The sequence below is a fragment of the Mobula hypostoma genome, chromosome 10 (genome assembly GCF_963921235.1).
Source record: "Mobula hypostoma chromosome 10, sMobHyp1.1, whole genome shotgun sequence".
NCBI classification, from domain to species: domain Eukaryota; kingdom Metazoa; phylum Chordata; class Chondrichthyes; order Myliobatiformes; family Myliobatidae; genus Mobula; species Mobula hypostoma.
This window is the reverse complement of record NC_086106.1, coordinates 8,202,064-8,314,233: the sequence shown is the minus strand read 5'-3', so window position 1 is coordinate 8,314,233 and position 112,170 is coordinate 8,202,064. Positions and strand designations below refer to the sequence as shown.

Below are 112,170 nucleotides of genomic sequence, written 5' to 3'. Positions count from 1 at the left end.
TCCAGCATCTCCAGAACCGCTTGTGTTTACGGTGCTGTGCAAAAGTGGTAGGCACATATACAGTATATAGCTAGGGTGCAAAAGCACAGTGTATTTATCAACGTGGAGTGGAGAGCAAGTTTGTAAATCTGGTGGGAGCAAGGTATGTTGGGGGTGGTGAGGGTAAGGTGCCGTGGGAGGGGTGGAGGACAGATGGCAGAGAAGGAGTGCCAGTGCTGGGGGTGGGGCAGGTGCAGACACAACCATCCCTGATTCCAAATTTATTGATCATTACAGAATGTCTCCCTGGTGCTTCCCGCACCCTCCCCTTTTCCCAACCATGATTCCCCTCTCCCTGCCCCCTTCCCACTCTCAGTCCACAACAGAGACCCAGATCAGAATCAGGTTTATCATCACTGATGAAATTTGTTTTTTTTTCTTTGTGGCAGCAGTACAGCACAATACATAAAATTACTACAGTACTGTGAAAAAGGTTTAGGCACCCCAGCTATGTATGTGCAGTACTGTAATTCACACGCAATAGTCATAGTCATAGTCATACTTTATTGATCCCGGGGGAAATTGGTTTTCGTTACAGTTGCACCATAAATAATAAATAGTAATAAAACCATAAATAGTTAAATAGTATTAGTAAATTATGCCAGGAAATAAGTCCAGGACCAGCATATTGGCTCAGGGTGTCTGACCCTCCAAGGGAGGAGTTGTAAAGTTTGATGGCCACAGGCAGGAATGACTTCCTATGACGCTCTGTGTTGCATCTCAGTGGAATGAGTCTCTGGCTGAGTGTACTCCTGTGCCCACCCAGTCCATTATGTAGTGGATGGGAGACATTGTCCAAGATGGCACGCAACTTGGACAGCATCCTCTTTTCAGACACCACCGTCAGAGAGTCCAGTTCCATCCCCACAACATCACTGGCCTTACGAATGAGTTTGTTGATTCTGTTGGTGTCTGCCACCCTCAGCCTGCTGCCCCAGCACACAACAGCAAACATGATAGCACTGGCCACCACAGACTCGTAGAACATCCTCAGCACCGTCTGGCAGATGTGCTCAGTCTCCTCAGGAAATACATAAAATTACTACAGTACTGTGCAAAAGGTTTAGGCACCCCAGCTATATATGTGCAGTACTGTAATTCACACACAACACAAAGTAATATTATCACAAATAAATTAAAGAATAAAATATATTCCAGAAGACTGACAGCACAAACGGCTTTTATGATACAGGTCAAACTGTAAACAGTATAGGCCTTCGGCATCCAAGCTATATATATATATGTGCTTTAGACTTTTGCACAGTACTGTATACATTAATTGAGTCATGGTAATTACAGATTCAAAGTGACAATAATGAGTACAGGGACAATCAGTGGATATAGTGAGAAAGTAGAGGATTGAGTATGGTTGAATCATGATTGCCTTGAATGGCTGAGCAGAATGAAGGGGCCAAGTTGTACCCTATTATTTTCTGTGTGAGGGAATAATTTTTGTGTAGGAATGGTAATGAACTGGAAGTCGGAAGCAAAATGCTGTGATTTGGAGATTAAAAATTTGTTGTGTTTGATGGTCTGGGCCGATACTTGCTTGAGTTTAAAAGATTGGGGGGGGCGGTGGTGTCTCATTAAAACCTATCGAATATTGTAAGGCCTGAATAGAGTGGATCTGGAGAGGATGTTTCCTATAGTGAAGGAGTATAAGACCAGAGGGCACAGCATAGAAATATTGGGATGTCCCTTTGGAACAGAGGTTTCTTTAGCCAGGGGGTGGTGAATCTGTGGAATTCATGGTCATGGACAGATGTGGAGGCCAATTCATTGGGTATATTCAAAGCGGAGAGCATCAAAGTTCAGGGTGAGCAAGCAGCAGAAGGGGGCTGTGCGGGATTGGGCTGAATGGCATAATTCTGCCCGTGTCTTATGGTCTTGAGTTCCAATACTCTGCAGGTCAGGTAGAATATTGGAAAGATGGAAAATGTTGTGAATGATTCTGGTATCTTCACCCTTCCTTTTCAGTCCTAGAAAGGGTCTTTGCCCTGAAATGGCAACTGTTTATTCACTTCTATAGATGCCGCCTGGCCTGCTGAGTTCCTCCAGCATTTTGCCTGTGTTGCTTTGGGTTTCCAGCATTTACATCTTCATGTGGCTTTCATTACAATAGTTTATCTAGAACTCTCTTCAGCTGAGAGAGTAGTTAATTACGGCTTTCAAAAGGAACTTAACAAACGTGAGGAAAAATAACTTGCTAGTTTTGGAGGAAAGAAGTGAACGGATGCAATGTTTTATAAAGAGCCAGGTGTTTAGTGGGTTGTCTTCGAGGTCTGTGCTATGTGCTGGTGTATGAATCTAAACCATGATCTTTGAGTACCATAATACAGTAGTTAGATGGCCAGATATCGCGTAAGGTGTCATATGATCTTTTAATGTGCACAGTCATAATGTAGGCAGGACATCACATGATCAAGCCAACCAAACTGGAAGTGTGCGGCTGGAAGAATTGACGATTTTAATGTGCATCAGCAATACACAATATGGAATACCGGCGTTATGAACTCCCTCCCAATGACTCATCATCTGGAAAATATGAGACTAGTGTACTGAAGTTCAAAAGCAGTTAATGGTTTGGATTTACAAAAAAAAAACACTTTCGACGGGGATAGTGACAACGAAAAGAAGTATTATGATCGTAGTATTTTACACATTGCCGTAACCATGATGCATGCGAATGGACTAGCTGATCTTTTCCTGCCTGTCAATTTCGTATGCATCGCTTTACCGAGCTGATCCCACTTGGCTCTCTACAACTCATTTTACTATGACTTTAATAAAGCCAGATTAAATTCCCGATGGTTAAAAAAAACATGTTTGCACACAATTGCACTCCGTTAAAGAAAGCACTAAAAGGAAGAATCCCTGGTACTGGCACGCTGCATAGCAGGGAAGCATGCAATTGTGCCAATATCAATGATGCCGACACGCCACATGGCATGGACCCAGCGGGTCACACGGGATGAGATCTCGTTCGACCCCAGCAAAATCCCGCAGTTAGTTCGCAAAGGAGGAAGATGGCGGCGCGGGAAAGCGAGTTGGCGACTGGTGAGGCGACGGCGAACGGCGAGGTAAGAGGAACCGGGGGAGGACGGGCGCCCTCCCGTAGTCCCATAATGTCCGGCTGCAGTCCTGGGCGACGGATAAGGGGAGTGGATGCTGGACGTTGCCGCTGTGGTCTCTGGTAGCCGATACCCCGTCCCGGGGTGAGACCGGTGCCGGTGCTCCCAAAGCCGGGCCTCGGCCTCTCCTCCGGCCCCTTGTCTGGGCGCAGGACAGAGAGCCTCGAACTCTCCATTGAGTTGCCGGATATCTTAACCTCTGAGACCCTTGGGGGTCTGGTGGTGGCACAGTCCCAAGGTTGTTTGTGGGTGAAGACACTGGAGCCTTTAGTACCCCCCCTCCCCCGAATACTGGGTTCCGCGTTGATTTATCCATCAAATGGAAGACGGAGCCTTCATCTTCATAACGCCGCACAACTTTTGAACGCAACCTCTCCCTTTAATATAAAGAGCCTTTATGATCTAGGCAGTTATTTCAATTTGAGGTTATTTTCTTTATAGAGGAACTGCGGCAGGCAAGCTTGTTATTGCTAGCTCTCAAGGCAATCACAAATATGGTTCAGTTGAGTTTACTACTCAATTGAGATAACTACCGTTTACGACATCTCATTGATAATCAACTAATCTCTTCCGTCTGCGGGTGAGGCTCGTAAGATTTTGTTCAATGATGTAGGTAGCATTCCCTCTCTTCTGGATCACAAACCATCATCCTGGATTGTGTTTATGACTCTGAGGTGCGGCTTGTGCCTCATTTACGTCGAGGGTAACATTGTGATCTGGATATTATTAAGAGAAAATGGAAATGGGGAGACATTTACTTTGATAGTGAGTTGCAGCAGGGAACTGTAGTTATCTTGATCGAGGATAAGGCTGATAGCAATTATAGTGCCCTACAATCTCAATGTGACTCGACATAAATTCCATGAATCTGAATGGTTATGTTTTAAAATCCAGTTTTAATGTGTGCTGCAAAAGATTTCTCAGAATTGAATTTTATATCACCAATGTGTGGAATTTGTTAACTTTGAAACAGCAGCACAATGCAATACATAAAAAAAAGAATTATAGTTGTGTGTGTATATATGTGTGTGTGTATGTATGTGTATGTATATATAAAATTAAGTAAGTAGTACAAAAAAGTAGTGAGGTAGTGGTCATGGGTTCAATGCCTGTTCAGAGATCTGATGGCAGAGAGGAAGAAACTGTTAATGAATGATTGAGTGTGTGCCTTCAAGCTTCTGTACCCCCTTCCCGATGGTAGCATTGAGAAGAGGGCATGTCTTGGGTGATGGGGACTTTTAATGATGATGGCATGGCATTGGAATTAAAAGTCAGGGATGTTGGGAAATGCTGATAACCTGGTCAGAAATATTTTAAGAGATTGCTTAAAGGTGGCGAGGGATGATCAGACTGTAGGTGTATGGCTTGAGAGTGAAGTCCAGACTACTAAAAGCATGGTTACTGTTGTTGGGGTCAGGGAATGGAGGATGTGAAGAGATTTTTTTCAATTGTCTGACACATTTGTTGAAACTTGCTAGGCCTCTTGATGATGTAACTTTGAGGAAAACTGGCATGTTGAACTTTATAAATAGATGCTTGTACCAAGGTTAGTCATGTTAATAAATTACTCATGAAACCTCTGGTATGCTACACTCAGTTCTGGGCACTGCACTTCAGGTGAAATGGTGAGCATTTGGAAAGGGTGCAGTAGGGATTCCCAGATCGATAACCAAGGATGAGGGATCCATTTATATGGAAAAACTATTGGACCTGGAATTGTTCTTGGAGATTTAAGAGGTCATGTGGTTTAGATTGAGTAAGGAACTGTTGTCCTCGATAGTAAGCAGTTACAAAGTTGAGTTAATTAGTAAAAGACTGAGGGATGAGTATTTTTTTGATACAGTATGTTATCTGAAATGTATCAGCTGGAAAGACGATGGAAGCAAATTGGATATTAACCCATGAAGGAAATGAAATCTTGAAACATTTGGAAGGATCTTGTAAACCAAAGGAATGGGATGGAATGGCATTAGAAGTACGATCAGGTAACTGGGCGGCACGGTAGTGTAGTGATTAGCACAACACTTTACGGTACCAGTGACCAGGGTTCAATTTCCGCCGCTGTCTGTAAGGAGTTTGTATGTTCTCCCCGTGACTGAATTGATTTCCTTCGAATGCTCTGGTTTCCTCCCACATTCCAAAAACGTTCCGGATTAAATCAGGGGTTGCTGGTCGGTGCAGCTGGAAGGGCTGGAAGGGCCTATTCCAGTCTGTAGGTCAATAAAAAAAAATTTTTAAGTGTGAATGTAAAACAGAGCTGTATAACTGATTCTGACTGACTGCTTCACTGTCTGGTATGGGGGGGGCACGGGCTACTGCAGAGGATCAAAGTAGGCTGTGGAGATTTGTAAACTCAGTCAGCTCCATCATGGGCACTAGCCTCGATCCTATGCAGGACATCTTCAAGGAGTGATGGCTCAAAAAGGCAGTGTCCATCACTAAGGACCCCTATCACCCAGGACATGCCCTCTTCTCATTGCTACCATCAGGGAGGAGGTACAGAAGCCTGAAGGCACACACTCAACGATTCAGGAACAGCTTCTTCCTCTCTACCATCCGATTTCTGAATGTCACTGAACCCATGACCACTGCCTCACTACTTTTTTATTTCCTATTTTTTGCATTACTTGTTTAAGTTAACTATTTAATATGTCTATATTTACTGTAATTCAGTTTTTCTGTATTATTATGTATTGTATTGTACTGCTGTCGCAAAGTTAAATTTCACAGCATATGCTAGTGATGTTAAACCTGATTCTGATATCATTGTTAGACATTGTACTTCTCAAAGCCCAATTCTCTGCTAGGAATTGGATACAGTTGGGTGCAAAGTGAAATTTGAGGCAGTATGGCATCTTGAACTCACAAAGGAATGAATGGGTAGGCCCAGGACTGTTTTTGGAGTTGGGTAACTAAATCATCCTATGGTCTCTCCTCTTCTCTTTCTGGCCTCTGGAGCATCACTTTGCTCCCCTGTTGCTGTGTCTTGAGCTGCCAAAGCCTTTCATTCTGGAATTCCCTTCCCAAATTTCTCCAATTTTCAATATCTATCACTTTGACCAAACTTCAGGTCATGCTGAAGTTGTTTATGTAGTACTGTATCAGAGTTTGTCTGTTTATGGCCCTTTGGAGCTCTTCAAAGTGTTAAAAACAGTCTGGCATAATTCAACCTTCAGTATAGAAGGCACAAGGTAACAGTGAGGAACTGACAGTTCAGTCTTGAAGAACTTAGTGATAATTATCTTTAAACGTGTTTATAAATTGCTGGAACTAGAAGGTGACCAGTCAGGACACTACATGGATCTATATTAAACCGTCTGGTGGTGTAGTTGCGTCCACACCGGACTTCGAGGCGAATGGTCCTGAGTTTGAATCTGGCCAGCTCCTTACATGTTTCCATCTGTGCTGGGTTCAGTGTCAAGCAAGCAACTCAGCCTGGTAAAATAAGACCTGACAAATGCTAAAGAAATGGCAAGGTTGCCACAAGACATGGGGAGGAACAGCGATGGATCTATACTGGGCTAATGATTATTCATGAATTATCACAAGGAAACAAACCCTTTGGACCACCCAATCTGTGTTGACCATTAAGTACACATCTACAGTGATCCATTTGCCAATACTTGGCTCTTAACCTCCTTTCCCTGGGTATTTCAAGTGCTTAGATATTAAATTAGTCTCTGCCTCTACCACCCTGTCAGGCAGACTATTCTAACTCGAACCACCATCAGGGTGGGAAAAAGATTCACAGTGTAGTGGTTAGCACAACACACAATGCAGTATCAGCGACCCAGGTTCAATTCCCGCTGCTGTCTGCAAGGAGTCTGTACGTTCTCCCCTGTGACCGCGTGGGTTTCATCTGGGTGCTCTGGTTTACTTCCACAGTGCAAAGATGTACTGGTTGATAGGTTAATTGTCATTGTAAATTGTCCCATGATTAGGCCAGGGTTAAATTGGTGGATGCTGGGCTGTTTGGTTGGAAGGGCCTATTTTGTGCGATATTTCAATAAATAAATCTCTTCACAATTTCATGCTCTTTAAATTTATGCCCTTTGGTTATAGAGCATAGATTATAGAACAGTACAGCACAGGAAAGCCATTCGGCCCTCAGTGTTGTGCCAAGCTAGCTAAAAAGCAAATCAGAAACACCCAAACACTAATCTCTCCTACCTGCACGATGTCCATATCCCTCCATCTTCCTTACGTCCACGTGTCTCTTCAAACATCTCTTAACAGTCTCCAATGTATTTGCCTCTACCACCATACCAGGCAGCGCATTCCAGACATCCAGCACTCGCTGAGTAAAACAACTTACTCCTCACATCCCCTGTGAATCTCCCTCCTCTCAGCTTCAATGCATGCCCTCTGGTATTTAGACATTTCTAACCTGGGTAACAGATACTCCCTGTCTACTCTTTCAATGCCTCATTATCTTATAAAACCTCTATCAGATCTCCCCTTAGCCTTCGACACTCCGGAGAATACAACCCAAGTTTATCCAGCCTGTCATGGTAGCACGTGCCCTCTAAATCAGGCAGCATCTTGGTAAACCTCTTCTGCACCCTCTCCAAAGCCTCAACATCTTTCCTGTAGTGGGACAACTAGAAGAGGCATCTACTATGGGAGGAAGCTAACCCCTTCTAATTTCATGCACCTCCATCAGGTAACCCCTCATCCTTCCATTCCATGGAAAATGAGCATACTTTCTTAATAAAGACCTTGATGTACCACATCCAGGACTGTTAAGAGAACTAATCCTTCTGAGACAACCTGCTGTTAGGTAGAAAATATGGGCAGGTTGAGTGACAAGGAAGCTTGTGTAGATTGCGGCAGATTTATTGTTTGCATCAAGAAAACAACAGCAAAATGGTTAGTGTAAAATTGTGAAGAGTATTTAAATGTTCATATGGTGACTTTCCGTATGGCACTTCATGAACTGAAAAAGGTTAATTTGGAAGTTTCTTTACTGTCTGTTGTGCCACTGGCATTAAGGGCAGCAGTAAAGGTCTTCCATCACTGGCTTGTCACTCCACCGTTCGAACACTGGAGCACGGCACGAACCAGAGAGGCCAGCCCCCAACCAAGCGTGGACGCCATGCTTCACCGAAATTGCAAGAGATCCAGTGACTGCCTAGAGCAGAGGTTCCCAACCTTTTTTATGCCTGGAGCATTACTATTCACCAAGGGGCCGGTGGACCGGAGGTTGGGAACCAGTGTTCCCTCTAAGGTGTGCACGTGTGTGCGCACAAAAGTATCTTTTGACACTAGGGCACCAAGGAATTTAAACTGTAAACTGCACACAGAAGGTTATCACCGTCTACCTCGGCGTGTTAAGTATATTTCATGATTCGTACTCAACCATATTTCCTTTTCTGGTTTCTGATACAGACAGTATTGACAACATGGAGTTTGCGATGATTTGTCTGCAGATTTTAGAACTGGCTATTTATCCTGTTTTTATTGAAGAAATTATTGATTAATTATGGCAAATTCCAAAGAAGCAAAGGGCGTGAAGTACAGAAGAACTGCTAGTTAATCTAAAGTGGAATGGCTTAATGACCATTTCAGACAACTTTAATAACATGTGAAAAGATTTATACCATTACGTGCTGTCATATAGAACATGAGAAATAAGACTCGTTGATGTGTATTATTTTATTCATTTTAAACAATGACAGCAAACTGGACTTGGAAGTTTATTATCCTTAGAATAGCATCAGGTTTACTTCCACTTAAAACTTCAGTGTGCACATGTTGTCACTGGGCAAAATGTTGCAAGGCACAAGATTTTTGCACACACTGGTCATTACAAACTAGAAGGAACAATGCTAGGAACCCAGGCCCAGAAGCATACCTGTGTTCTCTAGTGTTAAGTTTTTCACAGGCTCGCACATCCAAGGTTTCATCACACTAAGAACAGAGGAGTGCTTAAAAACATTCTTATTACCAGCTGGAAGGAGCATCTTGAAGCGATTACACTGGACAATAACTCTTTTCCAAAAATGTTGCCCCCTCAGGAATTTTTTTTTGTTTATGATAGACCGCTTGAAGCTCAACACACTACTTGTATCACGTAGGAATTTGGAGAAACAAGAAATAAACTTTTATTGAATATGATGTGTTTAATTGCATAACAGCACTGATGATTTGCAATAGTTCAACTAAGCTAGAAATGTTTTGTTGATTATTTTCATTTATACTTGATGTCTGAGGCTTCTCACTTTAGTGTCCAACAATAATCAGCCGGCATTGACGGATTTTAGTTGCCCCGATAATGTTTCTCCAGTTGCCCTGATAATGTTTCACCATGCTTGTCACTGACAGCACCAAGATTTGCAGGGAAGAAATCTGGAAGAGAATGCAGAAAATGAATCTTTAGTGGCATGTTGCACTTCATGGTTCTGTATGCTTAAAGCATATTGTCAACCAGTTGCATGTAGTTTGGTGCTCTGTAGTTGCGAAGAAAATTTTCAACATTCTTGAATGCCTTCCATGTGATTTTCTGCTGTCCCACTAGAAGCTCTATGACTTGCCTGTCATTGATGATCTGCTTGATTTGTGGACCGACACAAATGCTTTCCTTAATCTTGTCATCAATTATTCTGACTTGAATTATGAATTGAAATAACAAATAGAGGTGATTTTTTAAAAAATTGGTGCATGATAGGGAAATTTAATCGTAATTTTCATGATCAGCAGCCCAAAATCCATAAGGTACCCTAAAAGTATTCAGGAACCAAAATCTTTGTTGTCCAATGCTGTATTGAACTTAGTGAATAAAAGGCTGAAAAGGCTATACACCAAATAAAAACAACAACCTGTGGAGCAGAATTTCTCATGCACAGCTTCATCTCCGATACCTGAGAAGAGGAGGGTGTGCGCGGAGTCCTTGGAAACATTAACGGGTCTCTCAAGTGTCTGGCATGGGCCGAGGTCATCTAAAAGGCCTTTCTCAATGGACTCCTTTTACTCCAAGGGTAGCTATTGAATAGTCTTCGTGTAAATGGCAGGGCATAGTTTTCAACAAGTTGTTCAAAATCAGAACCTGCATGTCCTGAAATTTGTTGTCTTTGCAGCAGCAGTACAATGCAATACATAATAATACAGAAAAAAACTGAAGCAGAGTAAGTATATTAAATTGTTAAATAAGTAGTGCAAAAATAAAAATTAAGAAAAACTAGCGAGGTAGGGGTTCAATGTCTATTCAGAAATCGGATGGACGCCACTCAACCAGCTGACATCTCGCTCCTGTACACCCTCTTGTCACCATCTGAAATTCTGGCAACAATAGTTGTGTCGTCAGCAATTCTATAGATGGAATTTGAGCCACACAGACATGATGCTTTCTGTCCACATGATTCCAAGTTGTTTTCTTGTTTCTTCAGTCTTCCTGATCCCAAATATTGGTAACTAGGCTGTAATCTCAGCATTTGACTTTGACCTGAGACCCATGAAGTAGTTAAGCATGGGTAATAATTTCATGCCTGTTTCCTATTTCATTGCTTTTTGTCGCAATAGACCATTTCTCAACTTAGAAATTCATTCAACCTCTGTTGTATTCTCAAAGTTCAAAGTAAATTTATTATCAAAGTATATGTATGTTATACAACCTTGAGATTCATCACCTTACAGGTGGCCACAAAACAAACCCCAAGAGAACCCTTTTTATTTTTAAAAAGATCATCGAACTGGTGGTAGACCTGAGGAGAGCTAAGGTACTGGTGACCCCTGTTTCCATCCAGGGGGTCAGTGTGGACATGGTGGAGGATTACAAATACCTGGGGATACGAATTGACAATAAACTGGACTGGTCAAAGAACACTGAGGCTGTCTACAAGAAGGGCCAGTGCCGTCTCTATTTTCTGAGGAGACTGAGGTCCTTTAACATCTGCCGGACGATGCTGAGGATATTTTACGAGTCTTTGGTGGCCGGTGCTATCATGTTTGCTGTTGTGTGCTGGGGCAGCAGGCTGAGGGTAGCAGACACCAACAGAATCAACAAACTCATTCGTAAGGCCAGTGATGTTGTGGGGATGGAACTGGACTCTCTGATGGTGGTGTCTGAAAAGAGGATGCTGTCCAAGTTGCATGCCATCTTGGACAATGTCTCCCATCCACCACATAATGTACTGGGTGGGCACAGGAGTACATTCAGCCAGAGACTCATTCCACCAAGATGCAGCACAGAGCGTCATAGGAAGTCATTCCTGCCTGTGGCCATCAAATTTTACAACTCCTCCCTTGGAGGGTCAGACACCCTGAGCCAATAGGCTGGTCCTGGACTTACTGCATAATTTACTGGCATAATTTACATACTACTATTTAACTATTTATGGTTCTATTACTATTTATTATTTATGGTGCAACTGTAACGAAAACCAATTTCCCCTGGGACCAATAAAGTATGACTATGACTGTGAACACCCAGTGCGCAGGGTGAAATAAAAATTGTCCAAACAGTAAAAGTTAGCAAATAGCATTCAGAACTGAGGTTTTACAAAAGACACGAAGCCAGTCAGAACTGCAGCTGAAGCAGGCCACAGCCTCAGTTCATCACAGAGCCGAGTAAACGTTGCAGGACCGCAGGCACGAAGCCAGGCATCACTGCTTTTCATCTGATATGGTTGCACAGTTTTATGGATGCACCAGAAAAGGTATCATATCTGGGTGTATCATAAATTGATATGGCAACTGCTCTAGATGACTGCAACAAAACTATAGAAAGTCGTGGACTCAGCTCAGCACATCATAGAAACCAGTCTCTCCTCCAGGGACTCAGACTACTCATCTCGTTTCCTCAATGAAGCAGCTGGTCACCCCACTATCAGAGAAGGTACAGAAGAGGTCTACCAGATGCTGTCTGGTTTAGAGGGTATGTGCTGTCATGAGAAGCTGGACAAACTTGGGTTGTTCTCTTTGGAGCGGCGGAAGCTGAGGGGAGATCTGAGAGAAGTTTTTAAGATTATGAGAGGCATAGATAAGAGTAGACAGGGTTCATTTTTTCTCCCGGAGTAGAAATGTCTGATACCAGAGGGCGTGCATTGAAGGTGCGAGGGGTTGGTTCAGTGAGGAGGAAGTTTTTTTTTTACTCAGAGTAGTGGATGCCTGGAATGCAGTGCCTGGTATGGTGGTAGAGGCTTTTAAGAGCCATTTAGATAGTCACATGAATATGAAGAAAATGAAGGAATATGGGCATTGTGTACGTAGGAGGGATTCGTTTTTGATTTACTTGTTAGCTGGTTCAGCACAACATTGTGGGCTGAATGGCCTGTTCCTGTTCTGTGTTCTAAAATCATCAACACAGTTTGTGGATGGGACTGTAGTTCACGTTATGATGTGTTTCTGATTTCTGGTTGCTCCTATTTTTTTTGTTGTTGCTATTTTGAGTGATTTTGATTGGGGCAGCCTGAAGATAACGAACTGAGCTGAACTGAATATGCCTGGACTTTTTTTTTATTTTCTGGGTTTTTTTTTTGCTTGTTTTTTGTGGCCGTTTGCCTGTTTTTTTTTTGTACGTGGGGGTGAGGGTTCCGATGTTTTTCTTTGAACAGGTTCCATCGTTTTGTTTGCTTCATTGCTGTCTGTGGGGATGATGAATTTCAGGGTTGTCTACTGCGTACATACTTTGCTAATAATTGTACTTTGAATCTTTAAAAAGGTTGAAAGCACATAACACTAGTCTCAAAGATCTCTTTGTAAGACTATTGAACTTTTTTCCCCTCTTACTATAATATGGACTTTCAATTTTGCCATCTACCTTGTCATGGCCCTGCACCTTTTGTCTGCCTGCACTATACTATTACTGAAACTGTAATGCCATAATCTGTATTCTATTACCGTCCCTTGTACTACCTTAGTACACTGATGTATGATCTGAATGGATAGCATGCAGAACAGTTTTTCACTTAACTCTGTATTTGTGACAATAATAAACCATTTATTTTGGCAGGTGTAATGGATACCTCCAATTGCGAGTTTACCAATTTACCGAATTTACATTACATGCTGCAAACTTTCCTTGCTATTTCCTTTGTCTAAATCTGTTCCCTTGTGTGCTTTCCACATGGCGGTTGGGGTTAAAATTTGAATGTTAGGTTTTCCCAATACATTGGCATCCTGCCATATCACTCTGCTCTTGTATAAACTGCTCATGACATCTGTTCAAACTTGGCCTTGCCCAAGATCTAATTCTGCTTCCGTTTACATTGATGTTTTCTTTAGGATTAGATTGTAAACGCAAGCACAGAATGTTAAGGCTCTATAAGACACTGGTGAAGGCTCATTTGGAGTACTGTGAGCAGTTTTCAGCCCCTTATCTAAGAAGGAATGTGCTGACGTTGGAGAGGGTTCCAGGATTGAAAGGCTTATCAAAGGAATGTTTGATGGCTCTGGGCCTGTACTCACTGCAATTCAGAAGAATTCAGAAGGGTGGGAATCTCATTGAAACCTACAAATATTGAAAGGCCTTAATAGAGTACATTTAGAGAGGATGTTTCCTGTAGTGTGGGAATCTAAGACCAGAGGGGACCGTCTCAGAATAGAGGGATGTTCATTTAGAATGAAGTTAAGGAATTTATTTTGCCGGAGTGTGGTGAATCTGTTTAATTTGTTGTCCCAGGTGGCTGTGGTTTCAAGTCATTGGGTATATTTAAGGCAGAGGTTGATAGGTTCTTGATTGGTCAGGGCATGAAGGGATACAGGGAGAAAGCAAGACATTGGGGCTAAGAGTAGATCAGCCATGGTGAAATTTGGCTCCTGTATCTTATGGTCTTATGGATGTTCTCCCATTTAAAAAAAAACTAAGCTTTTTGTTTCAGTTGTTGGATCCTGGTGATTTTGTGATCCGAAGGTTCTTCCCACTGAGCACCAGTAGATCTTCATGTGGTTTCTTGACCAGGGCACACTCGCCAGGAATTAAGGTGTCCCCCTCCTGCAGGATCCTTCCAAGCAGCAGAAACCAGCTGAGAAGCAGACTGAACAGTTTCACACAATAGTTAACTAAACTATCTACCATAACATGTACATCAGCCTCTGTGAAATCACAACGGTGCAAGGATAATAATATAGGTTGCCCCGTTATCAACTCAAATGGACTTAATTTAGTTTTCTTGTTTGGGATTGCTGTGATGTTGCTTAAGACCATAGGAAGGGCTGTAGATGGGGGATCCTCTTTATAATACATTGTTGTTTATTATTTATCCCATATATTTGTCCTAATGATTCTGGATGATGTGGAGAACGGAAGCACCAATCAGTTTTCGTCAGGAAACATAATTCTTGACAAACATTTCTAGTGAAGTGTGTTCCTTGGTCATAATCAATATGATATTAACCAATCTCCCCCTGGGATCAATAAAGTATGACTATGACTATATGACAATTCCATTTTGGAATATAGTCCTTTATCAGAGTTTTTTTTTGCTGTATATGTGTTTGGGGGCGGTGGGGGCAGTGAGTTTACTTCCACCGATCTTGAAAATTTGTCCACTATTACCTTTGTGTCTGAGTGAGACTCTCCGTTGGCTGGGGTCAACCATGAATGTTGCGTCCCAGCTGTCTACATGATAGGCAAGCCAGGGCAGTGTGATATTGAGAACAAGTTGTTTCCCTTGTAGCAGCCACCCCCTCTCCACGCAACTGATGAATCCAAAGGAATGGCAGAGACTCATGCAGTTTGGTACCAGCAGGATTGCCAGTCAGCGTTGAAGTCAACATAAGATAGCCATAGGGACTCCTCCTCTGGATTGTTCCGCGGGGTTTACTCCTGCAGCCTTCCCCATGAGTGACAAGGCAGCAGGAGGTTTGAGATCAGAGCTTTCCTTCTCCGAGATGAGCTGTTAACTATGACTGATGAGCCCCATCTGCCCAAAGCCACTGGTTTCAAGGTGCCAGTAACCCTTTCTCTTGTTAGTAGAAACAGTTCCTCAGGGCTTAGTAGTTAAGCTGCATGTAAAGGCCAGGAGCTGGACTTGGTATTTAGAGGCTATCTGAGGTACATGCATTGGGAGCATTTGGCAGGAAGTTGGGGCTTATACCCACTATCACCCCTGGCTATAACAACCATAAGGTACCTCCCTTCTGTACTTGAGATATAACACTGGGAAGTGTTACAAAGAGTAGTGAGTGCCTTAAGGAATCATGTCCGAGTATTTGTAGTATCTTGAGTATTGAGTAATGTAGTCTATCACTGTGCAGCTTTACTACTGCTCCAGGATTTGTTTTCTTTTCAAAGTTTGACGAGCTTCTGTCCTGAATTTTGGATTCGAACACCAGTGAGAGAATCTGTTTATCTTTCCGCCACTCCAGTGTGTTTTAGGGAGTGTATCTGCCAATTCAGATGTAAACAACGTTGTTGGGGCTACTAGTCTGTGTATTTGGCGGGGTGGAGGTACATCTCTACCGAAGGAGGTGTAAGGCACTCTTTCCCCCTTCTAGTCTGCAGTCACCCTCGGGCAAGTTGTAGCCCCTGTTTTATGTGAAGCTGTGGGATGAGGTGGTGGTGGTCTTATGAGTAGCTGGTGCATATCACAAGTCTTGGTTAAGCGACCCACTGATGTCATGCAGACAATCTCTGAAGAGTATTGATAAAGACTGTGAGGCTGGGATCACCTGTCTTGTAAAGACACTGCCCAGAAGAAGGCAATGGCAGTCTACTTCTGCAGAAAAATTTGCCAAGAACTTTATGGCTGTGAGACCGTGATCGCCTACGTCATACAGCACTTCACATGGTGATGATGACTAGTTTGTAACTAGTACTTTATTTCTAATCTTGATCGCTTTTTAATTTCTCACCATTCTAAAGTTCAAAGTAAATTTTATCGAAGTAATACAACCCTGAGATTAATTTTCTATAGAATAAATCTGTAGAATAATAACCATAATTGAATCAATGAAAGACCACCCAACTAGGGTGTGTAGCTAGAGTGCAGGACAACAAACTGCAAATACAAAAAGAAAGAAATAATAATAACAATGAGGAAGGTTTTCAAAGCTTGCAGAGGGATTTGGACCAGCTGGAAAAATGGCAGATGGAGTTTAATACAGACAAGTGTGAGGTATTGCACTTTGGAAGGACAAACCAAGGTAGAACATACAGGGTTAATGGTAAGGCACTGAGGAGTTCAGTAGAGCAGACAGATCTGGGAATACAGATACAAAATTCTCTAAAAGTAGCGTCACAGGTAGATAGGGTCGTAAACAGAGCTTTTGGTACATTGGCCTTTATTAATCAAAGTATTGAGTATAAGAGCTGGAATGTTATGATGAGGTTGTATAAGGCATTGGTGAGGCCGAATCTGGAGTATTGTGTTCAGTTTTGGTCACCAAATTACAGGAAGGATATTAATAAGGTTGAAAGAGTGCAGAGAAGGTCTACAAGGATGTTGCCGGGACTTGAGAAACTCAGGTACAGAGAAAGGTTGAATAGGTTAGGACTTTATTTCCTGGAGCGTAGAAGAATGAGGGGAGATTTGATAAAGGTGTATAAAATTATGATGGGTATAGATAGAGTGAATGCAAGCAGGCTTTTTCCACTGAGGCAAGGGGAGAAAAAAACCAGAGGACATGGGTTAAGGGTGAGGGGGGAAAGTTTAAAGGGAACATTAGGGGGGGCTTCTTCACACAGAGAGTGGTGGGAGTATGGAATGAGCTGCCATACGAGGTGGTAAATGCGGGGTCTTTTTTAACATTTAAGAATAAATTGGACAGATACATGGATGGGAGGTGTATGGAGGGATGTGGTCTGTGTGCAGGTCAGTGGGACTAGGCAGAAAATGGTTCGGCACAGCCAAGAAGGGCCAAAAGGCCTGTTTCTGTGCTGTAGTTTTTCTATGGTTTCTAAATAAATAAACAATAAATATTGAGAACATGTGATGAGTCCTTGAAAGTGAGTCACAGGTTGAGGGAACATTTCAGTGATAGCTTCAGTGAAGTTAACCCCTTTGGATCGAGAGCCTGATGGTTGAGGGGTAATAACTGTTTCTGAACCTGATGATGTGGGTCCTGAGGTTCCTGCACCACCTTCCTGATGGCACATCCAGAGCTACTTTTTTTTGAACATCAATGTTGTATCTCTCAAATATTCTGTATATTAATTTGTGATAGTTCAAATTTGTTTCCATAATTTCAGTTGACAGATTCACCTCATATATTCCTTATATTCCTTGTACGCCTTTATTGCATTTTCTTCTTTTTTATTATTTCTTTGTCTTATTTCATTTTTCTTGGCTGCCTCCTTGTGCTGCCTTTTTTGGTACTTTGAACCCATTTCCACAGCATTCAATTGTGTTATTTTGGAGTGCCTTTTGTATTTTAATACTGACTGCAAGTGTATGACATTCATTAATCCTTTTATAAACTGGCCATTTCAGCCCCCCCCCACCCCATACCAATTACAGTGCTGTACATGGTATATCTGTAGAAATTAGCGAGTGCCTGTGGTGACATCCCACATCTCCTCAAGCTCCTAATGAAATATAGCACTGTCAAACAGGGCTTTCAACTTTTCCTATTGTGCATATCTACCAGGAGCCGTACTTCAGTTTCAGAAACAGCAGCCCACTGACTCTTTTAACTCCCCTGTCACCCACTGAGAAGCTATTGGTGTACAGAACTTGATGCAGGTTCAGTAGAGTTGACTCTTTGTCCAGGCTTGCACTTTCATGCCATCTTGTTATCCTTGCACTTGTCTTCCATATCCAGTGACAGCAGCGTAGTTGGATTCACATAACTCAATTGCTGAATAGGTGCTTCAGGAACAGTAGAACCATTTGGATCATTGTGCAGCAGTACTTCAGTGATCCTGTTCATTGTCAGTAAGTGCACTGAGTGAGGAAATTGAACATTCAAAACTTGATTGAGCAAAACGCTAGAAACGGCCATAGCAACACACGCAAAATGCTGGAGGAACTTAGCGGGCCAGGCAGCATCTATGGAAAGAGTAAACAGTCAACTTTTCAGGCCAAGACCATTCATCAAGACTCTGCCATGGCTGCCAGATAGCTTGCTGGTACTGTTCACAAACACAAACTATTGTCTTAAGGTCTTATTACCCAGTTTGGCAGTTCCAACTATTCCACTTGCCTTGCAATATTTCCTGTGCCAGGTAAATTATTGCTACTTGTTGCATTTGTGCCTTGTCCAAACTTGCTTTGTGACCCTTAGAGGATAAATAATCAAGTAGTTAATGCAGACTTCATTTGTGCTGGTTTGCAGTGTCAGATGCAATCAAGACATCAGCCACATACTATATAATAGTTGTATCAGTGACTGGTCTCTCAGATGTTCTCAGAGCAATGGGGCTGTCGTAGAGCGCTTGTGGCAGCCTTGTCTACTAGTATTGTTGACGATGAACTGTAAAAGCCAACCACAGTTGACATTTAGTTGTCAGCTGTACAGACCAGAGTCCATTGGCTGTATCAGTAACTGTAAACCACTTGGCTTCCATACATTGAAAGTAGTTTTCCACTGAAGTGGTAAGCTTGCTGATATATGGATTACCAACCTAGTGCAACACAAGATGGCCCTTGTGGGATCTAGTGACTTCTGATCCCCAGGAGTCCAACAATGAGTGAAAACTTAATGCTTTATGATCGTTTGTTTTAAAATTTAAACAAGGAAAGGAATAGGTATTGAACACATGAAACTAAAGAGAAGAAATGTAAGATCATGGTTTTTGCAGAGACTGACTGGCACTCCTTCCTTCTGATTGCCTGCAGGTCACCCTTGGGCAAGCTGTAGAACCTGCTTATATCCTGGTTACGCGACCACTGACGCCAGGCAGACAATCTCTGAAGAGTATTGATGATGGCTAAGGGTCACCAGTCCTATAAAGACACTGCCCAGAAGATGGTGATGACAAACCACTTCTGTAGGAAAAATTTGCCAAGAACAATAATGGTCATGGAAAGACCATGATTGCCCCATGTCAGACGATGAAGCACATAATGATGATGACTCTTTAACAACTTGCATTCATAAGGCATTGTTAGGACAGGCATCAGTAATCTTAATCAGAGATGTAGTTGTAGGGATTCCCTGAACAAGAGAGGAAAGGTGGAGAATATTAAGGAGGGCATTGTAGAGCTTGGGTCTTGGACAATTGAAGGCACAGCCATTACTGGCGAGATGAAGGAAGTGCAGAGTGCACTAGCCTAGAGTTGGCAGTTTCAAGAGTTCTGTGAAGAGGGTACAACTGACAGATTATAGAAATGGGAAGGAGCCTGCAAGTGTCGAGTTCCTGAATTTAAGGGTGAGAATTTTAAAATTATTTTGGAAGTCTAGGAGCCAGTGAAGATGGGTAAGTGGGACTTGTTTGAATATGAGTTTGAGCAGCCAAGTTTAGATGACCTCAAGTTTATGAAAGGTGGAAGACAGGAGGCTGGCTAGGCGAATATCAGAGCAACTGAATGTAGAAGTAACATACTTTTGCGAGTATGTTTTTCCTTGCGCTTGTGAGTTTCATATAAGAATGCTAACCACTAGTAATTGCTTTGTCTATTGGATGTATTATTGTAGACCTGCATTGGTCATGGATGTTGCGTACTGGCTGTCTCGATACACAAGCCAAGGCAGTACAATATGGAGAACAAGCTGTTGTCCATGTAGTAAGCTTTCCCTCTCCATGCAGCTGATAAACCCAAAGGAATGGCAGGGAGCAGTGCAGCAGCATCGCAGGATTAATCATGTCAGCGTTGACTCCAGCTCCGGATTTTTCCCCTGGGGTTTACTCCCGAAGCCTTCCTCATGAGTGAGTTATTGCTAAAAGGCAGTGACGGTTTGAGATCGGGTATTTCCTTCTTCTAGACAAGCTGCCAACCATGGCTGACAAGCCCCATGTGCCCAAGGCGACTGGTTTTAAGATAGCAGTAACCCGCCTCCGCCTCTTCTCCTGTGAGTAGAAACTGTTCCGCTAGGCTTAGTAGCTAAGCTACACATGAAGGCTAGGAGATGGACTTGGCTGTCAGAGGCTATTTGAGGTGCACAGCATTTAGAGGATTTGATGGGTAGTGGGAGTTTACGCCCACTACCACCCCCAACAATAACAACTTTATGGAACCAATAAATTTATTAGTAACTCTTGTGTCATCATGATGTTCATGAGTCAGATCATCCCTTCTCCCTGAGAAAGAATCCTATCCTATACTAATTTCCATGTCAGAAGTTGTCTGTTAGTTCTATATTTGCCTTTAATGGCGGTGCATTGAGTGATCATGTCGATCAGTAGTTCCCAAACTGGGGGCCACCAACCTTTCGGTTAAGGGTTGGGGTCCATGGCAAAAAAAAAATGGTTGCCCCCTGATGTAGATGATTTTCTCATAGTTTCTGTTGTGGTTTTGATGCATCTTTCTGACTATGGCAATAAATACATTAAACTGAACTGAAATGTAATCTGATTGTTTGAAAGTATGAAGAGGGGCAATATCAATTGAAAACTTTGAAAAAGATCCAGGGTTAAAGACTTCAAGGGTATTATCAAAAATATTTGTAAGTAGTAAGATGTCATTATTTTAAATTGATATCCAGCACGGAATAGGCCCTTTTGACCCTTCAGGTTCTGCTGCCCAGCAATCCCCCGATTTAATCCTAGCCTAATCACAGGACAATTTACGATGACCAATTAACATACCAACCAGTACATCTTTGGACTGTGGGAGGAAACCAGAGCACCCGAAGGAAGCCCACAAGGTCATGGGGAAGAACGTACAAACTCCTTACAGGCAGCAGTAGGGATTGAACCCAGGTCGCCTGTACTGTAAAGCGTTGTGCTTACCACTATGCTACTGTGCTGCCCCAATATCACTGAGCTAAGCTCATTATATATTTGGTGAACAAAACCATGGAGAACAAAATCAGAAAGCTGCATTTAACTTGTATAAGTTACTGGTTCAGCTTAGCTGGAATGTTATATACTGTTCCTGACAACACATCAGGAATAGCATCAAGATTGTGAAAGGGTATAGAGGAGATTTACTAGAATGAAACTGGGAGTGATTGCATGGAGAGTTCAGAACTGGCATTTTTGTCCTCCTAAGAGCAGTGAAGATCAAGGGCAATTTATTAGTGAAGTTAACACAGAGCATCTGCTGAAATGGCAGGTGGTGAGTAACCAAATGGAACAGAACCTGAAGGTTTTGTTTTCAGGTTTATGTTGCATATACACCCTCCTAAAAGGAGAGTGGTATCATATTCAGCAGCAATTCCAAAGATCTGATTTCTAGACTTCAGGAGAATGAAAGCAGAGGTCCCTGATCCTCATTAGAGGATCAGAGCTAGAGACCATTAACGACTTTTTAAGTTCCTAGGAGTTATTATTTCGGAGGACCTGATCTGGGCCAAGCACGTAAGCGTAATTATGAAGAAAGCACAGCAGTGCTTTTACTTCCTTAGGAGTCAGCGGAGATTTTGCGTAACATTTAAAACTTTGATAAACTTCTATAGATATGTTGTGCAGAGTATATTGACTGGCTGCATCTCTGCCTGGTATGGAAACACCTAGGAATCTGGGTAGGATATGGAAACACCAATGTCCTTGAACTGAAAATCCTATAAAAAGTAGTGGATACAGCCCAGTCCATCAGGGGTAAAACCCTCCCTACCATTGAGAACATCTGCATGAAACACTGTAAGCTCTGTGGTACCTCACTCAATGAACCATTCTCCAAAAGTGAAATCAGGTGCTTAAGGCTATCTGACAGGAACTGAATGTTTATTTTCAAGCATTTGTGTTTCTAAGGCGTATCACAGAGCCACAAATATCTCTTTGACATCTTTAATAGAAATGAATTGCACATTTTGTTATCCAAAATTAGCCAACTCAACAGCGTACAGGAAAATTATCTTGCTCTGCTGATTAGACTAAAGTAGGTAGCATAGAGACTGTCTCTGATTTCCACAAGGAGAATTCATGCATTGATTCTACTTCTGAATTCTGATTGTAGTGTCCTTTCCCAAACAGAATCATTGAGGCAGAGGCGACGGTGATGGAGGCGAATACAATAGGGTCTTTTAAGAGACTCTTGGATAGGTACATGGAGCTTAGAAAAATGGAGGGCTGTGGGTTTCTAAAGTAAGTACGTGTTCGGCACAGCATTCTGTACCGAAGAGCTTGTATTGTGCTGTAGGTTTTCTATGTTCAATCTTTCTATGAAAGCAGCATTCATCATCAGGGACCCCCCCAGCACCACCCAGGACATGCTCTCTTCTCACTGCTGCAATCAGAGAAAAGGTACAGGAGCCCCAGCACCAGGTTTAGGAGCAGTTACTACCCCGCAACTATCAGGCTCTTGATCCAGAGGGGATAACTTCACTTACACCATCCCACAACCCATGGACTCACTTTTGTGGACTGCTCGTCTCATGTTCTCAATATTTATTGCTTATTTATTTATTATTGTTTCTTTCTTTTTGTATTTGCACAGTTTGTTGTCCTGCACTCCAGCTAAATGCCCTATTTGGGCAGCCTTTCATTGATTCTATTGTGGTTATTATTCTATAAGTTTATTGAGTATGCCTCAAGAAAATGAATTTCAGAGTCGTATATGGCAATATACATGCACTTTAATACTAAAATTTACTTTGAACTTTGAATTGTCAAACATGTCAGTGTTATGGGCTTCGGGGAATGGTGGGTGAACAGAACAATTGGAAAGCTCCTCGAAGGTGTCAGCACAGGTTCGCTGGCTTCCTTGTGAGATGGATTCCATCTTTCTTTCTGCACTTCTAATTGATCTGTATCAGAAAATCTATTTGCAACGTGTTTAAATATTTTTTCCCCTCTTTGGTTCTTTGTATTTTAGTTTTTTACTGACACCTTGGGCCATTCAAATTAGGGCAGAAGCAAATATTGATTGACTTGTGGATAAAAATGATTAACATTTGATTATTCCGAGGTGTGAGCTGCTTATCTATCATGTGGCCTTTGAATACCTTGTATCAGAAAACTGCATTAGTAATTTAACTGAAGGACAACTGCAGGATGTTTCGGAACTTCATTGTCCTTGAGCCCTTGAATATTTGAGCAATTGCAGCTTCGGTGTAGAAGAAAGTACAGCAGCGGAAAATAAATCATCTGATTTGAGTGTTGGTTGCAATGTAAATGCTGTTCAAGACTTTGGGAAGTGCAGAGAGGTCTTTTATCATCATTGGAGAAGGAAGACTTTGCTCTCAACTGAGCCCCTGATCTCTGCTTAGGCTGGAGTCTATCCAGCTGAAAATACTCCCTTGCCCTTCTACCTTCATTGGTCCCCAAGTGTTATGTGTTTGTTGCTCTTTTCCGCTAGGCAAGTAATCCTATAACTCTAATATCTTAATACTTGCATCTTGTAGGTCAGCAGTGAGGTGGTCGCAGATGGGCAGGTCCAGGTATCGGAATCTAATCGGGTGGAAACACAACCACCGCAGCAAAACCAGCAACAGCCTCCCAATGCCTGGCAGGTGATAAAAGGTGTTTTATTCAGGTGAGTGCAACGTACTCGTATGTTCCTTCCTTTTCTTAAGACCATCATCCCTGCAGGGGCACAAGCTGCCAAAAGCAGTTCACCAGAGTCCTCTGTCGTTGGCCGAAGGTTGATTGACCTTGTGGAAACACCTAGGAACCCGGGGAGAATATAGAAGCACCAAAGCCCTTGAACAGAAAATCCTTCAAAAAGTACTGGATATAGCCCAGTCCATCAGGGGTCCCTCCTTACCGTTGAGAACATCAACATGAAACACCTTCACAGGAAAGCAGCATCCATCATCAGGGACCCCCACCACCCAGGATGTGCTCTCTTTTTTGCTACTGCCATCAGGAGGAAGATCCAGGAGCTTCAGGCCTCACACCACCAGTTATTACCCTTCAACCATCAGGCCTTTGAACCAAAGGGGATAACCACTCAACTTCACTTACCCCATCAGTAAGATGTTCTCACAACCAAAGACTCATCTCATGTACTCGATACTTATTGCTTATTTATTATTTCTTTTATATTTGCACATTTTTGTTGTATTTTGCACAGTGGTTGAATACTCAAGTTTGTGTGGTCTTTCATTGATACTATTATGATTATTCTATAATGGATTTATTGGGTATACCTGGAAGAAAATGATTTGCAGGGTTGTATATAGTGACATATATGTACTTTGATGATACATTTGCTTTGAAGCTTGAAGTTCTACCATAATCCAGTTGATTGCAAAAACTGATTCAAAGGATTGAATTATGTATCTCCCTGTGTAATGTTAGGGACAGTAGATGACGCTATCAAGTTATAAGGGATTTATTTGCTGAGTTTATATAGTATTTTATTCTAAAGTTCAAAGTAGATTTTATAATCAAAGTTATACAGCTGCCTGAGAAAGTTTGTGAGCCCTTTGCAATTGCCTGGTTTTCTGTATTAGGCATAAAATGTGGTCTGATCTTCATCTAAGTTACAATACTAGGCAAGCACGATCTGCTTAAACTAATAACACAAAAAACAATTGTACTTTTCACGTCTTTAGCCGTCCTTGTATTTCATAAGTGTAGAACCTCCTTTCGCTGCAATAACCTCCACCAAATGTTTCCTGTGGCTACTGATCAAACTTGCATAACAGCGAGGAGCACTTTTAGACCATTCCATTATACAAAAGTGTTTCAATGTTTCTGGCATACATTACATGGACAGCCCTCTTCAGGTCATGCCACAGCATCTTTTTTTATAATATAATTTTTATTGAGTTTTCAAAAAGAATACATGAAAAGATAAAATCTACCCTCCCCCCCTCCCCCATATTTGGTCCTACCTAAAAAGAAAGAAGAGAAAAAAAAGAAAAGAACCGCCTGGGTATTGGAAGGTCTCCACATGCTCCATGGGATTCAAAATAAATTTGGTATAATTATTCATTACTTTCCCCAAGGGACCAAGATCTTTATCGGAGCACTTAAATATGCCATCCTATCTTTTGTAAATAAGGGCGCCAAATATTCAAAAATGTTACATATTTATCTCTTAAATTATAAGTAATTTTTTCGAGTGGAATAGAACTAGCCATTTCATTATTCCAACGATCCATACTTAAATACGAATCAGATTTCCAAGTAACTGCTCTAGTCTTCTTAGCTACTGCCAATGCAATTTTTATAAATTCTTTCTGATATTTATTCAATTTAAGTTTCGGCTTTATCCCTTCAATATCACCTAATAGAAATAATACAGGGTTATGTGGAAGTTGAGTAATTTGTTCCAATAAGACTCTTAAATTTATCCAAAAGGGTTGAATTTTAAAACAAGACCAAGTAGAATGTAAAAAAGTACCAATTTCTTGATTACACCGAAAGCATTTATCGGATAGATTTGAATTTAATCTATTTATTTTTTGTGGTGTAATATATAATTGGTGTAAAAAAATTATATTGTATTAATCTAAGTCGAACATTTATTGTATTTGTCATACTGTCAAGACAGAGTCTTGACCAATTTGTTTCATCAATATTAATATTCAGATCTGTTTCCCATTTTTGCTTTGACTTATGGGTTCCTTGTTTAATTGTCTGTTCTTGAATCAAATTATACATGCAAGAAATACATTTTTTAATTTTCCCTTTTTGAATTAAAATTTCAATTTCATTAGCTTTTGGCAAAAACATTGTTTGACCCAGCTTACCTTTTAAGTAAGCCCTTAATTGAAGGTAACAAAAGAAAGTATTATTTGATATTTTATATTTATCCTTTAATTGTTCAAATGACATCAATATACCCCGTTCATAACAATCTCCTATAAATTTAATCCCTTTTTGGTACCAATTATATAAAAGTTGATTGTCCATTGTAAAAGGAATAAGTCTGTTTTGGAACAAAGGTCTCCTTGCTAATAGAGATTTCTGTGTTTCGTTATCAACATTTATCTTATTCCATAGATCAATCAAATGTGTTAATATAGGAGATTCTTTCTTTTCCCGTATCCATTTAGATTCCCATTTATATATAAAATCTTCAGGTCTATTTTCTACTATCTTGTCTAATTCTATTTTATTCTAATTCTATTTTAATCCATGCTGGTTTTCGATCATCGAAGAAAGATGCAATAAATCTAAGTTGATTTGCTTTATAATAGTTTTTAAAGTTTGGAAGTTGTAACCCTCCTAACCCAAATTTACATGTCAATTTTTCCAGTGATATTCTTGACATTTTACCTTTCCAAAGAAATTTTCTCACACATTTATTTAACTCTTGAAAAAATTACTGTGGCAATTGTATTGGTAATGTTTGAAACAAATACTGTAATCTAGGAAATATATTGATTTTTACAACATTGACTCTACCTACTAATGTTATTGGTAGTATCATCCATTTGTCAAAATCTTCTTGAATTTTTTTCAATAGTGGTAAATAATTAAATTTATATAAATTCTTTACATCATTATCAAGTCTTATACCTAAATACTTTGTACCATTTACCGGCCATCTAAATTGGGTTACTAATTGACATTGACTATAGTCTCCTTTAGTAAGAGGTAAAATTTCACTTTTATCCCAATTTATTTTGTAATCTGATACCTTCCCATATTCATCCAATCTAGAAGATAATTTATGTAACGAATGTTGTGGGTTTGTTAAGTAGACCAAAACATCATCGGCAAAAAGATTAATTTTATATTCCTCCTGATTAACTCTAAAACCCATAATATCTGGATCAATTCTGATTAGTTCTGCTAATGGCTCTATCGCCAGTACAAATAAAGCAGGTGATAATGGACAACCTTGTCTAGTTGACCTTTTTAACTGGAATGGTGTTGAAATTTGAGAGTTTGTCACTACTTTAGCCTTAGGGTTAGAATTTAAAGTTTTAATCCAATTTATAAGAGATGTTCCTAACCCATATTTTTCTAATACTTTAAATAAAAAATCCCATTCTAATCTATCAAATGCTTTTTCTGCATCCAAGGCTACTACTATACTCTTCTCGTCCCTTTTTTGTGCCAAATGAATTATACTGAGTAGCCGGGTTACATTATCTGCCAATTGTCTATTTTTAATAAATCCTGTTTGATCCATATGTATTAATTTTGGTAAATATTTAGATAATCTATTCGATAAAATTTTTGCTATTATTTTATAATCCGTATTCAATAGAGAAATAGGCCTGTATGATGTTGGTTTCATAGGGTCTCTGTCTTTTTTTGGCAATACTATTACAATCACTGTTGAAAAAGATTCTGGGAGTTTATGTGTTTTTTCTGCTTGACATATTAGTTCCATAAAGAGAGGAAATAATAAATCTTTAAATTTTTTATAAAATTCAGGTGGAAAACCATCTTCTCCTGGAGATTTATTACTTTGGAGTGATCCTAAAGCTTCTTCAACTTCTTTTAATGTAAAAGGCATCTCTAATCCCTTCTGTTCTTCCAAATTCAATTTTGGAAGAGATACTTGTGATAAAAACCTTTCTATCTCATTAACATCATTTTGTGATTCTGATTGATATAATTCAGAATAGAAACTTTTAAAGGTTTCATTTATTTCAAGACGTTTATAAGATATTTTATTTGCCCTTGTTCTAATTGCATTTATTGTTTTGGAAGCTTGTTCTGTTTTCAACTGCCAGGCAAGAATTTTATGTGCTCTCTCACCTAACTCATAATACCTTTGTTTAGTTCTTATAATTGCTTTTTCCATTCTATATGTCTGAAGCGTATTATATTGTAACTTCTTATTGACAAGTTGCCTTCGTTTTTCTTCTGACATATATCTTTGAGATTCTTTTTCTAATTTTGTAATCTCTTTTTCCAATTGATCTAGTTCTGCCATATATTCTTTCTTAATTTTAGACGTATAACTTATTATCTGGCCCCTAAGATATGCTTTCATCGCATCCCATAATATAAATTTATCATCCACTGAATGAAAATTTGTATCCAAAAAAAATTGAATCTGCTTTTTCATAAAATCACAAAAATCTTGACGTTTTAATAATGTTGAATTAAATCTCCATCTATAAGCCACTTCTTCCTTATCAGCCATTATTATTGTCATTAATAAAGGAGAATGATCTGATAATATTCTTGCTTTATATTCCATATTTTTCACTCTGTGTTGAATATGCATTGATAATAGAAAAAAATCTATCCTTGAGTAAGTTTTATGTCTATGAGAATAGAACGAATAGTCTCTTTCTTTAGGATTGATTCTTCTCCATATATCAATCAAATTTAAATCTTTCATCAATGATAAAGTTAAATTTACTACCTTCGATTTTATAACAGCCTTGGTTGATCTATCTAAGACTGGGTCTAAGCAAAAATTAAAGTCTCCTCCAATTAATATTTTTTCATGTGCATCCGCCAAATTCAAAAAAGCTTCTTGTATGAATTTTGCATCATTTTCGTTGGTGGTGCATAAATATTCATAAAAGTCCATAGTTCAGAAAAAAGTTGACAATGTATAATCACATATCTCCCCGCAGAATCAGTTATTACATTTTGTATTCTAACTGGTAACGTTTTATTGATCAAAATTGCTACTCCCCTCGCTTTTGAATTAAATGAAGCCGCAACAACACTTCCCACCCAATCTCTCTTTAGTTTCTGATGTTCTGTTTCTGTTAGGTGCGTTTCCTGTAAAAAAGCTAAATCTATCTTCATTTTTTTAATATGTGTTAATGTTCTTTTTCTTTTCACTGGTCCATTAAGCCCGTTAACATTAAAACTCAAAAAATTCAATAAATTAGTCATTATTCTTAACAAAGTTACTCCAATCTAAAACATTACTTATCTTCTCAACTCTCATAGTTCCTTGGGGAATCTCTTTGAACTTCACCATGTTGCTATGTGTTTCCCTCCCAAACCTCCAGGCAAAAAGAAAAAAAAAGATAGAAAGGATACAAAAATAGAAAAAACAAAATACCTCCCCACTAATGTTGTGAATGAAAAGATACACAACACTACTCCCCTCCATTTTACGGGTCGTGGCTAAAGCCACGCTTGCACACATGATTAGCGTAGCAATTGGTCAGTGCTTCTTCCAGCTCCCCCGCAACAAAAAAAAATTATATATATATAGACAAAATTAATGTTACTATTCCCAACTAATATTCCTCCAATTTTAACCTTTCTTACCCCCCTCGTATAATTAATAATATATTTATACATTCATCCACCTTCAAAAATCCAACAAGTCCATTCTTTGACCCAATCTTCATCTTCAATCTATCTCGCTCCCCTGAATTTGTTCTTGTATCTGGTGAATATTCAGAGAATCTCGCACAAACTGCTCCGCTTTCCGGTAGTCATCAAAAAATCTTTTTTCTCCACCAGGCAAAAAAATCTTCAAGGTTGCAGGATAACGCAATATAAATTGATAACCGTGATCCCATAGGGTTTTTTTCACTGGATTAAATTTCTTCCTTCTCTTGAAAAGTTCATAACTTATATCAGGGTTTCCCATCTCGCGGCTACTTCGCAACAGCAGACTTCTTTTGTTGCGGTTTAGGAGGCATATCGTAAAGTAGTCTTGCAAAGTTTATAAATAGTTTTCGGAAAGTATTTATTAACTTTGTTTTGTTTAAACGGTACTTTGCTGATTTTTTATGGGAGAGCTGGATTTACACGTCTCAATCCCGCGTCATCACGTGACGCCCCCCCATGCCACAGCATCTTAACTGGATTAAGGTCTGGACTTTGACTTGGCTATTCCAAAGCATGAATTTTCATCTTTTTAAACCATTTAGTCATTGACTTATGCTTGTGTTTTGGGTCATCGTTTTGCTGCATTATCCAACTTCTATTAAGCTTCAGGTAATAGACCACTGCCCTGACAGTCTCTTGTAAAATGTCTTGATGCAATTATGAATTCATTGTTCAATGATTGCAAGCTGTCTAGCTGTCTAGGCAGCAAAGCAGCCCAAACCGCAATGCTCCTCACACCATGCTTCACAGTTGGGATGAGGCTTTGGTGTGCAGTGCTCTTTTCCCTCCAAACATAGCAGCGTGCATTTCTGCCAAAAAGTTCAACTTTTGTCTCATCTGTCCACAAAACATTGTTCCAGGAGTGTTGTGAAACGTCCAGGTGGTCTTTTCCAAACTTTGGACTTGCAGCAATGTTTTTTTTGGAGATCACTGATTTCCTCTCTTTTATCCATCCATGAACGCTGTTCTTGTTCAGTGTTTTTCTTATAGTGGACACATGAACAGAGACTTGAACAAGCTCTAGAGGTTTCCGCAGGTCTTTTACACTTGGATTTCACCTCCTTCAGCATTGCACATTGTGCTCTTGTTGTGATCTTAGTAGATTGCCCACTGCTAGGGAGAGTAGCAGCAGTACTGAATTTCCTCCATTTGTAGACAACTTCTCTTACTGTGGACTGATGAACACTCAGGTCTTTAGAAATGCTTTTGCAGCCCTTTCCAGCTTCATACATCTCTACAATTCTTCTTCTAAGGTCCTCTGAAAGTTGTTTTGATCAAGGCACGGTGCACATAGACAGGTCTTTCTTGAGAAGTGCCAGCTCTATCAGTAACTTGACTTTGTGTGTCTTTTTTAGGGCTGGGCACCTCTACAATTCAGATCTCCAATCTCAGCTCATTGATTGGAACACCTGATTCCAAATAGCTTTTGTAGAAGGCATTACCCTAGAGATTCATAGTCGTTTTTGAACTGAGACTGTGAATGTTTAAGTGGTGTATTCAGTATCGACAAGAAGTGCAAGTGTTTAGGCAGATTATGTTTGTTTATTATTATGACTTAAATGAAGATCAGACCACATTTTATGAGTAGTTAATGCAGAAAACCAGCTTCACAAACTTTTTCTCCCAACTACATAAGTCACCATGTACAAACCTGAAATTAATTTTCTTGTGGGCATACTCAACAAATCTATAGAATAATAACCACAACAGAATCAATGAAAGACTGCCCAACCAGGACATTAAACCAAAGTGCTGAAGACAACAATCTGCAAATTCAAAAAGAAGAAATAATAATATAAATAAATAAGCAATGAATGTTGAGAACATACGAGATGAAGAGTCCTTGAAAGTGAGTCCATTGGTTGTGGGGGCATTTCTATGATGGGGGAAGTGAAATTATCCTCTTTAGTTCAAGAGCCTGATGGTTGAGGGATAGTAACTGTCCCTCAACCTGGTGCTCCGAGTCCAGGGGCTCCTGTACCACCTTACTGATGGCAGCAGTGAGAAGAGAGCACGTCCTGGGTGGCGGGGGTCCTTGGTAAGAATGCTGCTTTCCTGTGACAGCGTTTCATGTTGATGTGCTCAATGCTGGGGAGGGCTTTACCCTGATGGACTAGTCCAAATGCACTTCTTTTTGTAAAATTTTCCGTTCAAGGGCATTGGTGTTTCCGTACTCTTCTCAGCTTCGTATATGCTCTAAATTCTACCAGCTCCCTACACACTAGGGGCTTTTAGGTGTGGCCAATTAACTTACCAAAGAGTCCAAGGGAATGTACAAGCTGCACACGTAGCGCTAAAGATCGCAGGAGCTGTGAGGCAGCAGCTCTATAGCTATACTACTGTGTTGCCTCTGATTAGTTTCTGGATGTCTAAAGTTCCTTTCAGTGAAGGTTCTCAAATAAATTCATTAAATTACCATAGTGGTCCATATTCTACCTAGGGTGGTGCGGTGGAGATACATCTCTACCAATGGAGGAGTAAGGCGTTGCTTTTCTCCGCTAGCTTGCAGGTCACCCTAAGGCAAGGTGTAGCACCTGCTTGACCCCCTGATCAGGGTCACGTGAAGCCATGGGAGCAGGTGGTGAATGGTCGTATGAGCAGCTGGTGCAGATCACAAGTCCTGGTTAATGCAAACTCTGACACCAGGTAGACAGTTTCTGAAGAGTATCGATAATGGCTAGGGTCACCCATCTTGGTAAAGGCACTGCCCAGAAGAAGACAATGACAGAAAATTTGCTAAGAACAATCATGCTCAAAGATCAAGATCACCCATGTTATCATATGGCACATGATGATGAACCTACTTCCGAATACTGAAGTTGCTGACTTGATGCTTCTGAGCTGAGTCTTAAGGGCTTGTCTTATAGGATTGGAGGACAGTTATTTTGAATCTTACACAGCAGTGATTTTCAATCATTTTCCTGCAGGATTTTTATCATCTGGCTTATAAGCAGTTGGTTCCGTCGAGGAAATGCACCTCCAGAGCAGACCGATCCAACTGGGACAGTGCGGCAGCCCAGTCGCAATCTTTTCCCCAAAGACACACTTATGGTAAGCAGTCATTTTCTGAAAGTTATGAAAGAAGTTATCGGTTCATTCAACATTCAATGCAAAAGTCGTTGCTAATAAAATCTTCGAGGAGTGCTGATCATTTAACTATTGAGTTGGATAGATGCCACTACTAATTAGATTTCACAAGCTGGTTCCCAAGCATTAATAGGCATTCGCTAAATTCTTCACACTGTACTGTTACGTACCCCGTAACTGGGTTGCCAAACCAGCAGAAATGGATCACTCAGTTGGAGTCTGGAGTACTAGAACTAAGAAAGTTTTATTACAGAAACAAGCAACACAGTAATCGAAAGGATAATAAATGCAACAGTTCAGTGATGATAAACACACATGTGCACAGAATTAAGATAACAGCATCAATCAAGCTCTATCGTTGTCTAGGGGTAAATGACCAATTTCAAAATGACTCAAAGTTCAGTCCAGTTTAGTAGTTCAGTTCGCAGTAATCGTTGCCATGGCGGTGGACAATGTGGGGGAAGAGAGAGATAGAATAGGAACAACTCATCATTCAGAACGGCTTCACTCACAGACCAGCAGGATGGCTCACAGACCAGCGAGATGGCTCACAAACAGCTTTTTGGGCGGGTCCTTGGTGATGTCACCTGAGGTCACCGACTGTGACCCCTCCTCCAGATGCGGTCGATCCTCTGCAGTGAACCCGGCACCCAGGCAAGGGCGGACACACACCGGGTTCCCGCTGATCGTACCTTTCCACCCTTGTCGTTGTCTGGGACTTCTCACCCACTCGTGAGAAGCGCACCGCTTCCAGGGTCTCGTTACCTCGGGTGGCGTGTGTGTCTGTCTTAGCGAACCTGTCCCTTTTTATCCCCCTGCTGGGGTATCGCCTGTCCATCACTTCAAACAGTTCAGGGCTCAAAGGGGGGAGCCGCTCCAGACAGCTCTTCCTCCCACATCCCTTCATTACACATCTCCAGACGCTGCTCCATTGTTCCTTATCTCTCCTTCCCCTGAGGGCAGGTGGCAGACCAACTGCTGATGCCACTGATGCTAGCCCAGGCCAGCAAACATCTTAATTTTATGTGTATTCTCGTAACACTTCCCCCCTTTAAGGATTTTTACCGGGAGGTAAAAATTACAAACATGACTACATTATCTGATACATACACAATATACATCTTTAACAGTTATTTAGCTAATACAGAGAATTTGAAGCTGTCAACACCTTGACAGACAGTCATCACATTTTCTGTTCCTTTTACACGTGTTATTAATAATCCCTTAGACCAGGCTCCAACTCAGCAAACTTCAGAGTGGCCAAAAACACTGATGAATTGCGACCAATGTAACCTCTCATTTGGTTTTGTCCCGGACCACAACAACAAGGGTCGTCCCATTCCGGCTCAGTTTTCTCTCGCAAGGGCTTAGTAGGAGGGGGACGGGTATTGACCGCAGAGTTATTGCAAAACTTCCTGCAGTACCCCACCATCTCCAAAAGCCTTCTGAGGGCCCTCTTGTCTGTCGGGGTTGGGAGGTCAGCGATAGCCTGCACTGTAGCTTGCATCACTGCCAGCTGCCCCTGTGTCACCACAATTCCCAGGTAGGTGACATTCGTGTGGCCGAATTCATTTTTTCCAAGGTTCACTATCAAGCTGGCTTCAGACAGCCGTGTTAAATTGCCAATACACACCTCTGTGTTCATCAGCCCTTTAGTCACTGAATTACTCAAAAAAATATGGGTGTTGTTTGCTTGGCCGCCCTATTGTAACCGACATAACCCAACGTCCCAGTTCTTTGCATTTCCTCGGGACAATCAAACACATGGGTGCGAGTCGTTTAATTACTCCTTCGGGGATTAAGGGAGAGACCTTATCAGTAGACCTGGCCAAAACAATAGCCTTCTCCCATCTGACCGATCCCATCCTAATCTTTTCAAAATGGTTTTTTCCTCTTATCAAGGGGCCCCTAGCTTCATTGATTTCCACGCTAACACCGACTAGGTTTGTTAGCATATCAAAAGCCGGTGACCGTCTCAGTTCGCGTCGGTCATGATCAATAACATTCTTCCCCCTGGGCAGCCGGTAAATCTCTTTCATGATTCCACCAACTGTTTCCTCCAGCACCGCAAAATGTCCACCGGGGGGTACCTCGTGGGCCATGTTAAAAACCTCATCCCCATAACTCTTTTGCACCACCCCCCACTCCTCATCTGCGGATGCTGTACTTGATTTCCCTTTCTTCCTTAGCACTTCCTCCTCCGCACAATAGCTTGTCAAGGCTGTGTCAGAGAGAGCGGTCTCGGCAAAAACCATCAGCCCCTCGTCTCGCTCCTGCGTCTGCACAAATTCTTTCCTGGCTACTGCTACGTCCGTCCCAGCTCCCTCACTACCTCTTATCTCACTACACCCTGTCTCATACAAGGTTGGCAGAAATGTTTCAGCCAAATTCACCATCGCGGGCGGGGCCTCCATGCTGGCAGGCTGACCCGTCAATCTCACGACTGGGAACACGATTCCTCCGGCGATGTCATTACCGAGCAAGACTTCCACGTCTTTCATCGGTAATTCGGACCTCACCCCGATCGTGACTAGTCCAGAGACCAGGTTGCTCTGTAAATGTATCTGGTGCAAAGGGACTGACTCTGTCCCTTCCCCAACACCTTTGACCTCTACCTCCCCAATCTGGGTCTCTGAGCTAAACTCTAATACACTCTTCAGTATTAGTGACTGACACGCTCCCGTGTCTCTCCAGATCCGCACTGGAACTGGTTTTAACCTCTCCTTCACTGACACCAGTCCGGCCGAGATAAACCTCTCGCGCCCTTCCTGGACTTTTTCAGACCTGTCCTTCCCTAGCGGTTCGCTTAACAGCTCAATACAGCCATTCAAAATTTCCGCTTTTCCTTTCCCCGTCTCCTTCCTTGGGGCAAAGCACCTGGACGCAAAGTGTCCGACTTTCCCACAATTGTAACAGACGACTCCAGGAGACTTCCTACCAGACTGCTCCCGGTCTACCTTATCCTTTTCACTAGTCCCCGGCTTACTTTCTGACTTTTCCGGTGGACTCTCCCCGCCGTCCTGACTACCCTTCTGGTAGCCTTTACTCGGGGCAACCTTCATTTTATGCGTCAACGCATACTCATCCGCTAACTTAGCAGTTGCGGCTAACGTGGCTGCCTCTTTCTCATCGAGGTAGGGTCTCATACCCTCAGGGACACAACCTTTAAACTGCTCAATCAGAACCAGTTGCAGCAGTCTGTCATAATCCCCCTCTACCCCTTTCGAGGCGCACCAACGCTCACAATATGTTTGCATCTCACGAGCAAACTCCAAATACGTGCGGTCCCACCGCTTCCTCGCATTCCGGAACCTCTGCCGGTATGCCTCCGGGACCAACTCATAAATCCTGAGGATGGCCTCCTTCACCACCTCATACTTCTGGGCATCTTCCGCGGATAAAGCTGAGTAAGCTTGTTGGGCTTTCCCTTTCAGTACACTCTGAAGTAAGACAACCCACTTATCCCTCGGCCATTCCTGACTTATAGCTACTTTTTCGAAGTGGAGAAAGTACCGATCCACATCGGTATCGTCAAATGGGGGAACCAGCCTAACCTCCTGGGTCGCCCGGAACCCTCCACCTTGGTTCGGCACGAGCCCCTGCTCGGCCCTTATCTTTAACTTCTCCAGCTCAAATTCCCTTTCCCTCTGTTTCTCCTCTCTCTCCAACTGTCTTTCTCTCTCTTGCCTTTCTACCTCTTTCTCTCTCTCCCGCCTTTCTAACTCTCTCTCTTTCTGCTGCCTTTCTAACTCTCTCTCTTTCTCCCGCCTTTCTAACTCTCTCTCTTTCTCCCGCCTTTCTAACTCTCTCTCTTTCTCCCGCCTTTCTAACTCTCTCTCCTGCCTTTCTAACTCTCTCTCTTCGTGTTCTAACTGCCGTACCCGGAACTCGTGCTCGAGTCTCAGTTTTTCAAGCTGTACCTGTACCGCGTCTCCAGCAGGTTTTTCAATAGACACCTCCCCCAGCTCACCTTGGGGAAACACACCTTTAGATACATAGTGCTCTACAATAGCTCTGTGTATCTCCTCTCTCCTCATTGTCGACTTCACCTTAGCAAGATTCACCCGTTTGGCCACAGCTATCAATTCCGATTTCCTGGCATCCTCTAATGCCTCCAAGGTCGGCGCCTTTATAAATTCCTCAACCTCCATTTCTGCTGTTTGTCTTTTCTTTCTTTCGGGAATTTTAACCCAATCAATTTACTCCGTCCCAAATTTAGCGTTCAAAATCGCGGACGAGAACCCCACTTATGTTACTTACCCCGTAACTGGGTTGCCAAACCAGCAGAAATGGATCACTCAGTTGGAGTCTGGAGTACTAGAACTAAGAAAGTTTTATTACAGAAACAAGCAACACAGTAATCGAAAGGATAATAAATGCAACAGTTCAGTGATGATAAACACACATGTGCACAGAATTAAGATAACAGCATCAATCAAGCTCTATCGTTGTCTAGGGGTAAATGACCAATTTCAAAATGACTCAAAGTTCAGTCCAGTTTAGTAGTTCAGTTCGCAGTAATCGTTGCCATGGCGGTGGACAATGTGGGGGAAGAGAGAGATAGAATAGGAACAACTCATCATTCAGAACGGCTTCACTCACAGACCAGCAGGATGGCTCACAGACCAGCGAGATGGCTCACAAACAGCTTTTTGGGTGGGTCCTTGGTGATGTCACCTGAGGTCACCGACTGTGACCCCTCCTCCAGATGCGGTCGATCCTCTGCAGTGAACCCGGCACCCAGGCAAGGGCGGACACACACCGGGTTCCCGCTGATCGTACCTTTCCACCCTTGTCGTTGTCTGGGACTTCTCACCCACTCGTGAGAAGCGCACCGCTTCCAGGGTCTCGTTACCTCGGGTGGCGTGTGTGTCTGTCTTAGCGAACCTGTCCCTTTTTATCCCCCTGCTGGGGTATCGCCTGTCCATCACTTCAAACAGTTCAGGGCTCAAAGGGGGGAGCCGCTCCAGACAGCTCTTCCTCCCACATCCCTTCATTACACATCTCCAGACGCTGCTCCATTGTTCCTTATCTCTCCTTCCCCTGAGGGCAGGTGGCAGACCAACTGCTGATGCCACTGATGCTAGCCCAGGCCAGCAAACATCTTAATTTTATGTGTATTCTCGTAACAGTACACACAAGCAGTATGCAAAACCAGAGGTTAATATTTGTTTTGAAGCAGTATGCCAGTGTAACATTTTGAAGGATGTGCTGACATTGGAGAGGGTTCAAAAGAGATTCAGAAAAATTATTCCGGGATTCATGTGAGGTGTATTTGATGGCTCTGGGCCTGTACTCACTGGAATTCAAAAGAATGAGGAGGGGATAGAGAGGCATTCTTTTAGAACGGAGATGAGGAAGAATTTCTTTAGTCAGTGAGTGGTGAATCTGTAGAATTCGTTACCACAGGTGGCTATGGAGGCCGAGTCGGTGAATATTTAAGGCTGAGGTTGATAGATTCTTGATTAGTCAGGGCATGAAGGGATACAGGGAAAGGCAGGAGATTGGGACTGAGAGGGAAATGGATCAGCCATGATGAAATGATGGTGCAGACTCAATGGGTTAACTGGCCTAATTCTGCTCATATACTTTATGGTATAACCAATCTTTGGTGCCATGAATGTAGAAAGAAAGATTCGCTTTGTTTGTCATATCAAAACATACAGTGACCTGCATTGTTCACAACAGCGACCAACACAGTCCAAGGATGAGCTGGGGGCAGCGCACAACTGTTGCCATGGTTCCAACGCCAGCGTAGCATGCTCACAATTTACTCGCCTAACCTGTACGTCTTTGGAATGTGGGAGGAAATGGGATGTGACAGAAGGCCCTGTAATAATTTCACAATTTCAAGTTATTATACACTTATTTTCTTCCATCCAAAGCACAATCTTACATTTGGTCCTGCTGTTTGCTGAATGGTATTGGGGCTGCACACCCATAGGACAGAAGACATTATCCATACAGACAAACACATATGTGCTTATTTGGCATAATCAATACACCAGTAAGCACACACAGACTCATAGAATAAGTTAAATTTATTAAATTTAATATGTAAATATTTATTTGTTTTGTGTTGTTTGTCGACATTGGTGAGTTTGGCTGTTCATTTCTTTGTCGTTTGGTGGTTCCGGGTATGTCTTGGCAAAACCGAGGCGTTGCTTCCAAGCTACTCAATTCGTGAAAGAGAGAAAGTGCACATGCACAGTATGCTGAAGGGATGTACCACTGGGTGGGCAACGATTGGTTAAAATGTATGTAAGACGATAAATACAAAAGACGTTATGCAATGGTTAGTATGTGTTCAGAAATTTTTGATTTTTTATGGAGGTACAGTGTGGAGTAGGCCCTTCTGGCCCTTTGAGCCACGCTGTCCAGCAACCCCCATTTAATTCTGGCCTAATTATTGGAAAGTTTTCAGTGACCAATTAACCTACCAAACAGTACATCTTTGGACTGTGGGAGGAAACCAGAGCACCCGGAGGAAACCCATGCAGTCATGGGGAGAACGTACAAACTCCCAACAGGTAGCAGTGGGAATTGAACCCGGGTCACTGGTACTGTAAAGTGTCGTGCTAGCTACTAGACTACCATGCCACCCCATATTATGTGGTAGACAATAATTCTCTTGTACACTGTATATTAACTAATTGAGTTTTACTGACATGGTATATGCAGGTGAATAGGATAAAGGTATAAAATGAACCCCAGTTTATCCCCCAGGGGTGGTTGGACACAGACCCTAATTGTGATAAGCACTTGTGATCTAAACTGAGCAAGGAGTTGAATATTGGTTACTTGTGTAAATATTATATTGTGCATCTGTGTAAGAATACAACATAGTTTTATTCTCACTGTACATATATTTTCACACTTTGGGACCTTAATTGAAAAATTGGGAACACTTCATAAAACAGTTGTACCTGCTTTTAAGGCAGAGCCAGTTTCTTTTTTTCAAGACACTTAGAGCCCAGAGAAAACTCGCGATGTCACTGACGACAGTGGCACTCCCTCGAGGCTGTACTCGATAGAATATTACATTGCGTTATCCCTTCAGCCCACAATGTTGTGCCAACTTTTAATTTACTCTTGCCTTTCCCTCTTAAATAGATGGGCCACATTCAAGTACCCCCAGTGAAATCCTGCAGAGGGTTCTTGAACATGGTAGAGTGCTGCTAGCTGGAGTTGAACCTGACTGTAGAAAAAAAAAACACAGCAATTTGTGTCCAGCCAGCTCCCCTGAAGCAATGTGGTCATGACCACTGAAGAGGGTTTAGTGTGCATTGACTATGACATGGGAAGACAGCATCACTGCTCTTTCGGCTGGTGTCATTGCATTAACCAGAACCAAATGTAGAGTTGCATTAGTTTTTCTTGAATGCTGCTTTTTATTTACCATGTCATGACTACTTAGATCAGGGGTTCCCAACCTCCTTTTATGCCATGGATGAATACCGATAAGCAAAGGGTGCATTCAGTTGTAGCGGGTGAAGGAGTGTTGTTTTAAAATACCATGGAAGGAATACAGTGATAAATACTACATTGTTTCGTAAAATTAAAGAAAGAGTGCTCCCAGCTTCCTGAACCTGACTCTTTCTTTTTTGCCCATTACACCACTAACGTTTAGGGCAGCAATGAAGGTCCTCCAATTCTGGCGGTGTTCAGGGCTTCCTTCATTGTGTCAGTAGCTTTATACTTATACTTTTATACTTTATTGTTGTCAAACAATTGATACTAGAACGTACAATCATCACAGTGATATTTGATTCTCCGCTTCACACCTCCTGGATTATAGATATTAAATATTAAAAATAGTAAAAATTAGTAAATATTAAAAATTTAAATTATAAATCATAAATAGAAAATAGAAAGATGGAAAGTAAGGTAGTTCAAAAAAACCGAGAGGCAGGTCCGGATATTTGGAGGGTGTGGCCTAGATTGGGGTCAGGATCCGTTCAGCAGTCTTATCACAGTTGGAAAGAAGCTGTTCCCAAATCTGGCCGTATGAGTCTTCAAGCTCCTGAGCCTTCTCCCGGAGGAAAGCGGGACGAAAAGTGTGTTGGCTGGGTGGGTTGTGTCCTTGATTATCCTGGCAGCAGTGCTTCGACAGCATGCAGTGTAAAGTGAATCCAAGGACGGAAGATTGGTTTGTGTGATGTGCTGCGCCGTGCTCACGATCTTCTGCAGCTTCTTTCAGTCTTGGACAGGACAACTTCCATACCAGGTTGTGATGCACCCTAGAAGAATGCTTTCTATGGTGCATCTATAAAAATTAGTGAGGGTTTTAGGGGACAGGCCAAATTTCTTTAGTTTTCTCAGGAAGTAAAGGTGCTGATGGGCCTTCTTGGTAGTGAACTCTGCTTGGTTGGACCAAGTCAGGTCATTTGTGATATTGACCCCGAGGAACTTAAAGCTTTTGACCTGTTCCACTTGCACACCACCGATGTAAATTGGGTTGTGCCGTCCACTACGCCTTCTGAAGTCAACAACCAATTCCTTCGTCTTGCTGACGTTGATGCTTCCTCTTGGTTTTCACGACTGTCAGTCATAAAGACCATAAGGCATAGGAGCAGAATTAGGCCATTAAAATGGCGAGTCTGCTCCACCATTTCATCATGGCTGATCCTGGATCCCGTTCAACCCCATATACCTACCCTTTCACCATATCCCTTGATGCTCTGACCAATCAGGAATCTTACCAACTTCAGCTTTAAATATACCCATGGACTTTGCCTCCGCTGCAGTCTGTGGCAGAGCATTCCACAGATTCATCACTCCTTACCAAAAAAAAAATCCTCCTATTCTAAAAGGCACCCCTCAATTTTAAGGCTGTGCCTTGTAGTCCTGGATGACCACAGCAGAGGAAACATCCTCTCCACATCCACCTTATCTAGTCCTTTCAACATTCGGTTCAGTTTCAATGAGATCCCCATGCATTGTTCCAAATTTCTGTGAGTACAGACCCAAAGCTGCCAAACACTCCTCTTTTATTCACCCCCTCATTCCCAGAATCATCCTTGTGAACCTCCTCTGGACTCTTTCCAATGACGATACATCCTTTCTGAGATGAGGGGCCCAAAACTGTTGACATCACTCCAATTGTGGCTGGACTAATGTCAGCAATATCTGCTTATTTTTATATTCTATTCCCTTTGAAATAAATGCCAACATTGCATTTGCCTTCTTTACCACAGACTCAGCCTGGTAGTCTCTGCACCTCTGATGTTTGAATTTTCTCTTCGTTTAGTTAACAGTCTGCACCATTGTTCCTTTTACCAAAATGCATACATTTCCCAACACTGTATTCCATCTCTCACCTTTTTGCCCATTCTTCCAATTTGTCTAAGTCCTGCTGCAATCACATGGCTTCGTCAGTGCTACCTATCCCACCACCTTTCTTCATGTCTTCTGCAAACTTTGCCACAAAGCCATCAATTCCACTGTCTAAATCACTGACAAACAATATGAAAAGTAGAGGTCAGTATGGGACTGCTCAGGAACACCACTGGTCACTTGCTGCCAACCAGAAAAGGCCCCCTTTATTTCTACTTGTTACCCGTCGGTATGCAAGTAGATTTCCTGTAACACCATAGGATTTTATCTTGTTAAGCAGCTTTGTGTGAGACATCTTATCAAATGCCATCTGAAAATCTAAGAAAATGACATCACTGCCTTCCTTTTCTCCATCCTGCTTGTTACTTCCTCGAAGAACTCTTTAAGAGATGTCAGGCAAGATTTTCCTTTACATAAACCATACTGACTTTGACTTACTTTATCATTAGTCTCCAAGTACCCCAAAACCTCATCCTTAATAATGGACTCCAACACTATCCCAATCACCGAGGTTAGGCTACTTGACCTATAGGTTCTTCTCTTTTGTCTTCCTCCCTTCTTAAAGAGTGTACCATTGCACTTAGATATAGAAGGATTCTTCATTGCTGTTTCTGTAACAGTTTTGTTGTACCAGTCAGGTTTGTCAGACCTGAGCTAAACTCCTGAGCCTGGGGGACTAGTGGACCACTATTCATCAGACCTCTACTCTTTGACCCTGCCAAAGCATAAAGCCCTGACTCCAGCCAGCATAGCTCTCCAGGTCATTGAGGCACAAAGCCTCCAAGCCCAACGATGTGGTCCTTTTGGAGGTTAATCTGATTGCAACACAAAGTTGTGTTGGAGATTTCAATTCATATGTACTCAAACCGCAGAAAGTAAACCCACTTGTATGAAACCTGAATGTTGGAATTACTGAGTGGTAAGAGGGCGAATCAATCACTGTTTTTGATCATTGATCTTCAGTCTGTACTGTTACTTTCCTCTTTTAAACCCCTGTTAATGCTGGTGTCTCAGTAGCCTTCATGCAACCTCTTTCAACTCATTCTGGACAGATTTCTCAGTTTGGTACTCGTTTCCAGCTTGCTATGTGCTACACCAGTTAGTTTTTATTTATTTATTGAGATACAGTGCGGAATAGGCCCCACCAGTGCTTCGAGCCGCGCCACCCTGATATCCCCTGATTTAATCCTAGCCTAATCACGGGACAATTTACAATGACCAATTAACCTGCAAACCGCTACATCTTTGGACTGTGGGAGGAAACTGGAGCACCTGGAGGAAACCCTTGCAGAACGGGAAAAACTGAACCACTGTGCTACCAGTGGTGACCAACAGTTAAATCTACAGATATTTTTATCAAATCGGAATAAACTGATTTTTTTTTTATTCATTGTATTTAGTAATCTAAGTTATTGTTCTTGACCCTTGCAGGACCTGCGGGTTTATATCTCAGAGAAGGAACACTTCACAGAATTTAATAATAGTGCTCCACTTTTCTGGGAACTTCCGGACCTGGTATATGGAGACTGGACAAGTGGAGAGTCAGGGACAGGATGTTATGAACATTATGGAGAAATAGAAACCACTGAGGTATGAATATTCTGCTTTGCATATTTTGTGATAATCTTAAACAAAATAAAATTGACTGGGTTGTACTGAATTTCTTTGCTATTGTGCTGCTACCAGCTAAAAGTCTAGAAGTTATTATTGGTCACTTTGCAGTAGGTGAAAATTCCATACTGATTCCTCCTTCTGGTAATCAACCCCCCCCCCCATTTCCCCACTCTGACCTTTTACCTCTTCTCACCTGCATATTACTTCCCCCTGTGTCGTCTCCTTCTTCCCTTTTTCCAATGGTCCACTCAGATTCTTTCTTCCCCAGCCCTTGACCTTTTCCACCCACCTGGCTTCACCCTTCACCTTACAGCCAGCCTCTTCCTCCTTTCCTCCTCCCCCCCCCCACCTTTCCATTTCAGTATCTTCCCCCTTCCTTCTCAGTCCTGAAGCATGATCTCGACCGAAAATGTCGACTATGGATAGTTGCCTGACCGGCTGAGTTCCTCCAGAATTTTGTGTGTGTTTTTGCAGATGAAAAGCATGTAAAGTTTTTAAATTGAAACTTGAGTTTTTTTTGTTTCAATTGAGCATAAAAGGTAAAGCTAGTAACCAATCTCTCACTTCCCAATCCTTTAAACTCCTTGCTTGGCTGAGTGTAGCAAAGAAAGAAACAATTAATAAACACACTGAGTGGCCACTTTATTAGTTACCCCCCGTACCTAAATAAAGTGGTCACTGAATGTATGTCCGTGGTTTTCTGCAGCTGCTGCCCATTCATTTCGCGGTTCGAAGTGTGTGTTCAGAGATGTTCTTCTGTGCACCACTGTCGTAACTGCATGGTTATTTGAGTTACTGTCAGCTTGAACCAGTCTGGCCATTCCCCTCTGACCTCCCTCATTAGCAAAGTGTTTTCGCCATGAAACTACTGCCGCTGTCTGGATTTTTATTTTGTCTTCCACACCTTTTTCTGTGAACTATGGAGACTATTGTGCGTGAAAATCACAGGAGACCAGAGAAATTTCTTGGAAACTCAAACCACCCCTCGTGCTCCAGCAATCAGTCTAAGGTCAAAATCACTTAGAAACATTTCTGTTGTTTCCTCTGAACAACCAAACCTCTTGACCATGCCTGTGTGCTTTTATGCATTGAATTGCTGCCACACATTGGGTGATTAGATATTTACATTAATGAGCAGGTGTACCAAATAAAATGTCCACTGAGTATCCATGCACTGTGATATTCTGTGTACACATACCCATATCTGTTGACCTTGGCCTTGGAGTTGTGTTCCATTTACTTCACAAAGCAGCAAGCAAATTTGTCAACTAACTAATGGTAATTACATTGTTTTAAGCAGTGAACACATTTATTATAATACATAGAAATTTACTCCCTTATAATAATGACTAGATCATGCCTAATGGCCTTATAAATCGGAATCAGGTTTACTATCACCGGCAAATATTGTGGATGTTAAATTTGCGGCAGCAGTACAATGCAAGACATGATAATAGAGAGAATAAAAGAAAACTGAATTACAGTAATTTGTGGACACTGCAATTACCTGGTTTTTTGCATTAATTACTCATAAAATGTGGTCTGATCTTCATCTGTCACAATAATAGACATAGTCTGTCTAAACTAATAACACACAGACAATTGTACTGCTTCTTGTCAATACTGAGTACATTGTTTAAACAATCACAGTCTAGGTTCAAAAAAATTATGTGAGCCTCTGGAATAATGCCTTCTACAAAAGCTATTTGGAGTCAGGTGTTCCAATCAATGCCGAAGGAGGTGAAAAAGAACCCAAGGATGACAGCAAAAGACATACAGAAATCTCTTCAACTTGTTGAAATCTCTTCAACTTGTTGAAATCTCTGTTCACGTGTCCATATGAACAGAGCTGAGAGCACTAAGCCGAGAGCATGCAAGCAGTGGGAGAATCATCCCTCTTGTGCTTCTTGATCTCGTCACTGGAGATTCAGTGTCACACAACCCTGCCACTTTGATCTGGCCCACGCCTTCACTAACCTTTATTGGATCTTGCTCCTCCTTACACAAGCCGTCAAGTTTGTGGGGGTGTGGCCAAGGTTAATCAGGGTACGCCTCGATTTAGTGGGGGTGTGTACCCCCTTGTACCTTAGGATTAGGTTTGAGGGTAGGGCTGGTGGATGTGTATGTGGGGCTGGGAGAAGAAGTTCAGAGACCTCAACCTTGACTGCCTTGTGCATTTGGATCCTGGACCTCCCGTCAGATCGCCAGCAGGTGATAAGGGTGGGCTCCCTCTCCTCCACCCCTCTGGCTCTCAACACAGGAGCCCCTCAGGGCTGTGTGTGAAGCCCCCTCCTTTACTCCCTGTATACCCATGACTGTGTCGCCACACACAGCTCTAATCTGCTAATTAAATTTGCCGACGACACTACATTGTTTGGCCTTATCTCAAACAATAGCGAGGTGGCCTACGGGAAGAAGGCATCTCTCTGACATTGGGTGTCGAGAAAACAACCTCTCCCTCAATGTTGCAAAAAGAAAGAATCTGATTGCGAATTACAGGAGGAATGGAGATGGGCTAACCCCTATTGACATCAATGGATCTGGGGTTGAGAGGGTGAACAGCTTTTAAATTCCTCGGCATCCACATCACTGAATACCTCACATGGTCTGTACATACCAGCTGTGTGGTGAGAAGGGCACAACAGCGCCTCTTTCACTTCAGACAGTTGAAAAAGTTTTGGTATGGGCCCCCAAATCCTAAGAACTTTCTACAGGGGCACAATTGAGAGCATCCTGACTGGCTGCATCACTGCCTGGTACGGGAACTGTACCTCCCTTAATCGCAGGACTCTGCAGAGAGTGGTGCAGACAGCCCAGCACATCTGTAGTTGTGAACTTCCCATGATTCAGGACATTTACAAAGGCAGGTGTGTAAAAAGGGCCTCTTGGATCACTGGGGACCTGAGTCACCTCAACCACAATCTATTCCAGCTGCTACCATCTGAGAAACGGTACCGCAGCATAAAAGCCAGGACCAACAGGCTCCAGGACAGCGTCTTCCACCAGGCCATCAGACTGACTAACTTACGCTGATTTGAGTGTATTCTATGTCACATTGACTGTTCTATCTATTATAAGTTATGATAAATTACTATGATTGCACATTGCGTATTTAGATGGAGACGTAAAGATTTTTACTCCATGTGAAGGATGTAAGAAATAAAGTCAATTCAATTCAAGAAGAATACTGAACAAGGCCATGGATGGGCACCACGCTGGAAACCACTGCCCCCCCCCAAAAAAAATCATTGCTGCATGTCTCAGGTTTGTAAAGGACCACTTGGATGTTCCAAACGCTTCTCTGACAATGGAGGGAAGAGGGCACTGCAGACCGTCACCAAAATCTCATCCCAACTGTGAAGCATGGTGGAAGGAGCGCCGTGGTTTTGCTGCCTCAGGGCCTTGACATCTTGCAATTGTTGAGGAAACAATGCATTCAAAATTGAATCAAGACATCTTACGGGAGAATGTCAGGATAGCGGTCTGTCATCTGAAGCTTAACAGAAGTTGGGTGATGCAACAACACAATGATCTGAAACATAAGAGTAAATCAACAACAGAATGGTTTGAAAAGAGAAAATTCATGTTTTGGAATAGCCAAGTCAGAGTCCAGACCTTAAGTCAACTGAGATGCTGTGGTATGACCTGAGGAGGGCTGTTCATGCTGGGTATCCCAGAAATACTAATGAACTGAAATAGTTTTGTTTGAAGGAATAGTCTAACATTTTTCTATGCTTTTGTGCAAGTCTGGTGGGTATCTAAGGAAACGTGGAGATTATTACTGCTAAAGGAGGTGCTACCAGTTATGCAATATAAGGGTTCACATGCAGCAAGGAGGAATTTTAGACCAATCCTCCATACAAAACTATTTCAGTTCATCAATAGTTCTGGGATACCTTGCATGAACAGCCCTGGACTGTGAATGATTAAACAATGTGTTCAGTAAAGGGACGAAAAGTACAATTGTTTGTGTGTTACTGTGTTTGACTGTTATTGTGACTTAGATGAAAATCAGGCCACATTTTATGAGCAATTAATACAGCAAACCAGGTAATTGCAAAGGCTTCACAGACCTTTCCTTGGAACTGTGTGTGTGTATATTTTATATTATTTATTCCCCTCTCCCTGCCCCCTTTCCATTCTCAGTCCACAATAGAGACTCTTATCAGAATTGGGTTTATCATCACTTACATATGTCATGAAATTTGTTTTTTTTTGCTGCAGCAGTACAGTGCAATACATAAAATTACTACATTGCTGAGCAAAAGTCTTAGGCACCCTAGCTATATATATATATACCTAAGACTTTTGCACTGTACTGTATGTATTTTTTTCTTATTGTAATTTGTAGATTTTTACAACAAATTTCAGAACAGATTGCAGTGATATTAAACTTGGTTCTTATTTTGACTCTCTTTTTCTGCTTTGACTTCATCGATAACATTATATATCTTTTGCCCTCTAACTTGAAAAAGTTCAGTATGTCTAAAGGATTGTATTTGGTTCTGATTTTACAATTATTTTCTTGTGTAGCTGAATTTTTTTCCCAGAGAAAAATGTTCTGGTTTGTCTCCTTTTGTTCATGAGATATGGGCATGGCTGTCAGCATTCATTGTGCATGCCTGAGTTCGCCCTGAACCAAGAAGGCAAGTAAATCCCAGCTGCCTTTACCTTGTCCAACTGCATTTAACATTAAGTATCTTCACAGATCATCCCTCAGTCTCCTCATGCCGAGGAGAAAACTTTGATCTTGTCGTACTTATTCCTCGTCATTTATTAATTTCTAATGCCACTCATATGGTCTCATCTTTTTAGACCTATTGTTTGAGTTTAACTGTTCAAATTTTAATATTAAATACATATTCAATTGATGGATAAAAAAAGAGAACGATTAAAGTTGTCATGTTAAACTTTTAAAAATTCAAAATATATTTATTATCAAAGTATATGTGCAGTATACAACCCTGATAATCATCTTCAGATGGGCAGCTGCAAGAAAAAGAAAAACCATGGAACCTGTTCAAAGAAAAAAAAACATCGCACCCACTCCCCCATGTACACAAAATGAAACATAACGTGCAAACGGGACCAAAAAAACGAGTAAAAGACAGATTATAAAGCACAAAATCAAAACTGTCCAGGCATACTCAATTCAGCTGAGTGTTCTTTATCTGCAGGCATTCCCGATTCAAAATCAGCCAAAATTGCAGCAGAAATAAAGGAATGAACAGAAGCCAGAAACTCGTCATAGCATGAACTACAGAGACCAATGCACAAATCTCTTCAATTAAACCTTATTTTATCTCGTTACCTAAAGAACAAAACACATTACTGCTGAGATATTCCTTGGCTGCTCTCACTATACACTAGGCATAAAGATCTGCAAATTGCCTAGTTACCAAATTTCTCTGATACATTCAGAACTGGTGAAAGTGTAATTTAAAAAAAAATTATCATTCAAAGTTCATCTATTATCAAAGTATGTATACTATATAAAACCTTGAGATCCTTCTCCTTGCAGACACAAAGCAAAGAAACTCAATAGAACCCATTAAAAAACTGCCAATGTACACCCAATGTCCAGAAAAAAATTGCGCAAGCAATAAAAGTCAGCAAATAACATTCAGAACTCAAGTTCCGGAAAGTGAGTCCACAGCCACAAAGCCGGTCATCACTGCAGCCAATCCAGGAGCAGCAATCGTAACACCACCCCATTCTTTGCCCTTGGCCCGGTACTTAAATTGGCAAACCTCAGGTTGTTTCTCGCTCTCGAACCCAGGCCCTGCTGCCTCAGCACTGCCTTGTCTCTGCTTGCCTCGCCTCGGTTCTGCCACGTTGAAATGCCTCCAGATTCACTCCAGCAATGGCCAAAGATTGGCTCATACCCCACTTTCAGATCCAGGCCCTGCCGCTTCGATTTGGCCTCTACCCAACATGCCACAACCATCCTGCACCTACAAGACTTCAGTGCGAACTGCGGAAATGCCAGGTAGTGCAGGAGGGTCAAAAGCCCAACTCTGAAAGGGAAGTTACAGGTTGTTAATTGTATTTGAGAAAAAGTGTGTTTAATACAGTAATATTTCATTTTGTTTGCTACCGGCAAGTCCTCACTGTGCTTCACCAGCATCACCTTACTCTCTCTTCAGCATATAAGGTCCAATGGTTCCATGTACATTCACATATATTTCACCAAGAGTGGGTTCCATCCAGATCCAATGAGAAAAGGACAATACAAGCGCTTAGCCACTGTGTCCACAACGAAAAGTAAGTCAAAAGATAGTTTTCTTTCGAAGAATTGTTGTCGCATTGGTGTCCTGAATGTGTCAGTGGTGGTTACTGCCACAGTATTATTGCTCGGGGTGTTTCAGAGTTCGGTGTTCAGTTCCGGCTCCATTCTGTGAGTGGTCTCTGTATGTCCACCCTGTGGAATGTGTAGGTTCCTCCCTCAATCCAAAACCTTAACGGGTAGGTTAATTGTTCTGCAATTTGGTTAGGGTTAACTGGGGTTGTGATGTTGCTGGGGCGGCGTGGCTCAAAGCGCCAGAAGGGCCTACTCTGCTTTGTATTACTAATTAATGAAAGAAAGTAATAAAATCTGCCTACTGATTGTATCACCATCCTTGATTTTGCTACTGGGGTGGGTAATTAACATAAGCACTGAAATAATCATAATACCAATCCTATAATGATGTCTTATCTACATAGAGCCAGTATTTCGAGTTGTAGAACACACCAATGTAATTGCTGATTCAATATCTATAGGTTCAGAGATGCATGTTCAAATATTTCATTGACAGCTGTGTATTTTAAATCATTTAAATCTGGAATAAGAAAATCTATTGGTGAAAGTGAGCGTGAAGTGACTGGATTAGCTTGAAATCCAATCTGGTTCACTGACGTCCTTCAGGAGAGCACATTCCAGGTGTCTGGTGTAGACCTGGGGCGGTGGCGTAGCAGTTAGCATGACGCTCTTACAACCCGGGACTCAATTCCAGCGTCCTCTGTAAGAAAGTTTGTAACCACAAGGGTTTCCTCTGAGTGGGGCAGCACAGTAGCTTAGTGGTTAGCATAATGCTTTACAGTTCCCAGGTTCAATTCCTGCTGCTGTCTATAGGGAGGTTGTACGTTCTCCCCGTGACTGTGTGGGTTTCCAAAGAAGTACCGGTTGGTAGGTTAATTATTCGTTGTAAATTGTCCTCTGATTAGGCTAGGGTTAAATCATGGGTTACAGGGCAGCACGACTCGACTGACTGGAAGGGCCTATTCTGCGCCGTATCTTAATAAATAAATGGCTTAACAAGTCAGTTTTTTGAAGGGCAATTTGAGATTGGCAATAAATTGAGCTTACAAAGCCCATATTTCCAGAATGAATAAAGATGTACAGTTTCAAACGTGCATTGATTACTGTGTACATTTCACATTTTGGAGTATTGTGTTCAGTCTGGTAGAAGGCTGTAGAAGCATTAGAGAGGGTGCAGAGGTGATTTACCAGGATGCTGCCTGGATTAGTGAACATATTTGTTGAGGATAGGTTCTGTGAGCTGGGGCTTTTCTCTTTGGAGTGAAAGTGGATGATAGGTGACTTAATAAAGGTGTTCAAGATGCTAAGAACCATAGATTGAATGTACTGTCAGAAATATTTTCCCAGAGCGGAAATGGCCAACACAAGGGGGGCATCATTTTAAGGTGATTGGAGGAAAGTATAGGTGGGGGGGGTGTGATGATGTCGCAGGTAAGTTTATTATTTTATACAAAGAGCGGTGAGTGTGTGGAGCACTCTGCCAGGGATAGTGGTAGAAACAGATTCCTTAGGGAAAGGGTTCTCAACCAGGGGTCCATGGTATAAAAAAGGTTAGGAACCCCTGCATGAGAAATAATTAAAAAATTCTGAGATGGGCACATGGATGATAGAAAAATTGAATGCTAAGAATGGTTGGATTCATCTTGGAGTAGGTTAAAAGATTAGCACAACATTGTGGGCTGAAGGGTCTGTACCGTAATGATCGATGTTCTGTGTTCTAGTGTTAAACAAGTATAAGAGGAGAAAGTTTCAAAAGACAAAAAATCTTCTGACTGGGCAAACGGAGGCTGATCCTGAAATAATTAAGGTACACTTCAAAAGAGTTTGCTATTTTCGACATGTACTTTCTTGCATGAGACACGGTTTCAGGGCTGTTTAATAATATTCCCTGTGCATTTTCTTGCAGCGAGCTGAAGACTATGGGCCAGTGGAAATAATCTCCCACTGGCACCCAAACCTCACAGTTCATATAGTGGATGATCACACGTCATGGGCAATGGGCGCAGTGCCGCCTCCTCTTGATCAGTGTAAGTCAATAATTTTAAGCCTTGTGTTAAACCCTCTGTTCCATCATTAGTTCTATTCTTAAATGCCCCCTGTAATGGCCTAGCAAGCCAGCAGATGCATTGGGGCAGGACTCCCAAACCTATGGCCAAAGCATAATGTCCAGACTCCAGCCAACATAGCTCTCTGGGTCACTGAGGCACGCAAACCTCCAAACCCATCGACAAGGTTGTGGTCCGCTTGGAGGATAATCTACTATACTGTGGATTAAGAAATGAAAAGTGAGATGAGTGCCATTAGCACGTTTTCTGATGCCATGGATGATCTTCCTTCCTCAGTGCTATAACCTTCATACTCAGTATGATCAATTGTGTTTTAATATGGCAGTTGCTTTGGCATTTCACATGTGGCATTTGGCATGTCAGTTTTCTGGGCATTCACCTTGTGCTTTCAGTTGTCGGATCTCTGTTTAATTTCTGATTCGTAGGGTTCTTCCAGGAGTCAGAAATGACGGGCAGCTTTAATTCCAAGGTTTCAGTTGATTTTAGAGTATAAAAGTGCAAATGCTGAGCAAATTAAATGAAAAGCTGAGGGGAATTAATGCTAAGGGGTGTAAGACAAAGGAATAAAGATGGCACTTTTATAGTTCAGATAAGAGATGTTCCTTTGATAGAGATGAATTAATTACCGCCTCAGAAATCTTGATCACTTCAATTGGTTTGCATGATTTGTGTTTTTTTTCTTCCATTCTCTTGCTCATCGGGTGTTGCTCTTCTTATTTTTTCCTTTAATTAAGTTCTTTCAGATTTTTTGCTTTGTGGCTACATGTAAGCAAATAAATCTCAAAGTTGCGTAATTTATACAGTCTATAGAATAGTAGCTATAACAGGTACTTTGATTGTAATAGGCTACATAATTAAAGCAATTACATCACTTGGGTAATGTGCTAATATTTAGCCAATGAATAACGAAAAAGGTGATAAACTGTTTAGCTGCTGTACTGATTTCTGTCAGGGAGTGTGAAGTGTACATGTTTGTTTAAAAAGTACAAATTTTATAAAAAGTATGTTTTAAAAAAATGTTTTCCAACACAGTAGAGAGTGGTATGGTGTCAGAGCAGCCAGTAAAGCCACTGCTTGCAGCTTCTGACCTTGGATGCTCTCTGTGTGGAGATTGCATGTTTTCCCCCCAAGACCACGTGAGTTTCCTCACAGGAGAAAATCTGCAGATGCTGGTAATCCGAGCGACACACATAAAATGCTGGAGGAACTCTGCAGGCCAGGCAGCATTTATGGAAAAAAAAAGTACTTTTTTTGCTGAGTTCCTTCAGCATTTTGTGTGAGTTTCCTCTAAACTTCTTCCCTCATTTCAAAGACCCGTGGGTTTGTAATTTAATTGGCCTCTGTAGGTTGCCCTGCGTGTGTTAATGAGCAGTAGAATCTGAGGGGAACTGATGAGAATAAAGTGGATTTCATGTAAGTGGAAGCTTGATGTTCAGTATGAACACATTGTACCAAAGAGCTTCTTTTTCTTGTATCACTCTGTGATTCCATGTACTAAGAATAATCTGGAGTTAAACACCAAAATGGGAATTAACATAGATGCCTTAGCCATGACGATGAAGCTAGGGAGGGATTTCCGTAACATTCTTCAAAGTTCAAAGTAAATTTATTATCAAAGTACATATATATCACCATATACCACCCTGAGATTCATTTTTCTGGGGGCATACTCAGCAAATCTATAGAATAGTAACCATTACAGGGTCAATGAAACATCAACTAGAATGCAGAAGACAACAAACTGTGCAAATACAAATATAAATAAATAGCAATAAAAAACAAGAACACAAGCTAACAAAATAAAGAGTCATTAAAGTGAGACGATTGGTTGTGGGAACATCTCAATGGATGGGCAAATGAGTGTAGTTATCCCCTTTGTTCATGGGCCTGATAGTTGTGAGGTAGTAACTGTTCTTGAATCCTGTGGTAACTTGGACCTACAACTGATGACTCATTTGCCAAAGTATATTTAAAAGGAAGGAGGGGTGGGATTAAACAGGAGGCCAAAAACTAGAACTGGAGTATTTGGAGTGGCGCAGGAGGGGAGTTATAGGGATTGGGCTGGGCAAGTTCACTTTGAGACCAGTGTATGTGGGTGATAAGTAACAAGTATTGAGACAATAGATGCTAATGTTTCCTGATACTCTGGCGGACCATGGCTGCTACTGAATGTGGACTTAATAAAGAGCTGCGAATTAGGTTTCTTTGTTCACAGAGTAATTTGAGCAAGAAGTCGTATTCTGGAATAACTTCAAAATCATAACAAAGACTGTGATAGTTTGAGGATAGTTATTTATCCTGAATTATCCAGTTCTTAGTGTACACATAGATCATCATTCTTGTGACCAATATATAGACATTTGGTTATCATTTCTTAACCGAGAATTAAACAGCTGCTGCTGGTCACTATTGATTATAATAACCTTTCAATTCAGTTAATCAATATCACATCCATCCTCTCATCAGTCCCTTATTAGCATCCACTTTCCTTTTGCCCATCTGTACTCACAGATCAATCACTCCTTCAGAGATTAATAGGAGCTTTTATTTCTTTTCTACGGTGTAGCTGTTCCCTGCTATCTGATGTCAATGGGATAACGAGGTCTCGTTTATCTCCCATGGGACTCTTTGTTATTTGTATTGTCAAAGCCAATCACATGAAGCAAGTCTGACTTGTTTCAGAAGCAATATTTGTCCTGTTACAACTTATACCAGCTGCTTCATTGTCTTAAAATATTTATTGTGATAGAACTTGGAATAGCTCCTTCTGCCCTTTCGAGCCATGCCACCCAGCAACCCCAATTTAACCCATTATGGGGCTATTATTTTATTCTTGTATTCTTTCTACTTCGAATATTTATATCTGCACACTTGTAGTGCTACTGAGATGCTGTAATTTCCTTTGGGATCAATAAAGTATCTATCTAACCATAGCCTACTCACAGCACAACTTACAATGACCAATTAACTTACCAATTGGTACTCTTTGGACTGTAGGAGGAAACCAGAGCACCTGGAAGAAACCCATGCAGTCATAGGTAGATATACAAACTCCTTACAGGCAGCAGTGTGAATTGAATCTGGGTCGCTACCGCTGTAATAGCGTTACGCTAACTGCTATGCTTTTGTGCTGCCCCTATATATTCCCATTTTCTATGTAGCTGAGGTGGATGAGCTACACGCTCCCAGACAACTGCAGGGCTAGATATCATGAGAAACCTTACTTTCTTCACAATCAGACTGAGTATGAGAACAAAGAATTTGATTAACTATATTGGATATTAAAAAAAATAACCTTCACAGAATCCTGCTCCTCATGTGGCTGTTCATACAGATCATCTCCCAGGAAATTCCTGGGTGACTTGGTGCAGCATAACTCCTTATTCTCTAACTTTTCAAATTTGATCACTTATTTTTTTAAAAACTTTCCTTTATCACAAATCCGCCATCCCAGGAACCCACTTGGTGAACTTTTGCTCCATACAGCTTTGGGCAGGTGCTATGACAGTGCCTGCAACCCGGATTCAATTCCACCGCTGCCTGTAAGGAGTTTGTACGCTCTCTCCAAGACCACATGGGTTTTTTCTAGGTGCTCTGGTTTCCTCCCACATTCCAAAGTCATTCCAAAGGCATGAAATCTATGGAATTGAGGGAATCAAGTAGTGAGACCATGGAAACTGTACAGATTGAAAAGGAGGAGGTGCTTGCTGTCTTGAGGAAAATTAAAGTGGATAAATCCCCGGGACCTGACAGAGTGTTCCCTCGGACCTTGAAGGAGACTAGTGTTGAAATTGCGGGGGCCCTGGCAGAAATATTTAAAATGTCGCTGTCTACGGGTGAAGTGCCGGAGGATTGGAGAGTGGCTCATTTTGTTCCGTTGTTTAAAAAAGGATCGAAAAGTAATCCGGGAAATTATAGGCCGGTGAGTTTAACGTCAGTAGTAGGTAAGTTATTGGAGGGAGTACAAAGAGACAGAATCTACAAGCATTTGGATAGACAGGGGCTTATTAGGGAGAGTCAACATGGCTTTGTGCGTGGTAGGTCATGTTTGACCAATCTGTTGGAGTTTTTCGAGGAGGTTACCAGGAAAGTGGATGAAGGGAAGGCAGTGGATATTGTCTACATGGACTTCAGTAAGGCCTTTGACAAGGTCCCGCATGGGAGGTTAGTTAGGAAAATTCAGTCGCTAGGTATACTTGGAGAGGTGGTAAATTGGATTAGACATTGGCTCGATGGAAGAAGCCAGAGAGTGGTGGTAGAGAATTGCTTCTCTGAGTGGAGGCCTGTGACTAGTGGTGTGCCACAGGGATCAGTGCTGGGTCCATTGTTATTTGTCATCTATATCAATGATCTGGATGATAATGTGGTAAATTGGATCAGCAAGTTTGCTGATGATACAAAGATTGGAGGTGTAGTAGACAGTGAGGAAGGTTTTCAGAGCCTGCAGAGGGGCTTGGACCAGCTGGAAAAATGGGCTGAAAAATGGCAGATGGAATTTAATACTGACAAGTGTGAGGTATTGCACGTTGGAAGGACAAACCAACGTAGAACATACAGGGTTAATGGTAAGGCGCTGAGGAGTGCAGTGGAACAGAGGGATCTGGGAATACAGATACAGAATTCCCTAAAAGTGTCGTCACAAGTAGATAGGGTCGTAAAGAGAGCTTTTGGTACATTGACCTTTATTAATCAAAGTATTGAGTATAAGAGCTGGAATGTTATGATGAGGTTGTATAAGGCTTTGGTGAAGCCGAATCTGGAGTATTGTGTTCAGTTTTGGTCACCAAATTACAGGAAGGATATAAATAAGGTTGAAAGAGTGTAGAGAAGGTTTACAAGGATGTTGCCAGGACTTGAGAAACTCAGTTACAGAGAAAGGTTGAATAGGTTAAGACTTTATTCCCTGGAGCATAGAAGAATGAGGGGAGATTTGATAGAGGTATATAAAATTATGATGGGTATAGATAGAGTGAATGCAAGCAGGCTTTTTCCATTGAGGCAAGGGGAGAAAAAAAACCAGAGGACATGGGTTAAGGGTGAGGGGGGAAAAGTTTAAAGGGAACATTGGGGGGGCTTCTTCACACAGAGAGTGGTGGGAGTATGGAATGAGCTGCCAGACGAGGTGGTAAATGCGGGTTCTTTTTTAACATTTAAGAATAAATTGGACAGATAAATGGATGGGAGGTGTATGGAGGGATATGGTCCGTGTGCAGGTCAGTGGGACTAGGCAGAAAATGGTTTGGCACAGCCAAGAAGGGCCAAAGGGCCTGTTTCTGTGCTGTAGTTTCTATGGTTCTATTTAAGTTAGCATTGGTAAGTTGTGGGCATGCTATGTTGGTGCCAGAACTGTGGTGACACTTGTGGGCTGTACCCAGCATGTTCTCGGACTGTGTTGGTTGGTTGTTGATGTAAACAACGCATTTCACTGTGTTTTAATGTTCTGAAGTACATGTGACAAAAAAGCTCCATCTTAAAAGTGTATCTCCCTTAAGGAGGGAGACCAGGCATGTACAATTCAGGCTTGGGTCTCACCAGAGCATTTCTTGTACCTCACAATACTTGCAATTGAAATGTAAACACACATTTGAATTTGAACACCGATGCTTTTAACTCTCACCATTCAGAAAGGACACCCTGCTTTTTATTTCCCTTTTAAAACGGGTAACTGTCTCATATGTTACATTCTAACTGCCTTGCCCTTACCCTATCACGTATCTTGGCACAATTTCCTTGAAAGCCCTGCATCTTTGTCGGCTCATGCAGCTTGCCCAGTTTTGTAACAATAGCAAGCTGGGATATATTAGACCATAAGACACAGGAGCAGAATTAGGCCATTCAGCCCATCGAGTCTGTGCTACCATTCTGTCATGGCTGATTCCAGATCCTACTCAACCCCATACACTTGCCTTCTTGCTAATCCTTTTTTATTGCATTTCATCACCACCTTAAAAAAAATCTTTGATATAGAATGTAAATATCTGAACCCCAGATATTTAACCTCAAGACCAGTTTCTCAGCACAGCACTAGACATAGCCTGAAAAGTTGGCCTATTTAACTTGTGTTTTAAGTAATGCTCAACTCCTATCAGTATTTTGACCCCATTACTGTGTGCTCTAATTATGTTCAATAATCTTTTTGGTGACAATTTAATTAGCAGAGGCTGCAGAGTAGCGTAGCAGTTAGCATGATGCTATTAGTGCCAGCACCCCGAGTTCAATTCCCACCACTGTCTGTAAGGAGTTTGTACATTGTCCCCGTGTGTGGGTTTCCTCCGGGTGCTCTGATTTCCCCCAACATTCCAAAGATATGCGGGTTATTAGGTTAATTGGTCACAAGTGTGTAATTGGACAATGTGAGCTCGTTTGGTTGGAATGGCTTGTTACCATGCCATATCTCTAAATAAAATAAAACTACATTAACTGGTTTGTTCTTATCAGTTTTACTTGTTACTACTTCCAGAGGTCTTCTCAGAAATTTATCACACAAGTTTCCTTTTTGTAAATCTGTTCAGTTTCTTATTATTTAAGTTCCTGTCCCTATTTTCTTAAAGCCAAAATTTACCTTACCATCAAATGAATTGGTCTGCAATACTATTTTTTTTTTCCTCTCTCTCCTAAATAATGAGCTTACATTTGCTACCTTGCAGTCTATGGAACTGCTTCAGAATTTGTCAAATTTTGGAAGATGACAACCAATCTATCAATGGGAAGCAATTAAAGCACAAATGTACCTGCCAAGCCTTCAAAGGATTTCATGTGATGTACAACCCTTTCTTGATTTATAATAGTGATATGTTCCTGGAAAATGTTTTAATGTGAAATTTCATAAATTGAAGCTGGGTAAATTACTTTACGAACATTTTGTTATAGTACAAGGAGAAGGGAGTATGATTTAGTGAAAACCAAGTATTTTTTAATAACACTTTTTATAAGATTTGTACTTTTTAACAAACTCGTGTGTTTTTTCACTCACTGGCAGAAAGCAGTATAGCTATTAAACTAACGGTTCATCACCTTTCTCATTTTTCATTGGCAAAGTATTAGCGCATTATCCACATGATGTAATTGTTTTAATTACATAGCCTATTAACTGGATTATTCCTATCTTAAGGAATTTCTTATCATCTATAAAAGTAATAGATTTTTCAGAGGCACCATCTTTGTTCCTTTTGTTGTTGTCTTCACTCACCTCTCTGCTTTGTTTCTCAGTTCTTTATTTAGTTTTTTTAGTATTTGTATGTATGTTTGTACTCTAAAGTAAACTATCATTAGAAGTAAGACTGCTCATCATTCCTGACTCCCGAAGGAATGCTAAGGATCAGAAAATAAACAGAAATCCAATATTACCAAAAAAAATTTCAGAAATCCAAGACCCAAAGAGTCGATGTCGTTCCAATGAAATTTCATAAATAGAATATTCAAATCGAGGTATTACTAAAATCTGGTTCGGCTTTCTGGAATGTGTGCATCCTAATAGTGTTTTATTTTCTGTCTTTGAATGGAATAAGTATACAGTATAAAATGTTCAGATTTTATGGTTATATTGAAGTATATAATCTATTAACCTGAAATGGTTAGCACAACACCTTACAGTACCAGTGATCTGGGTTCAATTCCTGCCACTGCTTGTAAGGAGTTTGTACTTTCTCCCCATGACTGCAAGGGTTTCCTCCAGGTACTCTGGTTTCCTCCCACAGTCCAAAGGTGTAGCAGTTGTGAGGTTAATTGGTCCTGTGATGAGGCTCAGATTAAATCAGGGGATGCTGGGCGGCGTGGCTCGAAGGCTGGAAGGGCCTATTCCGTGCGGTATCCCAAGAAATAAATAAATAAATAGACTTTAAAACATAATAAGTAAGTCTTATTCCCTTCTCCCCTGCTTTCATTCCATAAGATCACAACTAAAACTCTTCCTCCCATCTAATCCATAGATCCCTCGTTCTCTTAACGTGCAAGTGCTTGTCGAGATTGGATTTCGAGTTAATTACCTGTGTGTCCATTGCCTTCAGGGATAGAAAATTCCCAAATGGTTTATAGCAGAGATAACTAAACAGCAGTTCCAGAGCAGCATGCTTCACTTCTATAAATGTCCGTCAGACTGTACCCTCTAACCTCAGCTGATCCATTTCGATGGTGGGGATTCAGGATGTTCAACTCATTGTCCAATGACTTTGGAAGACTGACTATGAAAGAGTATATACTTATACTTTATACTTTATTGTTGCCAAACAATTGGTACTAGATCACAGCGATATTTGATTCTGCGCCTCCCACTCCCTGGATTACAAATATTAAAAATAGTAAAAATTAGTAAATATTAATAATTTAAATTATAAATCACAAATAGAAAATAGAAAAATGGAAAGTAAGGTAGTGCAAAAAAACCAAGAGGCAGGTCTGGATATTTGGAGGGTATGGCCCAGATCCGGGTCAGGATCCATTCAGCAGTCTTATCACAGTTGGAAAGAAGCTGTTCCCAAATCTGGCTGTAAGAGTCTTCAAGCTCCTGAGCCTTCTCCCAGAGGGAAGAGGGACGAAAAGTGTGTTCTTTTTCACCGAGACCTGGCTCTCCCCGCCACCCCTGACTGTACCATCCAACCGGATGGACCGCACGGCGCCTTCGGGCAAGACGAGGGGAGGTGGTGTCTGCCTACTGATCAACACTGCGTGGTGCTCGGACACAGTGGCACCGACAATCTCCTGCAGCCCGGACCTGGAACACCTGTCAGTGAAGTGTCGTCCCTACTATCTGCCATGGGAATTCACCTCAGTCATACTGACAGTGGTCTACATTCCCCCCGCCCCAGGCGGACGTGGAGTGTGCTCTGAACATACTGTATGCCAGCATCAGTGAACTTGAGACCAGGTATCTGGAGGCTTTGCTCATTACAGCCGGGGACTTGGCCAACCTCAGAAAGGCGCTGCCAAAGTTATACCAATGTGTCTCCTGCCCCACTAGAGGCCCCAACATACTTGACCACTGCTACACAGCAGTCAAGGATGCCTACTGTTCCATCCCTCGACCTCACTTCGGAAAAGTACTTACTGCATGCAGCATTACAGAACTATGATAAGTGGGTTCTTGTCATCCATAGGGTGAGTAGATGTAGTGTGTCTGTTATCTCCTAAAGAATATCTCTGCAGAATACTTGGCTTATGTGCTTCAACTTTAACCAGAAATTAACTTGTAATTTTTTAATTGCTATTAGTGCCACAGTGGTGTAGCGGATGGTACAGGACACTGGAGTCTAGACTTCAATTCTGATGTCCTCTGGAAGAAATTATGGAGCGTATTGGGGCAGCGCAGTAGCATAGTGACTAGCACAATGCTTTACAGTACCGGCGTCTCAAGTTCAATTCCCGCCACTGCCTGTAAGGAGTTTCTATGCTCTACCCTTGACCCTGTAGGTTTTTTCCAGGTGCTCCGGTTTCTTCCCACGGTCCAAAGGCGTACCAGTTGGTAGGTTAATTGGTCATTGGAAATTTTCCTGTGGTTAGGCTAGGGTTAGATCAGGGTGGCACGGCTCAGAGTGCCTATTCCACACGGCGTATCAACAAAATAAATGGATAAATAAATAAATAAAATTTTGGGTATCTTTCCCATGATTGCCCTGGGTTTCCCCTGGGTGCGCCAGTTTTCTCCCACAGTACAAAGACATACCAGTTAGTAGGTTATTTGGTCATTGTAATTTGTTCCGTGATTAGGTAGCATTAAAATAGGTGGGTTCCTGGTCAGCGTGGCTTGTTTTCCTCAAAGGCTTTGTTGCTATAGTAGTAATTGAACTTTGAAGAAGCAAGTATGAATTTAGTGTTTTTGCCAGTGTGTTGTGTAGCCCAGAAGCTTTTGAATATTATTGTGTGTGTTCTTGAACCAGAAGGTTTCACCATTCCTACTTGTAGAATAAATGAAAAAAGTTCTCATTTCAATTCAAAATGGTTAATCTGCTATCTTTGGAATATCAAATTCCTGTATTTGAAGGCTTGACATTGCATTTGGATTCAGTTTTCCTATGTTTTTTTTCTCCTTAACAGATGTGAAGTTTGACCCTGTCAGTGGTGATTATTATCCAATTATTTACTTCAACGATTACTGGAACCTGCAGAAGGACTACTTCCCCATCAATGAGTCACTGGACAAGCTCCCCTTGCGAATGACCTACTGCCCCTTGTCACTATGGAAATGGCAATTGTACGCTGCGCAAAGTACCAAGTCGCCCTGGAATTTCCTGGGAGATGATCTGTATGAACAGCCGGATGAAGAGCAGGATTCTGTGAAGGTTATTTTCCTTAATCAAATTCTTTGTTCACATACTCAATCCAATTATGGAGAACGTAGGGTCTCTTGAAAGGTGCAAATAAGGTTGAAAGAGTATAGAGAAAATTTTCAAGGATGTTGCAGGAGCTGGGGGACCTGAATTATAAGGAAAGATTGAATATGTTAGGACTTCAGTCTTTAGGATGTAGACAATTGAGAAGAGATTTGATTGAGGTATCCAAATTTATACTTTATTGTCGCCAAACAATTCACACTAGAGCGTACAATCATCACAGCGATATTTGATTCTGCTCTTCGTGCTCCCTGGAGTACAAATCGATAGTGAATATTAAAAATTTAAATTATGAATCATAAATAGAAAATAGAAAAGGGAAAGTAAGGTAGTGCAAAAAAACCGAGAGGCAGGTCCGGATATTTGGAGGGTACGGCCCAGATCCGGGTCAGGATCCGTTCAGCAGTCTTATCACAGTTGGAAAGAAGCTGTTCCCAAATCTGGCCGTATGAGTCTTCAAGCTCCTGAGCCTTCTCCCGGAGGGAAGAGGGATGAAAAGTGTGTTGGCTGGGTGGGTCGTGTCCTTGATTATCCTGGCAGCACTGTTCCGACAGCATGCGGTGTAAAGTGAGTCCAAGGATGGAAGATTGGTTTGTGTGATGTGCTGGGCTGTGTTAACGATCTTCTGCAGCTTCTTCCAGTCTTGGACAGGACAACTTCCATACCAGGTTGTGATGCACCCCAGAAGAATGCTTTCTACAGTGCATCTATAAAAATTAGTGAGGATTTTAGGGGATAGGCCAAATTTCCTCAGCTTCCTCAGGAAGCTGAGATAGGATTCCTCAGGAAGATGAGGGCTGTAGATAGGGTAAATGCAAGAAGGCTTTTTCCACCGAGGTTGTGTGGGACTACAATCAGAGGTCATAGTTTAAGGGTGAAAGGTGAAAAGTTTAAGGGGAAAATGAGGGCAAACTACTTTGTTCAGAGGACGGTGAGAGTGTAATATAAGTTGTCAGCGTATGTTGTGCATACAAGCCCGATTTGAACATCTAAGCAAGGTTTTAGATAGCTACAGGGGTGGTAGGGATATGGAGGGCTATGGTCCCAGTGCAGGTCGATTGGAGTAGGCAGTTTAAATGGTTTTGAGCAACACACATCAAAGTTGCTGGTGAACGCAGCAGGCCAGGCAGCATCTGTAGGAAGAGGTGCAGTCGACGTTTCAGGCCGAGACCCTTCGTCAGGACTAACTGAAGGAAGAGTGAGTAAGGGATTTGAAAGTTGGAGGGGGAGATCCAAAAAAAAAATGGTTTTGACATGGACTAGACAGTCAAAATAGCCTGTTTCTGTGCTGTACTTTTCTATGACTCTGTAGTTGCCTGGAAGCATGTAGCTCATCTACTTCAGCTATGTTGCATATGGGAATATATGGGGGTAGCATGGTAACATTGCAGTTACCATAACACTATTACAGCGCCACGCAGCCCAGATTCAGTTCCCACAGTAGCCCATAAGGAGTTTGTATATCTGCCTGTGACTGCACTGGTTTCCTCCAGAAGCTCTAGTTTCTTCCTATATTCCAAAGACATACAGGTTAGGTTAATTGGTCAGGTGGGTGTAATTGGTGGTGTGGGCTCTTTGGGCTAGGTGGGTCTGTTACTGTACTGTAAGTATCTAAACCTCTAAACGAATGTGATTCAACGTATCAACCTTTCCCCTATATGACTAGGTTATGGCTGATTTGTATCTGAAAACCCACTTACTCACTTTTGTTCCTTACTCAAAAAAAAATCTGTTGAATTTCGCCTTGAGTTCAATTCGTGAATAAACTAATAAACAATAATACAAACCCCATTTCCAGAAAAGTTGGAATATTTTTCAAAATGCAATAAAAACAAAAATCTGTGATGTGTTAATTCACGTGAACCTTTATTTAACTGACAAAAGTACAAAGAAAAGATTTTCAATAGTTTTACTGACCAACTTAATCGTATTTTGTAAACATACACAAATTTAGAATTTGATGGCTGCAACACACTGAACAAAAGTTGGGACAGAGGCATGTTTACCATTGTGTTACATCACCTTTCCTTTTATTAACACTTTTTAATCGTTTTGGAACTAAGGATACTAATTGTAGTAAATTTGCAATTGGAAATTTTGTCCATTCTTGTTTGATATAAGACTTCAGCTGCTCAACAGTCCGTGGTCTCCGTTGTCTGATTCTCCTCTTCATGATGCGCCATACATTTTCAATAGGAGATAGATCTGGACTGGCAGCAGGCCAGTCAAGCACACGCACTCTGTGTCTACAAAGCCACGCTGTTGTAGCCCGTGCAGAATGTGGTCTGGCATTGTCCTGCTGAAATAAGCATAGACGTCCCGGGAAGAGATGTCGCCTTGATGGCAACATGTTTCTCTCTAAAATCCTAATATACGCCTCAGAGTCAATGGTACCTTCACATACATGCAACTCACCCATGCCGTGGGCACTGATGCACCCCCATACCATCACAGATGCTGGCTTTTGCACCTTTCGCTGATAACAATCTGGATGGTCGTTTTCATCTTTGGCACGGAGAACTCAACGCCCGTTTTTTCCGAAAACTAGCTGAAATGTGGACTCATCTGACCACAGCACACAGTTCCACAGTCTCTCAGTCCATCTGAGATGAGCTCGGGCCCAGAGAACTCGCCGGCGTTTCTGCATAGAGTTGATGTATGGCTTCCTCCTTGTGTAATACAGTTTCAAGTTGCATTTCTGGATGCAGCAACGGACTGTGTTGAGTGACAATGGTTTTCCGAAGTACTCCCGAGCCCAGGTGGCTATAATTGTCACAGTAGCATGACGGTTTCTTAGACAGTGCGGCCTGAGGGCTCAAAGATCACGCGCATTCAACAGTGGTTTCCAACCTTGCCCTTTACGCACTGAGATGTCTCTGAATTCTCTGAATATTTTCACAATATTATGTACTGTAGATGTTGAAAGACCTAAATTCTCTGCAATCTTGTGTTGAGAAATGTTCCTTTTGAACTGACTAACAATTCTCTCATGAATTTTGGCACAAAGGGGTGAGCCACGACCCATCCTTGCTTGCAAAGACTGAGCCTTTGATGGACGCTACTTTTATACCCAGTCATGATACCTCACCTGCTACCAATTAGCCTGCTTAATGTGGAGTCTTCCAAACCGGTGTTACCTGAATATTCTGTGCACTTTTCGATCTTATTTTAACTCTGTCCCAACTTCTGTTGAGTGTGTTGCAGCCATCAAATTCTAAATTTGCGTATATTTACAAAATACAATCAAGTTGGTCGGTAAATCTATTGAAAATCTTTTCTTTGTACTTTTGTCAGTTAAATAAAGGTTCACATGAATTAACATATCACAGATTTTTGTTTTTATTGCATTTTGGAAAATATCCCAATTTTTCTGGAAATGGGGTTTGTAATTTGAGCACAGATGCATCTAAGAACCAGGGATATTTGACAGACAGGAATTACCCATTGACAATCTGTTGCTGAGAGAGGGTTATAATATTTGTCACTTGGTGTGACGGTGTTTTGGAGCTTTGCCCACAGTTGACTTCTGTTCTTGGACTGTAAGCTCCATTCAGAACTTTGTTTACTGATGTCAGCACTAGGTCTGAGTACCAGTGGTGAAGCACATGCAATCCATTGCCAGCTGATCATGCAGCTGAAACTAAATATAAATGTGATCTTGTCCTAGTAAGATGCATTAAAATCAGGAGTTCTCAGCCAGGGGCCCACAGACGCCTCGGTTAATGGTAGAGGTCCATGACATTAAAAAAGTTGGGAATCCTGATTTAAATGGAGATGGAAATGGAGGAATTATTACAAATTCATTTGATTTAATTCTTTTCAATTCCCTCCTTTAAGAAGCATAAATCATTTAAAGGTTATAAAATTCTTGGAATTAGTTAAATCACTAACAAGGGAATGCAGATGCTGGAAATCGAAGCAACACACACAAAAAACTGGAGGAACTCAGCAAGCCAGACATCTGTGGAGTCCTGATGAAGGGGCTGTGCCCAAAACGTCGACTACTCTTCCATAGATATTGCCTGACCTGCTGAATTCCTCCAGTATTTGTGTGTGTTGTTTTGGAATTGGTCAAATATACTTTGTTTATGTCAGAATCAGGTCTAATATCCCTGGCATGTGTCGTGAAATTTGTTAACTTTGCAGCAGCAGTACAATGCCATACATAATAGAGAGAAGAAGAACCGAATTACAATAATCATATGTATATTAAATAGTTAAGTTAAAATAACAGTGCAAAAGCAGAAATAAAACAAAGTATTACAGTAGTGTTCATGGGTTTAGTGTCCATTTAGAAATCCGATGGCAGAGGGGTAGAAGCTGTTCCCGAGTCATTGAGTGTGTGCCTTCAGGCTTCTGTACCTCCTTCCTGACAGTAGCAATGAGAAGAGGGCATGTCCTGGGTGGTGGGTCCTTAATGTGGACGCTGTCTTCCTGAGGCACTGCTCCATGAAGATGTCTTGGATACTACCCAGACTAGTACCCATGATGGAGCTGACTAATTTTACAACTTTCTGCAACTTACTTTGATCCTGTGCAGTAGCTCTTCTTCCCCTCCACCCCCCCCGACCTCCAAGCCAGACGGTGTTGCAGCCAATCAGAATATTCTCCATGGTATATCTGTAGAAGTTTTCAAGTGTTTTAGGTCTTCTCAAACTCATAATGAGAGAGAGCTGCTGCCTTGCTTTCATTATAGCTGCATCGATATGTATCCAGGTTAGATCCTCAGAGATATTGATACCCAGGAGCTTGAAATTGCTCACTCTTTCCACTTCTGATCCCTCTATAAGTTCTCTTGTTTTGCCCTTTCTGAAGTCCACAGTCAACTCTTCGGTCTTACTGATGTTGAGTGCAACATTATATTTCCTCAGTGTCTTTGCACTGGAACTGAATAACAGCCTCGTGTCTCTCAAATATCCTTGATTCTTAAATGCTTCTGTCTGCCCAAATTATATTTTTTCCCCTATTGACATTTATTTGATTAATAATAAGCACCAGTAAATTAGTAACTTTGCTGCTATAGTTCTGTATTCTATTGTAAAACTGTTGACAAGCCAAATAGCCTGACTTGGTAAGATTGCGGCACATTTGATCGCAGCAGCTTCTACGTGGTCAACAAAGGGTTCTGCTGTCCTTTTTCAATATATCTTTTATGATCACAAGACCCTGCTGGAGTCGGTGTGAGGAGGCATGCGGTCTAATAGCAAGTGACTGTCTTAGTCACTTTTCTTGTGATCGCCAGACCCTTCTGGGCATTGTTAATGTGGAACGCGCTAAGTCTTGTTCACTGATGTATTGGCGGACGGCAGGGGATTTGCGTGGTCTCGGTTGCAGCACGGACTCGGCCTGAAGCCGTGGTGTCGCCTGTTTACAGCTGCTAGGAGAGAGGTATTAGAGCCGGTGTGCTCCACCGGGGAAGCGGTGTGGCGCAGCATCCAGGCTGGAGCTGGTGCTGCTCCCCAGTGTTCGCTCAGCTGTAGACAAGCTATATTGTGGTCGACTGCAGATTTCTGCGGCAATCATGGACCCAGTGTCTTGATTTTACAGTGCAGTATTTCACTGATATGTGTGCTTGCAATCTTGTCTGTGCTGTGTGCGCTTTGTGCTGTGTGACTGTTGTTACTGTGTTTTGCATCTTGGCCTCTGTCTCATTTGGCTGTATTCATGGGTATTCGTGTATGGTTGAGTGACAATTAAACTTGCATTGAATTGGTGCTTAAAGCCTAATTCAATGGCTCTTTCAAATAATTGGCTGATTCGCTTCTTGGGCTGTCTTCTGTTATTGCTTTCAATCTGTGGAATTGATCCAAAGGTCTTTGTGGAACTTAATGTGCAGTGCTATTTTTGTTAATTTCTGAAAGGAATTGTTGATGGGTTTTAGTAACCCTGGCATTTCTGATATTTACATATTTATTAGAAAAAGACATTTGGAAAGCTCCAGTAAATTGAATTGTATGCATAAACATTTCTTGGTTCTGCTTCTTTCATTACTAAACTCTGGAGTTGAGCCACGTTTCCCTTAGCCAAGAGAAACACTGAATGGTCCCTCCATGGAGGTCTTTAAAATTTATGAAGTAGTTTCCTAAAGTCGATGTTAAAATATTCTCAAGTGGGGGAAGTTAAAATTAGTGTTCATAAATCTAGTAAAGTCAGTAGAATATTCAGACTGCAAGTTGTTGTAGGACAAATTGAACCGGTGAGCAATGGAGGCATCATTATTAATTTTTAAAATTACTAATTATAAATGAGGCTCATTCATTAAGTTTGATTTTGCTGATAAATCAAGGAACAGTTTTTGTTTTTAAGGCACATTTATGTTGTATTCCCTAACTGCTTGATTTAGATTTTCAGTGCGGTAGCACCCTCACCCAATAACCATTTTCTGTTGTTTATGCCAGGTTGCATTATTGGAAACCAACCCCTATCTCCTGGCAGTAACTGTTATCGTGTCAATCGTACACAGCGTGTTTGAATTCCTGGCCTTCAAAAATGGTAAGCCGTCATTGTAAAGTGTTTTGCAACACACACAAAATGCTGGATGAACTCGGTGGGTCAGGCAGCATCCATGGAAATGAATAAGCAATCGATGGTTCAGGCCGAGATTCTTCATCAGAGTTGGAAAGGAAGGGGGAAGGGGAAGGTGGATAGCTAGAAAGTGATAGATGAAGCCGGGTGGGTGAGAAAGGTCAAGGGTTGGAGAGGAAGGATTCTGATAGGAGAGGAGAGTGGACCATAGGAGAAAGGGAAGGAGAAGGGGACCCAGAGGGAGGTGATAGGTGAGAAAAGGTAAGAGGCCAGAGTGGGGAATAGAAAGGGGGGGGGGGGAATTTTTTTTATCCCTGGAAGAAGAAATTGATATTCCTGACATCAGGTTGGATGCTACCCAGACAGAATATAAGGTGTTGCTGCTCCACCCTAAGGGTGGCTTCATCTTGATATCCCATCAAGTTGGAGGCTACCCAGACAGAATGTACAAAATCCTGAAGGAACTCAGCAAGTCAGGCAGCGTCTATGGAGAGGAATAAAGAGTCGACACTTTGGGCCAAGACCCTTCATCAAGACTCGAAAGGAATAGGGAAGAAACCAGAGTAAGACAGAGGGAGGAGGGGAAGGAGTGCAAGTTGGAAGGTGATAGGTGAAGCCAGGTGAGGGGGGCAGGTAGGTGGGTTGGGGGAGTGTGATGAAGTGAGACACTAGAGGTGATAGGTGGAAATATTAAAGGGTTGAAGAAGAAGGAGTCTGATAGGAATGTAGAGTAGACCCATTGGAGAAAGGGCAAGAGGAGGGGCATCAGAGGGAGGTGATAACTTAAGAGGAGGGAAGCCAAAGTGGGAAATGAGTCATTCAATAGAACAATGAATGAAAGCTCTGGGTCAATTCCTTGTGGTTTGGACTGTGCTGTATTCTATTGCTGTAATTCTTGCATACAATCTCTCCATTCTCTTGTCTAGCACATTTTGCCCTTTTGGTTGTGTATAGGTCTTATTGGAAATCCACAGAAAGTCATTCTTTCCCCTGAGATTTTATGGTAGGAGGAGTGAGTGGGAATCAAAGACATCTGCCCTCACTCCACTACAGATCTGTTAACTCACACCAGAAATCATAAGGTTTCATTATTATCTCAATGATCGATAGATGGTCAGAAACCATAAGCTGAAAGCTAATTAAAATGTTTTTCCTTTGCCTTTAATGCCTCGAAACTCACCAATAAGCTTCAAGACCTTCAATGCCTCTTTGTGCAAATGGATCCTCGATTTCCTCACTTGCAGACCCCGGTCAGTTCAGATTGGCAATAACAGCTCCTCCACAATCTCCATCAGCACAAGTACACTGTGCTGATGGAGAGTGTGATGAGGTGCCCTGTGTGCTTAACCCCTGTTTTACTCGCTTTATGCATATGACTGTGAGGCTATTCACAGCTCCAATGCTATATTTAAACTTGCTGATGACACCGCTGTCATAGGCCGAGTCAGAAGTGGTGTCAAATCAGCATATTGGGAGATTGAAAATATCTCGCAACAACAACCTCTCACTTAATGTCAGCAAGACCAAAGAGCTGATTATTGACTTCAGGAGGAGGAAACTGGAGGTCCATGAGCCATTCCTTTTCAGGGGGAGGGGAGGGTCACAGGTGGAGAGGCTCAACAATTTTAAATTCCTCAGTATTATAATTTCAAATTATCTGTCCTGGGTCTAGCATGCAAATCCCAATATGAGAAAGCACAGCAGTGCCTCCATTTTCTTAGAAGATTTGGCATGACATTTAACATTTTGGCAAACTTCTGTAGATGTTGGTGGAGAGTATATTGACTGATTGTATCACTGCTTGGTATGGAAACACCAATTCCCTTGTATGGAAAAGCCTTCAGAAAGTAGTGGCCCAGTCCATCAAGTTCCTTCCCAGCACTGAGTACATCTACATGGAGCGCTGTCGTAGGAAAGCAGCATCCATCATTAAAGACCCCCATCATCCAGGCCGTGTTCCTTTCTCATTGCTGCCATCAGGAAGAAGGTACAGGACCCACACCATCAGGTTCAGGAACAGCTATTACTCCTCAACCATCAGGCTCTTAAACCAGAGGGGATAACTTCATTCAACTCACTCGCCTCATCACTGAACAGTTCCCACAACCTTCAACACTTTCATGGACTCTTCATCTGATGTTCTCAATACATTCCTTATTTATTTATTATTATTATTGTATTTGTACGGTTTGTCTTTTGCTCATTGATTGTTTGCCCGTCCTGTTGAGGGTGATTTTTCATTGATTCTATTGTGTTCCTCGCATTGACTGTGAATTCCCACATGAAAATGAATCTCAGGGTTGTATATGATGACACGTATGTACTCTGATAATAAATTTACTTTGAACTTTGCACTTTTATATTAGAACTTGTATGTAAGTTTGAGAGGCTATATTTATCAAGAGCTCTCTCCTTCCTCTGAAGCTGAGTGGTGAGCTAATAGTGTAAAAGAACGGAAATCAAAATGAATGGTCAAAAGTGCCCCAGCAAGTAGAGCCATTGCCTTACAGCTCCACCAACCCAAGTTCAATTCTGCCCTCTGGTGCTGGCTCTGTGAAGTTTTCACATTCTCCAAGTGAACAGATGGGCTTCCCTCGGTTGCTGTAGTCTCAAAGACGTGTGAGGTGGTGGGTTGCTTCTGAAAGAGTGATAGATTCTGGAGGGGTGGGAGAGTTGATGGGAATGTTGGGGGAATCAATTACAGAAGAGAATAGGCTACAAAAGGCAATTCGTGAGGAAATTATAAACACGAGAAAGTCTGTGGATGCTGAAAATCCAAAGCATCAGGCACAATATGCTGGAGGATCTCAACTAGTCCGGCAGCAAATATGGAAATGAATAAATAGTCAACGGTTTGGGCTGAGATGCTTCTTCAGGACTAAAAGGAAGGGGGAAAACACCAGAATAAAATGTAAGGAAAGTGACTTGATGAACTTGTGCTGTGTTGGGCCATAAACACTGCCTCATTATTCCTTTGCACTTTATTTATTTAGTTATTTGTTTATTTAATGATTTTAGTAGATTTCTTTATGTCTTTGCACTGTCACAAACAACAAAGCAAGTTTATTATCAAGGTTCATGTATGTCACCATATACAACTCTTAAGATTTATTTTCTTGCGGGCATGGTCAATAAATCCATAATAGAATAATAACCATAATAGAATCAAAGACCACACCAGAGTTCTACCAGAGTGCGAAAGGCTCCAACTGCAAATACAAAAAGAAAAATCGGTGATAACCTGATTCTGATTCTAACTCAACTTGTAACTTGGGGGAAGGAAAGTACCTCAGCAGTGTGAGAATAGGACAAAAAAATTTACAGGAAGGCCTAGAAAGATAAAATGGATGGAAGTTGAGCTAACATTTTTCTGACATTTATTCTTTGGGTTTTCCTCTCCCCCCCCCCCACTTTGTGGATGTCTGTGAAGAATAAGGATTTCAGGTTATGTACTGTATACATTCCGTGACATTAAATTGAGCCATTGAATAAACTCAGGCCTGCTATGCTGCATATTGATCTTCTGACTGATTATTTTTCAGACATTCAATTTTGGAACAGCCGCCAGTCTCTAGAGGGTCTGTCTGTACGTTCAGTGATATTTGGTGTCTTTCAGTCCGGTGTCGTCCTGCTGTATATCTTGGACAACGAGACCAACTTTGTGGTGCAGGTCAGCGTATTTATTGGCCTCTTGATTGACCTTTGGAAGATCACCAAAGTCATGGATGTGAAGGTACGAATATTTTCTTCCCGGTATTTTATGCCAGCAATGTTTTGATGTGCAATTATCAATTTTGTGAAGCCGGCTTCTTATTCAGAGTAAAGGAGTAGATGGTGCTGTTTCAAGCTAAAGTTGGATTTCAGGTGTAACCTCTTTGGATATAGTTGATGAGGCGTGTGTAAGTGTGGCAAACTTGAGGACTAAAATCAATTAAATGCATGTTAGACGCTAAACGATAAATGGATGTTCGTACGCTATCTTTGCTACAGTTGGACTTCTATTTTGAAAAGCTTTCTGAAGCCATTTTTTTTTGGCTGGATTGAGTTGCTCTCCAATCTTGGTAATTTACTTGCAAATGTTTTGTTACCATGTGAGGAGACATCAGTGGACAGTTGATTGTAGTGTGTCCTCTGAATGCTTAACCTTTATATACTTTTCAATCAGCTGATTGAACATCATTTCAGACATGGGGGGGAGATTTTGCCGCGTGACAAATTTGCTGCTTTGTGTTCTGGAATTTTGTCCACATCAGCTCATGAATAGGACGGAGTCAACGTGTTTCTTTACAGAATTGTTTGCGGAAAACCACGCTTCCAGGAATTCTGGAAGCGTCATTTTCTGTGAACGATTCTGTAAACAAATACCAATTTTTTTTTGGAATAAATGTTTCTTGGTTCTACTTTATTCATAAGGACAGGCTGGGGCTTGGGCACCTTCTTCTCAGCTACCTGAAGATAACCTAACCGAGGACTATATTTAAAACTGAAGATGTTTGATAGAGAAAGATTCATGTACAGGAGGAAGACCAAATGGAAATACCTTAAATTGGAAAGAACGTTTGCAGCAAATGGCAAACATAGGACGGTTGGAAAAATGTAATTGTTGTGGATTCTTTATGTTCCGTGTCTGGTACTGTTGTAAATTAATTGAATTGGATGCTCTTAACCTCATCATGAAGCCTCTGGATGGTAGTAAACTGGGTGGCACATGCAAAGTGCTGGAGGAACTCACCAGGTCAGGCAGCATCAATAGAGGGCAATGAACAGTCAACATTTTGAGCAGAGTCCCTTCATCAGGACTGGATGAAAGTGTCTCAGCCCGAAACGTCAACTGTTTATTTCTCTTCATAGAGGCTGCCTGACCTGCTAAGTTCCTCCACCGTTTTGTGTGTGTTACTCAAGGTTTCCAGATAGAATCTCGTGTGTCCCAGTGAACTGGATGGACCTTGGCCTTGATTTTTTTCCCCCCAGAAATGTTGGAGAGTTTAAATTATTTGCACTGCATTTAATTCAGTGTTAGTTTTAAAGTTTGTATTTCAAAATAATAAAATATAATTAAAGAATTCAACCTGATAACAGCCAGTATCATAGATTCTGGTCCTGATATTGCATTGAGCTATCTGCTCAGTTTGTGGTTGCTTTGATGAGATAGGTTCATGAGACACCTTACTCTTCATTTCTTCTAATATTTCCTCCAAGATTTTATTGGATTTTCTCATGAAGGCTCCAGCTCAATCTGCCCACCAGTTGACTAAGTAATGCATTCTACATCCCAAACACTCAAAACTTCAGAGGTTCAAAGTAAATGTTATTATCAGACCACATATACGTCACCACGTACAACCCTGAGCTTCTTTTTCCTGTGGGCATACTCAGTATATCTACAGAATAGTGTGACAGGATCAATGAAAGATCAAACTGAGTGCAGAAGACAACAAACTCTGCAAATGCAAATATAAATCAACAGCAATAAATAATAAGAGCATAAAATAGCAAGGTAAGAGTCCTTAAAGTGCGATCATTGGTTGTGAGAACATCTTAGTAGATGGGCAGGTGAGTGTAGTTATCTCCTTTTGTTCAAGAGTCAGGTGGTTGAGGGGTAGTAACTGTTCTTCAACCTAGAGGTGTGTGTCCTGAGGCTCTTGTGCCTTCTACCTGATGGTAGCAGCAAGAAGAGGGCACAGCCTGGGTGGTGAGGATCTCTGATGATGAATGCTGCTCTCCTGCGACAGTGACTTGTGTAGTTGTGCTCGACAGTTGGGAGGGCTGTGCCCGTGATGTACTAGACTGTATCTATTACTTTTTTTTAGGATTTTCTGTTCAAAGGCATTGGTGCTCCATACTAAGCTGTGATACGGCCAGTCCACTGCACATCTGTAGAAGTTTGTCACAGTTTTAGATGTAGTTGCAGGGAGAATGTGCAAACTCCACCCTGCACTTGAAAGCAGCATCAAGCTTACGCCAGTGGAGCCACTGCCAGCGAAACATCCGTGGAGCCACTAGCGGCACCAGTGAATTGCCCACAGATGTCGCTGTTCAATAAACACTTAATTCTTCAATCATCCTTTATCTGTTCAAAGTTATTGCGCACCATATTATTCAGCCTTTTGTTTTGTTCCAGCTTGACCGTGAAAATAAAGTGGCAGGAATCTTCCCACGCTTGACGTTAAAAGATAAATCAACATACGTACAGTCCTCGACTAAGAACTATGATGATGTGAGTATGAATCCAGACTGTGCTGGTATGTACTTGAAACTGTAGCATAAGAATGAAAATCCAAGGTAAAGTAAAGCTATTCAATGCATTCCTGGCATTTTGTTCCCAATTCTTACCTTGAATGCAAAGAGTCACCATAATTTTGCATTCATAGGTAGGGCACAGCAGCAAGTAATGTTCGGAGAAATGCAGATGTAGGTGCTCTGATAGCAAATTAGGTAAGATGTTTGGTATGAAGGCAGCGGCTTGTTGATATCATTGGGTTTAAAGCGGAGGTTGATAGGTTCTTGATTAGTAAAGATGTCAAAGGTTATGGGGAAAAAGCAGAAGAATGGGTTTGAGATAGTTGATAAGTCAGCTATTGTAGAATGATAGTGCAAACTTGATGGGCGAAATGGCCGAATTCTGTTCTTACGGTCTTATAGAACAAAATACTCCATTGAATATGTGACTGGAGAGAGGGTGCAAGAGGGAGGGATTTGTATTTTCTGGACACTGCAACTTCTGCAGGGGAGTGTGGTCATCTCAATACAGGTAAGGTGATTATACTGGCCCAGTATAAGGTACTACAGGTAGGAGTAGAACCAATGTTGTTTGTTGAGATACTGCATGGAATAGGCCCTTCTGGTCCTTTAAGCTATGCCACCCAGCGACCCCTGATTTAATTCTAGCCTAATTACGGGACAATTTACGATGACCAATTAACATATCAACTGGTACGTCTTCGGAGTCTGGGAGGAAACCGGAGCACCCCAAGGGAACCCACATGGTCATAGGGAGAGTGTACAAACTCCTTCCTAGTGGGAATGTCATTTAGTGTCGTTGAGGAGGAATTAACCTGGAATACTAGAGATGTTGTGGGTGGTGCTTTAACCTAAGGTGAATGGCCAAGGACAGAGAGAAATGGCTATGCAAATAAGATGACAAAAAGTGAAACCGAAGGCAGGGAGAGAGAAAGTTAAAGAGGGCCATAGTGCAAAAACACTAAGATTTAAAAAAATAATAAAGACACAAGACTGAAGGCATTGTACTTTTAATGCAAGAAGCAATAGTTACATTAATTGAATGAATGGCATAAATGGACATGGTCTGATCTGATGACCAATGTGGAGTCAGTCATGGTTGCAAGCAGATCAAATCTGGGGACTGAATACTTGAGACATTTGACTTTAAGGAAATGGGGGTGAGAAAGCATTGATAATTTGATATGAGATGGGTACACATGTAAGAAATAATTCAAAACAAAATGTTTAGTTGATTGGGATCTCTTTATTCTTGTTCTTAAATCCTCTTGCTATATTGTTCAGTTCCCTCTGTATGTTGATGTTTAGTTACACATGCAATTACACGTTTAGTTAGACGTGCAATTCTTTCAACACCAACACTTATCAGTCTCTCATCATTTAAGAAATACTCCTTTTTATCATTGCAGACAACTCAGTATTTTCCATATATTGTATTTATGTCCTCCATTTGCTTAATTTCACAGTACGTACGTTCTCAAAGTATGTCTACTATATACAACCTTGAGATTCGTTTCCTTTGCCACAAAAGAAATGCAATAGAACCCATTAAAACAAGACCATCAAACAATGTGCAGGGGGAAAAATACAATAAAAGTAAGCAGATAACATTCTGAACTGAAGTTCATGAAAGTGAATCTGCAGCCACGGTCATCACTACAGCCGATCCAGGCCACAGCCTCAGTTTGGCTCAGAGGTGAGTAAACCTCATGGAGCGGTGAGCTGAACAGCGGCCTATACCTCTCTTCTGGCCCCGATACCCTGACCTTTTCAATCTGGACCAGTGCTTAAATCGGCCCAACCTCTTGCTCTTGGGCCTGGGTCCCACTGCTTCGATTCCGCCCGTACCAAAACCTTTCCAATAATCTGGCTCGTTGCCTAAATTGTCCAAACAGCGGGTCATTCCTTACTCTCGGGCGCAGGCCCCCGGTGCCTCAGTTCTGCCACTTTGAATTGCCTTCAAGTCCACTCCAGCAATGGCCGAACTTCTCGGCCTCAATTCAGCATGTACACGCCATGCTGCAACCGTCCTGCACCTTCGAGACTTCAGTGCACACCGCAAAAATACCAGGTGGTACTGGCAATTCAGAAGCTCAACTCAAAAGACAAGTTACGAGCTATTGATTGCTGTTCAACGTGTGATTAATTAAGTAATAAGTTTGGTACCGGCAAGTCATCACTGTGCTTCACCAGCGCCTGCTTAGCCTGTCAATGAAGGAAATACTCTAAGCACAAAGCAGAATTAAAACATTTGGCCCATTGAACCTGCTGCGCCATTTCATCATGGCTGATATATTATCCCTTTCAACCCCGTTCTCCTGCCTTCTCCCTGTAGCCTTTGGCTATTTTTAAAGCAGAAGTTAATAGGCTCTTAGTTAGGAAGACTTGGCCTCCACAGCCATCTGTTGCAATGAATTCCATAGACTCACCACCCTCTGGCCAAAAGAAATTCCTCCTCATCTGTGTTCTAAACGAACGTCCTACTATTCTGAGGCTGTACCCTCTGGTCCTGGACTCCCTCCTGTAGAAAAAAAATACATGCTCTCTATTTGGTTCCGCATCCAATTCCCATTCTTGCGTGTCTGTCCACGGCCTCCTCTGCTGTGGGGATGGAGCCGCACTCGGGTTGGAGGAACAACGCCTTATATTCCGTCTGGGTAGCCTCCAACCTGATGGCATGAGCATCGACTTCTCTGGCTTCCGCTGGTGCCCCGCCTCCCCCTCGTGCCCCATCTGTTGCTTATTTTTGTGCGCGCGTTCTTTCTCTCGCTCTCCTTTTTCTCCCTCTGTCCCTCTGGGTGTACCCCTTGCCCATCCTCTGGGTTCCCCCCCTCCTTATCTTTCTCCCTGGGCCTCCTGTCCCATGATCCTCTCATATCCCTTTTGCCAATCACCTGTCCAGCTCTTGGCTCCATCCCTCCCCCTCCTGTCTTCTCCTATCATTTTGGATCTCCCCCTCCCCCTCCCAGTTTCAAATCTCTTACTCACTCTTCCTTCAGTTAGTCTTGACGAAGGGTCTCGGCCTGAAACGTCGACTGCACCTCTTCCTAGAGATGCTGCCTGGCCTGCTGCGTCCACCAGCAACTTTGATGTGTGTTGCTTAAATTTACAGCATCTGCAGAATTCCTGTTGTTTACGTGCTCTCTATGTTCACTTTATTTAGGTCTTTCAATATTTGATAGGTTTTGACAGGTTCCCCGCCTTATTCTTCTATATTGCAGTGAACCAGGCTATATCAGCAGAAAGAAAGCCAGGACTGAGGAAAGTTTGGGATGAACAGTTCTAAAAAGGCACCAAAAGAAGTAGTGAAGTGAATGATAGCAAAAACAGTGATGAGTACAGAAGGTTAAGTCACAACAGGGGCAGTAATGCAACGTTACAAAGACCAGAGATGTTGAGTGATAATTATCAGTAATTACCAAATATTGTACGTGGATCACTGCCACAAGAAATCAGCGTCCATCATCAAAGACCCCCGCCACCCAGGCCATGTCCTCTTCTCACTACTGCCATTGGGCGGGAGGTACTGAAGCCTTTGGACCCACACCACCAGGTTCATGAACAGTTACCCTATAATCATCAAGCTCCTGAACAAGCATGGATAACTTAAATCACCTCTTCTCTGAGCTGATTCTACAATCTACAGACACACTTTCAAGGACCCTTTACCGCTCTTGTTTTCAGTATTATTTTCTATTTGCGCAGTTTGTCTTTTGTTGCACGAGTTGTTTGTCAGTCTTCCTTTCCATAGAGCTTTTCGTAAATTCTATTGTATTTTTTGTTCTGTAAATACCTGCAAGGAAATGAGTCTCCGGGTAGTATATGGTAACATATACATACTCTGATAATAAATTTAGTTCAAACTTTGAAAGAAAAACCAGAAGACTGAAATTGGAAAAATTATCTGAAGTTGTTAATGCTGAAGCTTGAAGGTTGTAATGTGTCTGTTAGGATGAATAGATGCTATTACCCACACTTGCCCTATTCCAGAGAATGTAATGCGGTGATGGAGAACAGAGCTTCTGTAATGGAGACGATTCTCCTTATTCTCCATCCCTTCTCTAACTGCAGCTTAAGATGTCCTTGTTGTCACAGTTTCCCAGTTCTGGTCAATGTTCCTATTTCTCTTTCCACACATGCTGTCTAACCCACTGAGTATTCCAGCATTTTCTTTTATTTCAGGCTTCCAGTGTCTCATTTTCAATCACTAATAAGTAATTCAGGTGGATATCCTAGTGGCTGAAATGTGTAACCCTTCTACTTGGGGTGCTTGAAGCAAAGAGGAAGGCTTTGGTTTGGCCCATGGTTAAAATCTATAATTACTGCTCTCATTTACAATTTGTGAATATCACTGTATGAAATTTACTCATACCATGAACTTTCAGTTATAGTGCATTCTATTAAGAGTCTAACAAATTAGTTGTCTCTGTTTAAAATCAAAGAGTTTGGGAGATGATATTTCCTTAAAATAAATAATTTGCATTATTGGTAATTTTAACATTTGAGGTTCAGTGCAGGTGAAGTCTTTAATATACAGCATTTTTTTGAAGATTTTAACAGTGGATATTTTATTGTTCTTTTCAGATGGCCTTTAAATATTTGTCCTGGATTCTGTTCCCATTGTTGGGCTGCTATGCTGTCTATAGCCTCTTGTATTTGGAGCACAAAAGCTGGTATTCCTGGGTATTGAGCATGCTCTATGGTTTCTTATTGACATTTGGTGAGTATACATGATTTGAAAAAATCTGCACCAACTGTAGAAACTGCAGCTACACCATTTCAAGCAAATTAGATTGATCTACTGATTTATCCATTCTATAATGTGTCAGCTAATTCCATGACTGTTATATTTCTGTAACGTGATACAAATGTTACAGTCATATAACCCTCATGGTTGATATGACAGACAGCTGCAAGTTATCCAGTTAACTGCTTCAGAACGTAGAACAGTACAAGTCCTTCAGTCCGTGATATTATGTGAAAGTAATTAAGCGAGTAACTGAGAGCTTACTAAAGTAATCCCTGCTGCCCTCACAGGTCTGTGTCCCTCCATCTAAAATGCCTCTAATTGTATTTGCATCTACCACCACTCCCAGCATGTACCCTCCACTCTTTGTAACACTTTGTAGTGTTTCATCTTGAGTATAGAAGGGGAGGTTCCTTAAGGTTGTTTAGCCAGGCTGGGTAGTGGGGATAAGCTCCCACTACTTATTAGATGTTCCCAGTGTGTGCACCTCAAATAACCTCTGACAATCTAGTCCAGCTCCTGGCCTTCACATGTGGCTTAGCTATGAAGTCTGGCGGAGCCACTCCGACTGACGGGAAGGGGCAAAGACAGGTTACTGGCACCTTAAAACCAGTCGCTTCGGGCAGATGGGGCTCGTCAGCCGTGATTGGCAGCTCATCTAGGAGAAGGAAAGCTCCGATCTCAAACCTTGGCTGCCTTGGAGAAGGCTTCGGGAGTAAATTGCGAGGAGAAAAATCCAGAGCTGGAGTTCTACATTGAGTTCAATGCCGACTGGCAATTCCTGTGATGCCACTGGTGCCAAACGGTATCGGTCTGCAGTTCCTTTGGGTTCATCAGCTGCATGGAGGTGGGGGGCCTGCCACATGGGCAGCAGCTTGCTCACCATATAGTACTGCCCTGACTTGCATATCACATAGACAGCTGGGACATAGCAGACATGATCAATCCCACCAACGTAGGGCCTCAAGTAGAGGAGTTCATGAAATTATCTCAGTTGCCTTCAGTACAATTTGAATTGCCCAGCTATGAAAATGTCATATATTTAGAAAAAAAGAAACTAAAAGGAAAGGATTTTAAGAATCTCGCTGTGTTTCCCTTAAATTGCAGCCACAAGTGGAAGTGAGGGACAGGATAGGGATAGTCCCGAAACCGATTCCCTGGATAAACTGCTCGTATGACCATCCACCACCTGCTCCCAATGTTTCACATGACCCTGATCAGGGGGCTAAGCAGGTGCTACACCTTGCCCAAGGGTGACCTGCAGGCTAGCGGAGGGAAGAAGCGGCTTGTATCTCCTTGAGTGGAGACGTATCTCCACCCTGCCACCTTAGATGCAGTATTACATTGTCCATTAGACTGGGGGAGCAATAAACAAGAGACGTATGTTACTAACCAGGGTACAATCACTTTATATTAGCAAATCAAGGTAACAAGGTCTCTGTGTTCAGTAGTTGTGAAGGTTGTGAATGACTGTTTTGTTTCCTCCCTTCAGGATTTATAACAATGACACCACAGCTGTTCATTAACTATAAGCTGAAGTCAGTAGCCCATCTCCCATGGAGGATGCTAACCTACAAAGCATTAAATACTTTTATCGATGATCTCTTTGCATTTGTAATCAAAATGCCAATGATGTACAGGATAGGATGTTTGAGAGATGGTAAGTCTTTGCATAAAAATTCCAGCCCTCAACACAAGACAAATTAAATACGATGGGTGTCTGACTTATCTAACGTGCTTTTCCCCTCCATTTTACACACCAGATGTGGTATTTTTTATCTACCTGTACCAACGTTGGATCTATCGAGTAGATCCCACCCGACTGAATGAATTTGGGACAAGTGGGGAAGACCTTGCAAAGATGTCAAAGGAAAACAGTTCCCCGAAAGCCGTAATGGAGAAAGCAGACGCGGAGAAAAAGAACGATTAAAATGTAAATCTTTGTAATGGCAAACCTTGATGTTTCACTGTAAAGGCAAAAGTGAGACCATGGACTGTAATAATCAAATCTCCCAATTTTTGTATTAATATAATCCTGTTGAAGACAAGTGAATTTGAAGTCCAGGTTAATGTGCTGTACTGTATTTGTTCCGAAACATATCTGTATTTAAGTATAACTTTGTAATCATTGTATTCCGTAGTGGAATATTTGGTACATTACATTGCTAATAACGTTTAAATTGCGACCATACGTTGAAAGGACAGCCTCTGTTAATTTAGAGGGGAGTAATAACAGATTTTAGTAATAAAGACCATTCATCTGAAATTCTGATTCCTGTTTCAATAAGCACACCAATGTTAATTTATTAGCTGTGGGACTAACTTTGATGCAGGATTTATGTGAACTTGTTAGCCTCACCAGTGAATACTTGTTAAGGTGTTTAATACAATTGCATTTAAGAGGGTTTCCAAAAAGTGTGGATTCCAAGGGCATATAACAGCTGCTGATATAGGTGGGTATTTCTGTGCAGAGTACCCTGTTGTGAATATGATGTTCATTTCTAATAATAGAATCCATTTTAAAAAATGTTTGTGCAAATTACTCGAACGGTGCTCAAAATTAATATTTACTTGTGTCGAAGTTGCAGCACCTAAATAAAAGTAAGATTAGTTGATTTAAAAATCAGTTCCTGCATCTGGTGCTCTTTTTTTCCCATCTCATGAGATTTTTTTTTAAAAGAGCTGATTGGAACCAATGTTCCCCGAGGCTGAGGTGATTTTGGGACGACACACTTCCCTTGGACGTGCAGAAATTTGGAATACGCTTATCCCCTTTGAATACAGGGTCATAGGCTTGATTCAAAATAAATTTATTATCAAGGTACGTACACTCAGTGGCCACTTTGTTATGTTCAGGATTGGAATCCAGTGTGGCCTTCTGCTGCTGTGGCCCAACCAGTTCCAGGTTTGACGTGTTGTGTGTTCAGAGATGCTCTTCCGCACATCACTGTTATAATACGTGGTTATTTGAGTTACTGTTGCCTTCCTGTCAGTTTGAACCAGTCTGGCCATTTTCCTCTGACCTATCTCATTACTAAGGTGTCCCCCCCCCCCCCCCCCACAAACTGCCACTCTCTAATTTTTTTTGTTTTTCTCGCCATTCTCTGTAATCTCTAGAGCAAGGGTTTCCAACCTGCTTCCTTGCTTAATGGTATTGGTCCATGGCATAAAAAAGGTTGAGAACCCTTGCTCTAGAGACTCTTGTATGTGAAAAATCCCAGGAGATAAGCAGTTTCTGAGATACACAAACCACCCCAACTACTGTTCCACTGTCAAAGTCACTTAGATCACATTTCCTCCCCATTCTGTTGCTTGGTCTGAAAACAGCTGAACCTCTTGACCATGTCTGCCTGCTTTTATACATAGAGTTGGGTGATCAGATATGTGCAGGTATACAGTTGTACCTAATGAAGTGGCCATTCAGTGTATGTTACCATATCCTACCTTGAGATTCATTTTCTTGGCAGCATTTATAAGAAAAATAAACAATAGACTACAAGAAACATACATAGAAAAAGACTGACAAATGATGTTATTGAAAAGGTGACCATGTGCAGTATTCAACATCAAGTGTACTTCCATGAGGTATCCCTGGAAGCCTAATCAAAAGTGTTCCTCACATTTCATGCTTAATGAGGCAAGTACAGTGTTATCTGCACTGGTGTTTTGTTTTTACTCCTATGATCAAAGTTTAAAGTTCAAAATAATTTATTATCAAAGTACGTATGTCACTAATTACAATCCTGGGACTCAGTTTCTTGCAGGCATTCACAGTAAAACAAAGAAATACAATAGAATTAATGAAAAACTGCACACAAAGACTGACAAACAACCAATGTGCAAATGAAGATGGTAAAAATACAAAAAAAAAAAAAATAATAATTATAAATAAATACATTCATACATTAACACTGAGAGCATGGGTTGTAGGGCACTTGAAAGTGAGCCCAGAGGTTGTACTCAGTAATCATTTCAGTGTTGAGGCGAGTGAAGCTATCCATACTGGTTCAGGAGACTGATGGTTGAAGGGTAATACCTGTTTCAGAACATGGTGGTGTGGGACCCAAGGTTCCTGTAGCTTTTTCCTGATGGCAGCGGCAAGAAGAGAGGATGTCCTGGGTGGTGGGAGTTCTCGATGATGGATGCTGCTTGCCTGTGGCAGCGCTCCTTGTAGGTTTGCTCAGTGGTGGGGAGGGATTTTGCTACCATGGGTCTGGCTCTACCAGAGGTGGTGAAGTGTGCTCTTTCCAAGCCGTCCCGGCAGATTCTCTCATCGTGTACATTATAATACTGTAGTTCTCGTGGAGCAAAGAACTGATTGTGGAATTCAGAATGGGTAAGATGAGGGAACACACGCCAGTCCTCTAGAGGGATCAGAAGTGGAAAGAGTGAGCAATTTCAAGTTCCTGGGTATCGATATCACTGAGGATCTATCCTGAACACAACATATCAATGCAGCGTACAATGCAGTGCCTATACTTCATTAGGAGTTTTAGAAGATTTGGTATGTCACCAGACATTTGCAAATTTCTACAGATGTACTGTGGAAAGCATTCTAGCTGGCTGCATCACCGTTTGGTGTGGGGTGGAGGAAGGTTACTGCACAGGATCGAAAGAAGTTGCAGAGAGTTGTAAACTTTGTCATATCCAGGACACCTTCATGGAATGATATCTCAAAAGGACACCATCACCCAGGACGTACCCTGTTCTCATTGCCACCATCAGAAGGCGATTCAGGAACAGATTCTTCCCTTCTGCCACCCGATTTCTGAATGGACATTGAACCCATGAACACTACCTCAGTACTTATTTAATTTAACTATTTAATATATGTATATACTGTAATTCATAGTTTTTATTATGTATTGCATTGTACTGCTGCTGCAAAAACAACAAATTTCACAACACACACAAAATGCTGGTGGAACTCAGCAGGCCAGGCAGCATCTATAGGAAGAAGTGCAGTCGACGTTTCAGGCCGCGACCCTTCGGAGGGTCTGGGCGCGAAACATCAACTGTATTTCTTCCTATAGATGCTGCCTGGCCTGCCGTGTTCCACCAGCATTTTGTGTGTGTTGCTTGAATTTCCAGCATCTGCAGATTTTCTCATGTTTGCGAAATTTCACAACATATGCCATTATATTAAACCTGATTCCGATTCTGCTTAAATCTCAATTCTAAGACTGTCAGAATCACTAACAGTGTTCTTAACTCTTGATCCCCACTTCACCCTCCATCCCCAATCTACTTCAACTCTTTTTTACCTGCTCTGCACTTCCTCTGTCGCTTTGACTTCTGCATTTTGGTTTACTACGACGATGTATGGTATGAACAGCCTGGAAGACATGCAAACGCCTTTCTACTGTATCTCAGAACACAGGACAATAACTATTATATGCAAGTACTCAAGTACATCAAATGCGTTGCTTAAGGCTCTCATGGTCGAGAGCCTCGTACATGTTCTTTTTCATTCTCCTTCTGTCAACAAGCATGAATGTCCTTGGTTTTCCAATCCCTCTCAGTCTGTGTTTAGTCTGTTTTTAAAAAAAAATTATTCATTTAGAGATACAGTGCAGTCTCGACCCTTTGAACCACACTGCCCAGCAACCGCCGACAACCCCAGTTTTAACCCTGACCTAATCACGGGACAATTTACAGTGGCCAGTTAACCTACCAACCGATACGTCTTTAGACCGTGGGAGGAAACCGGATACCTGGAGAAAACCAGACATTCCATCCGTTATTTATTTATATACACACATTCATTCTCATTCTCTCTCATTCTCTCTCTCTCTCTCTCTCTCTCTCTCTCTCTCTCTCTCTCCTTTTTCTCCCTCTTTCCCTCTCACTATACCCCTTGCCCATCCTCTGGGTTCCCCCCTCCCTCTTTCTTTCTCCCTAGGCCTCCTGTCCCATGATCCTCTCATATCCCCTTTGCCAATCACCTGTCCAGCTCTTGGCTCCATCCCTCCCCCTCCTGTCTTCTCCCATCATTTCGGATCTCCCCCTCCCCCTCCCACTTTCAAATCTCTTACTCACTCTTCCTTCAGTTAGTCCTGACGGAGGGTCTCGGCCCGAAACGTCGACTGTACCTCTTCCTAGAGATGCTGCTTGGCCTGCTGCATTCCACCAGCAACTTTGATGTGTGTTGATTCCATGGGGACGGTGGGATTGATCTCCACGCTCCGATGCCCCGAGCTGTAATAGCGTCACACTAACCGCAACGTTGTAGTGGCACACAAGTTTTGACGTTCTTGTGTTCTATTCACCAAATGTACTGACATCAAATCAATGATAGGCATCCTATTATCAAGCCATCTTGGTGGAGTTTAATTCCATTTCTGCTCCTCATGTCAATCTAAGTACCTGTATGCTTTGATTCTCAAGCAATAGGGGGGAGATCAGTCTCAGGGCATCCCTGGGGGTCAGGTGAGTATTAACCTTGACCTTTGTCCCCGCATTGTACTGCTTGGCTGGGATTTCTTCCGGTGTGGGAGGAAGGTCGATTTAATGCATTCTGCCCACTTGGGGTGTTGCGGGGGGCAGGATGGTGAGAAGTCCTTCTGTCTCTGGCCCTTGGGGGCCTTCAGACAGTGTGTCCTGATATAGGCAGGCAGAAGCCACATTGTATGGTGCTACAGAGCTGCCAGCTTGGCCAAGCCTCTCACAGTGGGGACCACGCAATACGAGAAGCCCTCACCACTTTGTAAACAAGTCAGTGAGAAAGGGCAGAAATGACACATTCAGGATCCTGAGCTCCCCGTGGACGTGCACAGTGCTTGAAAACCATCAAAAGGAGCAGGCCAGTTGTCACTGTGCATCTGTTTCCCATACCTTATGATCATAATGTGGCTAATTTTACATCATAATGTCACTTTCTATACTAGCCTAGAAATCTTCTCAGCGATCCCAATGAGTGAGCTTCCACAACCTTTCAGGGATCCACTACCCCCTAGGCGAATTCTTCTCCCCCAGTCTTCTCTCTTTAAATGCTGAAGGTTTTATTTTGGAGATGAGTAAGCAGCTGACGTTTGGGTCGAGACCCTTCACCAGCCCTGATGTAGGGCCTTGGTCTGAAATGTTAACTGTTTGCTCCCCTCCACCGACGCTGCCTGACTCGTTGAGTTCCTCCAGCACTTCGTGTGTGTCGCTCAAGATTTCCAGCATCTGCAGACTCCCTTGAGTTTAAGGTTACAGTTTGATGTTGTGACATCCGAGCTGCTAGCCAGCTCAGCCAGGGAAAACATCATCTCTGCATCTACCCTGCCGAGCCTGGGACTGGTCTTCTGAAATCGCGTTCTTAGAAGATCTGGAAAAAGAGGCCCAGTCTCAATCTTTCATCATAAGACATCCACCCTATCAGTCTGGTGAAACTTCTCAGCAATCCCTCTGTTGCAGGAGATCCCAACCTTTTTTATGCCGTGGACTTTTACCACTAACTGAGGGGTCCATTGCCCCCAACATGGGAACCTCTGCTCTACTGCAGGTATATTCATCTTTGGGCCGGGAGACCAGAACTATGCGCGGTGTTCCAGACGTAGACTAATCCAAACCCTGTGAAATTGCGAGGAGCTATCTCTACCCTTGTATTCAGCTCCTCATTCTATAAAGACCAATGTACTGTTTGCCTTCCCGATGGCCAGCTTTATCTACATGCTAACTTTTGATTAGTGTGTGAAGCTACACAGGTCTCCCTGACACAAACACCAGTTAATCTCCTACTGTCAAAAAATACAATTACAAAGTAGACAGGTATATGGAGGAATTTAAGGTGGGGGCTTATATGGGAGGCAGGGTTTGAGGGTCAGCACAACATTGTGGGCCGAAGGGCCTGTACTGTGCTGTACTATTCTATGTTCTATGTTCTATTAGATGACCTTGCATTTTATTTTCCTTGATTTTAGAACGTTACAGCCCACAATGTTATGCCGATCTCTTAAGCTGCTCTACGATTAATCTTCCCTCCTATGTAGCCCTCAATTTTTCTATCATCCATTTAAGAAGAGTTTCTTAAATGCCCCTAATGTATCTACCTCCACTGCCATTCCTGGCAGGCTGCTCAACACATCCACCACTCTGTGTAAAAATTTACCTCTGACAACCCCACTATACTTTACTCCATTCACCTTAAAATTATGCCCTCTTGTATTAGCCATTTTCACCCTGTGAGAAAGCCTCTGGCTATCCACTCTATTTATGCATCTTATCTTCTTGTACATCATCATCAAGTCGTCCCTCATCTTCCTTTGCTCCAAAGTCTTATAGTCCGTTTGCCAAAACCTTGCCCATTCACTTACCCCTGAAATTATCCTGCATGTGGAGGCCCGATCATTGAGGGTGTTTAAGGAGGAGATTGACTGGGATCTAATTAGTCAGGGTATCAAGGGATATGGGGAAAAAGCCGGAAATTGGAACTGGATGGGTGAATAGTTTAGCTCATGGGGGAGCTGCGAAGCAGACTCGATGGGCCGAATGGCCTACTTCGGCTCCTTTGTCTTGTCTTGTGATCTCCCTGGAGATTCTCACTCCCGTCTAGATCTGTACTTTCAGCAGAGCTGGGTTCATTATCCTAGCTTGTTGGTGGTTTGTTTTTCCTCTCCACATGTTGTGGCTCAGCAGGTGGCCTGCTTTTCAAGAGGCCGAGTCGCTAACTTTTTTTTTGTAATTTATTTTTTATTGAATTTCATCATCAAACAAACAGTTCCATAAGATGTATTTCAGATACTGTACATATATATCATATAATCATATTTGTCACAAATCTCCACATAATATTTCTCTGAGATATACACTTATAGAAAGGAGAGGAAAGAAAGAACAATTGAAAGAACAAAACTATGTACATAGTAGGAAGTGATCTTTTTTTATATAACATATTCATTGACTTGTGAGAATAAAATCAGGCCTATGGTAGTTAAACCATTTTTTCCAGCATGAATAAAATTGTTCCAACTTATGATTAACAGATGCTGTTATCTTCTCCATTTTGTAAATGTCCATTGTAATTTCCATCCATACATTTAAAGTTGGGCTCTCCTGTGATAACCATTTCCTGGTGAGGGTCTTTTTACCAGCCACCAGCAGTACATTCATTAAATATTTATCTCTTTTCAACCATTCTTGAGGTATTTACCCAAAATATATGGTCTTACTCTCTAAGGGTATTTCACATTTAAAGATGTCTTGTCGGGCATTATGTATCCCACTCCAATAGTCTTTGATAACGGGGCATTCCCAGAAAATATGATAGTGGTTTGCATTTTGATTTCCACAATTTCTCCAGCAAACAGGGGGGTTGTTATCATAATGAGATTTCTGAGAGGGTGTAATAAAATATCTTATCAAGCTTTTCCACCCGAGCTCCCTCCATTTCTGTGAACTGGTACACTTCCATTGATACCTCCATATTATTGTCCAGTCTTCCTCAGATATTATTATCCCTCCTTCCTTCTCCCATTTTGTTTTAATGTATGAAGTTGCCGAGTTGCTAACTTGACGCTCAACCCAGCACGGATGGAAAGTGTGCGAGGATCCGGCCGGATTCGAACTCGGGACCACTCACCTCGAAGTCCGGTGCAGATGCCACGACACCACCAGCTGGCCCTCTTACCCTTGCTTGCCTCATCCAAATCAGCAGCCTCTGCTGTGAGCAAGCCACAGCCTCTTTATTTCACAGCGAGCCGTGAGGGGCCTCAGCCTGATGGCACTGGCAATATAGGGCGACATTTTTTGGGTAACTCACAAAACTACTAGATAGTCTATGAGTACACATAGAACATAGAAATCTACAGCACATTACAGGCCCTTCGGCCCACAATGTTGTGCCGACCATGTAACCTACTCTAGAAACCACCTACAATTTCCCTAGCACATAGCCCTCTTATTTTTCTGAGCTTCATGTACCTCTCTAAGAGTCTCATAAAAGACCCTATTGTATCTGCCTCCAACACTGTCACTGACAGTGTACCCACCACTCTTTGTGTGAAAAACATACCCCTGACATCCCTTCAGTAGCTATTTCCAAGCACCTTAAAACTATGCCCCCTAGTGTTAGCCATTTCAGGCCTGGGAAAAAGCCTCTGACTATCCACACGATCAATGCCTCTCATCATCTTATACACCTCTATCAGGTCACCTCTCATCCTCCGTCGCTCCATGGAGAAAAGGCCAAGCTCACTCAACCTGCTCTCATAAGGCATGCCCCCCAATCCAGGCAACATCCTTGTAAATCTCCCCTGCACTCTGTCTATACTATCCACATCCTTCCTGTAGTGAGGTGACCAGAAATGAACACAGTACTCCAAGTGGGGTCTGACCAGGGTCCTATATAGCTGTAACGTTACCCCACGGCTCTTGAACTCAATCTCACGGCTGATGAAGGCCAACACACCATATGCCTTCTTAACAACACTGTCAACCTGCACAGCAGCTTTGAGTGTCCTATGGACATGGACCCCAAAATCTTGCTGATCCTCCACACTGCCAAGAGTCTTACCCTTAATATAATATTCTTTCTTCAAATTTGACCTACCAAAATGAACCACTTCACATTTATCTGGGTTGAAGTCCATCTGCCACTTCTCAGCCCAGTTCTGCATCCTATCGATGTCCCACTGTAACCTCTGCAGCCCTCCAGACTATCCACAACACCCCCAACCTTTGTGTCATCAGCAGACTTACTAACCCACCCACTACTTCTTCATCCAGGACATTTATAACAATCATACTTCTTCTGATCTATGATCACTGAAATCTGCAGTCTATAATTTCCCTTTAAGAAACGCACTTTTAAGCTGTCTCACAGATTGGCTTCTTTTCAACATTAGTTGTTGAAAAGTCTTTGTGTAGAGCTTATCCTCAATTCTATTGTATTTCTTTGTTCTATTGTGAAGGCCTGCAAGAAGATGAATCTCAGGGTAGTATACGGCGACACAGACGGACCTGAATAATAAATTGACTTTGAACTTTGAACTTGAATCGTCAGCTGTTTTCACCAGCACAGATGCTGCCTGACATGCACCAGTAATTTGTTTGTGTTGCTCAAGACTTCCAATATCTGCAGAATCTCATGTGTTTAGTTTAGATTAGATTAGATTATACTTTATGTTTTATTGTTGCCAAACAATTGATACTAGAACGTACAATCATCACAGCGGTATTTGATTCTGTGCTTCCCGCTCCCTGGATTACAAATCGATAGTAAATATTAAAAATTTAAATTATAAATCATAAATAGAAAATAGAAAAATGGAAAGTAAGGTAGTGCAAAAAAAAAAACCGAGAGGCAGGTCCGGATATTTGGAGGGTACGGCCCAGATCCGGGTCAGGATCCGTTCAGCAGTCTTATCACAGTTGGAAAGAAGCTGTTCCCAAATCTGGCCGTACGAGTCTTCAAGCTCCTGAGCCTTCTCCCGGAGGGAAGAGGGACGAAAAGTGTGTTGGCTGGGTGGGTCGTGTCCTTGATTATCCTGGCAGCACTGCTCCGACAGCGTGCGGTGTAAAGTGAGTCCAAGGACGGAAGATTGGATTATGAGGACATGCAGTCCTCTTTTATTGTCATTTAGTAATGCATGCATTAAGAAATGATACAATGTTTTTCCAGAATGATATCACAGAAACACATGACAAACCGACTTAAAAACCTGCAAAAACTACATAATTATAACATATAGTTACAACAGTGCAAAGCAATACCATAATTTGATAAAGAACAGACCATGGCACAGTAAAAGTCTCAAAGTCTCTCGAAAGTCCCATCATCTCACGTAGACGGTGAACCTCCAGCGCCGCCAACTTGCCGATGCAGCATCCTGGAAGCACCTGACCACAGTCCGACTCCCAGTCCGTCCGAAAACTTTGAGCCTCCGACCAGCTCTCCGACACCGAGCATCGAGCACCATCTCTGCCGAGGGATTCAACCCCGGACCCGGCAACAGGCAATAGGCAAAGCCGAGGATTCGGGGCCTTCCCCTCTGGAGATTCTCGATCGCACAGTAGCAGCGGCAGCGAAGCGGGCATTTCAGAAGTTTCTCCAGGTGTTCCTCCGTGCTTCTCACGTCTGTCTCCATCAAATCCGGATTGTGCACGGCCCCCCTAGTTACACATACGATATTCATTTAGAACGGCCGCGCACTGCGTCGCGCCACCATCTTCTCCTCCCTCCTCGAGATTGATTTCTCCTCTTGTTTTCTGTCCACCCCCGGCACATTATCGTGTGTCCCATTTACCCCAGTTTTGGTTAAGATATTGTATTGTTAAACAATTCATTGCTATCCTTGGGCACTTCACAATCAAGTTTCTTATGCCTTTATGCTTAGATTCCTTGAGGCAATTCACTTTGCTTCTGAGGATGTCAACTTGAAGGTTGTTTTATTTATTGTATTACAAATGATAAAGATCATTGTATTGGCTTAAAGGTCTATTTTTGCAATGTTAGTGATACCTTGGTCCTATTCAATACTGTCCTTTTTTTGTACTTTGTCAATAAATCGGGGGTATATTTGGGTGGTGGGGTGGAGATACATACCTACTAAAGGAGGTGTAGGGTGCTCCTTCCCTCTGCTAGCCTGTAGGTCACCCTTGGGCAAGGTGTAACACCAGCTTAGCTCTCCGACCAGGATCACGTGACGTCTTGGAGCAGGTGGTGGATGGTCGTATGAGCAGCCGGTGCAGATCACAAGTCCTGGTGATGCGACCACTGACACTAGGCAGACAATCTCTGAAGAGTATTGATAATGGCTGGGGGGGTGGGGGGTGGTCACCCAACTTGTAAAGACACTGCCCAGAGGAAGGGAACGGCAAACCGCTTCTGTAGGAAAATTTGCCAAGGACAATCATGGTCATGAGACCATTATTCTCAACGTCAAACAACATGGCACATAATGATAATGATGATGCTTTGTGGCTATTCCTGACACACTGGTTATCACTAACAATTTTACTGCTCTGATTAATGGCTTTGTTCTTTCAACATAGCACTTAACCCAGCAGGCAGCCTAAGTGCTGCTTCTGCCCACACACCTCCATTCAGGGCCCCAAACAGTCCGTCCAGGTGAGGCAACGCTTCACCCGTGAGCCTTCTGGAGTTATCTACAGCGTCCAGTGCTCCCAATGCGGCCTCCTCTACATTAGTGAGACATTCGTAAATTGGGGGGCTGCTCGGTGAACTGGGGGGCTTCCTGGTGGCCAAACGTTTTAATTCCCATTCTGATGTGTCCGTCTGTGGCCTCCCCTTGTGCCAAGCTGAGGTCACCTTCAGGGTGGAGGAGCAACATCTTTTATTCAATCTGGGTAGTCTCCAACCTGAAGCCATAAATATTGATTTCTCCTTCCGGTAAACAAATTCACCCCCCCCCATTCCCCACTGACCTTTTACTTCTTCTCACCTGCCTATTACTTTACCCTGGATCGCCTCCTCCTTCCCTTCCTCCTTTTGTCCGCTCTCCTTTTCCACCCACCTGTCTTCACCTATCACCTTTCAGCTAGCCCCCTTCCCCTCTCCCCACCTTTTTATTCCGGCGTCTTCCCCTTCCTTTTCAGTCCTGTTGAAGGGTCTCAGCCCGAAACATTGACGGTTTATTCAGATGCTGCCTGACCTGCTGAGTTCCAGCGTTTTGTGTGTGTTCATGGAACATAGAAATCTACAGCACATTACAGGCCCTTCGGCCCACAATGTTGTGCCGACCATGAAACCTACTCTAGAACCTGCCTAGAATTTCCCTATCGCATAGCCCTCTATTTATCTAAGCTCCATGTACCTATCTAAGAGTCTCTTAAAAGACCCTATTGTATCCACCTTTATCTGTGTTATTTGTTCTTTCAAAATTCCATTTACCAGAACTGTCTCTTTCAACGACCGACAGCCCAAGGTGGGAATTATATAATCAAGTGTTTTCTGGTTGTTTTTCTTAGAATGGCTATTTCTATGGGATTTGCTTGGATTCCTTGAAACAATTCATTCTGCATCTCAGGACTCTCTACTTCAGCTCTGGGATTTTCACGATTTCCCATTTTCCTCTCATAGATGCTGATATGTTTTGTAACTCAAAACCATAAAACTACCAGAAAGAAAAAGAAGGGAGACCAGAATGCGAGGCTAGCTTCATTTTTACTTCAAGAAAAGCATGTACGTATGATGTGCTGGCATAATGACGTACACCATTTACATACTTTTACATATAACCTACGATACATTATGCAAACAACAAAGAGTGCTTAATCAAGCAATATATTTACAATATTGAGATCACAAGATCATCCAGCCTGCTCCACCATTTTATCATGGCCGATCCAGTTTTCCCTCTCAACCGCAAACTCTTGCCTACTCCCTGTATCCCTTCATGCCCTGACTTATCAAACCTCTCCCTTAAATATACCCAATAACGTGGCCTCCACAGCCAACCGTAGCAATGAATTTCACCAATCCATCACTCTCTGACTAATGAAATTCCTTCTGATCTCCATTCTAAAAGGACGCTTCTCTATTCTGAGGCAGTGTCCTCGGCTCTAAGACTCCCCCACCAAAGGAATCGTCCTCTCCACGTCCACTCTATCGAGGCCTTGCAACATTCCATAGGTTTCAATGAGTTCACCACTCATTCTTCGGAATTCCAGTGAGTTGAAGCCACCAGCTATCAAACGTTCTTCCCATGACAAGCCTTTTAATCTGGGAATCGTTTTCATAAACCTCCTTTGAACCCCCTCCAATGTCAGCACATCCTTTTTTAGATAAAGGGTCCAAAACTGATCTCAATACTCCAATCCTTACCGGTGCTTTGTAAAGCTTCAGCAATACATCTTTGCTTTTACACTTTAGTCCAGTCAAAATGAATGCTAACATTGCATTTGCCTTCCTCACCACTGACTCAGCCTGCAAATTTATCTTCACGAGGATTCCCAAATCCCTTTGCATCTCAGATTTATGGATTTTCTCTCCATTAAGAAAATATTCTACACTTTTATTACTCAGATATGACTGAAATACTGGAATATTAAACACACAACAGATGCGACCTGTCCTGCTGAGTGTCTCCAGTGTTTTGTGTGTTGCTCTAGATTCCTGCAGCAGTAAGTAGGCTCTCTTGAGTTTCCAGCAACACACATCAAAGTTGCTGGTGAACGCAGCAGGCCAGGCAGCATCTATAGGAAGAGGCGCAGTCGACGTTTCAGGCCGAGACCCTTCGTCAGGACTAACTGAAGGAAGAGTGAGTAAGGGAAATCCTTACTCGACTGCACCTCTTCCTATAGATGCTGCCTGGCCTGCTGCGTTCACCAGCAACTTTGATGTGTGTTGCTTGAATTTCCAGCATCTGCAGAATTCCTGTTGTTTCTCTTGAGTTTCCAGTTGAATTTGAAGGCTGCGCTGACATTAATCATTAACAACACTAGATGGAGCACACCACCACTGTTTACTTCACACGCAAGCATGAAGACCATGCTTAATTGATCGTCCGGTTAATTGATCATAATATTACTGAGGCTCTGTAGATCCTGAATGTAAAGTGTTTGGCAGGGATAAATATGGCCAAACAATAAAAGACGCTGAGATACGTCCTCGGATGCGCTGGGACACAACGTCAGTGATATAACCTGGGGTCGTCAGGTGCTTCAGGTCTTTCAACTTCAGACCCCCACCCATGCGACTCAGCCAGGGTTGATCAGACCCCGGCGTCTGTCCCAGCAGCACTGGCCCACAGGTCACACTTCTTGGTCCTTAGCCATCCGGAGGCTTGGCAGCCTCCGTGACGGTGGCGGCGGCTCTTTTCTTTGCAGCCCCCGTAGTGCCCACGGCGAGAGTAGGCTCTGAACAGCGAGCTGCCGGCAAAACCTCTGCACCCCGTCTCTACGAGTTCACTTCGTGCCCTGTAACCCTGCACCCCGTCTCTACACGTTCACTTCGTGCCCTGTAACCCTGCACCCCGTCTCTACGAGTTCACTTCGTGCCCTGTAACCCTGCACCCCGTCTCTACGTGTTCACTTCGTGCCCTGTAACCCTGCACCCCGTCTCTACACGTTCACTTCGTGCCCTGTAACCCTGCACCCCGTCTCTACGAGTTCACTTCGTGCCCTGTAACCCTGCACCCCGTCTCTACGAGTTCACTCCGTGCCCTGTAACCCTGCACCCCGTCTCTACACGTTCACTTCGTGCCCTGTAACCCTGCACCCCATCTCTACATGTTCACTTCGTGCCCTGTAACCCAGCACCCCGTCTCTACACGTTCACTTCGTGCCCTGTAACCCTGCACCCCGTCTCTACGAGTTCACTTCGTGCCCTGTAACCCTGCACCCCGTCTCTACGTGTTCACTTCGTGCCCTGTAACCCTGCACCCCGTCTCTACGTGTTCACTTCGTGCCCTGTAACCCTGCACCCCGTCTCTACGAGTTCACTTCGTGCCCTGTAACCCTGCACCCCGTCTCTACGAGTTCACTTCGTGCCCTGTAACCCTGCACCCCGCCTCTACATGTTCACTTCGTGCCCTGTAACCCTGCACCCCGTCTCTACATGTTCACTTCGTGCCCTGTAACCCTGCACCCCGTCTCTACGAGTTCACTTCGTGCCCTGTAACCCTGCACCCCGTCTCTACATGTTCACTTCGTGCCCTGTAACCCTGCACCCCGTCTCTACATGTTCACTTCGTGCCCTGTAACCCTGCACCCCATCTCTACATGTTCACTTCGTGCCCTGTAACCCTGCACCCGGTCTCTACATGTTCACTTCGTGCCCTGTAACCCTGCACCCCGTCTCTACATGTTCACTTCGTGCCCTGTAACCCTGCACCCCATCTCTACATGTTCACTTCGTGCCCTGTAACCCTGCACCCGGTCTCTACATGTTCACTTCGTGCCCTGTAACCCTGCACCCCGTCTCTACATGTTCACTTCGTGCCCTGTAACCCTGCACCCGGTCTCTACATGTTCACTTCGTGCCCTGTAACCCTGCACCCCATCTCTACATGTTCACTTCCTGCCCTGTACCCCTGCTCTGTCAGCTCCTAGAACTTGGGTTTCCCCGAAGCCAGTCCAAACTCAATAACACAGGCCAAAATCTCTCATCTTGGATCTATATTTGCACAGTTTGTCTTCTTTTGCACACTGTCAGTCTTTGTTTAAAGTTCAAAGTTGAAAGTAAAATTATCAAAGTACATATATGTCACATACAACCCTGAGATCATTTTCTTGCAGGCATACTTAACAAATCCATATTGGAATAATAACCATAACAGAATCAATGAGAGACGGCAGCAACTTGAGTGTTCAACCAGTATGCAAAAGACAGTAAATGGTGCAAGCGCAAAAAGAAATAAATAATAATAATAAATAAATAAATTGAGAACATGAGAAAAGAGTCCTTGAAAATGCGTCCCTAGACTGTGGGAAAATTTCAACGATGGGGCAAACGAACTTGAGTGAAGCTACACGAGGACTCCTGTCTCATGATCCTCTCACTATACCCCTTGCCCATCCTCTGGGTTTCCCCCTTCCCCCTTTTCCTTCTCCCTGGGCCTCCTGTCCCATGATCCTCTCATATCCCTTTTGCCTATCACCTGTCCAGCTCTTGGCTCCATCCCTCCCCCTCCTGTCTTCTCCTATCATTTCAGATCTCCCCCTCCCCCTCCCACTTTCAAATCTCTTACTAGCTCTTCCTTCAGTTAGTCCTGACGAAGGGTCTCGGCCCGAAACGTCGACTGCACCTTTTCCTAGAGATGCTGCCTGGCCTGCTGCGTTCACCAGCAACTTTGATGTGTGATGGTTGAGTGAAGTTATCCCCTCTGATTCAAGAGCCTGATGGTTGAGGGGTAATAAATGCTCCTGAATCTGGTGGGGTGAGTCCTGAGGCTCCTGTACCTTCTTCCCGACGGCAGCAGCGAGAAAAGAGCTTGACCTGGGTGGTGGGGGGTCCCTGATGATGGATGCCGCTTTTCTGCGACAGTCGTGTAGGTGCTCAATGGTTGGAAAGGGTTTACCCGTGACGGACTGGGCCATAACCACTACTTTTTGTAGGATTTTCCATTCAAGGGCATTGGTATTTTCATCCCAGGTGTGATACAGCCAGTGGTTGGTTGCTGCCAAAGTGCACAGATTTTCAAAAACACTGATATATCTCTTTATTTTCCCAGAAATGTCGGCAAGAATATTAATCTTCAGGTAGTTTATGCTTACTACTCACCCTGCCTCCACCTAGCCTTAATACTCTGACCTGTGCCATGCCCTTATCACAGTGAGTATAAGTATGATGGGATGGAGTAGAGAGTGATTCTCTGCGTATCCGATCTGGCAACATCGTCTCACACCTCCAGCGAACTGGGTTTAATCCTGATTTTCTGGTGCTGTAGGTCTTTCATTGATTCTGTTGTGGTTATTATTCTATGGGTTAGTCTATTGTGTGCAGTTTTGGGCTCCTTATTTTAGGAAGGATATGCTGACGTTGGAGAGGGTTCAGAGAGGAATCACAAGATTGATTCCAGGAATGCAAGGGTTACCATATGAGGAACGTCTGGCAGCTCTTGGGCTGTATTCCCTGGAGTTCAGGAGAATGAGGGGGGGATCTCACAGAAACACTCCAAATATTAAAAGGCCTGAACAGATTAGATATGGCAAAGTTATTTCTCGTGGTAGGGGATTCTAGGACAAGAGGGCATGACTTCAGGATTGAAGGACGTCCATTTAGAGCTGAGATTTGGAGAAATTACTTTAGTCAGAGGGTGGTGAATCTGTGGAATTTGTTGCCATGAGCGGCTGTGGAGGCCAAGTCATTGGGTGTATTTAAGGCAGAATTAGATAGGTTCTTGATTAGCCAGGGCATCAAAAGGTATGGGGAGAAGGCAGTGGAGTGGGGATGACTGGATGAATTGGATCAGCCCATGATTGAATGGCCGAGCAGAATCAATGGGCCAAATGGCCTACTTCTGCTCCTATATCTTATGGTCTTATGATTTATTGAGTATGCCTGCAAGAAAATGAAAGATAATGATAATACTTTGAACTTTGTAAGTATGGAGTTTGCAGCTCTTTCAGTGACTACTGAGGCTTTCTTTCGATGCTTTGATTTCCTGTCACATCCCAAAGATGTGGTAGTCTAAACTGAAACTCAATGGAATTTCACTGAAACCTATCGAATGCTGAAAAGCCTAGATGAAATGGACACGAAGAGGAGGTTTCCTAATGTGGGAGAGTCTGGGACCAGAGGGTACAACCTCAGAATTAAAAGAACGCCAAGCATTAGGACGACACACCACAATTAGATGTACACTGATGTCTCCTTGTATGGTGACGGAATGTTTCATGTAAATTGCCCAGATTGGAGAATAACTCAACCCAGCCCAACTGTGATTCTGTGTTTATGGATTGGACTACTGCAATTATGGACTGTGGACTTTTTCAGACTGATGGTTTTCACATTTTGTGTTTTTTATCGCCTGATCCTTTTTGGTTTTGTTGTGCGAGGGGATAGGTTTGGGGGGGGGGGTTGATGTTATTAATGCACTCTGTTACTTTCTGTGCAGAAGGGGTTGTTTTTTTGTGGGGGTCAATGTTTCTGTTCCATTTTGTGTGGGGAGGAGGGGGATTTGGAGGTCGATTAATCGGGATGCCATTCTTTTTTGTGTGGGGGGGCTGAGTTGGTGGGTTTGATGTTTCTCTCGGAAAGACTTTCATGTTCTTTCTTTGTTTCGTGGCTATCTGGAGAAGACAAATTTCAGAATTGTACAGGGATATTTATCGATAATAAATGAACCTTTGAAAAACACCCTTTAGATCGGAGATAAGAGGGAATTACTGTAGTCAGAGTGTGGTGAGTCTGTGGAATTCATAGGCACAGGTGCCCATGAAGGTCAAGTCATTGGGTATATTCACAGCAGAGGCTGATAGGTTCTTGATTAGTCCGGGTGTCATAGGTGATGGGGAGAAGGCAGGAGAATGGGATTGAGAATAAAATAAAATAAATCAGCCGTGATCAAATAGTGGAGCAGACTTGATGGGGCAGATGGCCTAATTCTGTTCCTATGTCTTATGGTCTTATAGGAAAATGGTCTAATTCTGCTCCTCTGTCATGGTCTTCTGGTCTTCATTGTCCACTGTAACTTGACTGCTGCCTGTACATGAGTGGTAGAAGGTGGGGCCAGGGAATGAGTTGAAGACTGTAGGAAAAATTTGTTAGTGAAGGATTGGCCTAAGAATAGGTGCTTGTTGGTTGCCAGCATTTGGTGGCTGAAGGTCCTTATTTCTTCTTGGAACTCTCCATGTCAACGTTTAAAGCTGACGGTGAACCTCCAGCATTATGCTTGTCATGGTAGACATACGTCGTTCATTAATCCCACCCTTAGTCACAGTCACAGTCATAGTCATACTTTACTGATCCTGATCCCGGGGGAAATCGGTTTTCATTACAGTTGCACCATAAATAATAAATAGTAATAAAACCATAAATAGTTAAATGGTAATATGTAAATTGTGCCAGGAAATAAGTCCAGGACCAGCTCAGGGTGTCTGACCCTCCAAGGGAGGAGTTGTAAAGTTTGATGGCCACATGCAGGAATGACTTCCTATGACGCTCTGTGTTGCATCTCGGTGGAATGAGTCTTTGGCTGAATGTACTCCTGTGCCCACCCAGTACATTATGTAGTGGATGGGAGACATTGTCCAAGATGGCATGCAACTTAGACAGCATCCTCTTTTCAGACACCACCGTCAGAGAGTCCAGTTCCATCCCCACAACATCACTGGCCTTACGAATGAGTTTGTTTGTTCTGTTGGTGTCTGCTACCCTCAGCCTGCTGCCCCAGCACACAACAGCAAACATGATCGCACTGGCCACCACAGACTCGTAGAACATCCTCAGCATCGTCCGGCAGATGTTAAAGGACCTCAGTCTCCTCAGGAAATAGAGATGGCTCTGACCCTTCTTGTAGACAGCCTCAGTGTTCTTTGACTAGTCCATTTTATTGTCAACTCGTATCGCCAGGTATTTGTAATCCTCCACCATGTCCACCCTGACCCTCTGGATGGAAACAGGGGTCACCGGTACCTTAGATCTCCTCAGGTCTACCACCAGCTCCTTAGTTTTTTTCACATTAAGCTGCAGATAATTCTGCTCACACCATGTGACAAAGTTTCCTACCATAGCCCTTAGACCTATAGATGTAACAAGCCTTCATTTGATTGTTACAAGCATGCAGAGATGCTAGAGGGCTATGTGGTAGAGAAATTCTAGGCAGCTTCTAGAGTAGGTTACATGGTCGGCACAACATTGTGTAATGTGCTGTAGATGTCCATGTTCGATGTTCTAAATGGTTTGCCATTGCCTTCCAGCAGCTGAAGGATCTCTTGTGTTTGTGATGTGGTGCAGCAGGGGTGGGGTTTGTAATATGGGTTACTCTTCTCAAGCCGATTCACACCTTGGACCCCACTGGGGCTGAGTTGTTGGAATCCTTGCCACGCATTTGGCCAAGTGTCCATCATGTCCCTTGGCGGCATTACGTGTGCAATTCACTGCAAAACCACGTGTATATATTTGAGAAGTTTTCACTGTCAGTATTTAAATATAGTTTAAGATGTTCAGGTGACTGGATTAGAGGCTGGTGTATTGTAGTTAATATTTATCTGGAGTGTGGGCATGTGGCCAAGTGGTTAAGGCGTTGGACTAACGACCTGAAGGTCGTGTGTTCGAGCCCCAGCCGAGGGAACGTGTTGTGTCCTTGAACAAGGCACTTAACCACACATTGCTCTGCGATGACACTGGTGCCAAGCTGTATGGGTCCTAATGCCCTTCCCTTGGACAACATCGGTGTCGTGGAGAGGGGAGACTTGCAGCATGGGCAACTGCCGGTCTTCCATACAACCTTGCCCAGGCTTGCGCCCTGGAGAGTGAAGACTTTCCAGGCGCAGATCCATGGTCTCGCAAGACTAACGGATGCATTTAATTTATCTGGAGCCTCCTCCAAGAAAATACTTTTCCCTAAATGAGCAAGTGTTTCACAATCGAACTCGGTTGGCTTACTTTCAAGGATTATGCAAAGCATGTTCTCCGTACTTATTAATTATTAATTATTTATTATTTATGTATCTATTTATTTATTTACAGTACTGTGAAAAAGTCTTAGGCACATATATATAGCTAGGGTGTCTAAGACGTCTTTAGTAATTTTATGTACTGCTGCCACAAAGAAAAAACAAATTTCAGGGGGCAGGGAGAGGAGAATCATGGTTGGGAAAAGGGGAAGGGAGAGGGGAGGGAGCAGGAAGCACCAGAGAGTCATTCTGTAATGGTCAATAAACCAATTGTTTGGAATCCAATGACCTTGCCTGGTGTCTCAGGGCTGGGTGTGTCTGCACCTGCACTACCCCCACACTCCTACCATTGGCACTCCTTCTCTGCCACCTGTCCCACACCGCTCCTGCAGCACTAAACCCTTGTCATTCCCAACATCCTTTGCTCCCGCCAGATGTACAACTCGCTCTCCATTCCACGTTGACAAGTACAGTGCTGCGCAGAAGTTTTGGGCACACACATTACTCCTAAGACTTTGGCATAGTACTGCTGTAATTTATCTATCTATTTATTCATTCATTCATTTCTTTAGTAATGTCTATTTATTTATTTGCATTTGCACAATTTGTCGTCTCTTGCACATTGGTTGTTTGTCTTTTTTCATTGATTCTATTGTATTTCTTTGTTCTATTGTGAATGCCTGCAAGCAATGAATCTCTGGTTAGCATTTGGTAACGTGCACTTACTTTGATAATAAATTTCCTTTGAACTTCGGACTTGGACAGGCAAACCATCACTACCTCTATAATGGCAGATTAGGTTCTGATTATATTAATGTGGCTATACTTGTGGTTATTTAATAAAAGGACTGATTCAGGGACCAACCCTCTGGGGTTAACAGGCTTTCCGGGTCTTAAGGAACAATCTCTAAGGCCCTGAAACAGATAAACCTTGGAAAAAACATCTTTCTGAATTCAATAATGTTTTGATTATCTTTGACCAATTTTGTGCTTCGCTTTTGAAAAGTATCAGGACGATTAAAGACTATCACTTTGTCAGAGATCATCCAATCAAGTTCGAGAGACTGTGTGATTTCAATAGACAATAGACAATAGATAATAGGCGCAGGAGTAGGCCATTTGGCCCTTCGAGCCAGCACCGCCATTCACTGTGATCATAGCTGATCATCCACAATCAGTATCCAGTTCCTGCCTTATCCCCATAACCTTTGATTCCGCTATCTTTAAGAGCTCTATCCATCTCTTTCTTGAAAGCATTCACAGACTTGGCCTCCACAGCCTTCTGGGGCAGAGCATTCCATATATCCACCACTCTCTGGGTGAAAAAGTTTTTCCTCAACTCCGTTCTAAATGGCCTACCCCTTATTCTTAAACTGTGGCCTCTGGTTCTGGACTCACCCATCAGCAGGAACATGTTTCCTGCCTGCAGTGTGTCCAATCCCTTAATAATCTTATATGTTTCAATAAGATCCCCTCTCAGCCTTCTAAATTCCAAAGTATACAAGCCCAGTTGCTCCAATCTTTCGACACATGACAGTCCCGCCACCCCGGGAATTAACCTTGTGAACTGACGCTGCACTCCCTCAATAGCAAGAATGTCCTTCCTCAAATTTGGAGACCAAAACTGCACACAGTACTCCAGGTGTGGTCTCACCAGGGCCCTGTACAGCTGCAGAAGGATCTCTTTGCTCCTATACTCAATTCCCCTTGTTATGAAGGCCAGCACTGATTGGCTGGGGCAACACCATGTGATTGGACTGATGACACGGAGTCTGATGGCAGAGCAGATGTAGGGATGGGGTTAAAATTGGGCCACTCCAATTAGGAAATTGTTTCACTCATGATTAGGAGTGTAGAGTTAATGAGATCCTGACTCCCCTCATTTTCCGAGTTCCCTCTCCCTGCCTCTTTTCCCAGCTTGGCCTGAGTTAGCAACGTACAGGCCAGCTATGATGAGACACTCCCTGTCGGCCATCGGCTGTGTGATGTGGAAATCGCAGATTTGAAAGCTCTGCCTTAGCTTGTAGCACCTCTCAAAGATGCCTTGAATTTGAGATCAGAGCCTGTCTCAGAGAAAAGAAACTCTCTGTGATCCTTGCACTCTCACGGACTTCAAAGAAGCTTTCAGAGTGAGGGAGTCTCTCTACTGCGTTTGTGTGTGCATGCGGGCACAGGTGACAGTATTTGTATTGCAGGGGAAACTTTGATCAGCGGTCTATTTACAGCACAGGCAGTTGAAGTGGCTCAGACACAGAATCTTTCCGCCACTTGAATCATTCTTCACTTAAGTGTTTGAGCAACAGCTCCTTGTAAAGGCAGTCTATCCAGCTGAGGAGAGCTTTGCATATTCAGTAATATAACATAAGGCAAGGACTGATTAGGGAAAGTCAGCATGGATCTGTGTAAGCGATATTGGACTGGAAATTTTCAGATGACCAAGAGGATTGACAGTTGAGGTTGTCCACATGAACTTCTGCAAGGTCTCATAGGGTAGCGTGCTCCAGAAGGTTACATGATATGGCAAATTGGCTTGGTGGTAGGAGTCACAGAGTGGTAGAGGATTATGGGTTTTCTGCATTAGAGACCTATAACTAATGGAGTGTCACAGTGAAGTCTACATGAAATGCTGTTGCAGGAAAGCAGCATCCATCATCAGAGACCCCCACCACCCAGGACATGCTGTCTTCTCTCTGCTGCCATCATGAAGCCTCAGGTCTCACACTACCAGGTCCAGGAACAGTTACTAGCCCTCAACCATCAGGCTCTAGAACCAAAGGGGGTAACTTCACTCAACGTCACTTGCCCATAATCAAGATATTCCCACAACCAGTGGACTCACTTTCAAGGACTCTTTATCTCATGTTCTCAATATTTATTGCTTATTTACTTATTTGCTTGTGTGGGCATGTGGCCAAGTGGTTAAGGCATTAGACTAGTGACCTGAAGGTTGTGAGTTCGAGCCCCAGCCGAGGCAGCGTGTTGTGTCCTTGAGCAAGGCACTTAATCACACATTGCTCTGCGATGACACCGGTGCCAAGCTGTATGGGTCCTAATGCCCTTCCCTTGGACAACATCGGTGTCGTGGAGAGGGGAGACTTGCAGCATGGGCAACTGCTGGTCTTCCATACAACCTTGCCCAGGCCTGCGCCCTGGAGAGTGAAGACTTTCCAGGCGCAGATCCATGGTCTCGCAAGACTAACGGATGCCTTTACTATTTGCTCTTTTTGTATTTACACAGTTTGTTGCCTTCTGCACTGTGGTTGAACGCCCCAGTTGGGCAGTCTCTCATTGATTCTGTTATGGTTATTATTCTATAGATTTGGTGAGTATGGCCGCAAGAAAATTAATCTCAGGGTTGTTTATAGTGACATATATGTACTTTGACAATGAAATTTAAGTTGAACTTTGATCTGTTGTGGGTCCTTTGCAGTTATGATTTTTTTAGGCGATACAGTAGGTAAGTTTGCAGATGACACTAAAATTGGTGGCATGGTAGCGTAGCGGTCAGCACAACGGTTTACAGTACAGACAATCCGGGTTCAATTCCCGCCGTGCCTGTAAGGAGTTCGCATGTTCTTCCTGTGACCGCGTAGGTTTCCTCCAGGACAGGTGTTACGGTTTCCGCCCACAATCCAAAGGTGTACCGGTTGGTAGGTTAATTAGTCATTGTAAATTGTCCCATGATTAGGCTAGGATTAAATTGGGGGGGGGGTGTTGCTGGGTGGCATGGCTCATAGTACCTATCCCATGCAATGGGCAGTGAAGACGGGAGTCTAAAGTTACAAAGGGATCTAAATCAGCTGAAGAAATGGGCAAGCGAACGGCAGGTGGAATGCAACTCAGACAAGAGTGAAGTGATGCATTTGGGAAGCTAAGCCAGGCTCAGAGATGCACAGAGAATGGCAGGGTCCTGGAGAGTCCTGTTGTACAGCAAGATATGAGAGTAGGGGTTCCCTGAAAACTGTGACGTATGTGGACAGAGTGGCAAAGAAGGCACATCGTACAGTACTGTGCAAAAGTCCGAGACACATATACTCTATGTAACCAGGGTATCTCAGACTTCTGCATAATACTGTACTTGTCAACGTGGTGCAGAATATGAGTTAGTAAATCTGGCTGGTGTGAGAACATTGAGAATGGTGAGGGTGGAGCACCGCGAGAGGGGTCTGGGATAGGTGGCTGAGAAGGAGTGTCAGGAGTGGGAGCTGGCATGGATGTTGGCCCCAAGACACCCGGCAAGGTAATTAACTTATTTGTGGTAATATTTTGCTGTATCTACTGTGTAATGTATTGTGGTCCAGGGAAACATTGTTTTGTTTGGTTGTATATATGGACAGTCAGATGACAGTAAGTTTGAATTTGAACTTGAACTAGTGTGTAGCTGAGTGGTGAAATCTGGGTGGAATTCATGGGAATTTGGGAAGAATAAAATTCAATTCAATTCAAGTTTAATTGTCATTCAACCGTATATGAATACCCATGAATGCAAACTGAGACAGCGTTACTGCAGGGTCAAGGTGCAAAATACAACACCAACAGTCATACACAGCACAAAGCACACACAGCACATTTAAAATAGAAAGACACAGTCACTCAATAAAAGAGTCCAGACTTGAAGCCATTCAACGCTGCTGAAATCTGCAGACAAGCACAGAAGAGCTTGTCTTCTGTCGAGCGAAGACTGGGAGTGGGGGTCAGTGCCAACTCCAGCCTGGACACTGCACTATGGTCGAGTGCATGGCTCTGATGCTTCTTTCAGGTGACTCCGTGGCCTGAGGCCTAATCTTTGCACGTACAAAATAGCAAGGAGGAAGGAGGAGGAGAAGATGACTGTGTGATGCAGCGCGCACGGCCACTCCGGTGGTGATGTCTGTTATTTGTCAAGTAGGGGACCGTGCACAATTCTGATTTGATGGAGACGGACGTGAGAGTACAGAGGAACATCTGGAGAAGCTTCTGAAATGCCCGCTTCGCTGCCGCTGCTACTGTGTGGTCCAGAATCTCCGGAGGAGAAGGCCCTGAATCCTTGGCTTCGTTTGTTTCGGCGGCTGGGATGAGGTCGAAGGCGCTCGGCAGAGGATGGCGCTTGGGAGGCTGTATCGGAGAGGCTGGTCGGAGGCTCGAGGTTTTTGGACGGACATTAGGTGCTTCCAATGCATTGGCAGTTGTCGGTGCCTGGAGGTTTACGGCAGGGAGTTTCTCCCTTTGCCGCCTCCTATCGGAGACTCGGGACTTTGAGACTTTTTTTTACTGTACCCATGTCTGTTCTTTATCAAATTATGGTATTGCTTTGCACTGCTGTAACTATTATGTTATAATTATGTGGTTCTGTCAGTGTTAGTCTTTGGTTTGTCCTGTTTTTCTGTGATACCACTCTGGAGGAACATTGTATCATTTTTTAATGCATGTATGCATTTCTAAATGACAATAAACGAGTACTGAGTGTTCTCATAATCTAATCTAATCAGTACAAAATAGGATATCAGTAAAATACAACCACGTAGTATATATATATTTATATATATAGTCCAGACCCTAATTCCAGTGATATCTTCAGTTGACCACAATAGAGCTTGTCTTCTGCCAATGGGATTGCTGAGGGACTTCTGTCACTGGGGGCTGATGGATGGCAAGATCTCAGAGTACTGAATATCTGTGTGACAATATAAACCAAGGTATTTAAGCAGGTTCAAATCCCTTAAACTGTGATGGTCATTTTCTTACCACATCCTCAGCATTATGTTTCCTGAGTCCCTGGACTTGCTAAGCTGTAAGTTGCTCTGTGGAACGTCCCTTAAATGGGAAGATCAGGAATTCTCCTCCCTTTCTTCCCGTTATCCAAGAATCTATCAACCTCTGCCTTAAATATTGATAATGACTTGGCCTCCACAGCCACCTGTGGCAACGAATTCCACAGATTCACCACTCTCTAGCTAAAGAAATTCCTCCTCATTTCCATTCATCTCCTCTACTCCGAAGCAGTGTCCTCTTGGTCCTAGACTCCCCCACCATAGGAAACGTCCCCTCCACTCTATTGAGGCTTTCCAACATTCGATAGGTTTCAATGAGGTCACCCCTCATTCTTCTGAATTCCAGTGAGTACAGGCCCAGAGCCATCAGACGCTCTTCATAGAACAAGCCATTCAATCCTGGAATCATTTTTGCTAACCCCTCAACCCAGTGCCAATGCTAGATCTTGGGAGTGCTCTGCTCCTTCCACTCAGCACAACCCCGCATCCCGTTCCTCTCTGAAACTTTTCAATGGACCACGTCTCCATTTCACATACTGGGGTCTGGATTCTGCCAAGAAGCCAACAGAGTCAGGAAGCCCTGCGAGTCTTCTCTCACAAGTAGATGAAAGCCCAGCTTTCTACGTGTTGCTACCACACCAGGCTCTCCTCCCATTGTTTGTGCCTCACACTGTAGACCCACATCCCCACCTGTTTCCCGGTTACCATCCAGGCTGTGCCATCTTACCGCGACCGCCATCGGACAGGAGGAACAGAGGACCGAAGTCCAACACCATGAGGTTCAGGATCAGCTACTTCCCTTCAACTAATCGGCCCTTGAACCAATCAGCACAACCCTAATCACTATCTCAGTACCCCCCTCTCCCTCTCACTTACTGCTGCCAGAGGAAGGTGGGTCTTGGACAGGGTTTGATTGGTGCAGTTTGTGGATTGGACTCATTTTTTACAGGGCTCTGCAGTTCACGTAATATGTTTTTGTTTTGGTTTCTGGTTACTCCTTTTTTATCGCTATTTTGTGCGATTTTGATCGGGGTGGACTGGCTCTGTGGCCCGCAGTCAAGGAACGAGACAGCGCTAAAGTAAACTGACCTGAACTAAACTGAACATTCCTGTTTCAAGGACTCTGCGGTTTGATGTTAATAATATTCTTTTTGTTATTTGCTCGTTCCTTTGCCGTTTGTGCGATTTTTTTCTTTGCGCCTCGGAAGTTTGATGTTTTCTTTGAACGGGTTTCATAGTGTTTCTTTGTTTTGTGGCTGTCTGCGGGAGACGAACCTCAGGGTTGTATACTGCATACATATTTTGATAATAGATGTACTTTGAACTATAGAATCTTGGACAGTGATCACTTTGCTCTAATATGTTTTTTGATAGTTCCAGTTGTAAAACATGTGTGTAATTTATTTTCAATTACTTACTTACTTATTGCCCGTCACACTGCTGGCATTTAGGGCATCAATTAAGGTCCTCCAACTGTGGCTTCCTTCATCATGTCGGTAGCTTCCTCTCGGTTTTCACTCCTGTCAGTCATACAAGTACCGGGTGGAGACTCAGGAATACCATCGCACTCAGATGTAGAAGGATTCTTCATTGCTCTTTCTGTAACGATACGGAACACATCTTCTCCTAGGAGGGAGGAGAAGATGGCGACGTGACGCAGCATGCGCATGTGTTCCGAATGATATCGTATGTGTTAACTAGGGGGCCATGCACAATCCGGATTTGAGAGACAGACGTGAGAAGCACAGAGGAACACCTGGAGAAACTTCTGAAATGCCCGCTTCGCTGCCGCTGCTACTGTGCGATCGAGAGTCTCCGGAGGGGAAGGCCCCAAATCCTCGGCTTTGCCTATTGCCTGTTGCCGGGGCCGGGGTCGAAGCGCTCGGCAGAGATGGTGCTCGGTGCTCAGTGTCGGAGAGCTGGTTGGAGGCTCGGAGTTTTCGGACGGACTCGGAGTCGGACTGTGGTCGGATGCTTCCGGGATGCTGCATCGGCAAGTTTGCGGCGCTGGAGGTTCACTGTCTGCGTGAGATGATGGGACTTCCGAGAGACTTTGAGACTTTTACTGTGCCATGGTCTGTTCTTTATCAAATTATGGAATTGCTTTGCACTGTTGTAACTATATGTTATAATTATGTGGTTTTTGTCGGTTTTTAAGTCAGTTTGTCATGTGTTTCTGTGATATCATTCTGGAGAGACATTGTATCATTTCTTAATGCATGCATTACTAAATGACAATAAAAGAGGACTGCGTGTCCTCATAATCTAATTTTGTTTTACCAGTCAGGATTGTTGGCCCTGAGATGAACCCCCGAACCTGGAGGACCGGTGGACCACTCTTAGTCTGGCCTCTACCCTTTGGCATGGGTGACCCTACCAAGAGCCAAAGCATAAAGCCCTGACTCCAGCCAGCATAGCCCTCCGGGTCATCGAGGTACGCAAGCGTACAAACCCAGTGACAAAGTTGTGGTCCTCTGGGAGGTTATGGTCAATATCTGTAGCTTCTCTGATACTCTGTGTCTGTGATGCTGGGGCGAGTTCTCCTTGCACCTGTGCACACATGCCCTTTTGCAGATGACAATAAACTGGACCTCGCCTTTTCCTGTGTGTTTCTCAGGCCCCCATCTCTCCCTGCGTACCTGCCAGACTGCTCGCCACTCTTCTTAGGAAAGAGCTTTGACTCGGGTGGTAACAACAGCATCAGTGAAAAGCCAGCACCAGCTGCTTCCAGCCTTTGGACTGTGAAGATGTTGCTATGACAACCTGAAGAAAACACACAGCGTCTGTCAAAATGCACTTGTACTTGATCCAGTCTTTAATTCTGTGGACTATAATCAGTTTCCTGCCTTCTCCATCCATCAAAACCCCGTCCGTCACACCAATTTAACTCTGTTGTTCAAGATGCTTGACAATTCCCTGAGGATAACCTGGCTCGGAGCAAGGAAACAAACTGCAGGAATGGGGTACAGCGGCAGCAGGGCAGGGTAGCAGCTAGTGTATGCTTTACACCACCAGTGATTGGGGTTCAATTCCTGTCTCTATCTGTAAGGACTTTGTACATTCTGCCTGTGGGTTTCTTCTAGGTGCTCCAGTTTCCTCGCACTTCCCAAAGAGACAAAACTTCGGAATGTAGGAGGAAACTGGAGCACCCGGAAGAAATATGAGGGCTCGTTAGTCGTGGGCAAGATATTTGGCACTTAAAGCACGGCGACCCTTGTGGCCCACCAGGGCGATCTGGAAGAGGGGACCGGATGTAATGTATTTAGGTTTGCTGATGATACTAAGTTGAGTGGAAAAGCGAATTGTGCAGAAGCTACGGAGAGTCTGCAGAGAGATATAGATAGGTTAAGTGAGTGGGCAAGGGTCTGGCTCACGGAGCACAACACTGGTAAATGCAAGGTCATCCACTTTGGAAGGGAAAATGAAAGAACAGATTATTATTTAAATGGTAAAACAATTGCAGCACGCTGCTGTGCAGAGGGACTTGGGGGTGCTTGTGCATAAATCACAAAAGGTTGGTTTGTACGTGCAGCAGACTATCAGGAAGGTAAGTGGAATGTTGGCCTTCATTACTAGAGGGATTGAATTTAAGAGCAGGGAGGTTATGCTGCAACTATACAGGGTACTGGTGAGGCTGCACCTGGAGTACTGCGTGCAGTTCTGGTCTCCTTACTTGAGGAAGGATATACTGGCTTTGGAGGTAGTGCAGAGGAGGCTCACCAGGTCGATTCCAGAGATGAGGGGGTTAGACTATGAGGACAGATTGATTTGCCTGGGACTACTCACTGGAATTCAGAAGAATAAAAAGAGATCTGATAGAAACATATAAAACTAGGAAAGGGGTAGATAAGATAGAGGCAGGAAAGTTGTTTCCACTGGTAGGTGAGACTAGAACGAGGGGACATAGCCTCAAGATTCGGGGGAGTAGATTTAGGACGGAGATGAGGAGGAACTGCTTTTCCCAGAGAGTGGTGAATCTGTGGAATTCTCTGCCCAGTGAAGCAATGGAGGCTACCTCAGTAAATATATTTAAGAAAAGATTGGATAGAGTCTTATAATTCGGGCAGATTTAATGGAGTACCTGTTAAGTCAAAGGGCAACTGAATGTCCAGTTTTGAGATTTGGGGTAGGTTAGATGAGCACCTCTTTGTGTAGACGCCCGGTTTACTGTTTCACTATTCATCTATAAATAAATAATTAAAGTGCCCATTTTGAATCTGTCCTCTAGTCCACTCATTGCATCCTTGAACCTGTTGGGGGCCCCCCCCCCCCCCCAAGTTACATAGGATTTGGAGGCTTGTGTGCCTCAGTGACCCGGAGAGTGATGTTGGCTGGGGTCAGGGCCACGTGCTCTGGCTCTTGGTGGGGTCACCCATGTCAAAAAGGTCAAAGGGTAGAGGCCAGACTAAGAGTGGTCCACTGGTCCTCCAGGTTCGGAGGGTTCAGCTCAGAGCTAACAATCCTGACTGTTCGAAAAAAAATTATTACTGAAACAGCAAGACGAATCCTTCTAGATCTGCGTATGAATGAGGACCCTGAACCACACCTGGGGCACAATAGAGAGGGCGGCCAAGGGCAGATAGAGATGGAGGACTTTCATTGATGCCTTACAACGCCAGCGATGTAAGTCTCTCCATAGATGCTGACTGACTTGCTGGGAGTGTTCTTCATTTTCTGATTTTATTTCAGAATTCCAGCATCTGCATCAGGCCAGCACAACCTGTGTCAGTATTATTTGTGGAAACTCATAGTTGAGAAATTGATCAACTTATTTTTAAACCATGCAGGTCCTCAGTCGGGAGAGACTTAGGAGAAACCCGTCTTAACAACAGTAACACCTAACTCTTAAGTTGTCATGGTA

At 42.8% G+C, this 112,170-nt stretch overlaps 1 protein-coding gene across 1 annotated transcript; it reads left to right on the top strand.

The window, feature by feature from the left end:
* Positions 1–3,006: 3,006 nt before the first annotated feature.
* Positions 3,007–82,171, top strand: clptm1 (CLPTM1 regulator of GABA type A receptor forward trafficking). Its single transcript, XM_063061256.1, has 14 exons — positions 3,007–3,119; positions 23,496–23,626; positions 32,241–32,364; positions 43,168–43,326; positions 49,497–49,614; positions 51,373–51,458; positions 51,558–51,678; positions 61,747–61,991; positions 68,441–68,534; positions 72,110–72,300; positions 74,689–74,784; positions 79,392–79,527; positions 81,047–81,214; positions 81,318–82,171. Exons 1-14 carry the CDS (start codon positions 3,066–3,068, stop codon positions 81,482–81,484), a joined length of 1,890 nt encoding a protein of 629 aa, XP_062917326.1. The 5' UTR covers positions 3,007–3,065; the 3' UTR covers positions 81,485–82,171.
* The last annotated feature ends 29,999 nt before the right edge of the window (positions 82,172–112,170 follow it).

Bases quoted from the DNA above. Each gene is read 5' to 3' on its own strand.
- clptm1 (XM_063061256.1), top strand. From the start codon at position 3,066: ATGGCGGCGCGGGAAAGCGAGTTGGCGACTGGTGAGGCGACGGCGAAC. The intron at 3,120-23,495 runs GTAAGAGGAACC...TGCATCTTGTAG, and splicing joins AGGCGACGGCGAACGGCGAG to GTCAGCAGTGAGGTGGTCGC. The intron at 23,627-32,240 runs GTGAGTGCAACG...ATTTTCCTGCAG, and splicing joins ATAAAAGGTGTTTTATTCAG to GATTTTTATCATCTGGCTTA.